The sequence below is a fragment of the Miniopterus natalensis genome, chromosome 8 (assembly GCF_054644295.1).
Source record: "Miniopterus natalensis isolate mMinNat1 chromosome 8, mMinNat1.hap1, whole genome shotgun sequence".
Taxonomy (NCBI): Eukaryota; Metazoa; Chordata; class Mammalia; order Chiroptera; family Miniopteridae; genus Miniopterus; species Miniopterus natalensis.
The window spans coordinates 41,627,758-41,771,936 of NC_142088.1; the positions used below are offsets into that span (position 1 = coordinate 41,627,758).

At 38.9% G+C, this 144,179-nt stretch overlaps 2 protein-coding genes across 5 annotated transcripts; one reads left to right on the forward strand and one right to left on the reverse strand.

The window, feature by feature from the left end:
- Nucleotides 1-6,629: 6,629 nt before the first annotated feature.
- Nucleotides 6,630-40,429, reverse strand: DCAF17 (DDB1 and CUL4 associated factor 17). 4 transcript variants are annotated; one of them, XM_087819777.1, is made up of 14 exons: nucleotides 40,128-40,429; nucleotides 39,676-39,779; nucleotides 33,161-33,251; nucleotides 29,814-29,950; nucleotides 28,985-29,063; nucleotides 28,141-28,230; nucleotides 25,884-25,988; nucleotides 25,479-25,584; nucleotides 19,890-20,032; nucleotides 15,838-15,947; nucleotides 12,887-12,974; nucleotides 12,105-12,188; nucleotides 10,043-10,198; nucleotides 6,630-9,177 (listed from the first exon to the last, which is right to left on the reverse strand). In XM_087819777.1, exons 1-14 carry the CDS (start codon nucleotides 40,251-40,253, stop codon nucleotides 9,043-9,045), a joined length of 1,554 nt encoding a protein of 517 aa, XP_087675903.1. In that variant the 5' UTR covers nucleotides 40,254-40,429; the 3' UTR covers nucleotides 6,630-9,042. The 4 variants fall into 4 exon arrangements, with proteins under 4 accessions (XP_087675903.1, XP_016058840.1, XP_087675904.1 ...); XM_016203354.2 differs by lacking the exon at nucleotides 40,128-40,429 and adding an exon at nucleotides 39,889-40,039; XM_016203510.2 differs by lacking the exon at nucleotides 40,128-40,429 and adding an exon at nucleotides 35,494-35,531 and having other exon boundaries at nucleotides 6,631-9,177; nucleotides 39,676-39,918.
- A 292-nt stretch (nucleotides 40,430-40,721) lies between these two features.
- Nucleotides 40,722-97,504, forward strand: METTL8 (methyltransferase 8, tRNA N3-cytidine). Its single transcript, XM_087819779.1, has 11 exons — nucleotides 40,722-40,904; nucleotides 53,608-53,691; nucleotides 65,232-65,386; nucleotides 73,598-73,689; nucleotides 83,228-83,598; nucleotides 85,242-85,291; nucleotides 89,169-89,232; nucleotides 90,355-90,494; nucleotides 94,858-94,964; nucleotides 95,096-95,161; nucleotides 95,913-97,504. Exons 3-11 carry the CDS (start codon nucleotides 65,244-65,246, stop codon nucleotides 96,053-96,055), a joined length of 1,176 nt encoding a protein of 391 aa, XP_087675905.1. The 5' UTR covers nucleotides 40,722-40,904; nucleotides 53,608-53,691; nucleotides 65,232-65,243; the 3' UTR covers nucleotides 96,056-97,504.
- The last annotated feature ends 46,675 nt before the right edge of the window (nucleotides 97,505-144,179 follow it).

Here is a 144,179-nt window from a genome sequence, read left to right on the forward strand (position 1 = left end):
CTCCTGTTCCAGGCTACCCTGCCTAACGGGCCCTCATTCGCAGGCCGCTCTGAGCCCCCCTTGCTTCCTGCCCATTGATGTCAAGGTGAATTCTGCCTTATGCAGCCTGGACAGCCAAGGGAGTTAGGTTCTGGGGGTGAGCCTTTGAAGAGTGGTAGATAAGAACAGGGAGATAAATTCTTCTTGCTTTCTCCCCAACCTGTACCTCACATACTGCCCAGAGGCACAGTTTACGCCGCTTCTCAGAGGTTGGTCCATGAGATTAAGCATTTCGTTGCACTTAGTGGTGGCCAGCCTGGTACTGTGTCCTCATATTGAGTTTCCTTCTAGATCTGCTTCATTCCTCCTGCCCCTCATTCCTGCTGAGATTTCACTCCTTCTCAAAGAAGGAGCATAGAAGCTTTGCTTCAGGCTGTTTAGGGGCTAAGATATCTCTCAGTCTTTCACAGCTATTTTGTCCACTTCTTATCGGGCAGCAATTTTTAGTGAACTAATTGTAGCGAGTCTTTCCAAAGCATTTAATCTTTTTAATAGAAAAAAACAAGCTTTTCTCTTTTTAAATGCTCATATTTCGTGGACTAATGTAATAAAAAAAATCATATGATGACAGTTAACACACATAACTGGCAAAAAGAGGTGCAAACACAAACACAATGTCTCTTGAAGGTATCACCCATGTGTATGTAGGAGAGCAGTCACGAGTCTGCAGATTAATTTTGTTCGGCTTATGCAGTGTTTTGATATCAGAATTAAGGGCTATCATTTAAAAATTGGAATTATTCTTAAAATAAAAATAAAAGGTGAAATATCTAACACAAATTGAGAGTTCTACCATTAAAAAAAAAAAATCTTAAGACCTGGCAACACTGAACTTATTTAGAAATGGACCCCAGACAGGTATGAAATCTTGTCCTGCTGGGGGGAGTGAAACTTAGGAAACTGACATTTACCTTACCTTGTCTCGCAGTAAAATTGGAAGAATGTACTGGGGTTGCTTTGTACTGGTTGTGCCTGTTAACAAGAAGCACAGAGTCAGAATCTATAGAACAGGAAAGTATAAAATTCCCCTTGACAAGGCAAAATTGAGCAGCTCACACCTAGAAGAGCCTCACCCTGTGTATATGGCATCATCATTATCAGCTGTACATCTGTGTGACAGTTTGTAAAGCCTGTCCTCTGGCATGCTTTGCAATTCCCTGCATTTTGGGGATCATTAGTACTTTTCTGTTACAGAAACTTTCCTGTCCTCTAACTCTGCCTGTTACTACTGTCCTTCCATCATTTTTGTTTGATAATACAGATTGATGCTGGAAATGAACCTAACACAAAAACCCCAGACCTTAAACTGACTAGGTTAATTAGAGGGAGATATAGGTACACTGCTGGAGAAAATACCCTGGAATATCAAGGTAGCAGTAGGCTCACTCTTGGCAGTGGGAATATAAATTTGTGGATGAAAATGAGAAATTGTTTCAATGGCTTGTGTCCATTGCCTCCTTAAGTATGAGAATTGGCATACTAATTGAAAAGAAATTATAATATGTAAGTGGATAGACTTACAATTTCCTGGCCACTTCTATTAGCTCTGGGTAGGGTGATCATGCTCAGAAAAGCTTGGTTTATGCCTGTTGTCCAGGCAAGATTAGGAGATGTTTTTCACTCTCCAAAGTGTCTGAGTTCAAACAATAAATTATTTGATCCCTCCAACTCTAGCCAAAGTGGCAGAGGCACCCAAGATTTTCCAGCAGAAATTCAAATGGAAACCAATGGGTCAGAAGTCCAACTGGTAAGAGAGCCGAAGTAACTCTGGGAATGGGGCATTTTTGATGTTCTATTAGATGAGGTGGTGGGCCAAGGACTTCTTCAAGTTCACACTAGATTGTCAGCCAGCACACCTTCAAGATACTGTGTAATGAAGTTTTAGAAGTGGGAAAGGTTGGGGCTGGGAAATGCTTTAAGTCTCACTGGTTTTGCTCTCCAAAGAGTGAAACACAGGTTACAGACAAGAAAATGAAGTGTTAGAATGGCTTTTAAACTGAAATTCTTTAAGTGTGCTTTAGCTAGTCTTGTTTCTCTTGCAGAGCATGAAAAGCTATGACCTTGAAGCTTGTGATTTTCAAAGAAAAAATTGGTGTTTAAAATAGGATTAGCTATACAATAAATAAATAAACAAAAAAGATTCAGAAATGATTGTCTCCTTGAGCAAATGCCCTTCTAAGAGAAAATCAAAAATACTTAATTGAACAATAAAACTTTTATTGGTAAAAAGAATTGGTAAAGAACTATTGGTAAGTTTTTTCTGAAAATTTCATTTGAGAGATCAATTTATAGATGTTTATTATCTGAGCAGGTAAAGTGGTCTAAATATGAATCCTCTCACTGGTTGTATCTTTATAAATTTAGTTAACTGTGTCATCACTTCCGTGGTGGTTCAAGGTTTTCAAGAATATTGAACTAAAATGGATTCAAAGATGTAACTGGGGCCATGCAGATTAACTTCCTTTTCTGCTTCAGGTATAATTTTATTTAGTACATGAACTCTGTGGACTGAGATAAGAGAGGGAGAGGCAACATGCCCAGAGTTCCTCCAAGGTTATAAATCCTAACTTGCTCAATTCTGTTTATGAGGATGAAACCTCTGGCAACGGGCCTAAAAATATCTGGAAATTATTTGTAAAGGCAGAAAATCATTTAAATGTAATGAACTTGAAACTATTAATGTGTACCACAGTACAAATGTGATGATAAATTTTATGAATTCATTACTTTTCCATACAATGTGAAAAGTAGAACTGCAGAAATTGTCCGACTTAAAATATGGTTGGAAATTTGGAGGTCTTAGGCGGGTTTATCTCAAGAATTCAAGGTTGGTTTAACATTAAAAAACCAATCAATGTAACTTTAAACATTAAGTCTGAAATAGAAAAACCATATGATCATCTCGATACATGCAGAAAAAGGATGAGACAGACTCTAACATTTACATTCAATAAAAACTCAGAAAACTAGGACTAGAAGGGAACTTCCTCAAATTGATAAAGGGCATCTATGAACAACCTACAGCTAATATCATACTTAATGGTGAAAGAATGCATGCTATTCCCTATGCATTGGATACCCACATGCAAAAAAACCCAAAAAACCAACCCAACCAAAACAAACTCTGATCCATGCCTTGCACCATACACAAAAAATTAACAAAAACTGATTAGAAATCTAAATGTAAAACCTAAACTAAATATCTAAAATTTAAAAGACTGATGATACCAAATGCTGGCAAGGATTTGGGGCAACTGAAACTTTCATATACTGATGATGGAAATATAAAATGGTACAGCCATTTTGGAAAAACAATTTGAAAGCTTTTTAAAAAGTTAAGTATAATACCTAATGTATGACCCAGCCATTTCCCCCTTGGTTTTTACCAAACAGAAATAAAGCACATGTCTATACAAATTTATCTGCAAATGTTCAAGTGGCTTTATTTGTAATAGACAAAAAATAGAAACAACCCAAATGTGCATTAACAGGTAAATGTATTAAATTGTGGTTATGTATAAACAATGGATTACTACTAAGAAATTAAAAGAAATGAACTATTGCTACATGTAACACAGATGGATAACTATGAGCGAAAGCAGCCAAAAAAAAGTACTTACTGTGTGATTCCATTTATATAAAATTCTACAAAACTCAAAACTAACCTAAAGTGACAGAAACAGATTAGTGGTTGCCTTAGAAAGTGGAGAGAGGCAGGAGGGAGGGATTATGAAGGAGCAAGGGAAAACTCTTTGGGTTAATGGATATGTTTATTATTTTGATTTTGGTGATGGTTTCATGGACGTACATGAGGCAAAACTTATCAAACTGTACACTTCAAATATGTCCATTTTGTTGTATGTCCATTATACCTCAATACATTTTTAAATAAAATGTAAAATTCACACATGGAAAATAAACACATGAGAATGTGCTTACCATCATTAGTTAATAAAGAAATACAAATTCAAACCACACTGGGATCCAGTATAGTTATGGGGAAAGGACACATACAGCTTGTTTAATATGCTGTCATACTAGAGCAGAAATTCTCCTGATTTAGAAATAACATAAACACATAGCCTTTAAAGAAAATGGCCATATTCTTTTATTACAATGTTTTATGGAGCCTCTTCTCTGGTGCCATTTTGACCAGCTCCACCAGTTATGTGGAACAGTCTAAACGTGTACCCTTAGGAACCCAGGTCTGTTCTCTAGTGTTGGTCTTCATTAAAGGACGCAGGGCTCCCCGATGAGCAATGTATCCCACATTTGGAAAAGAGTAATTCAAGCTGGTTTTGAGTTCTCTTAACTATTAGCACACAAAAAAGAATGTTTTTAGCAGTTTCTGATTGGGGGGGGCTGTTAGGAAAGAGTAAAGAGGTTGACCTGAAGGGAGGGCTGCCAGGAACAAGTAGAAACAATCTAAGTATCAACTAGAAAAGATTATACACCCACCAGAAACACTAAGATAAAAAAAATAAACCACCACAAATATTGGAGGAAATATGGAGGAACTGGAAGTCTCAGACATAGTTGGGCAAACGGTCTGGCAGTCTGTCACTAATCTCAACATACACCTACTCTAGCACCCAACAATTTCATCCTCAGATGTTTACCTAAGAGGAATAAAGACATTGCACACGAATATTCACAGCAGTTTTATTCACAACAGTTTTTCAAAAAACAGAAACAGCCCAGGTGTCCATCAACAGGAAAATGGAAAAAACAAACTGTGACATATTCATACAAAAGACTAGGCAATTAAAAGAAATGTACCACTGAATCTCAAAAACACAGAGTGAAAGAAGCATTATGCTTTGTATGATATCACTTATATAATGCTTTAGAATAGGCAAATTTAATCCGTGAGGCAAAATAATCAGAACAGTAGTTACATCTGATGGTGGAGTGGGATTGACTAGAAAGGGGCATGAGCTTCCTGGGATGACTGCAATGTTCTGAACTTTGTAAAGGGTTTGGGGTACACAGGTGTGTGCATTTGCAAAAACTCAGCAAATTTATACTTAACATGTGTTCATTTCATTGCATATAAGTGTACATCAAAAAATTTAAAAACTAAACAAAATTAAACTCTATTTAAAGCTATGCATGTTGAAGTATTAGGAAAAGGATGCCAATGTAACTTATTTTGAAATGAATCATAAAAGTAGCATGGATAGATACATAATAAAACAATGTAGAGTGAAATGTAGAATCCATGTGGTTGGTATTTGGGTATTTACCATAAAATTCTGTCAACTTTGCTGTATATTTGAAATTTTTCATAATAAAATGATGGGGAAACACCTTCAGTTGGTCTTATCTTTCTACAATATATCCCCTGCTCCAAATAAGTTATTTTTTCTATAAACTAGAGACTCTACAGCAACACAGGGACCAAAAATTAGCCCCTGAAATTTCCCTGAAATTCTAAAAGGTAGATGATACATATAAATATGCTAAGAAAGGTAAAATATAAAGATTATTAAAAAGCCAAATTACATTAAGAGTAATTACTTATACTAGTGTTTATTAGCACCACAAACAGGATAACAGTACCATTTTTCGTACCTTTTTAAAAAATGACTTTTAACCATGGAATGAAGAATCATCTATGTTGTTAGATGTGTGAACAGGCCGACTGTATCGCCGCCAAACTTTGTCCAAAATCTGGATATCCATCCAATCATCATTAAAAAAAAAACCCGCTTACTAAACATTTTCCTATGTATCCAACATTATAATGGTCAGTATGCTATATAAGGAATAAAATAACATCCTTTGCCTTTTGAGAGCTCTCAAGGAAACTTGGCGTAAGTTTCTGTCAACCAAATCTGGGTAAATCCCATTTCTGCACTTATTTGTTGTCAGCAAGTTGACTTCCGTAATCCTCACTTTCCTCATTTGTAAAATGTAGCTCATACCTCATGTGGTTATTCTGAATGTTGAGACGATTCATTTTAGATATATCACAATGACTGGCAGATAGAAAGCACTCAATAAATATAACTTACCATTTTTTAAAAAGTATGTACAAGACACAAAACATTCCATTGGTGGAAGAATGTGGAGTACCTTAATTTGTTTAACTAGAACAATATCTATCTCCTCACTAGGTAGTTCAAATAGAAACTATGGTAAGATTTCTTTTGTTTCTCTCAGTGTTGCCAGAAATGTTTTAGAAAGCCAAAGAACAATAACCTTGCTGCATTGATACTATGAGAATACAGAACCTTAAATCAAGGAGTGAAATGCGGAAATACACCTCTTACCAGCTTACTGTCTGGACCTACAGAAAGAAGCTACCCTGCTTCATCCAGTCTTGCACGAAACACTCAGAAATGCCACCCCCTTATGTTTTATGCCTGGTGCCAGCACCTGTTAGGTAGGTGGGCACACAGCGCAAGTCTCTAACACAGGCAGGTAGCGGAGGGTTAAGGGGGGCAGGAGGCTATTAACCACAGCTTCCCTCCACCCCAAGAGAAGGACAGACGCAGGCCTGGCGGGCGGCAGGAGGAGGAGCGGTAGGCCACCGCAGGGACTGGGAAGCCCTGCTTTTCTGGGAAGCATGCTATATTACCTCCCGGAGTGCGTGTTATCTGTAAATTTCCCATATTCTTCACTATGTTCTGTATCTTTTGCCATCTTTTTATCAATCGTCCCGTTAAGCATCATGCAGCCCCCACTCCCACATAATGCTGCAACTGCCTGAAGCTCGGTAGTCGCAGTCCTTGTCCTTTCCACTGGGGCACAGCCCTCCCGTTTCTTGCATGGCCCGCAGCGCCCTACTGTCTTGCACACTAGGTCCATTTCCTGCCTGGCCTGTGTGGCATTCGATCCTGGTCTAGTCTGATTTGGGCAGCGGCGAGACATCAGGAGTCTCTTCGTGGTGAACTCAGATCTAGCCTAGAAGCACACGCCCGCACGCACCCCAGGGGACGGCAGGCGGGAGCCTTGCTCTCAGGTGCCGTCCTGAGCAGGCGAGCTCCCCTCTAGCATTTCATCAAAAGATGGCAATCACTCAAAGGAGGGGAAACTCAGTAGACCTCTTTTTGAAAAATGTGACAGGATTCAAGTCTTAGGATACCCTTTTCTGACACTCCTGGAAATGAAGCGTAGGTTTTGTAGCTACATTTTCTTTGAAACCCACACAGCACTGCTTGCTTGCTTTTCTCTGGTATTTTTAATCTATTCCCTCTTTTTCAAGATTTAAATTAACTGGGCAGGGCCATTTACCTAGTGTCTAATTGGAAGTTTGGGGCCATATCTAGTACATTGCAACTATTCAAATGCTTTGTAATCACATGATGCCTCTAAAATGATCTGAAAGCTTCAAATATCAAATTGAATAGTACTATTAAATATGCATAAAATGAGAGTGAATTTTTCAATTAGTGGATAAAAAAATATTCGAATTTAATCTATGATGATAGTTTTATCATCTTGCTCATGAGGTAATCACTTCCACTTTCCCAAATGGTTATAATACCTAGGATCAGATTCAGAAAGACTGCAATTTTAGCCCACATATAAATGTTTTCCCTTATTCTAAAATGTCACCAATCTTTTCTGTGGCACAAAAGATGATTTTATGTTTGTTCCCTTTATTGCTTTTAAATTTATGGACTCTGCTACCAACTTTTTGACTTTTAGAATAGCTAATACTTCTCCTTCCCAGCACTGTTGATTATAATAAGCTTGAAATTTATCTGCAAACTTCAAGGGCAGAATTTACATAATTCTTAACATGGGATCAAACCAAACTGAAGGAAAAACTGAAGGGTTTCTATGTAAATCATCCAAGCTAAAAATCCCTTATTTTAACCTTAAACTGGAATCAGCAATGATTTTTGCTGCTGTTTTCCCCCCTTCAATTTTTACTAGTTATTTTTTGAAGGCTGAATCAGAGGAATTGTTGAACATGTGCACTGCAAGCAACTGGATTTCTCAAACAGGAAGCACAAAGAAATATGCTCTCCTTTTACTTAGGTTGCTTTTATTTAACATTCTGAAGAGTAATTATCTGAGTTCAAGGATCATATTTAGAGCAATTCTAACAAAGAAGAAAAAACACTCATTTCACAACTAAGATAAAGCCCAAAGTTTTTTCTAGCTAAGTAAGTTAGTTCCCACGCTAGTCCTGGAACTACCTACTCTTCTCCAGGGAGCAGAACTGGTGCAGTCCAGAATACCTTCACCTTACTGTACAGGTATGAAAACATCGCGTAAGCAAAACTGTAGGACGCACCAAAGAAACTGAATGGTGAAATGAGTACATTCTTTATAATCAAGAGCTAAACAGGCAACATATTAGAAAAAATTTCACTTAAAGTTTGTTTGGAATCTTTTACATTAGTCTACAATAGAAACCCAAATAATCAATGAGAATATCAAGACAAGAGAACAAAACCATGAAAGACAAAATAATTTGTACAAATACAAAATACAGATACATATATAAGATTTTTTTAAAAATTGTGATGACACATTTTTGGCTCAAATGTATGCTTTCGCATTACAGATCTCATTTCTCACCCTTAAGCAAAGTTTGGTTTAGAGGACACAGGATTTCTTTCTTTATCTTCTGTATCTTTCTTTTTCTCTTTCCCTCCTAATCTTACCAATCAAAATTCCATACTATCCTTTAAGAGCCATGTTAAGCACCTCCCCATCAGTGACCTTCTCCCCAATAATTAACTAAGCTGTTCTCAACATTTTCTGTTTACATCACCACCTATCTAAAACCTCTAACATGCTAGGCTTCTTGGGAGAGCATTCTAAAAATCCCTTACGTAAAATGAAGCTCTCACCACCTTGTATGGCAAGGGTTTAAAAAAAGAAGTCACAGTCATCTGGAGTCTACACAAGATCTGTTCTGGAAAATACTGGAGAACTTGCTATGCAGATAATAAAGAGGAGGACTGGACACAGTTGCTGAGGTGTCTGGCTAAAAGTCTTATGAGTTACACCTCAAAATTTAAAATTCTCTCACACTTTGTTTCAGCTTCTGTCTGAGGCTGCTTCTTCCCCAGGGTCACATACCATCTGGTAAACATAGCAGCTGAAGACCCTGCTGGGTTTCTGTTCTATGTGCAGGACCAAGTCTCTGTCAAAGTAGACTTCATGGCTGTATGTCTGCAATGAAAACACAGTCAAATGGAATCTCCTCTTCATAGAACTGTATTTACTACTTGTCACTAAAATGCCTCAGCACCTAAGCTGCGGATCTTCAAATACACACTTGGAGGCAAAATAGTTGCCAGAAATAGTTTATTTTTAATTTTTTGTGGATATGCAGATTACTTATAAGAAAAGCATGACACCGAATCCTGAGGATGAAAAGAGTCCTGGACTTAGCAGTCTGAACACCCAGATTCTATTGCCAACACTGCAACTATTCTGTTGTGTGATGGTGGGCAAGTTGCTTAACCTCTCAAGATCTCTGCTGATAAAACAAGAATTGGATAAAATAATGTCCACTATTCCTTATAACTTTTATATTCTATAATAGAAGAGTAGACAAATGTGGGCAGGAGTGGGGTGAAGGGGGGTCAATGGGGAAAACTGAGGGGACATCTGTAATACTTTCAACAAAAAAGATAAATTAAAAAAAAAAAAGGTAGACAGATGCTTTCAAGAGTGCCTGGAAACCCTACATGCTTAGATATGGTCTCTATTAAATAACTGTGGGGATTCAATACAGTATAGTTTTATTTTCTTTAATATTACCAAACTTTTAAAATGAGAGAAAATCGAAGACTATGGTAAGGAAATAGACAGCATGTCTTTAAGGCCACACTGGTAAGGCAACATCCTCTACTCCCTAGGGGATGAAGTCTTAAGAAGTACTCATTTTGTCCTGCACGTAGTCCAATAACCTCTTTCATGTGGTCATTGGTCTAGGTGAGCTTGGACTAACACAAACATAGTAACATCTGTTTCAATACATGTCACCTATAAAGAGAACTCCTATAATTTGCATTCCATGAACTCTACTCACCACATCCCATGACTCCTCTAGTGGAATGCTTTTAAGTAAAGTTCCATATTCATTACAGTGGAAATCGAGGTGAGCTTTTCCTTCGGCATCTATTTGAGTAACAGCTACCACAGAAAGCAAATCCAATTCATCTTCATAGTCCACGATTTTGAAAGTCTTGGGGAATAGATGGGTAAAGCAGAGAAAAGACAGGCAAATCCAGTTATTCAGTTAGGATTATCTCTACATTTGTAGTTCAACTATTCTATTACTTATGAAAATATGTAGGAAAAAGAATGAATGGGTGGGAACATAGGGAGAAATGTGTCTCTACTATATGCTTAGTAAAACATTAGTCTCAAGATTTTCAAGACTTAAGAAGTATCCTACAGATTCTGACTAATAGAACCACGTCTACGTACATCTCAGCCAAACTATAACTGAAGTTCTCTATTATGACAGCAAACCAGAGACTCTCCAAATTCAAGAGGCATTCAACTGCTGTCTCTGATGTGTGTTCACTGGTTCCCAGATACAACTGAATATATAGAGCCCATTTCTGAACCTGAAAACTGCCCACTGTGCTCGGGAGGCTCTCACGACAGAAAGAACAAGTCATTTCAAGAAGAACTGATGGCCCATCGAACACTACTCATGACTATTTTCATCATGTTTTTTAAACCCTTCTTGGTTCTCTAAAGAAAGCAAAAGACTGCTGCTTATACTTGAGGGAGAATATTAAGGTCTGAAATCCAGCCCACAAAACAGGAGTGAGAAAAGAGATGTTGGTTAGACTAATGATGGTAAAGACTTAAGGGAGGAAAACCTAGCTCCCGAACTCCATCTCAGGGAAGAAAACCTGGGACTCCACAGCCTCGCAGCGGAAGCAGATCTGTGCCCAGCCATCAGGGACAGACCAGAGAGACACGTCTGGCAGGCACAGCCAATTTCTCTTAATCACCACATACAAACCCTCCACTTACATTTGGTCAAACTGCTTGCTAACCCATTTATATTTTTTGCCTTTACCGCCTAAATAAATTTACATAGGTTTTTATTACCCGTGGCTCCTTTTCATTTACTTTGTTGCCTTAATCTAAACTTGGTCAAATTTCAAAGGTGACTTGTGTGGGTGTCAGTGATTTTATAGATTTTAATCACGACCCCTTTCAACTTTTCCTTTCCAGGCTCAAAGTCTTTGTTTTCTCATCTCACGATGTAGAGTATCTCTCTTTGCTACTACTTCTTTCCCCTTAATTATTCTTGACGCCTTTTGGTAGTGTTAGTATGTCTTTCTTGACTATAGTTTTATATACAGGGTAGGGGGCTTTCTGCTTCGTTCTCAACAGATTTCTGTGGTTCAAAAGAATAAATGTATTTTTTTTCTTTTTTGACAGTAGCCACATACTAGGCAACCTCCAACCGTTTTTAAAAATTTCCAACAACTATCCTTAGAAGGCTGCTCTAATATTTCTACCCAGAAATAGTCACACAAACAATATAGTTTTATGGTCTAAATGGATTTAGTATTCACACGCTGGTTATTTATTTGAAGCACGGTAACTGTCAGTTGATTTCAAAAGTCCTTCCAAAGCCTCTTTAAAAGAAAGGGGTGAATGTGCAAGAGCTCAGTGACTGGCTATCAAGCTGGGGCCGGAGGCTAGACAGATTTACTGCAGCTTCATACCCTCCTCCCCCGGCCCATGAACATTAACAATCATATCCATCCATGTCCAGTAGGAAACAAAATAAGGCAAGAGCCATAAAGTCATCAGGAGGCAACTCAGGAATTTTCTATTAAGAGATGTCCCTGGAAAGTATGCACATTAACAAAACAACAGGCTAACGATATTTTCAAATTATTTCAGTCCTATGAACCTTTCTGCAAATAAAATCATATGAATAACTCCAATCTGAAAAGAGAGGATAATGGGATGCACTGGCTGAAATGGTATGCCCAGTCCTACCGACTCAGCCTGCATGGTGCCCACCCCCAAACGCTACCAGGGTCTGGGAAGCATAATTAAAAACCGTAAGGCAAGTACACAGTAATTTGGTTTGCTATCTCTGGCTAAAGTAATACCTCTTGTTCTGGGTCGTCATCCAGAAGGTTAAATTTTTTTTTTACCACCCGTCCAGAAGCAGTAACAGTGGGTACATTTTCATTCTATGATATGGAGAGAAATAAAAAGATATAACAAATCCTAGTACATGCAGTTAATAACAAAATTATATTAGCAAATTTGGTAAAATTAACCAATCCTTCTCCAACAGCCACAGTTCTGTCCTCAATTGATAAAATTCGGAATCAGATTTCTGATCCTCCAATTAGTAAAAATACTTGTTACAGTAAAGTTTTTAATGGGTATTAAAATAGGCAAAAATAAACACAATGGTTACAGATTTCTACTTCACTCGCCCTTCTGATTCTGCTTTATTACACAGGCAGCAAATGCAGTGGATCTGCCTGTGGAAATTTTCCTCTGCATGATTTTCTTCATAGTCTCAGTTTGTACACCAAAGGAAAAGAACCAGCTGGAGTTAAAGTATGGTATGTGATTTTTAAAGATTTATATCTACCCCAACTTACTCTAAGGTTGTACGATTAATTAAACCCAAAGGTAGATAATTCATCAACCCAGAAAGGAAGTAGAAGCAAAAAATAAACTCAATATAATCAACTTTCTTCAAATGTCATATGTACACGAGGCTAAGACCAGCCGCCCACACAGACAAAATGAACAGGCCTTTATAGGGCCGTTCTGTTGTTTTCAGCCACACTAAAAGGCAAACACATTAGCGCTCTCACGCTCTTATACAGAAAGACAGTGGTATACAAAGGACTTTAAAGCGCTCCTGACTTACTCCATTCTCCCTCTTGGCCAAAATGACAAAATCTTCAGAGATCTGATGCTGGGCACTATTATTTTCTACTTCATTCAGCTTTAAAACTCTGAAAAGAGAAAAAGGACTCTAAGAACCTAAGACTTGAACGCACCATCAACATGCCAAAGTTGAACTACTGAAATGAAGCTCAACAAATGGAAGTTACAGTAGCAACACTGAGTTAGTTTTCCTCTCCTGATTAGTCTGAAATACTAATGTCCAACCACTTGGGTTGCCATAAAGTCTTTCAAATTCAGGGATTTTGTTCAACAGAAAAGTGGGAACGGGGACAACAGGTGCTACTGAGGTAGGTAATGAAGTAGCATGCTCAGGCTTAAGCCATCTTCCAAACTGGCTTAATGAAAGGTACTCTTTAAAAAACCTCAGCTCTGCCACCCTGCAGCAGGTCTTCAGCGTTTCAGCTCTAATGGTGGCTTTATAGGACAGGCACACCTCGTTGTATTGCTCTTCACTTTGTTGCGCTTCACAGATGTTGCTTTTTTTTTTTTTTTTTTTTTACAAACTGAAGGCAAGACCCTCCACCAGCAAAAAGATTAAGGCTCACTTTATTGCAATACTATTTTATTGCAGTGGTCTGCAACCGAACATGCAACATCTCTGAGGTGTGCCCGCAGATATCTGCATTGTTATTTCTGAAGGTATCAATGAATAACACTTTAGTTAACAGTCTGGGTTAGCAACTAAGCCTAAACTACGAGTTTTCATGATAGAGTAATATTTAAAAACTGCCACTGACTTCATACTTTTCCTTTTTCTTAGGATTATATTTAATGATTTGGGTTTTCTAGTGCAAATGTTCTCCCTGGATCAGGAGAAAATAAAATAATTTGCTCGCCATCCACACAAATCTGTTCACAGCACTAACAAGCTTCAAAAGCACAATGTTCTCAAAGCTTAAAATCTCAAACGCAAGCAAAATGAGCAGCAGGGAGAAGCAGCAACTGAGGCCAGGAAGAGCCAGAGGACTTAGAGTTTGCCACAGACAAAGAAATCAGATTAATTTTAAATTACTCAATTGGTTATCTTAATTAGTGCCAATATTTTATGGTGTCTATCTTTTAAAACCTGGAAAAAGGGCACACACTTTTTGTGGACTTTATTTTCTTAAACGCAAGCTAGTATTAAAAGATGGGTGGTAACAAACATTAAAAGTAAGGTTTACGAAAGTTGAGTCACAGTTGTTAAGACTTTTTGTAAACGTTCATAACCTTATTTCATGAAGTCCAGTCATCCTCCTTATACTCAATCCAGACAAGCAGACTAATGCACATGGAGCATAATGAATAAAGAAGGCAGACACCGCCCTTCTTCAGCAAACACTTACTAAGCACCTTAATCTGTGCGCTCAGTGCTGAGATTATAGGCATCAGAAAAACAGACTCTTTCCCTGTATTTATGAAGCTCATGATTCCAAAGCTAGATATTTAAACAGATATTCACACAAATGATTAATTAATATTGCTGTAAGTGCTACAGAGGAAGATTATATAACAATGAAAATACGATGAGGTGCTAATTTAACAGGGTGTCAGGAAAGGACTGTGAAAAGGAACATTTAAGATGGGGCATTAAATATGAATAGAAATTAGGTAGGATGATAGCTAAGGGAAACAGACTCCAAACAAAGGAACCAGGTCCTTGGTTTTCTGAAAAGAGAGCATAGCTGAAGTAAACTGAGTTGGACGAGGGTCTTTCAGACCATGCCAAGAGCAATAAGGGGCCATAAAAAGGGTAAAGCAGAATTTAAGTGGTTAGGGTTTTGTGTTTGTCAATGTTTCTAAAAATCACTTTTAGCTGCTGAGAAGAAAACAGCCTTAAAGAGTGCAAAAGTGTATATTTGGAGTCCTGTAAGTATGCTATTAAATTACTTATGGCCCAAGCTAGTGATGACAATGGTCTGGCCAAGATGGTGCCAGTAGCCAAGGGCATAAAGAGGCAGATTTAAGATATATTTAGTAGCAAAATAAACTGCAGTGACAGCATACATGGTATACGAGTGTGTGCGAGCTTGAGAAAGAGGGAGGGAGAGAGAGAGAGAGAGAGAGAAAAGAAGGTAAGAAAGTTCTCACGCCCAGCCGGGCGTGGCTCAGTGGTTGAGCATCGACCTAGGATCCAGGCGATCGGGGTTCGATTCCCGGTCAGGGCACATGCCCGGTTGCGGGCTGCAGCCGATCAAGACTCTCTCATCATTGATGTTTCTATCTCTCTCTCTCCCTCTCCTTTCCTCTCCCTGAAGTCAATAAAGATATATTTAAAAAAAAAAAAGAAAGTTCTCAGAATGATTCCAGACTTCTAACATGATCTTAGATGAGAGGTGCGGGCTAGGAAGCCAAGGGAATATAGAATCCTGAGGGGGGGCGGGTCCAAATCCTGAGGACATCTAACAAGTAAAGTCTGAGTAGAAGAGCATGAAAGTAAACTAAGAAGGGCAGGTCACACAGAGAGGAACACAGTAGGAGAACTGTGGTGTCAGAGAAGCCAAATGAAGAATGTTTCAGGAAGGAGAGGGCAACTCTTGGAAGATGTGGGTACGCAGAGCAAAACAAGGTTTACTTTAAACAATCTGCTGCCTCTCCCATGGTCAGGCTGTCATTTAGAACAAAGACAAATCATCTTCGTTCTCATTAATCCCGGAGAACTAAGACCTGACGAGGAAGAGCCAATCTGCCACCTTTCACTCACATTCCATCCATTAAGAGTTTATCAAAATGCAGTATTTACAAACAGTCATGATGAGGCCGAAAGGAGTAAAGTCAGGCTTTCTAGATGTCAGTTTCTGAGAAAGCACCCTACAGGCAGCTAATCATTACCATAATTGGCTCACTAGTTAGCTGGCAAAAAAATAAAGATGCCAATGAATGCTACCAAAGGCTACTTTTAATTTTAAAGTAACTGATGGAAACACTCACTTGATCTGCTTTGGGCCAACATGTATTATTCTCCCAGAAGCGTCAGGATGAAAGTAGATCCAGTCAGATTCTAGAGAACAGCACTCCATTTCTTGGATCCCATTTTTAGCCTGAAGTTGGGGGGGAAAATATTGAAAATAAAGATTAAAATAAAATAACTTTTCAAATCTAACAGCTGTGACAGATGAGTAAATTAAAAGTCAGGAAAGATGCCTGGCCACGAGTGGTTCAGCAGTTGAGCATCGACCTAGGGTTCAGGAGATCGCGGTTCAATTCCCGGTCAGGGCACCTGCCCGAGTTGTGGGCTTGATCCCACGTCGGAGGCATGCAGGAGGCAGTCGATCAAAGACGACTCCCTCATTATAGATGTTTCTATCTCCCTCTCTCTCTCCCTTCCTCTCTCTGAAATCAATAAAGATATATATAAAAAAAGAAAGTCAGGAAAGAGAAAATATTAACTAGTTGCATGGGGATATGGCAAAGGGCTGAATTAGGACACTCAAACTTGAGAAATCCAGAACATTTAAATTCAGAAATTTCATATATTTACCCTATACCATACATTACACTTTGCAAATAATAACTTAGTCACCATATCTCAGGCACACCTAATTTATGTCAGGCACTGCATTAGATGTTTTACAGTCGTTATTTCATTTGATCTTAACATCATCAAAGCATATATTGTTATCTCCACTTTATGGGGGATAAAACAAAGAGTCTAAATCAGTCACTCAATGTTTTGCATCTACTAAACAGCGGATCCAACTCCAAAGTCCATGACTTTCCATTATATGAGTATGCCCCACAGTTCCCTATGTGAGTATGCTCACGCAGTTCCCTACAACTTCTTCCTCACTTTCCCACTCCTAACAAACTGTCACACAGAAGAGTGGGTAGCATGAAAATAAACATGCAACCAAACCTAAAGCCTCAGACACAGGTCATATGATCTCCCTGGATGAATAAGATATTAAACTCAAATGCTGAGGAAATAGTCTACTACTGCTTAGCCTTTAAGGCATGTAGATACATTTATTTCACAGTAATATATTTAGATACTAAAATGAAGATAAAGATACCTTTATGATATGTGACCACATATATACATAAATGCTTTACCTTATACACAGGAGCACTGGGAACTCATACCAGCATGAATACATTAACTTCACTAGTTTTATGAAAGTCATTTAAATTCTTTAATTTCTCCTATTTAAAAATGAAGTTATACCATTTTTCCTATTTGATACTCATGAAAGTTTCTGAAATATCAGTTAGTATATTTATTCCATTAGCATATATTAAGAGCACGCTATGTTTTAGGTGTCATGCTAGGAATTTGTACCTGCCATGAATTTAACATAATCCTGCCATCAAGAAGCCCACAATCAAGAGGGGAGGCAAAAATAAACAGAGAATAATAAGGCAGCAGAAAACAAAGTGACCAAGCCATGCACAGGATACTACCAAACATCCAATCCAGGTGAGCGGAATTTCAGGAAGGAAAAAAGCTTAAACCAGGCCTTAAAGGATGAGCAGAAAATGGCTAGAAAGAGACAGCAAAATCAAAGCACAGAAGTGTTCGTCCACATGCATATATGTGCATGAACACGAGCAGCAGCCAAAATTAAGCTGAAGAGTATAGTGTCCAGCCATGAGTCAGGAGGAGGCTGGGGCCACATCACAAGGGCTTTATACGCCATGCTTTTCTAAAAATCTGAATTTAACACATTTTATGTATCAAATTAGAGGATGAGTTTTAATTTTTCAGAATTTAATAAACATCCTAATAGGAATGATGGTATTACTACATTTTACAAAAAAATCAATGCAATTAAACATGTTGGCTACAACCACTGAAATTAATGTGTCCATGAAGGATTAGCTCCAGATGCTCCTGCAATATAAAACATGTACATACTATACATATCTTTCTTCAGGAAACTATTCTCTTTAATATCAATAACACACAAAAGAAACATTATCCCTCTGTATTAAACTTTGGGCAGCATTATTACCAACTTGTAGTGTTTATTATTTGTTCAAATGCTAGATTGTAAAGCTCAGTTTAATAGAAGGCTGTGAAACATTTTCTGAACTGTTCAGTTTGGGTGCATATGTGTTTTGGGTCATCTACTCTTCTGACTGACAGGTAGGGAGGTAATGGGCATATGCATCTGTATGTCACTGCATCTGGCAAAAGGACTGAAACTTCCCCTGGATTTGGTGATTTATGAATGTTAAAATACGGATTTGACTAAATGTTTATCATATAATCAATTATTATAGAAGGAGGGTATGTGACAGGCATGCTTGATATGGATGTTGAAGGCCATTTTATACACACACACACACACACACACACACACACAAGAATATGTACTATTAGTTCTTATATAAGAAGAATATGTACCAAATGTCCAGAATGAGAACTGTGTAAAGTTTGACTAGAAGGAAAAATTGAGTACAAAAGAGATATGAGAGGTCCTATTGGCTGGAGGATGTCCTCTGTCTAGGAGGTGAACGACCAAACCAGACTTGTTGTGGTAGGGCACTGACCCTTGAGAGTGCATCGTAAAAGAGGATGTCACTGGGCTGAGCCATACGGGAGCTCCCATACGAGGTATGTAAATGAAAAAACAGAGAGAAAACCAGAAGACACTACACAGAGTGTTCCCTGGTGGCCATGACATCAAGGGAAATATATAACGAACCCAAGACTGTGCCGATCTTCAGCAAGGTAAAAGGTGACCTTGACTCTAAAAGCCACTAGGTCCAACAGCAACAATGAGCAAAATCCTGGAAGAGATGGATGTGGACTAAGCTGAGTATGCCTCAGAAAAGTAAGTTCATTTGATACATCAAGAGGTTCCAGAAATAAATACAACTAAATAGTTTCGTATTCAGCAACACGGAACAAGGGTGGACCCCCCCTCCTCGGTGCACTCATTCTTTTGCATTTACTTCAATCAGGTTTCCTTCTTCTTCTTCTTAGGGGGAGTTTATTTCCCGGTCAGAAGAGAAGCAGGGACAGGTTCCCATGCATTCCAGCCTGGGCCTGACCTAGGAGTAGGGGGAGGCACAGGGACAGCTCCGACTGTGCACACTTGGTCCCTCACTTGTCCTGGCTGAGTCTGGGGAGGGCCTGCTGGGGGATGGTAGCATGGAGCCTGGGGGCAGAGGGGGCAGGCCTGGGGGCCAAGAGGACAGCACATAGGGAGACAATAAATACTGACAGGCCAGGCATGTCACCCCAGGCAGGCAGGGCCAGGTGGGACAAGTAAGGCTCAGCCACTGGCTTTGTCCAAGGGCTCTCTGTTGGGGCTGTGGGCTCTGGGTCTGGATGCTGCTATGCGACAGCCTCTAAATTTATCTACATATTTGCTTTCTTTTGAGAGTGTAAGAAACTTGAGGAAAAGGAAATGTATCCTGGCCATGTCTGGCACACAGTAGGCCCTAAATAACATTTAATAAATAATAAACCAATGACTAAATCACTTTTTAAATGAAGAAAAATGGATTTAATGGGTAGAAATTTCTATTGTCTTACCATGTACCATTTCTTCCTATTTTGCCATAAATAACTTAAGAATAGCCTTAAAAGTTCAAAGTGTCTCATGGCTTACATTGTGAACATCAGAGTTCTACCCAGTTCTGTTCTGGAAAGCAAATAGCAACAAACCATGAAAAAGCAGAACCAACAACACATTCCACCAGCAATTTCACAGGCAGCCTGGACATAACTCAGCAACGATTCCCACCAGGAGGCTTCAAAGATTTTTCATGGGATCCCCTGCTGGGAGACCAGTAAGAAAAATAACCTAAGTAATCTCCAGTGCCCTAAGAATTTTCAAATGCTAATGTTTTTCAATTCTAGGCAGTACACACAAGCCTTTGCTATATTCTCTGTACTCTTCTATCCCATACGTTATTCACAAATTAACACAAACAAAATAGTGAGTCAGGAGCATTAACCTATTAGAAAAGCAGAGAATAAAGAATTTCAGATATGAATTTACTACTAAAAGGTCTGATCACTCATGATTTACCAAGGAATTGTCTTTAAGGGCACAAATATGGAAAACTCCTTTCTGTTTCTTCTTATTAGGTGTGATGATGTAGTGCCAAGGGTGGCCTCCAATCTGAAAGGCATTCTCCAGGGAGGCTACCTCAAAGAGCGGTGGTGGCGCATCTGTAGAGATGGGCAAAAGGAATTTATTAGCTTTCTCTGTTCTGGTAGCCTTGGAACACTCATTAACTGAGTTCAACCTTTCTTTGCATGCATCATCTATGAGTTTCCATCAACGAAAAATTACTGTGTTCAAGAAAATAAAATCCAATCGGGAAAGAGGCTTATTGCTAAGAAAAGAGGAAGCAGGCCTGGCCGGGGGTGGCTCGGGTTGAGCATCGACCTAGGATCCAGGCGATCGGGGTTCGATTCCCGGTCAGGGCACATGCCCGGGTTGCGGGCGTAGCCGATCAATGACTCTCTCATCATTGATGTTTCTCTTTCTCTCTCTCTCCCCTTCCTTTCCTCTCTCTGAAATCAATAAAGATATGTTTTAAAAAAAAAAAAGAGGAAGCTGGCAGGAAACAAATGTTAGGCTATGAGTCAACTTTCTAGACATCTGTTTTCAGGGTATGTACAACCTGTAGCTGAGTGGAGATAAAAAGTGGGCTGCAGGTGCTTATGATGGCAAAAATGGCAAAGTATGCCCAATGAAGGCGGCTGCCATTTAGTAGGCATCTGCCCTGTACGAGACTGGGTTATGTACTATTTCCAGCTCTCATAAGAATACTGCAAGGTAATTAGGTCTAATAATTCCTTCAAATGGAGGAAGACATCTCCCATGATCTAGACTAACAGGTTGAACGCAAACTTTACAAGAGCAGTCTTGCTTACGATTTCCAGTATAGAAGTGATATTAGTCACAGTGAATATAACCAGCTAAGACGGGCCCTGTCATTGGAAGTTTAATTAAAGGGTACTGAGTACTAACATATTATCATTAGACAAGTTAACTTTAAGGTAGTTTAGATACATCCAGTCAGTCATTGTCTTCTGGACATTGACACCATATAATACAGGCACACCTTATTTTATTGCATGTTGCTTTACTGTGCCTCACAGGTGCTACATTTTTTTACAAACTGAAGGCAAGACCCTCCACCAGCAAAGACTCTGACTCGCTTTATTGTGATGCTTGCTTTGATATGGTGGTCTGCAACCGAACTTGCAGTATGTCTGAGGTATATCTGTACTTGCTTTGTGGTGATGGTCTAGAACCAAACCCACAATATCTCCGAGGTATGCCCATATCTGTTGGTGTTTCTTAGTTTTCTTCTTCAATGACAATTAATTTTAGGTAGACTGTAACAGATTTACTCTTATAGAAGAAACACATGAGCGGAAGGCACAATAGCTTTAGGAGATCAGAATTCCTTTTGGGCAGCCTTGTGAACCACCACATGGTCTGTCTGGGCAGGTGAGTCATCTATGACTCCTTTGTTTACCCCTTTACTTGAGAGTTTAATCTTTGGTTTATGAGGCCACCACTGCCAGCAAAGGGGCTTATCTTAGGGAGAGCATTTACTCGAGTCATGTTATTATAGAAATGTGTGCTTTATTAGGCCTCTTCATATGTATGACTTACTACTATACGTAGGAAAACACAAATAATAAAAAGTTCACAAACTGACAATCTTGAGGAGAAAGAAGAGACAGGTATAAACATATCAAATATATTTAAAATGTTTTTTAATCTTTCAAGAAAAGGGTAATATTCTTAATATATAAAGAGGTCTTTTTAAGTAATAAGAAAAATATGAGCACCCCAATAGAAAAATGGAAAACGGACGTCAGTGAGTAAATTATGAGAGAAATATAAACATCATATGCAATAATATGGTGGCTATCAAATAATTGTGGATGGGGAAAAGAGAAATTATAAAAAGAAAAATATAATTAAGAGTTTAAATTTGGGATTAAAATTTAAGTAGATATGTTGTAGATAATATAAAAGAGGTTTTTGAAATTTTTAAAAGATCAATGCAAAAAGATGTATTTAAAAAGAAATATTTTTCCCAGCAGTTGCTAAAAATGGCCCAAAAGTAGCAGCAGGACTCTGCTTACCACAACTCAAAAAGTATAGTTAAAATGAGTGCATTTAAGTGCATGTAAATTATACCTCAACAAAGAGCCCAAATTTTGATCTAATACTAGTCTCAATTATTTAAAAATGTCCTAGAAGTTCTCAGACAGTAGCTGATTCCATGTCTTGTGGTAAGGAAATTTTAGGATAGGTGTAGCCATCCAGTTGTCACAATAAAGGGTATGTACAAGGATGTCTGGGTGGTGTTAAAAGAGTAAGAGAGCCAACAAAAGGGGCTCCTACTGGTTAAACTGTAAAAAGAGAGGCATTAAAAAGAAAATAATAATAATTATTAATTATAATGCCTTGAGTCTGTGAAAGGTCAAACAATGATACTTCAAAGGGGAGTTTTAACATAAAGTGTTATTGTATTGTTTATAAACGAAGAATGGCTAAAATAAGAGATAATTTTTCTGTAATTTTTTTAAACATAAGGGATAGTTACATTTGTCACTTTGTACACATGAATATATCTGAGATAAATTCTTAGAAATGGAATTGTTCAAGTATATATATTTAAATTTTTGATACACACTGACAAAATTGTCTTCCATAAAGGGCCCCAGCAATAAGTGAAAGTGACTCTTCTACACTTTCACCAACCCTGTTATCTAACTTTTTGATATTTCAGAATTTGAAAAGATGTATCTTATGATAATTTTAATTATACATTTCTCTTATCAGTGACATTGGGCTTTGTCCCCCCACCAATGACAAGTCATTTATACTTCCTTTTCTTTTGAACAATATCCTTTGCTCATGTTGTTATCACTTTTTCTTATTTATCTGTGGAACTCGTTACATATTGAGAAAATTAGCCCTTTATAGTATGTTTTGCAAATATGTCCTGTTCATTGTTTGATTTTTGAGTTGGTTTATGTTGTCTGTTTTTGTTTGTTTTGCAATGTAGAACTTTATTTTTATGTAACCAAACTTATCAATCCATTATTTTATGACTCTGGGTTTTGTGTCATACTTAGAAAGGTCATCTCCACTCTGAAATAAAAATCTTCTCCCAAGTTTTCTTATAGAAACTTTGAATCTTGATCCATCTATTATTTATTTTGGTGTAAAGAGTGAGATAAAACTACAACTTTGTTTTCACAAGACCATCTATTAAATAATATAATAGAATAAGTGAATCTTAATATTTGTAATATATTAACATTTAAAAGCGAGTTAGTCTACAGATACATGCAACAATATAAAATGAATCTCAAAAGTAATACGCTGCATGAAAGAAGCCAGACAAAAAAAGTAATATCATATGATCCCATTTATATGGGACTCTAGAAAATAGAAATGTAATCTATAGTGAAAGAAAGCAGATCATTGGTTGCCTAAGGCTGGGGCTGCGGAGGACACTGACCAGGAAGCGCACAGAGGGACATTCTGGATGTGATAAAGTATTCTAAATCTTGGTAGTAGTGGTGGTTTCATGGTTATATACACTTGGTAGAACTCAAATATAGTTAAAATGAGTGCATTTAAGTGCATGTAAATTATACCTCAACAAAGTTGATTTTTTAAAAAGCAAGTTATGAAAGAGTATTCACAGTATGATTTTTAGTTTTAGATATATAGAAATATATACATTATAAGAAAAAACACACTAAGGTGATAACAGTTAACCCCATACAGGAGGACTATGAGTATTTAAATTTTCTCTATTTCATTTATTTTCATTTTCTATTTTTTCTGTAGGAAAAATGAACTGCTTTGCATTAAGAAAAAAAAAGTTATTTAAAGTTAAAACAAGTATTACTTTGTACAGACCTTAATGATCCTAGGAAAATAAATTTGGAGAAATGAATGGGATTTCAGTCTCTACAGATTGAAAAAAACCCCACACAAACTTTCCAATAAAACATGCTACTTTTCTTAGCCAAATGTCTGAAAATAACCGATTTATGTTTTATCACTGACAATTGATTTCACAGATCATGTTTTCAAACATTATTGTTTTAAAGTTGAGAAAAGTGAGGCCCAGAGAAGTTAGGTAATTTGCCCACTTTCACACCACCAGCTGATAGCCAGGTGTCACTGTTACTAGTGGCAGGCCAAGGTTCTGATCCCAAATCCAGATCTGTTACTACAAACAGGGACCTACCTAGCCCACAGCACAAGCCTTCAGACTCGGTGTGCTTTTTGTCTTTATCACCTATTCTTTGTTTTATGAACTCATCTGCATTTCAAAAAGAATAGTGCTACCATTTTGGGAAATTCTTTTCAAAATAACATTTTAGTTACCATTAGAGTCTATAGTTTAAAATGCTTAATAGATTCCTGCAGGACTGTTTGTACTGAATATAAGAAGTATTGCTGGGCTGAGTTTTCACAAACCTGCCTAATTCAGCTGGTCCAACCCATTTAAAATCTTGGAGCACTTAATTGGTTATATTGAACTCTCAGTAGTTTTTTTTCTTCTTTATTATTTTTTCCCCATCACCATTTATCCCCGCAACCCTCTTCCACCTCCACTCACACCCATCCCCTGCAATCACCACACTGTTGTACATGTCCATGAGCTCAGTAGTTTTTAGAGTTTGTCATTTATTACTAAAAAGAACATCTTTCAAACAATTAAATCTATTTCTATTTCCTGATCTGTTGATGATATGATGTTAAATAATGACAGGGAAAAAATTATTGTCTTATTCTGACTATATTAGAAAACCCTTTGTCGTTTTACCTAAAAATGTGAAGTTCATTAGTTGGAAATAAAAGGAAACATTCTCAATATAATAAGGAATGGCTCATAATGAACTAAGAATAAAATAAACAGATATCAGGATAATAAATATATTTTATTTTAAAATTTACTCATGGGATTTTAATATCTCTTTCCAAACATTAATCATCCTTATATTTCTAAGATGAACTCTGGTCAGTCATGGTTTATTTCTTTTAACATAAACTGCTGAATTTGAGTAATATTTCATTTCTTTTTTATTAAACTGCTGAATTTGATAAGCTAGTTAAATACAGAACATTTGCATTATATTTATAGAGTTGTGTATAATTTTCTTTTTTGTGCTTTGTCAACCATTAAGTATACTGCGGGTTCTCTCTATGTCTAAGCTCTACAGAATGGTAATTATATTTTCCTTGGAAAATACCTTTCTTAGAAGTGGGTAAATTGTATAGAATTGCAAAACAGTAAGTGATAAGGAGGCAAAGAGAGTAACAGTTGCTGCAACTCATCATTTTTTCAGATAAGGAAATCCAGACTAGAGAGGTTAAGCAACTTGCCAAAGAGCACTGATATTTGGCCAAGCAAGGCTCAGCATCTCCAAGCCTCCAGTTCAATGAATGAATGATATAGATTTTTTTGACACCTATTCAATAGCAGGGAGTATGCTGTATAAGAGTAAAATGAATTGAGTTTGTAATTAAATTATAAGAAAAACATTTGGAAGATTACAATTAATTATTACATGACCACTTATTTTTAAAGGTGAAATAAATACTATATAGTAGCCATACCTGTGATTTTAATATTACAAGGAATGCCAAAAGGAGCCTCTCCTACAGTTCCAGTAGTCCCACCCCATCTGCATGCACACCCTAAGTCAAGTTTCTGTTGCATGAACTAAAAACAAAACAAAACAAAAATAGTTTCTTTAGCACCTACTTTTTTGCTGTCTGAAGAGAGAAAAAAATCAAATTCACATGTATATGACAAAAAATGTTTTTACTTATCCAAGGGCCTTTATGTTTATCTTCCCACCCCTCTCTTAAAGGTTACTTTGTTTTTCTGCATTTCCCGTATAGTTTTGTAGAGGAGAAATTTACACAAGTGTCTTATTCTAAAAGCATCTCATTAAAAACATCATACTTCAGTCCAAACCTCAAGATAATTATGACATGGCAAATGCCAGTTTTCTCTACCTGTTCAGTGATGGCTTGGAAGCTATAGAGTCTGACCAGTCCTGAGCTGTACATCACAATCAGTATTCCATGAGATAAGGTAGCATCTGTAACGTTCCCGAAGATCTGAGGGGAAAGGTAGATATCACCTGAGAAAAGACCAGGCGGCCCGTCCTCTGAGTGTTCATGGTGGTCTGTGCACTGGCTTAATATTCCAGCTACCACTACGACACCGCTGCCCAGAATCATAGGCAAGTATGACACAGAAGCTGGAAGCTAAGGCATTATCAGGATGAGCGGTGAGCCACGGGGTCTCACACCGGCCACCGATGGGAGGCACAGCAGCACTCACCCGCTTCAGCCATCTGCTGCACGGTTTCGTCAAGATCTCATGGCAAACTGTATTCCTCATGGACACCGAGTCCACCTAATTCTAAATGAATATTTACTCTACCATGCATATCCTGTCAGGGACCTATTCTTTTGCTGAAATGTTATTTATAAAGAGACTTAACTTTTAGCTAATTAAAGGAGAAACGATTGGATCTAAGAAAATAATTCTAATAAGAAACAGCCAGCTCCAGATTTTTATCATTACCTTGTTCTTTAAATCTTTAATAGTGTTTAATTTTTTAATCATATAAAAACCAAACAAGGTAAAGACCAAACACCTACTGAGTCATTAATCTAGCTAATTCGAGTAAGGCTTTGTCACTGTTCCCTTCCTGTTTCTATGCACTGGGACCTGTCATGATTTTTCACAGAATTCTGATGAAGAACTTGATCCTATGCCTATTTTAATATTCCACAAATGCCAAAATAGACAAATAATCACAGCAATGAAAGAACAGCTAGAAATTAAGTGAAAATGAGTTTCTATTTCTACTCAAGGAAAATTACTTAGTAAAGATTTACTACCCCAATAAATAGCTTAAGGTACATTCTAAGCCTGGACCCTGGTAGCCTTATCGTGCATGGTAAGTGAAAGATACACTTCAATCCTAAGTAACCATACTGAAACCATATTCCACAAATGATAATCTTGGACATGTGGGAATAAATAGAAACAGTTTATGACTTTGTTACGTGTCATTCCTGTGGTAGCCTGTAATTAGCATACACAATTACTTAATCCACAAGCACAAAGAGAACAATTACATTGATGAGTTGTGCGTTTCACTTATCTCTTAGAAGGTAAATCATACTTTGCTTTGATCTTGACTAGCTCATGACTTTTTATTCACTGATCCTCCGACCCCACTTTGAAGGAAGGACTTGTGTAATACATAGTTTCAAATAATGAGTGCTATAATAAAGAATCCACTCTATCTTAAAATTTGATTTGTACTTTGGAGTCAAATCTAGGTTAAAATTCCAGTTCCTCCATTTACTACCCGCTTAACTTCTTCGTTGAACACATTATGCTATAATGTTATGTTGTAATGTTTTACAACACGTTATGTTGTAAAATGCTCAAACTGCCTGGTACAAAACAAACAATAAATAACTAACATTATTCTTTGGGCTTTATGCAGTTTAGTATATTATGCTTATGTAATATAAATTCTTTAAAAATACATTCATCTTGTTTGCTAATGAACACTTGTGGGCTCTCAAGATCTGTCCTCTATAAATAATACTTTAGGTGCTTAATTAAGGACTAGTGGAACAGACCAGCAAATAACTATTCACTTAGAATAAGCAACAATTTTCTTAAAACAAAGTAGGAAATTACTGATTCTTTCACTCAAAGGAAATCTGTCCTTTTTTCCTCCCATGTAACAACCCACAAATCAAGAATGGCAAAAACAATAAATTTTAAAACTTGATGATTTGGAAATTTACATATTTAATTACAAGGCTTATTTATATATCATAAGCTTTAGATCTATACCTTGCAATTAAAATGAGGCATTTTGTTGCAGCTTTTCATCTTTATTTAATGATCATTTCAACAAACTTGGGAATAGTCCTTTGGAAAAATACCTTACTCGTTTCATAATTTTATAAAATAGTGGTTTGTTAATGACCACAAGCATTCAACACTATCCACATGAGAGGGATAAAAGCATGCAGAAAGATGAAGGGGTGATTAGGCTCTCTTCCCGTGTCAAATGTTCTCATATATTTTGAAATGAAATAAACTAGGTCAGCAAGCTTTTTACAGTCAGGGGAACATTTCCAATCAAAACATCTAATAAACAAACAATTAAATGATGACATTTCATCTGACTGTCGAAAAATTAATGTTGCAATTAAATCAGAAATGAGTTCTTACCTTTTTGTTGATCTCTAGAATCCCTATGAGTGAAAAAGGTAGGACATGGAACACTGCAAGGTACAGCAAGACAGACTGCTGAATGCCTGCCTAAAAGGAAAGACTAAAATTACAGGCAGCTCTCAAGAGTATTTCAGAAACACTCTGTTTTCATAAGTTGAAACCATCCACCTGTCCTAGCATGCAGTTACAGATGTTTTCATGAACTGAAAAACATCCAGCTACACTGCAGTTATTCAAACAGGGAGCTGTACATGCTCAAAATATGTCCATTAAGCCATTAGCACATATGAACAAAACTTTAAACATAACACTAACCATTTCTTAGCAACAAAATATATTTTATATACTGTACAACAAAAACATTTTATATACTGTATAACAAAATATATGTTATATATTGTATAATACATCACTATGTTACAAGTTAACATATATACTTATATTAATATAACATAAATTAATATATGTAACGATAAAATGCCTAATTGAAAGACACATAGTTATCACAGTCATATCATTTGAAAGTAGTGTTACACTGACATATCTATAAGAAATGAGAAAAAAATATCGACAATGAATGCTTGAGTGACTTCCCTGATCGAAGAGGGTTGCTTCCGTTCTTTGAAGAACAAGATCTAGTCAATTTCTTTCTACTATGGAAAGTAAAATAACCTGTACTATCCCAGAGTGGCTTAAAGGGAATTTCTCAAATGTGTGGTAAACAACTTTTATAGCATGCTTTGGAAAACAAAGATCATTATTTCTTTCATGACAAATCTGCAGACAAATTCCTATGGAAAAAAGAAATTCTTCACTGTATTGAATGTTTAAAGATGTCTACCTGCCGGGCCAATGCTGAGACTTTATTCTGAGCTGACTTGACTGTGATGACTTCTTGAGGCGTATCCCAGCTCAAGTATCTTTTAAAAGAATGAAGTAAAATTTATTCATTTGGAGGACAGGGGTCCTTATACTTAAAATAAAAATATAATAAATATTTTATAAGCAAAGTTTTCTAGTTACTTAAATTATAAAAGCAAAGTAATTTATTTTAAAAACAAATAAATAGCTAAAAGAATCCCCTCCCAACCCTTATATGAATATATTCTTATAAAAATATATAATTTTAATCCTTCCAGAGTTTTGAGGAATAAAAATTGTTTGATCCAACAGTATTCAAAACCTAGAAAACAAAACAACCATTCCTGCTTTAAAATGGGAGTTATAAAAAGCATAGAAAAAGTTACTTTCACATTCTGAATGCACTTACTCCAAAAATTTGCATCTAGTTTCTAAAACTAGTAGTTAAAATAATAGTTCTTAGACTGTACTAGGCAGACTAGCCTTCAGGAAAATCTACCATAAAGTGCATCCTACATATAGAATATTATTTGTAGATGGAAAACACAAAATTTTTTTTTAAGTTTATCTGTCAACCACTATAGGTTACTTATGAGGATACAAAGAAAATTATAAAGGGTCTCTATCCTCAGATCTTCAAATGTAGTCATGAGGAGAGAAAAAGAGAATAGGTTTATAAATCGAGATCTAGGTATACAATGGAAAACTTAAAAAAAAAAATTTAAATTAAAATGAAAAAGCTTTGAATTTCCTGGGCCACGAGTCTCAAATTTTTATAAAATCTTGAGTAATAAAATCATAAATAATACCTGAATTTGCAATATGAAGCAAGATATATTTTCTCAAGGACTTTCCCCGTAGTTGCTGATATACGAAGTAGCCAGTTATGAGCAGTTAGTGCTATGAGTGAGGATTTATAATCTGATGGATTGGGCAGCATTTCCCCCTAAAAAAATGAGATGTAAAAATGAAACTACTTGGCCATGAACAATCTGCAGTACTCAATGTCCAAAGAAAATAGCTAAACACTTAAAGAAACAGTCAAATAAGTAAACCAAAGGAGAAACAGTAAATGCTCAAATACACAAATAGAGAGTTAAGGCAAGGAAAGATAAGATTGTGGTTAATTACTTTCTTTTTCTTTTTGTGATTATTATTATTTTTAATTGCATTTATTGGGGTGACACTGGTTAATAAAATGATAAAGGTTTCGAGGATATAATTTTTGGGTAATTATTTTCATCATTAACTTATTGAGTTTATTCATATAAAGTACTTAAACAGTACCTGAAATAACTTATTACCTATTAATTATTATCTACCATTAAGTATTCAACAAATGTTAACAAATGATCATAACAACAGTAGGAGTATTAATGATGCTACTGTGATAAAGAGTTCAGCAACAGGAACAAGCTCTTAAGACCACGTAGAACAGCACAGCGGTTAACAGTCATCACTAGAATCAACGTTTCTTTATTCTAAGACTTGTTTTCCTTTTGGTAGAAGTCAAAATGGCAAAAGAGTGAATTACCCCATTAGTCACTGTGGCTCAACTCTAACTCCAAATGAAAAGATATAATCCAGAATCAAGGCAGCCAGACAGGAACAGGAAGGGCCTGGTTTTAAAGAAAACCTCTGTCACCAAGGAATTACAGCCCTAAAAGAGGGTTTCTGCTGAGGTGTACCTGCCGCTGGAGAGCTGCCACAAGGTGGGAGTCTAAGGCAGGGCGAGGGACAAAGCAAAGGGCTCGGCTTTGATTTGTGGAATAGACAGGGAGTTCTAAGGGCAAAGTTAAAAACAGGGAAGTTAAAGTTAATCTAGCATTTGCTTAGGCTGTAAGTGAAGAGAAAAAAAAAAAATGAAGGCATAGGTATTTTATACATGCTCCCAAAGATTTGTCTTCCCTTTCAAATGCTAGGAAAGGAAATAAGGGGGGGGGGTTGTTTTGTTTTTTGTTTTTTATCAATTTTTATTCTATGGTGTATTATATAAGTATCATCTCATGGAGATTTTTAGGTTTTTAAAAAATATACTATTTATACTTTGTCTGTTAAAAAAAAAAAAAAAGAATATGAAGGAGCATATATAATAGGCTTCAGATCTTTTCTTAAACCAAAGTTATATTCCACACATTGTCTCAGAATAGAACGGTGCTAATTTAAACAGTTTCACATCAGTATGTTAAAAACAATGCAGTATGCTTCTTAGTTTTTCTTAATGGAAAATCTTGCTTCACTTCAAATGAGAATAAAATGTTTAACAAGAAGTGAGACTAGGAACTAGGTTACCTGAAACTCTACTTTTACAGGACTGCTCCAAATTTTTTGGTGCTTTGTACTAGTGTCTTCAAAACTTTTCTCAATTAAGAAATTTGTCACCCTCCTCCCTGCACCAGTGAAAATGGATACAAAGGCTTTCTCTATTGGGGCACAGCAGTTATTTTTAGCTTTCAATAAGGAGCTGGGGAAGGAAACAGATTTAAAGCTTTCTACTTTTTAAAATGGAGCCTTCTGTGAACAGAGAGTAAGTGTCCAGGGAAAAAGAAAGCAGTAGCTACAGAAAGCTACAATTTTATGTAAAAACAGTGTGGTTTGTGTTTGTTTTTAAAATTTAATAGTAAATTCAAAGTATAGCATTCTTATCCTTGTGAGTTCTATTTTTCGTAAACAACAACCAACCGGATTCAAAGACCTGATTAACCTGTTGTAGTGCTTCCTAAGTGCATTTCTTATTACACTGATCCCATGGAAAACTAAAATTGAGAAATATACCTAAAAAAAGGAGGTTTATGATCAAGAGTTTGGAAAAATGGTTTGGCAATCACCACGCACATTAGTATTATAATAAGTATTATCACTATTAAAGGCTCTGAGAAGTAATTCTATAAATTTAACCTTTTAAACTCAGAATATCCCAAACTTATTTGTCTACAACCTAATTCCTCTGAATTCCTTTAGCAACTCTAAGATATTAACATCTGCCCTAGTCAGACTGGCTCAGTGGTTAGAGCGCCGGTATGCAGACTAAAGGGTCCCGGGTTCAATTCCAGCCAAGGGCATGTACCTCGGTTGCAGACTCAATCCCTGGCACCAGTCAGGGTGTGTGTGGGAGGCAACCAATCGATGTGTCTCTCTCACATCAATGTTTCTCTCTCTCCCCCTTGCACTCTCTGTGAAAAGCAATGGAAAAAATATATCCTCAGGTGAGGATTAAAAAAAAGATATTAACATCTAATGAAAAGTGTCTTGAAAAATACATACTAGGGCAATGCTGGTCTAATGGAATGAGCTTATATTATTAACATTATTGATTTTATTTTAGATAGAGAGAGAGGAAGTGAGGGAGAGAAACATCAAATTGTTATTCCACTTATTTATGCATTCATTGGTTGATTCTTATATGTTACCTGACTGGGGATCGAACCTGCAACCTTGATGTATCAGGATGAATGTCTAACCAACTGAGCTACCTGGCCAGGGCCTCATTCTTTTTTCATTTTTATCTTATGATTTTCCTAACAAGATTCCTGGAAGAAACTCATAAGAATCCCATTTCAAACAGTCATATAACATAACTGTCGCCCATAACATGCAACAAAATTATTTTGTTTCAGTATAGTAAGTAGAATGATTTCTCTTTTTAAAAATATATCTTTATTGATTTCAGAGAGAGGAAAGGAGAGGGAGAGAGAGAGAGAAATATCAATGATGAGAGAGTCACTGATCGGCTGCCTCCTGCACACCCCAGACGGGGGATCGAGCCTGCAACCCGGGTATGTGCCCTGACAGGGAATCAAACCCCAATTGCCTGGATCCTAGGTCAACACTCAACTGCTGAGCCATGCCTGGCTGGGCAGAATGATTTCTTAAACACTAAGAATAACTATAAACTAGTTTTTATTTCTTATGGAACTTTTAATCGGCTCATAACTTTCTAATTTACAAGATTTACAATTGGTATTGAATTTAAAAATATATTCATAATATTATTTCATGAGGAAAAATAATAAACAATAGATACACTCTCTTGATTCCTTTCAAGATTCAGGAATCACTATTATATTTAAGTTTTATTCCCTTATACAATATATTAACGATACTCAGTTCTAGGCTAAAAATGCTTTAGAAACAAATGCCTGAAAACAAATCTTACCACTGGGCATTCCCATAATAAAGCATCCTCTATTTTTTCTGATTTAGAACATTTGGGCATTTCATAAAGTTTTCTTGGCTCTGATGCAACACTGGAAAAAAAGGAAAACAAATGATTAATGATTATTCATCTTGATATCTGAGACAGTGTTTGCCCAGGTTTGAGTGATTTTTTCTATTCAGAAATTTAGACTACCAAAATACAATTACTAGTTTGTTTTTCTCTTCTTAATTAAATGTTAACATCTTTCCTGATTATAAAATTTATAATATATATTCATAGAAAAAATCTTAAAAATATAAAATTTAAATAGATTCATACTGTAAAAATACCAAAAACCACCACTAGTTCATTTCCCTCCAGTTTTTCTTTATATACATTTACCTACCTGCAGGTTATTTTCCAAAACAGAATCATGAACATTTAATATGAATATCTTGGTCGAATTACATGGTGTTAATATTTGTTACTCCAATATTTTTAAATGAAAATTAATTAAAGAGTCCCACTATTTTAGAATGTAGTGGATAAAAAGGTAAACACCCTTTATGGTTTGTTTACTCCCAAAATGCCTTTCGAAAAGGCTGAACAAGTTTATACTTCTGCCGATATATATATATTTTAAATATATCTTTATTGATTTCAGAGAGGAAAGGAGAGGGAGACAGAGAGACAGAAACATCAATGATGAGAGAGTCATTGGGGATCGAGCCCGCAACCTGGGCATGTGCCCTGACCGGGAATCGAACCTCGATCTCCTGGATCCCAGGTGGATGCTGAGACACGCCCGGCCGGGCTCTGCCAATATTAAATGCTACATTTTTGATGTGAAAGTCTCTTACCTTTCATTTATACTTCTCTGATTACTACTGAAATGTACTCACAGATGTTTTCATTTTTTAACTGATGAACTTTAAAACTAAACTACTATTTAGACACAATTTTGAGGGTAACAATTTTATTCACCTTTGATGTTTTCTCAAATCAAAGAGAATTTCACAGGAATGAAAGCAACCTCGTATGTAATTCTAACCTACAAGTAAAACACCCCTGAATGGCATATTAAAGAATTCTGATACTACTTACCAATGCCACTTCCACTGATTTAAAAAAAAAAAAAAATTAAAACAGATACCTCTAAATTGGAAAAGCTATTAATTGGGCATTAAATGATACCAAAGAATTACTGCTCATTTTGCTAGGTATGATGACATTATGATGTCCAGATTGTCACTTTCAGCATGATAACATGAGGAGATCTGTGGGTGTGCATCCCAGGAAAACTGGTATAGATTATAAAAGGATAACTATCTGAAAGTCTCTGGAAATGGTCCTGGGGGCATACGTGAGATGAAGAAATATGTAGTCAGGAAAAGCTACTAGAAGTCAGTAAGAAGAGTGAGTCTGTGGTAATTGAATTAGGATGTGTTCCCTCCCCACTATTCTCAGTTCAGCAAGACAAAAACTCCACTCCAGGCAGATGTAGCCAAGAGCACAGGGCTCCCTCTACCCCAGCTCCCAGAGGGCTACCCTCCTGGGGCAGCATTTATTATCCATCCCCCAGCTGCTTGTGGCTGGGGCTGAGTCCTGAATGAGTAAAGTCAAGAGGTGGGGTTCCCTTCTTCTGCCTAGCCCCTACTCATGGGACAGAGGTTCTACCTTAGGCATGGCATGCCTAAGAAGACTGGAGCCTAGATTTGTCTTATCCCATCTCATAAAGCAGTGTTCCACACTGAGAAAGCAAGAAGACCTGAGGCTAATGCCTGTCCCAACCCCAAGTGGTCAGCTTTTAGAGTAATCACTCAGAGAGAAGCATGCCATTGACTCCCAGACTCCCCACAGCTCCAGAGCCTTGACTCAAAGACTTTGCCATGGGGGAGAAGCAGAGCATGAAGCGGATAGCCCCTAGTCCCTTCCCAGAGGAACTGACTTCATCTGCAACAGAGTGGAGAAGTTCTAGCCTAAGTGCTCTCTCAAAACCATTGATGATTGTGATGAAAGGCAAATGGGAAAAGATTGGTAGATTCACTGTCCATAGAGGCTAAACTGTAAGCGGCTAACTTGTCAGAGAGAATCAGAAAAAAACTGCTAGGAGAAGCCCTCCTGAGTCAGAACAAATTTAAAACACTACCTAAAACACTATCCTAACTTCTAGTTTCTGGTCCAACATGTAAAGAGCTTAGAAGTCATGCCACCTGTCCTTGCTACAAGAAAAGAAAAATGAACAAAATGAAAATCAACAACTCTTATATCTATCAAACAATTGAGCTCACAGGGCAAACTGCAGCTCCCAACAATGGAGAGAGAGGTAGACACAAAGAATCACATCTTACCAGGAGCAAAACTCAGGAGCAAGCTGCGGGAGTCAGTACTGGGGAGACAAAAACAGAATTACTAGAGGACACCTACAGAGGTGTTAGCCTCTGACACCTACAGCTACAGCAAACATCAAGCACAGTCTAACTCCTAGCCAGATAAACATAAAACTTTACTCTAAAGACCCATTTGCCACAATTTCTTTTATCTGATACATCACATACAACTTTCTTTTTTTTTAAAATATGTTTTAATTGATTTTAGAGAGAGGGAGAGGGAGAGGGAGAGAGAGAAACATCAATCAGCTGCCTCCTGCATGCCCCCTACTGGGGATTGAGCCACAACCCAGGCAGGTGCCCTGACCCGGAATCAAACCGTTGGCCTCTTGGTGCATGGGAGGACACTCAACTGAGTCACACCAGCCAGGGCATCACATACAACTTTCAACAAAAATTACAAGGCATGCTAAAATGCAAAATACAAAGTTCGAAAATAAAGTATCAGAACCAGACTCAGATATGGTGAAGATATTGGAACCTAGATGGGAATTTATTGGTGATTTAGAATTTGGAATCACATTGGGAACTTAAAATAACTATGATTAATATGCTAAAGGCTCTAATGGCAAAAGCGGACAATATGCAAGAACAGATGAGTCATTAAGCAGAGATTTTTTTTTACAAAGCCTACGGAAAAATCAAAAGGAAATGCTACAAATCAAAAGTACTCTAACAGAAATGAAGAATGTCTTGGATGGGCTCATCAGTAGACTAGACACAGCCAAGAAAAGAATCAGTGAGCTTGAAGATATATGAACAGAAACTTCTGAAACTAGAAAGTAAAAAAAAAAAAAAATGAGAAAAACAGAACTTCCCAAACTAGAAAAAATAAAAATAAAGCAGAACAGAATATCCAAGAACTATGGGACAACTAGAAAAAAAAATGTAATGTACACATAATGGGAATACCAGAAGGAGAAAAAAGAGAAAGCAAAACAGAAGTAGCACTTGAAATAATAATGGTTGAGAATTTTCCAAAATTAATGTTAGATACCAAATCACAAATTCTGGAAGCTTACAGAACACCAAGAATAAGAAATACCAAAAAAAATCATACCTAGGCATACCATATTCTAACAGTAGAAAATAAAAAAGAAGCCAGAGGGTGGGAAAAGTGCATTACCTATGATGGACTAGGATAGGAATTACATTGGACTTCTTCTTAGAAACCATGCAAGCAAGTAGAGAATGGAGTAAAATACTGAAAGTGATAAAATAACCCCACCAACCAAAACTTCTGTATCACAAGAAATTATCCTTCAGAAGTTGAGGAAAAATAAGACTTTCTCAGACAAGCAAAAATTTAGGAAACGTGCTGTCAGTAGACCTGCCTTATAAGAAATTTTCAAAGTAGTTCTTCAGAGAGAAGAAAAATGATATGGGTCAGCAACTCAGATCTACATTGAGAAAGGAAGAGTGTTAGAGAAGAAATAAATGAAGGTAAAACAAAATTCTTTATTCTTCTTATTCTTAATAAAAGATAAAAACCTGTTAATAATAATAGCAACAAGGTATTCAGTGATTATAACTTATGGATAAGTAAAATGAATGACAGCAATATTATAAAAGGCAGTAGGGGGGAATTAGAAATACTCTATTACAAGTTAACTGCACTACCTATGAAAAATGTTACTTGAGCCTGCCGGGCGTGGCTCAGCAGTTGAGCATGGACCTAGGATCCAGGAGATTGAGGTTTGATTCCCAGTCAGGGCACATGCCTGGGTTGCAGGCTCAATCCCCAGCAGGGGGCGAGCAGAAGGCAGCCAATCAATAATGACTCTCTCTCATCATTGATGTTTCTATCTCTCTCTCCCTTCCTCTCTCTGAAATCAATAAAGATATATTTTTTAAAAAAGAGTGTTACTTGAAAGAAATTTAGATTAGTTGTAATGTATATTGCAACTTATAAGGCAACCACTAAAAATTTTTAAAAAGAGGTATAATTGATAGGCTAAGTGGAGGGAAAATGAATCACATAAAATGCTCAATTAAAACCAGGGGAAGCATAAAAAGAATAAAAGACAAAAAGGGAGTAAAGAACAAAGGCAATGAACAGAAAATAGTTACTAATATGGTAATTATTAAATCAACTGTATCAATAAACACTGTAAATGTAAATGGTCTAAATACAGTCATTGAAAGACAGAGGCTGTCAGAGTGGATTAAAAAAAAAGACCCAAATATATGTTGTCTACAAAATAAACCATTTTAAATATAAAGACACAGAGAGGGTAAAAATAAAGGGATAGAGAAAGATACACCATGCAAACATTAATCAAAAGAAAGATGGAGTAGCTATATTAATTTCAGACAAAGCAGGTTTCAACAAGGGAAATTATTAGGGATAAAGAGTGGCATTACGTAACGGTAAAGGGGTCACTTCTCCAAGCCATAAAAATCCTTAACATGTATCCATCTAACAACAGAGTAACAAAATGTGTGAGACAAAAACTGATAGGACATAATGAGAAACAGATGAATCCACTATTATAGTTGCACATTTCAGTACAACCTCTGTCAGTAACTAACAAATCCAGCAAGCAGAAAGTCAGTAATAATATACTTGAACTGAACAGTATCATCCATCAACTGTGTCTAATTGACATCTACAGAATATTTTATGCAACAACAGCAGAATACAGATTCTTCTCAAGCTCACATGAAAAAATTCACCAAGATAGACACAATCTGGGCCATAAAATATACCTTAACAAATTTAAAAGGCTAGAAAATAATACAAAGTATGCTCTCACACCACAGTGGAATTAAATTAGAAATCAGTAACAGAAAGATGGCTGAAAAAATCCCCAAATATGTGAATATTAAACAATACACTACTAATTAACAGGAGTAAAAGAAGAAATCTCAAGGGAAATTTTAAAATATTTTGAACAAAATGAAAACAAATATATAACATATCGACATTTGTGGGATGCAGCAAAAACAATGCTTAGAGGGAAATGTATTGCGCTAAATGTGCAGAGAGGGGTGGGCAAAAGTAAGTTTATAGTTGCTCATATGGAAAATAACACAATAATTAATCATACAGATAAACTCTGTGCTTTGCATACTCACAACTGCAACCTACTTTTGCCCTCCCCTCTATGTACAAGAAAAGGAGATGAGCTTCTCAGTTGGTGAACATGTGAAGATTCAGGGAACATGGAAGCTCTGTGCTCCTTCCCACATACCTCGCCTTATGTACCTCTTCCATCTGGCTGTTCCTTTTATAATAAACTGGTCATCTAAGATGCCAGTAACAAAAGAACACATGTTATGTGACTCAATTTATCTGAAACAGGTGAATCTATAAAGACAGAAAGTAGACTAGCAGGTGCTTAGGGCTGAGGAATTTAATTTTGCGATAGCTAAAAAATATAGGGTTTCTTTTGGAGGTAATGAAAATGTTCTAAAGTGATGGTTGCCTATATGAATCACCAACAGTTCATCAAAATCATATTCATTAAATATGAATTCCAATGAGCCAAAAATCACTGAAATGTATATTTTAAGTGCGTAAATTGTATATGTGAATCATATCTTAATAAAGCCATTTGAAAAAACACCCATATTTTTTAGAAAAGCAAACTTAATATAGCATGATGTTTAGAATATGCTTTAAAATTCTTAGCAAAGAGGTAAAGGAAAAAGAGAGAGGATGGGATAAAGCAAACGTGGCCAAATCTTGATAGCTTTGGAATCTAGGTAATGAGTATACGGGGCTTCACTATATTATTTTCTAGTTGAGCAAATTTGAAAATTTCCTCTTAAAACGGCACATATTTCCACAAAACATAGACATTCTCCTCTAAAGCAGCATCTAATTATTAGGTACCGGACTCTCTTGACTCTGATACCTTTAAAGCAGAATAAACTACGACACAGGCCTCTGAGAGCAGTGTGTCATTTTGCCTGCACTACAAAGTAATCTCACTTTAAGTGGTATTTACAAAGATGAAACCTGCCACTTTAGATTTAACAAGATTTTCAAACTACACGAATTTTACCAGCTGTTTTGGACACATTTTTCCACTCTCTTGTTTCACGAAGCTCTAATGTAGGCATGAGATTCTATAAAAATTAGAGTTAAGATCAACCGTGAGGCGGATTACAGCAAAAAATTTCCCCCCAAAAAGGTACCTGCTGACACAGCACCGATAATTATCAAAATATATTCTTCCTCTCTCATAGGCTATAGGTGACTTGGAATGAGTAGTCCAAACATTCTTAAATTTAGTACTTTCCTGAAAGACACAAAGAAGTTCGGTTTAGGAAATAACCCGTCAGCCTCTGCCGTGCACCCACTTTACGATGGCCAGTTAAATTGAGGGCTTTCAAAGAAATTTCACGTACGGAATTTAAAAACCTGTCCAATTCTTCCTCCCTCTCACGTTTTGGTTTAAGCAGGGTGACCAACTTTTGGGAAGACTGTTTGAGGGAAGACATAAGGAGCTTAAAAACCTAAAAGCGCCTGGCGGCCCCATTAACACCTATTTACTAATCCCCCAGGCTCAGGGCACCGACGCCCCTCTCAAGCACAAATAACCTCCTTTAAAGGGGCACGGCCGCGGCCCCGCCCCGGCGGCGGTCACCTGGCAGACCAGCGCCCGCAGCAGGCCCAGGTTCGTCCTCTGCACCACGCCCGCGTCGCTCGAGAAGAAGCCCAGCGCCCGGCGGCTCAGCCGGCGGCACACGTTGGGCTTCCGGGTGGGGCCCATGGACGCGGGCCCCGCCGCGGGGCTGGCGCGGCCGAGAGGGGCGCGAGCCTAATGCCCGTGCGGGGCAGCGGCCGCCACCTCGGGACCGCGAGGCCCCAACTCCCCGCGGGGACGTGGAGAAACTAGCGCGGGGGCCGACGGAAGACGGCGCTGGCACCGCGTGGGCACCAACAGGAGGGGAGGAGAAGACCCCCCTTTACGGCCTGTCCCCCGAGCCCCCCGGGCTCTGGCCCCGGCTACGGACTGCGTCGCCCCCGTAACGCGCGGCCTGCGGGAGCCGTTCCCTCCTCGGGAAATGTAGTTCCCGGGAGCGGGGCTTGTTTCCAGAACTACAGTTCCCATCAGGCTGCGGGGAGCGGGGAGCCCGGGCTCCCGCCGCTGGCCCCGCCCCCGAGGCCCCGCCCCGCCCCGCGGCCCCGCCCCCTCTGACGGGCGGAGGCTGCGCCGTGGGGCTCCGGCGCCTTTCCGGTCTGCAGGCGGCGCGGGCGACAACGCTGGGGGCCCCGGGGAGGACCTGGGAGCGCTTAGCTGCAGCCTCCGTGTCCCCCGCGCCTCTCAGCCCCTGCCTTTCGCTGTGGGAGACGCTGACTGGGCGCCGAGAGAGGCGCGGTGTCGAGGGCGACACCCCCAAAGCAGCGCCCTGTGCTGAAGGTACGCCCCGCGGCTTTCCCGTCAGTACCACGCTGGACGATGTGGATGTTCACGTTTAAGCATTCGGGGGCCGTAAACCCTGTGCTCGTGAGTTGTGAGTTAGCGGTGGAAGATGCTGGGCATTGCCACCAGACTGGGGTGCATTGGTTTCCCAGAGGCCCGCCCTTCTGCGGTCTGCGAGGACACAGGCTGGTGGTTTTGCGATAATTGCTGCGTTTCCCTTCCTCTCGCCTCCTCTTTTCCCCTCCGTAATGGGAATAAAATGTGAAATGTTTACATTCTTATTCGACTGCCTAAGAAATTCCGCGTTGATTCCTCTAAATAAAAGTAAAGTAAAATGTCCAGCCCTGCCTGCGGAGTGAAAGTTCCCACTGCACTGCATTGCCAGTCCTCACGCCCCAGCTGTGCCCCGTTGCTCTGCTCGTCCCTTGAGTCTGTCTTTGCCTCTCCCACGTGGGCTTGGCCTTGCTGCTTCCAGTTCAGCACATAGGCAAGGGAGAGATGGCATCTGACTGACAAAGCAAAAAGTACAGTACTGTGTGGGTGCATTGGGTCGCAAAGTGTTTAGTAAAAATTTGCCACATCTCTTTTTAACGCTGCTGAATTTCCTTTAGGGACTGGGCTTTTGCTGATTTTTCATAACTTATTTACAGCATACTGTGGAGTGCTTTGTGTATTTTTAGACAGTGCTATAATAGTTAATTTGGTAATTCATGAATGCAGCTGTCACTGAGAAAACTGGGACTCGGAAAAGATAACTGGATTTTCTTTGGCTGAAATGAAATTCAAATCATTGCCGAACTGAATCCATCATCTCTCTTTTCTCTCTCCTTCCCCTTCACTGCCACTTGTTTGTCATCTTGTGGTATTTACCTCACCACCAAGTCACCCAAGGGACAGTCATCCTAGATGCCATCTTCTTCTTCACCCACAACCAAGTCCGTTTGATTCTAACTCTTGCTCATCTCCTCATACCCCCTGAGTAATTTAGAATCTCACCATTTTATCACATTATATTATGAACAGCCTCCCTTCTGCCTTAAATACTTTCAGTTCCACCCCTCTTCACTGCTGCCAGAGTGAGTTTTCTAAAGCACAAACCTGCCATTTCTCTATTAAAATCTTTAAGTGGCTCCTAATCACCCGGAGCAGAATTCCTCAAACCCAAGTAAATACCCAGGATTCTCTGTTGTTAAATGAAAATATTTTCAGTATGTTAAATCTATGCAAGTGTAAAACTATATATAAATTCCTTATGTTGCATCTTTTGTGCAACTATAACTTATGAATAAATAGTTATAAGTTAAATGAAGCAAAACTATAAAACAAATTCAAATGAATACTTATACATTGTTACCGATGAGACTGTTGCCAGGCCTACCATACTCTAAAAGCGAATGTTCTCGGTCCTCCGTGTTGTAACTTCCTTATAGAAAGGCCTGTCCATACTGTCTTTGTGTTGAGAGCTCACTCACTGCCCTCACCTGTTTTCTTTATTTAAACCACTGTAAAGCCTTCCTTTTTTCAGTGTGTCGTGATTTCATTTGACCTTCGCTTGACAAACATCATTTACATAAAATAGTCCCCATTGCTTCTCATTAGCCTGTGCCGATGACAAATGGTACCACATGTTTACCAGTGCACTCCTAAACACAAACGGAAACTGAAAATTGTGACAGTAATGGATTAAAAGGTGGTCATCCAGGTGTCCCAGAGTGTCCTTTTTGTTAAGAATTTTTTGTTGTTTAGATTTTTACGTAGGGGTCTGTATGGGTATATTATAGGACAAAATCTGAATCTTTTAGTGCAGTATACAGAGTACTCTGTTATCTGCATCTTGCCCACATTTTCAGCCTCATCTCTTTTTCCATCTTCACATTTGCTCTTGTGGTTCTGACATGGTGCTTACTTGCTCAAGCCAGTGTGCCTTTACATTTCAGATTTTCTTTGTCTGGAGCTCCCTTCCTCTCCTCCTCTTATCTGTTTATTTCAAGACTCATCCCAGGTATCTCAGCTCCACTCGGACACTTTTCCTGACCCCCTCCACTTTAGTTGTAACCTTGCCCTCTTCTAACATGTCACTCTGCATACGTTGGTTGTGGCATTATATTAGAATTGTCGTTTGACTTCCCTCCATTGTTTTTAGGGTATTCCATTCATTTAGTAAGCATACATAAGCATTACTTGTATTTTAGGTAGTGTACTATATAAGCTGAATGAATGGACTACTCTAAAGACAATGTCTGTATAGAATCCTTTATCAGCAACTAAGTGCTTTTAACATAGATGTAGATTTAGCCTCCCTTTAATCTTTATATCATAGGAAACCACAATATTAATAAGAAGAAATTACTTTTTAAAACTTAATTCCCAACAGTTCTACCTATAAAGTAGGTATTTTCCACTTCTTGAAGGTCAAGTGGCATGAACAGATATCCCTAGCTTAGGATTTAGAAATGACTTCTCTTAATTTGGGGCATAGAACAAACAGTTCCTTTTCTTTTACCCCCAGTTTGTATCTATATGATGTTTACAGAATACTTAACCATCTTTGCCATAATATTTTAAAGCGAGGAAGAGGAGATATGAACTTAGAAGTTAATAAAATGCTTTTTGATCATATGTGTTGTTTAGGAAGCATGGTATAACCAAACAAATATATAAAACACTCGGGTTATTAAACTTGAGCATTTGTTCAGAGACCAGAAAATTTGAGCCAAGGCCATGAGAAGTCATTCATTGAACATGTAATTATTTTCATGTACAATGTTCTGGGAACTGTTTTGGCATAGAGTGTAACAGTGAACAGGATGGACAAGGTCCTCCATGTTGGGGGAGATTAAACAAGACAGTAAATAAATACATTTAAAAAATAAGATTTCAGGTAGTGATAAGTGTTGTGAAGAAGATAGAACAGGGTGATGTGCTTGATAGAGTGGTTGGGAGCCCTGCTTTGGCCAGCATAGTCAGGGAAGGCCTCTCTGAATTGTGGGCTTTGCGTTGAACCCTGAATGTTGAGAAATAATCAATCTGCAAAGAACTAAGGTTACAGTAGTCCAGAGAAAGAGATGCCTGCTTGAATGCAGGGTCCCCAAGGCAGTAACAACTTTGGCTTATTCTAAAACTGTCAGAATGTGGCTCTTTATTGTGCACAAGAGAGATGAACTTGAAGAGGTAAGCTAGAAACAAGTTATTTCAGATATAAGGAATTTCTGATTTTAGCCCTAGCCGGTTTGGCTCAGTGGTTAGAGTGCCAGCCTGAGGACTGAAGGGTCCTGGGTTTGATTATATATAGCCAAGGGCATGTACATATCTCGGTTGCAGGCCCCCCCAAGTCGGGGCATGTGGGAGGCAGCCAGTCAGTGTGTCTGTCTCACATTGATGTTTCTCTCTCTCCCTTCCACTCTCTCTGAAAAGCAATGGAAAAAATGTCCTCAGGTAAAGTAAAAAAAAATTTTTTTAAAAAGAATTTCAGATTTTATTCTGTTATAATGGGAAGCCATTTGAAGGAGAGTGACATAATCTAATTTGTGTTATAATAAGTTTTCTATGGCTGTAGGGTGCAGAATGTACTGGGGTGGAGCAAGAATGGAAGCAAGGAAGCAGGTGGCTCTCCATCTTCCATTGCTCCAGATAAAAGATGATGGTGTTTGGACTGGAGTGCTAGCAGGAGGGATGGAAAGAAGTGAATAGATTCAGGATATATTTTGGAGGTAGAGGTGACAGGACTTCTAATGTAGTAGATATTAATGATGAAGAAAAAATATTCAAGTAAGATCATGATAAAGCAGAACCACAAATAAACATCACCAAATTCCCCAGAACAAATGAAAAACAGAACTCATGATGCGGTGCCAATGAAACAATGCTTAGATTTTATTAAATGTATATATTAGTATTTAAAATTTATTTTTTAATGTGTCTTTATTGATTTCAAAGAGAGGAAGGGAGAGGGAGAGAGAGAGTTGAAACATCAATGATGAGAGAGTCGTCATTGATCGGCTGCCTCCTGCACGCCCCCGACTGGGGATTGAGCCCACAACCCTGGGCATGTGCCCTGACCAGGAATCAAACCACTATCCCCTGGATCCTAGGTTAATGCTCAACCACTGAGCCACACCTGTCCAGGCTACATTAGTATTTTAGACATTAATGTTAGGATCTATTCTGTGGCTGGGGCATGTCGGAAGAAGGGAATAAAATCAGGTCCCAAAAGTAGGCAGGAGTCAGATCATGTGGGATCATGATAATGTGATGCAAAAATCACCAGTGATACAACATTCCCTTTAAGAGATAGTTGGGAACAGCATCAGGAACAAGAGTGGAATAAAGAGACCAGTTAGCAGGTAACTGTAGTAGCCCAGGTGAGTGTCACTTTTGGAAATTTATTTCATAATTATTGAGGCTTTTGATCACAAATTTGATTCTTGTGGGGGTTTTTTCTATATATATTTTAATTATATTTGTCAGAACATAATAATACATTTATACATATATAAAATCCAGAAAGATTTAGGTTTAAAGTTTTTTAAAAGCATTTTATTTATTCAAGGAATATGTATAGATAACATTGCATATTATATAAGTAATAATTTAAAATGAATACCCATATATCTATCATCAACTTAAAAATCAACAACAACAAAAAAGCAGAACATTACCTAAAACTTTGACATATCCTATGTGCCCTCCTGGTTCCCACATCTCTCTTTCCTCTTTATATAAATAAGATATTGTTAAGTTTTTAATGTTTTTGAACATTAAATAAATTTAATTGTACTGTATATATGTACTCTTCTACAAATTGCCTATTTTTTCCAACATTACACTTGACAAGTTACCTTAGTTCATTTAATTTAATTTAATTTCATTGTATGAATTTACCACAAGTTATCCATTTGCTACTGGCTGAGCTTTAGTGTCTTTCAGGTTTCTTATTCCTAGAAAAGTGCTGCTGTAGACATTCTGTTACACTTGTTAAAATGTATATTTGTTTTCTATTGCTGTGTAACAAGTTACCAAAAATGTAGCAGCTTAAACCAATACCATTTACTATCCCTAATTTTTTTCCCACTTGCCCCAGAACCACTTATTGAAGGGTTTCATGTATCTCCACAGATCTGCAGTGCTAACTCACGTTGTATATCAAATTTACATTCATAGTTAGGTCTGTTTCTAGGCTCTGTCTTCTCTCTCATTGCTGTTCTTTATCCCTGGCCTAATACCTAAACAATTTAATAATAAGGGTTGAGAGCTGGTAGGGCAAGTCTTCTACCTTATTCCTTTTCTTCAGGAGTATCTTTTCTTTTTTGCAATTTGCACTTTCATGTATTTTTTTTTAACCAGCTTAAGTGCCACAAAAAAAACCTTAATGGAATTTTGGTTGGTGCAGCATCAAGTCTGTATATCAATTTGAAGAGAACTGACATCTTTACCATATCCAGTTATACTGTCTTTGAAGACACTCTGTCTCTCCATTTATTTAGATCTTCAGCATCTTTCAATGAAGTTTTATAATTTTTTTCTTAAAGGATTTCATATCTTGCAACTTCCTCAGTACCTTGTTACATTTTTGGCCGGTGTGATAAGTGGCATATTTTTAAATTAGTTTTTCTAACTATATTTTTTGCTAGTATATAAAAATGTAGTTGTCTTTTCGTATATTGATCTTCTATTTAGCAACCTTGCTAAACTTTATTTTTAATAGTAATAATGGTCATATATAGGATTTGGGGGATTTTTCTATGTAGATAATCATGTCCTCAGAAAACTGCGGATGTTTTGTTACTTCCTTCTCAAGTCTTACCTTTTATTTCTCTTTTTCCTCCAGTGCTGGCCAGGACCTCTAGGGCAGCTGAGTAGATCCAGTGACAGAGGACATCCTTGTCTTTTTCGTGTTTATAAACTTCTGATGTTTCACCATTAAGGATGACGTTGTAGATTTTTTAGCCACCCTTTATCAGGTTAATGAAATTCTCTTCCATCCCATATTTGCTAAAAGTCTTGTTTATTTGATTTTTAATCATAAATGGGTGTTGAATTTAATGAACTGCTCTCTCTATTTGCTGAGGTGGTCGTATAATTGTTTTTTCTTTAATCTGATAACTTGGTGAATTACACAAATATATTTTCTAATGTTAAACCAAACAAGTTTATTTAGAGAAATTGTTGTGTTTATTTTTTTAGGCATTGTGGAATTTGGGCAGCCGCTAGCTTCAGCTCTCACTCAGCTTTCTGGGCCTTTGCTAGCTTTTGGTCCCCGAAGATTTCTCGTTCCTTCTTGCTGACTCAGTGGTATAGTTAACAAGATACATTTTTAGATGTATTTAACCCAGCCTCTTGGGAGTATTTACAGCAGAAAGGTTTTTGGAGTGTGAGGTTCACCAAATTATCAGAACTAGAATTCTACTTTCTTATATTTTTAGTGTAAAAGTTTTCATCAGTGTAAGATATGATCGCTTACCATCCATCATTTCTGTCTTCTCTTCTTGTGTCCGTGCACAGCCATTTCCCTCCCTGCTGAAAACAAGGAAGCAGAAAGAGCCTCACAGCAGGAGTTAAAAGGCACAAGTTCCAGTGCCAGCACCACCACTTAGCGAGATCTTGACCGAGCCACTTATTCCGAGTTTCATTCAATCATCTGCTAAGTGGAAACACTCAGGATTGAAGTGAGAACCACGCGAGTTTATAAATGTGAACACGCTGTTGTAAGGGGAAAGCCTGAAAAGTAATGATGTCAAGTGCATTGTCTGTTAGGAAAAAGGAACAGGATCAGGGAGTCTGGGGAAGGGAGAAGGTTGATTAGTAGAATGGAGGAATTCTTTGTAGGGTGGTGAAACTATTCAGTATGATCCTGTAATGATAGCTACATGACACTATGCATGTGTTAACCACAAAGAATAAACCTTTGTTTTATGTATGCAATTTTTTTAAAAAAACATATCTTTATTGATTTCAGAGAGAGGAAAGGAGAGGGAGAGAGAGATAGAAGCACCAATGATGAGAGAGTCATTGACCAGCTGCCTCCTGCACACCCCCAACTGGGGATCGAGCCCGCAACCCGGGCATGTGCCCTGACCCGGAATCGAACTCCGATCTCCTGGGTCCTAGGTCGATGCTCAACCGCTGAGCCACGCCCAGCCAGGCAAATTTTTAAAAAATAATTAAGGGGAAGTGAGGAATTCCAGGATGGAATGCAGCTGTAACGAATGTAACTGTATTACAAATGTATGCAATAACCTCACTGAAAGGGGCCAGGGAAAAGGTGCTGACCTAAGTAACTGAAAATAAAACTATAAGACTAAAGACAGTAAGAACCGCGTATGCACTGTACTCTGGTTGATAGTTTCCCACAGAGGTGTGGGTTAACAATTCTGAAACCACTGTACCTGTGTTCTGGAATTGAATAGTGAATACCTGGTTGGTGGATGATGGGAACCAGGTTTTTCACTTTTGGAGGGAGAGGTGATAGACAAGCAAGAGGTAATGGCTAGAACATTAGTATGAACTATAGTTTAGCTTAGTTTAGATACAGATGATACATAGAGAAACATTTATAGATAAAGGTATGTGTATATACTTGATTTAGTATACACATATACTCCCTTGCTTTGTCAGTTGAGAGGACCTACGAACAACCTGGTAGCAGGGAGCACACCCAGTACCCAGAGCAGTCTTCGATAAAAGGAACAAATGCTCCTTGGAGAAACAGTTCATTCTAAGACTGGGTCAAGGCACATATGAGGCTGCAATGTCTTGTAGTGCCAGAAAGTAAAGAAGTGCTAAAAAACAAAAAACACAGTGATGGGAGTGTGTCAGAAGGATACAGAAGCCAACAGAAATAAATAAAGTAGGATTAAGAAACAAAATAAATAAAGTAGTATTGGGTTATAATCCAAAGTTTAAAATAATTACCTATGAGTCCACACTGATATAAACAAATGACTGAATAAATAAATAAATGGGAGAGAAGAGAGAAATCTCCCATGGAAAAGAATTCCAAATAATTTATGTAGCTACTCTCGCCTTAAAGAGGTAGAGCATAACTCACCACTCCTGAGGCGTGGACTGCGCATAGCCATTTCCTTCCAAGGAACATGGTGTGGAAAGGTGGGGAAACGACTTCACAGTGGAGAAACCTGTCAGTCACCGCCTCAGCCAGCTGATCACGGTTAACATCCACGGTAATAAATTATGTTCATATCAGGTACCCTTGATATGATGTGATAAGAATGGCAGTTTACCTCTGTGGTTTTCTTCCCTAAAACCCATAACCCCAGTCTAATCGTGAGAAAAACACCTGATGAATACTTATGGAGGAGCATTCTACCAGATACCGGATCAGTACTCCTCCAAACTCACTGTCAAGGTCGTGGAAAACAAAGGCAGTCTGAGAAACTGTTAGCGCCAGAGGAGCCTAAGGAAGCCTGGTGTCTAACGTGCCCGGGTGGAGCCCTGGAGTAGGAAAAGCACATCAGGTGAAAATGAAGGAAGTGTGAATAAAGTATGGACTTAAGTTTATAATAATGTATTAATAGTGGCTTAATTAATTATAAGTACACTAATGTGAGATTTTAATAGGGGAATTCTGTACAATGCAACTTTTCTATGAACCTAAAACTTCTAAAATTGAAAGCGTACTTTAAAAATACAACACAGCCCGACCGGCGTGGCTCAGTGGTTGAGTGTCAGCCTATGAACCAGGGGGTCACGATTCAATTCCTGGTCAGGGCACATGCCTGGGTCTCAGGCTCGGTCCCAGCAGGGGGTGTGCAGGAGGCAGCCAGTCGATTCTCTCTCATCATTGACGTTTCTCTCTCTCTCCCTCGCTTCCTTCCTCTCCCTGAAGTCAATAAAAACAAAACAATAAATAAATAAAATAAAAAACATAAATATGGAAGACACAGCAGTATAGAGACAGCATAGCTTTAATGATTAAGAAAATGAACTCAGCAGCGTATTGGGTCCAGATCTCAGCCTCACTGTATTTACTAGCTGTGTGAACCTGGTTATCCTAAGTAACTACAATTACTTAATCTCTCTGTGCCTCAGTGTACTTGTCCGTTAAATGGGTTCATGGTAGGATTAAATGAGTCACTGTATGTAAAGCACCCAGAGTGTGCCTGGCACCCAGCACGATATAATTCTTTGATTCTATTTATCATCACTACTCTGCGTTGTTCTTTAGTTTTGAGGATCTCATGATATTAGCTGAATTTCACTGAATCTCTCTTCTTCGGCGTACTAGTTTTTTAGCTTGGCACTCCAACAAAACACTATCCATAGGACTTTGCTCATAAGGGGGAAGTCATTAAGATGATCAAGATCCAAGGGAAAGCAGGACCAGACCTGGAGGATTCCCAGTGCTAGTTTCATGCTGCGGGACTAAGTAAATGCAGAAGCCAGAAAGCCTGACAGGATCTACTTTTTATGGGCATAGGCGTGCCAGTTGACTTTATTTGGTTTTCAGGGGATTCCTTACTGAAACATCTGCTTCCCTTGTTAAACCGATGTTCCTTTAGGCCAGAGCACTGCCTCCGCTGCAAACCCCTCAGATTTAGGATTCAGCTTCTAAAACTTTGGTGATACTTGAAATAAAATGAAATGTATTACAGAAACGTATTTTAGGCCTTCTACCTCTCTACCTAAAATACAGACCACCTCCTTAGAAAACTCTTGATAGATCAGCAGCACAGGTAGAAGGGTACCCTGAGTAGGATGTAGGGTTTGGAGTAGGGAAGCCTGCTTGGCGTGTGGCTCTTGTATGAGTGTGATCGAGGCAACTCACGTAACCTCTTTGAGTCTCATCTCTTTCACCTCTAAAATGGTGATAATAAAAATGCCTGTCTTGCCTTCCTCCCTCGATTATAGGATTGTGGTAAGGTTTAGATAATCAGCTTTTTGTAAGTTGTAAAATCTATACAAATATTATTGTTACAGTAATTCTCAGGTTTTCAATCAGAATAAAACTGTAATGGGACTTTATAGTCATAGTAAGTGTTGTGGCTATCTGCATACCTTTATTGGTTATGTAATAAGGTGAAATAATTTTGAATTTAAAATGCTTTTTTTTTTTAAATCTTCACCTGAGGATGTTTTTTTCATTGCTTTTCAGAGAGAGTGGAAGGGAGGGAGAGAGAGGAACATCGATGTGAGAGAGACACATCGATTGGTTGCCTCCCGCACACGCCCCAACCAGGGCTGGGGATCGAGCCTGCAACCCAGGGTAGGTGCCCTTGGCAGGAATCGAACCCAGGACCCTTCAATCTGCAGGCCGACGCTCTAACCACTGAGCAAAACTGTCTAGGGCTAAAATGCTTTTGTTGCTATATTTTTTCATAGAACTTTAGTTTTTATGATTTTTTCTTTGGTGTAACAAAGGAAGGCATTGTTTTAATCCAGAATTGTCTCTTGGGGGGGGGGGAGTTGCAATTTGAGGAAATGGTTTCCAAACTCTTCACTGAAATTAGCTATATAGAGAGCACAAAAGTATATCCCTGTGATTTGGCCAGTTGTCTCCTTCAGACACAGACCCTGCTGTTCTGGTATGGGGCTGACCAGCAGAGGGTGCAAGAGCTTTCCCAGGAGTTAGGCTGGGCAGACCTGACCGGTGCCATCTGTGTTTACTGCCTGATGATTATCAAGTGCTATAAATGAAAAGGTTCTGGCACATCAGAAACAGTTACCAAATGGAAAGAGAGAGCAGTCAAAATGTCACGCAGCAATGTAACAAGTAGCAAGTACCTGCCATAGTTGGTGAATAGGAAGTGTCTGGCTAACTGGAATTTTACATTCTAGTAGGGATTATTCGTCTGTTTTCTACCTCCTCCTGCTACTCTTTGCCGTTTCTAATAATTTCTTTCTCTTTCAGGGCTCTTTGCCATACCTGCTCAGCATCTGCAATTGTCTTCCTTACCTGGTCTGACAAATTGGGGTCTTTTAAAAGTAGCCTTTCTCTGGACTTCTTTGGCCCTACGATATTTGAGTCTTGAATCCAGCCATCCACAGCACCCTGTCTGGGTCCCATTAACCAGGCTCTTACAGATTCCATGCCCCCTTCCTTCCATGTAAATGGGTGACCACCAGTAAAATTTGGAAACCTTTCTAGTGTTAGTGTTACTGTTACTACTGCCTGTATCATCTTTTTTCTTTCTTCCCAAGCATGAATATTATATAGAATTGTATACTTAGTGATTTAAAAAATATTTATATATTTTATGATTACCAAGGTAGTTTGAGTTTACTTAAAAAGAAAAAGTACATTTCAAGATATATTAAGAAGAAAATATAAGGCTCTCCTTGAGCCTTTCAATGAAAGAAAACTATTATAAATTCTTCTAGATTTTTTATATGCATATGTATACTTGTTGTTATATGTTATTTTTTAAAGTTAGTTTCTATTTGCTTGTTTTTCTTTTCTTTATTTTTTCTATATGTTAATTTTAAAAAATAAGATCATACTAGAGGTATTCTTTTGAACCTGACTTTTTTGCCCACCTAGTAAATAATGGACTTCTTTACATATCAACAAATTTAGGTTTGAGCAACATTTTAAGCAGCTACGTAATCTTCTTTATACAATAATTTAGCCAATCCTCTAAAGATAAGTATTTAGATTGTTTGGAGTTTTCATTATAATGTACAAAAAATGCCATGATAAATCCTTAAAATCTTTCTGAATATATTCTTAGGATATATTTGTATAAATGGAATTTTCCATAAAACTCTTTAAAAATTTCTGTATGTATTGCCCCAGTTTCCTCAGGAAAGGCCTTTCAGTGCTGTCTCCCGGACAGTGTGTGGGGATGCTTGTTCCTGCACACCACTGACCATGACATTTCACCGTTACCAAAATGATAGTAAGCCATTGCAGCCATTTTTTAAAAAGGTGGACTTTCCACTCTCTACGTCACTCCAGAAAATTAATCTAAAGCAGCGGTTCTCAAGCTTTTTGTTCTCAGGACCCCTAGACACTCTGACAAATTATAGAGGCTCGCCCAACAGTTTTGTTTGTGTAGATCATAGTTACGCAGGAGAAAGGATTTTAACATTTATTTATTTATTGTTATTTAAAAATAATAATAAACCCATGGCATGTTAGCATCAATAACATTTTTATTTAAAAAAATATTTTCCAAAAAAAAAATTAGTCAAAGAGTGGCATAGTTTTACATTTTTGCAAACCTCTTAATGTCTGGCCTAAGAGAAGATGACTGGATTCTTATATTTGCTTCTGCTAAGTCTGTTATGATATGTTGTTCTGATTGATGTGTTTGAAGAAAATGTAATCTCACACAGATGTCTAAGTAGTTAGAAAGGGGAGGAATAATTTAATAGTCTTTTCAGATGAGTGTGAATGTTCTCCTTTGTCACTACACCAAATCCAGTAAGGGGCAGTTTCTTAAAGGTCAACTGCAATATACTATTTGAAATGATGTGGGCGAACTTTTCATACTCTGTTGCATTAAAATCCATTGGTCTGTTTTGCACTTTGAACGGATCTTTAACCCATGCATAATTTTGTGATACCATGTGTTGGTCATCTGGAAAATACTGGTGCCCTGAATTGTACAGGTCTTCCTAATGTTGACGCATTTCATTATACAATATTACAAATACCTGGCCCTGGCTGGTGTGGATTAGTTGGTCGGGCATCATCCTCTGCACAGAAAGGTTGTTGATTTGATTCCTGTCTGGATTGCAGGCTCGATCCTGGCTAGAGAGCATGCAGGAGGCAGCCAATGGATGTTAACTAAGACCCCATGCTTCTCAGGGGGAACCCCCACAGGTGAGTTATCCCTCTGGAACTTCAGCGGCCATGGGAAGGAGGCCAGCCCTTTTTGCATCTCCTCCCTTCTTATTGGTCTCAATGTGGCTTCTGTAAATCCTTGGTTATGAGTTCTCTTCAGCTGCCTTCAGTTGGTTATACAGGATGATTGTTCTACAGTTTAGTTGTAATTCCAGTTTGGTCCTGGGAGAAGGTGACTGTACCTTCCACCCACTCCCCTGCCGTCTTGGATCCCTCGTAGTATATTGTGATGTCTGGAAGGGCAGACACTCCCCCACCCCCCTTAACCCCATCTCGCCACAACCAACATCACTCATTTCCCTTCAGTATTTTCCTGGCGCTTCCTTCATGTTTATTCTTCCAGAAGAACTTTTAAATTATTTGTTCAAGTTCTCCAAAAACATTTTTTTTGAATTTTGATTGGAACTAGTTTCATTTTATAGATGATTTTGGCAAGAATTTTACATTTTTACAATATTGAATCTTCAACTCCTGAAACCCATGTACTGTCTTCCTATTTATTAAAATGATCTTCCATGCCCCTCTGTAGAGTTGTGTAGCTTTCTTTATATCAGTCCTGTACATTTCTACCTATGTTTATTCCTAGATAGTTTACATTATTTTTTGTTGCAGTCATAAGAGGGATCTTTCCCCCTATATATTTTCTATTTTTGCTATCCATATATATTTTTTAAAACTTTAAATAAATAAATAAAACACATCTAGTTCATATTTCCAGATAGTTTTGGCTCCTTAAGAAAGAATAAGCGAAAAGGGAACTATCATTTGTGGTAGCACAGTTTGTACTGTGTGAACTTGATTTATGAGATTTGACTGTTTAAGGAAACAGAACATACCAGAGCTATATCTCCATGAATATGATATGTCCAAGCTGGTTATGTTGGGAGTCTATACATTTACGGCAACAAGAACAACAACCTACTCTAAAAACAACAAAGGGTCTATATCTTAAAGTTTGCCACCACTGAGGATATTAAAAAGAATCAATAAGCTTGCTATGAGGACATTATCTGAAAATGGAATTTCAAAGATGTTTTACTATTATTAGAGTAAGTAGTAATCTCTGAAGGTGACTTATTTGAAAGGACTACACTTATTTTGATGTACAGATCTAGTTTTTTAGTTAAACAGCATTGTTTTATAGACATACCTTATGTTATCAGGTGGCAAAGAGATGGCTGATAGGTATTATGGGGAGAGGGAGGGGTTAAAAGAATCATTTAATCAGATTGTTTTTGTGTTAAATAAGATTCACGTTGCCCCAGGCAGTGTTTCAGCTATTTGGGAAAATGGAATTTGCCAGTTTTCTAAGGCCGTTTAAAATAAACAAATTTCTTTTTATTCACATTATGGATTTTTTAAAAATGTGTGGACTAGCCTGGTATTTTAATCACCATTGGAAATGTTCCTCTAGAAATGTGGTTCTAAGCGCTTCACAACTGACTTACAAATGATTTTAGAAATAAGATTTTTTATAGATTGAAGATTACTAAGGTTTCTCTGCATGATATAGTCCTTGGAGATTAAGAACATAACTAATATTCTCAATTATTCTTAAGCAACTTGCTGCAGCATTATTATACATGAGCTTTGTAAGAAAACATTCTTAATGTTGTCGTAAGAAACATCCAGACCTACAGAGAATTCTTATAGGTTTATTTGAGCCCAAACTGATGACAACTGCTGGGAAGCAAGATCTTGAAAAAGGGAATTCTATGGAAAATACCCTCACAGGGCGACCTGATAATAAATTCCTAACTGGGCAGCCATAGTGTGTAGTCATGCCCCGGGCCTGTAACTTCTTTAGTGAAAGGTCTTAAGCCAGCAGTGCCCATTGTTCTTGTGCATCTAGGTTAATACACCTTTGAAATACCAGAAGTAATTCTCCTCCATGGAGGTATTAACCCTCAAGAGAGCACAGAATCTTGTTAAGTATCCTGTAATCCAATCCAGCCTTGATGCCCCCACCCCCACCCCACCATCACCCCCACCCCTGGATATATGTCATCAGTTTTGCTCAAATAAACTCATAAAAATTCTCTACAGTTTGGACTTTCTTATGTCAACGCCCCTAATCCACAGACTTTCACCTCTTTGGGAAGCTGGGACTGCTTAGGGCTGTTTAACTGAGAAGCATATGGAAGGTTTGATCGTGTGGTACTCGTGAAGCCCCCTGGAAGTTGTAAGAAAGCCAGACTAATGATAACAGTAATATGAACTATAATTTATTGAGCACTTACCGTGCACCCAGCACTATGCTACAAATATGCTACATAGATCACCTCCTGTAACCTTCCTATATTTTGAAATAATCTTATTAGCCACATTTTTATTGAGGAAATTGAGGTTAACAAAGTTAAGTATCATATCAGAGGTTATGTGGTAACAAGAAGCAAAGCCTGGATTCAACTTAGTCCAAACCCTTCACCTCTTCACCTGAAATTGCTTTTGAAGGAGAATTGAGGCAATTCTCCCCTTTTTGGGGTGTTTCTGCTACTAAGAGGAGTAAGAGTAGAATGTTCTGGAACAGAATCTTCTAATATTGTATTTCTCAATGTTGAAAAATGTGTAAACATGCATTTAAAGGGGAAAAGAAAATTCTCAGACCCCTGGGGCGACTTAAAATATTTTAGTACATTGTTACATAAATTGAGGTATAAGCTTCTTGTGCACAGAGCTCTTACTCAACTACAAAATGAAAATAAGTAGAGAGATACAACCACAAAGCCAATAAAATTCAAATTAACAGTATTACAGTGTGACCACTGATGTTTTACCAAAACTCAATTGCAGCGCTCATTATAAACAAGGTACTGTTTATAATGACCAGCACCACACTGGTTCTTTGGACTTCAGCCCATCCGTACTGCACTGTGTTCTGTGTGTCTTCTCAATTCCCACACCACTTTTCTCTATTCAGAACGCTGCAGAATCTTTTACAGAGTGCCGTATACTCAGATGCATCTTTTCCATATTATCCTGTGCTGTTATACCCTTTGCATAACTAAATCCCACATTCTTTTTAAATTACGAAAATTTCACTTTTGTTTGGAAATGAAATTTGGACACTCTTTTCCCCTAATGTTATATTTCAAAGTTTTACATCTAATGTCCATTATGACTTGAATTTTTAGTAATATTCCATTTTGTGCTAGGGCAGCCTTATTGATACCTTAGTGCAAACATGACTGGGTAGATCCTAAAAAAAGTACAAATATCTCCTTTCACCTAGTGTACTAAGGGTCCTTTGCAATGAATCAGAAAGCAGAAGTTCCACTAAGGACAGAAGCCCATTAATCTCATCAATGTGAATTTTTCCTGGAATTTGTAAGGACTGATTACACACAAAGTATGAATGCAACTTAACATCCTTCGTCAGCCCACCAAATCTGATTAGTGCCTTCAGAAGTTTCTATAGGACACACATGTGAAATGCCAGGTTGATGAGCTAAAATAGATTTCATTCTAATCCAGCATAATGTTTTTGGAGACAACTTCCAGAGTAATTAGAATAGTATACCCTTCAGATATTTTGGATTAAGGCAAGTTTGAGATGGGTTTACGTGAAATCCCTCAAAGACATAACTTGTGAGCCTGGCCGGCATGGCTCAGCGGTTGAGAATTGACCTATGATCCAGGAGGTCGCGGTTGGACTCCCAGTCAGGGCACATGCCCGGGTTTTGGACTCGATCCCCAGTAGGGGGCGTGCAGGAGGCAGCCCATCTCCCTTTCTCTCTCTGAAATCAATAAAGACATATTTTTTTTAAAAAAGACATAACTTGTGAGTCCCAGTAGCACTCTTTTTGTGTGCCTGAGTACAGGGGATGGCTGCCTTTAAGGGTGGTCACGGAGTGCAAACAGTGGACATGAGATTCCCATTTTGAAGCTACAGAGTGACTGACGTCATAGTGCGATCAAAGTGCTCTGTAAATACTTAACTGTAATTGTTGTTGTTCTGTTGTTGCTAATAACCTTATTTATACCAACAAATTATAATCATCCAAAGAAAGATTAAAACAAGATGTTCGAGTTGCCTGAACTGTTTGCCTCACTGACATTTCCAGGGTTAATTGAAGCTTCAGTTTTCACCGCAGTGCATTTGATACCTGAGTGTTTCTTACCTGTTGGTTTTCGCTATCCACACAATAGCACTTTAATTTGCTCTCATTAATGCTAGCCTCTCAGGTTAGTGCAGCTTTATCAAGATGATGCTTGTTGCTCTGAATGAAAACTTTGTACCAGCTTCCCCGCTGAGAAGCCAAGCTAAGCAGTTACAAAGGTAAAAACATAAATGTCTCACTAATTTGTTTAGCTAAAAGATGCTCAGAACCCAGGAAATATCGAAGAGGAGTTAACTTTTAAATAGAGGGCAGGCATTTAGTGTATGTTTTACGGCAGTTTCTTCCCCTGAGATTTCAGTGAGCAGGACAACTGGGAATCCTTGTGGAGCCTTACAGATAGTTTTCGCTCAGCTAAGTGCTCCAAGGATAATTGTTATAGGTTCACACAACCAGCAGTACTATTTGCTCTAGTTCTTTGGTGCTCTGCTAATAGTATGGAGAGGTGAAAATGCAGTCTTAGCATCAAGCTTTAGTAGCAAGGGAAATAAGTCTTTCTTTGCCTCTGCTCTTCAGCTGTGTAAAAGTAGACCGTTGAAAAGAACTGGGTGTTAAAATGGTACATTGTTTATGTGAGGCAAGAGTGCTTTGCTCGTATATTGAGATTTGAGTACCGGAAAAAATAACTGCTCTTCTGCATCTGGGTAGGGACTGGTGTCTCGCAGTGGCGTTACTTGCTATTTGTTTAAGGCCCAAGAGAGGAAACAGAATTGAGAGAGATGAAGGGAGAGAAGGGATTCTGGCCTCGTTAAGTCAGTTACAACAAATTAGCACCCCCAGTACAGACTGGGGAGTCAGTACTGTGATCCTTCTTGTGTGTGTAGGATACAAAAGTGGAAGGCAAATGGGTGAATGTATGTATGTGAATAACAAAAATGTTTTTAAAAAAACAAAGTAGAGTGTGGGCTCTCCAGTTAAACTGCTTGGATTCAAATTGAAGCCCCATCAGTTACTGGATGGGTGACTTTACCATGTTACTTCATCCCATATGGGGTTTTTCTCTGTAATATAGGTATAAAAATAGTACCCCTTGATCGGGAAATAGAAGTTAAATAAGATAATACATGTAAAGTGCTTAGAACAGGCCTTACATGGTAAACAGTTAATTTTTTTTAATTCTGATTTCCATGAAAAATAAATTGGAATTGGTGCTTTATATCCTCAAAGAAATTTTTCAATTTGCAAAATATAGTATGGAGTATTTTCTTTAACTAAAATCATGCTTTTTATTTAAAAAGTACTTAAAACTGTTACTCTACAAAAATAAAATTTGCAATTATTTAAGAAATGCTTTCATGTTTATAACATGAAATATCCATATATATATATATATATATATTTTTTCCCCCTATAGTGGTAGAATATGTTGTAGTTTGTTGGTATAGTAAGGCAGATGTGTACATCATTGTGGAAAAGGCTCCATTTTAGTGGAAAGCAAAGCATCTAGCCCAAATTTGGAGCTAGGGCAGAGATCTCTTCCCCACAAGTCATCCTTCTATATACCAAGGCTGTTCTTTTGCTACCAGCACAATGTGGTGGTAGTGGTGGGCCCAGAAAACTGCTAAGTACTCAAGCCATCTTCTCCTTGGTGTGTCATACTATATGCAAACCCCAAGTCATTTTATACATTTGTTCTTTTCCTTGCATTACTAAAATAGGCACACATACTTACCTATACCTAGAGCTGGCAGAAAGCCTATCAGCTCTTCATGGCATACCTCTGTATACTTGATAGCGTAATAAATGCTATTTATAATGAAATTCTGTCACTTCCGTACTCCTGAGAGCTTCAGTTCTTTTCTGGATCTGTTCCTTAGTGATTGCTTTAGCCAACTGATTATTCATGACTGAGTCTTGGCATTGAGATCTCAGAGGTCCATGGCCCTAAAGCCCCTGAAGAGAAAGGTGGGAACCAATAGGCAAAGTAAGTAAAAGCAATACCACTTGATTATATGGACTAGAATCTGATACGGCAGAATTAGCTTGAGCTAAGTTAAGTGAAGAATCAGGAACGCAGAGCTTTTCAGTGGCTTTCAACATTAAATAAAAACCAACACACCTAATAAGAATTTGTGAAGATTCTTCAAATTAAATATCAGCCTTAGCAACGAAAGCGCACCAAGACATACTAGAAAACAGTAATCCATGTTTCCCCCGTTTAGATAACCTCAAGTTTTATTCCTGACACACTTGATAACCTGAAAGTGTAATGAGAAGCACTAAGTTTGTGGGAAAAACGCATTGTAACAGTGTGGCCAATATTCAAACATTCATTTCATGCAAATGGACTACTTGTCTGGGTTATGCTGGCCTCATAAAACAAATTGAGAAGTGTCTCTACTTCCTAAAAGAGTCTGTGTAAGATTGGTATTATTTCTTCCTTAAATGTTTGATATTCACTAGTGACGCTATCAGGCCTATGGTTTTTCTTTGTAGGAAGGCTTTGTTGTTGTTGTTTTGTTTCGTTTTTTATTGTGGTAAAATATACACAAAATTTACCATCTTAATCTTTTTTAAGTGTACGGTTCAATGACATTCACGTTGTTCAGCAAACATCACAATCATTCATCTCCAGAACTTCATCTTCACCAACTAAAGCTCTATGCCTGTTAAACCCAACTCCCACTCTCCTCTCCCTGCCAGCCCCTGACAGCCACCATCCACTTTCTGTCTCTGCATTTTTTACTTCTCTAGAAACTTCATATAAGAGGAATGATACAGCATTTGTCCTTTTGTGGTGGACTTCTTTCACTTAGCATAATGTCCTCAAGCCTCATCCATGTTGTACCAGGTCAAAATTCCCTCTTTAAAGGCTGAATAATATCCATTCTATGTATATATCATGTTTTGTTTATCTATTCATCTTTCTATGGATACTCGGGTTGTTTTTACCTTTTGTCTATGCGAATAGTATGCAAATATGTTTTTGATTCCTTGTTTTCACTTTTTGGGGTATATATCCAGAAGTAGAATTACTGGATCATATGGTAGCTACATGTTTAATATTTTGAAGAATTGCCATACTGTTTTCCATAGCAGCTGCACCATTTTTATTCCCACTAGTAATGCACAAAGGATCTAATTTCTCCACATCCTTTCTAACACTTATTTTCTGTTTGTTTTTTAATAATAGCCATCCTAATGGATGTGATGTTTGTTTTTCTTTAAATTACAAATTTAATTTATTTAATAAATGTAGGGCTATTTAGATTTTTTTCTTGTACTGTTTTGGTATGTTATAGGTAAATTGTGTTTTTCAAGACATTTGTCCCATATAGTAAATGGAATAAAATTATTCATAATATCTCGTAATTAGCTTTTCAACATCTATAGTGTTTGTGGTGATGTCCCCTTTTATTCCTGTTATTAGAAACTTGTGTTTTCTGAAACAAAGGTGTTTGAAATCAGTCTTGCCAAGGGTTTATCAGTTTTATTAATCTTTTCAAAGAACTAGCTTTTGACTTGGATTTTCCCTGTTTCACCTATTTTTTATTTCATTGATTTCTGCTTTTTATTATTTCCTTTTTTCTACTTACTTTGTATCTAATTTACTATTTTTCTGCCTTCTTAAGATTTAAACAGGTCATTGATTTGATATCTTTCTTCCTTTCTAATAGAAGCATTTAAAACTATAAGTTTTCCTCTAAATATTGCTTTGGTCACATCCCATAAATTTTGATATTTTAAGACTTCATTATTATTCAGTTAACATATTTTCTAATTTGCCTTAACATTTACTAACTCATGTAAATCTTTGACCCCTAGGTTGTTTAGAACTGTGTTGCTTAATTTCTAAATATTTAGGAATTTTTCTAGATATTATTAAGTTTAGATAGAAAAACAAAAATCAACAGTAAGAGAAGCACTTTAAATGTAAACATACAAATACATTTTTAAAAATATATATGCCATACACAACACTGCATAAGACAGTTGGTGGAGTTATATTAATATTAGACAAAGTACAGTTCAAGAAAATTACTATTGACAGAGAAAAGGAAAGATATTTATTAATGAGTCAATTCATCAAAAATATTAACATTTAATATTATTATGGTCAGAAAGCATACTCTGTATGATTTTAACATTTTGGAATTTATTGAGACTTGTTTTATAGCCTAGGATATATGGTCTGCCTTGGCAAATGTTCCATGTTCACGTGAGGAAAATGTGTATTCTGATGTTATAAGATATTAAGTTGATAATGTTCATCTTACATCTTTATTGATTTTTTGATAGTTTATTTCTGAATGTTCTATTTATTGCTAAGAGGGAGATATAAAATCTCTAAATATTACTGTGAATTTGTTAATTTCGCCTTTTAAAAAATTCTGTCCATTTTTGCTTCATGTATTTTAAAGCTTTGTTATTATATACATATATACTTAGGATTGTTATGTCTTGATGAATTGGCTCATCATTATTTAATGTCCCATTTTAGCTCTTTAATAGTCTTTTTTTAAAAGTCTACTTTGTCTATTAATACAGCTCCACCAGTATTTTTCATGCAGTATTTGCATGATATCTCTTTTTAATATATTTGTATTTTTATATTTAAAGTGTTTCTCTTATAGACAGTATATAGTTGGGTCTTGCTTTTTCATACAAATTGACAATCTATGTCATTTTTCTTTTTTAAATAAATATGCCTTTATTGATTTCAGAGAGAGAAAGGGAGAGGGAGAGAGAGAGAAACATCAATGATGAGAGAGTTATTGATCGGCTGCCTCCTACATGCCCCCTACTGAGGATCGAGCCCACAACCCAAGCATGTACCCTGACCAGGAATCAAACCTCGATCTCCTAGATCATAGGTCGATGCGCAACCACTGAGCCACACTGGCCAAGTAACAATCTATGTCTTTTAATTAGAGTCCATTTACATTGAATGTAATTATTGATATGGTTGGGTTTAAATATGCCTTCTTGGTATTTGGTTACTAATTGTCCCATCTGTTTTTACTTCCTCTGTTCTTCCTTTCCTGCCTTCTTTCCAGTGAATGGAATGTTTTTATTTCAAATAAAAATACTTCTTACCCATACAGCTTCATTTTGCAAATAATATCTTAGTTAAATCTGTATCCAAATTAGGGTATGTTGAAAGAGAGTTTAGAGAGGGTACATAAAGAGAGTGGGACACTCTAGTAGCAGAAACCAACTTTCTCCACCAGAATTCTAGCTAACCCTGCTCTTCTCTTCTTTTCCCATCACAAAATGAAACCATGGCCTAGTAAACATTAAGCTGTTACGATAGTTATAACATGAAGCACATATATCTTCATCACTGTAGTCAGTATAACTGGATAGCTGCCTGTATGCTGTCACATTCTTCCCTCATTTCTTTCTTCCACACTGTAAGGATCTTAGGAGCCACCTTGGAAAATATGAAGTAACTTTCTTCCAATTAAATTTATATAAGACAAGTATCATTTCTGTGTAATCAGTCAAACAATTCACAAGCAGCTTGGTGCTCCCCTTAGAAGCTTGCAATTTACTTGAGAAGGCATTTATGTAATTTTATTATATATTTATATTTATTATATACATTTGTATATTTATGTAATACAAAAGACAAAGAGGGATGCAAGGCTGTGATTGTTACAGATAGTAAGTAAAATAGATAAAGATGCTTATGTGGTTAATTAGAAAAACAACTGCCTAAGCAGGACAAATTGCCACATATTTAGGTCCTGACCACGCTATAGTCTCTCTACAGGCTGGCAGCCTGCAAGGGACACACATCTCGGACATTTTCCTGAATTGCCTAATATCCAATCTGCTTATGACTTGTCTCCAACTGTCTGTAGAGGTTTTTGGTAATTTATAATGAGAGAAACCGATCTATTATTTTTTTCTCTCTTCCTCTTCTATATATAGATAGATATAGATAAGTATCACATGATTATTTGAAGGATTGAAATTTCATTTTGATTTGGCTTTTCTGGGTGGAATACGTTTACATCATTTTACACTTTCGAGCATGAATTTCCTCTCTTTCTGGGTGTAATCAGTTTCTACTTTTCAGCATGGAGATTTTATGAGTAGCATTCAGTGCAGAAAGAGAGCTCTAAAAATAATTGTGCAAGTAGGGTTTTCTTAGCCTTACACGGCGCACTGGCAGGAGAAAAGAACAAAGGCACATCAGAGGAAAGGTAGTGGTCTGTGGAGCATTTAACTTCATTTGCTTCCACCAAGAAGGAAAAACAAACAAGAAAAAAGAGATCCACACTAGCTATTGAATGTTTCATTTTCTCATCACTGTTAGTCACATTTGAATAGAACCATTACAGTCTTTTTGGTGTATATAACTAAGCCTTTTTTTTTCTCCAAAAGGAAAACCATGAATTTTATGTTCAAAAACACAATGAGATGTTTTTGACATTCTGCAGTTCATTTTGGAATTCATGGTCTTAAAACCCATTGACTTTCAATAAGGTGGTAAAGGGTGTGCAATACATGCCATTTTTATGCCTAATAGCACCTCAGATAGTCTCTTAATGCGTAGTATGTACACACGCCTTATAGCATCTGTTTCCACCTGACAGCTTACGGCGTTAGGCTGAATGTCGTGATGAACAACTGAATGGGAGTGAAACGCCGAGCAGTATTACAATGGCTTCTTACTGGGAAAAGTAAGCTCTCTAGAGCTTCTTTTTGATACTTTTCCATAAACATTCTAAACTGACATATTTGCCAATACATAATTAGGATGACATACTATTTAAATGTTTAAATTATTTCAGAAATAGGGATGGATGTGGCTAGTCAACTGATGAGCTAGTGCTTTGTACAGGGAAACCTACTTAGCAACGTGTTACTAAATATTCTTAAAAGTATGTGTATGCAGGTTGTTAGAATTAAGAATTGCTGGGATTATATCTTAATACAGTATCTCCTTATTTATTTGACTGATTTTCATTTTATTTAGCTCAGCCCAGGCGATGAGACAATAGGTTTATTTTCTTATTTGGCTACTATACTTAGGGGTTTGGTCTAGTGGTCACAAAATATCCCCTAGAAATATGTTTTCCTAGAATTCTAAAACATAAATAATAAAATCACTTAAGAAAGCTTTTTAATACACAAAATTCAGATTCTGGGCTTATGTGCTTTGGCCATGTGCTAAAAATTATATAAGCAAATATCAAACAAGGCAAAGTTGGTCAAAGCTGTGCCTTATAAAGAATGCTAGCCAATGTCGCGCACTCTAAATATTCTTTTCCCTTCTCTTAGCCTGAAAATACTTGAGGAGAGAAGCTGTCATGCCCATCTTTCATTTAAAATTATTTAGTCTGCATGTCCTTTCGCGGGTTATAAACCTTTTGGACCAGTTTTTGGCTATTAGATAAACAATATACTGTTTAATCCATATTGACTAATTAATTGTTTGTAATTTTTTAGGTACTGATTAAGATGAATGGGATTTGGAGAAATTCTATTTCCTGTCTACGGATAAGAAAGGTGCCGCACAGATGCCAAAGTGGTGGTCACCCAGTGGCCCCTCTGGGATCAAGGATTTTAACTGACCCAGACAAGGTTTTTGAGCACAACATGTGGTGAGTTATCTTCTTAGTTTTGATATTATGTATGTATATTAAAAATCACCAGTGGTATTATTTTCACTTAGCACCAAGAAAGGATTTTCAGTGCTGAGCAGTTAACTTATGTGGTTGAGGCCAACTGATCCTAATTTAAGAGTTGACAATTCTAATTTCTTTGCAAATGGAGTTGGAAAACTGAAACTTCCCAAGTGCTTTCCTCAGCTTTGAGGTTCCTGCAGGGCCTCCCTGCTCACCCCTGATCCTGATTTGCTTGTGTATCACTCCCATCCTCAATTCTAGGTAGAATCCTCCTGCTGCCCCACAAGCCCTTCTTCTTTATAATTACTGGTCAGTCAGCAAATGTGTATTCAGTACTTGCTGCTCACTAAACACCCAGGAGAACACACTGGTATACATCTTGTAAGAACAACTCAGCAACACAAAATCACTTCTATTTTGGAATAGTCAGAAATATTTCTTTTTTAATTTCAGCTCCATGAAAGTATAATTGACATATAAGGGAAGATTTCTATAAGTGGGGAAACAGAGATTAGGATTATTTATTCCATCTTCAGTACCTAAATATTCTACAATATTTGTGGAATAATGACCTAGATAGGTAAAGCTGGAGTAAGCTCATTCTAGGTGGGTAGAAAGTCATAAAAAACAGAAATAAAGAAGTAAAAGGCATAATCTGGAGACAGTAAACAGGATAGTTTGCCAAAAATAAAGGCTCTTCTAGGAGATTGGTGATTGATAAGGTTGAAATGATATAGGCTAGGCATAGGTGTAGGAGCAAGATTATGCATGATACTGAATTCAGAGCTGAGATGTAAGGCATTATAGAGCCACTGAAGAGAAATGACTTTTTACCTAGTTTAAGAAGTATGTATATTTAGTAACAGCATCCTGGACAGATCAGCAGGTAGAACTACAAGGAGGCAAGGGACCAGTAAGAGAAAAATTTCAAAGAAAGAATAAATAGAACTCGTTGCTTTTGTAGAGTAAAGGAAAAGGAAGCATTTGACTGAAGTTTTGATCCTAGATGACTAACAGAAATAGGAAAATCAAGAAGTAAATTGATTTTTTATTTTGGAAGAAAATGGTGAATTTAGTTTTAGATATTTTGAATAGGCTTTGGGAGCAGAAGAATCTGGTAGAAATGTTCAGAACACAGACTCTGCTGCTGGGAAGAGGGTCAGAGGCCAGGGCTGAAGATGTAAAGTTGAGTATGACATCTGCAGACAAAATTGTTTTCTGAGTACCTTTGGGAGGAGGGTCTCTAGGGCTGGGAAGGTGATCCGGGGGCTTTTTATGTAGTTATTGCAACAGAATATCAATTTTTAAAGGAATAGATTGACCATTTATTAATTAGTCCTGTACTATACAATATGGTAGCCACTTGCCGCATGAGGTTATTCAGCACTTAAAACCTGATTAGTCTGAACTGAGATGTGCTGTAACATTTTGAAGACAACACAATAAAGGTAAAATATATCATTTATTAATTTTTATGCTGAATTATATGTTAAAATAGTATTAATTAAATACTATTAAAATTAATTTTAAAATTAATTTTACTGTTTTTCGCTTTTTTTAATGTGGCTACTAGAAAATTTTAAATTACTTTTGTGGCTCACATTATACTCTTTTGGACAGTTGCTGAATTAAAACCATTTTGACTACCAGTACCCACATGGACAGTTATAGTAGGCGAGGAGATCATTGCTAGGCAATTAAACCCCTAGAGGATCTTCTTCTGAGCCAGTTTTTTTTCTTCATTAGACTCTAGTGATTTACCTGTCTGTGTTCTCCTTTTCCATTTGCTACCACCAGCTCTTTTGTGCAAGATCCCTGCCTACCCACTTGAGTTCTATTTTGTCGTAGGCTTCGGGAAAGCAAGGGTCGCCTGGTTCAGTGGACTAGCTTTGGGCTGCTGCACAAGAATCCCTTGGAGAGTTATTGTTTCACTAGGTGTGGCCCAGAAATTTGTAATTTGAAAAAGGTCTTTTAGTAATTCTTTTGAGCAGCTAAGTTTAGGAATCCTTGATCCAGTCTAATGATTTTCAAACTTTTCTCTAGCAGCAGAATTTTTTTCCCTAGTGAAATCATAACATAGAATCCCAATATTTAAAAGGTCATGGCTCAGCAGTTGATCATCGACCTAGGATCCAGGAGATCGAGGTTCGATTCCCTGTCAGGGCACATGCCCGGGTTTCGGGCTCGATCTCCAGTTGGGAGACATGCTGGAGGCAGCCGATCAATGACTCTCTCATCACTGATGTTTCTCTCTCTCTCTCTCTCTCCCTCTCCCTTCCTCTCTCTGAAGTCAATAAAAATATATTTATAAATAAATTAAAAAAATAAAAGGTGAAAACAAACGTGCTCTGAATGGAGTGGGCGTGAAGGCCTAGGGCATCAACAGCTCCACCTCCCTTTTCCTCCCCCAAGCCTCATCTCTCACGTTAGCAGCCAGGAGGACCTTCAGGGTTCTGTTGATCAAAGTTTGAGAAACCTTGATCTAGTCTTGTCAGACATGTCTCCACAGCATACCCCACAAGGGGTTTTCTAACCTGTGCCAGGACACCTCCAGTGACCTCTCTCCAAAGGCAGAGATACACTGTAACAGCGACGTAGGAGGAAAGTAGTTGTTTCACACCAACTGAAAACCAGAAGACTGGTTTACTTTCCCCTTCCTTCAAGTACAAAGTTCTGTCCAAAAGTGCTCCCTTCCTTCCTTATGTTCTCCTTTATATTTAAGAGTAATGTTTCCTCTCTTGCTGAATTTTGATTTTTTAAAGTTTCTAGAAAAGTCTATATCAATTTTCTGTCAGAGATGTTAGTCAGGATTATCTACAGTTTATGTTTCTCTTCAGTCTCTAGCTTAGTTAATAAGGACTAGTTATTCTATATATGACCCTCTTTAAAAATTTTTTTTGAGAAAAAATAGACCCCTTTTTATTGAGTTCCTAACCTCCTGAGGAAGGTTTGCCCTCCCGATTCTGGATGTTTGTATTACTAATATTTACAGCTGCCTATAGGCTTTAATTTTTTAATAGCTTGGTGAAGTGAATTTCACATAATGTAAAATTAATCATTTTAAAGTGAACAGTTTAGCAGCATCAATTACATTCACAGTTTTGTGCAACTAGCACCTGTATCCACTTCCAAAACATTCCCATCGCTCCGCAGTGAACTCTCATGAGGCAACTTAGCCCCACCCTGCCGTCCCCCAGTTCCGGGCAGCCAGCAGTCTGTGTCCCGTCTCTGTGGATTTGCCTCTTCTAGAGATTTCACGTAGACCGAGTCCTATGATATGTGACCTTTTGTGTGTGGCTTCTTTCACTTAGCATAATGTCTTGGAGGGTCATCCACCTTCTAGCATGTATCAGTACTTCATTCCTTTTTATGACTAAATAATGTTCTGTGGTATGCATATGGCACAGCTGGTTTACCCATTCATCCACTGGTGGAAATTTGGGCTGTTTCCACCTTTTGACTCTTGTGAATACAGCCGCTATGAACATGTCTATACACTTACTTGTTTTCAATTCTTTGAAGTATTTACCTAGGAATGGGGTTGCTGGGTCACCTAGTAACTCCATGTTTAACTTTTTGAGGATGCACCAAACTATTTTACAGAGTGACTAAGTCATTTTATAGTTTTCTGATTATCTTTTAATTATACTTAGTGCATTTATTAATTTGGGGTGGGGGGACACTGACATAAAACTATATTTAGAATGCTTTTGAGAAATGGCCCAGAGATCTTTCTATATTTAGCAACTTAAACACTTACTTGGCGAAATCATTCCTCATTCCATGCTGTTCCAAGTGTAAGTGTGTAGCAACTTTTCGAGAGAACCCTGAAAATTATAAGAAAGCAGTAAGTACTTGTATTATCATATGACTAAATCAGCTAGGCCAATGGCTTTTAAGCTCTTTGGCATGATCCACAGTAAAAAGTACAGCTTACATCATGGGCCAGTACATGTACACATAACTATGCACATATATGAAATAGGAACAAAAGTTTTCTGTCCCATTTTTACCATGTGAGACATGTACAGATAGTTTCCATTTATTCTGTTCTACTCCATTTCTGTTTCTTTCTCTTTTTAATTGTCAGTATAAGACTACCTAAATTGATTTCTTGACTCACTAACAGTTGTGACCATTAGTTTAAAAAATTCTGAGCTAAGCTATTCTCTGTAGATCTAAGGCAGGACATGTATGTTGTGAAATGTCTTTCTATTATATAGCCCATTTAAATGATAGACTGTTTCCAGAATTCCAAGTGAGTTCAGATATCAAGATTTTTTTCTTATTTTATAGTATCAATTTTTCTTTAATCATTGTATTTATCTCTGATTCCTCTCACCGTGTTTAATACACAGTTCATTAATACAGATAAATATTTTCTTTGTCAACCTTCATTATGACATTTGTCATTAGAGACAGTCTAGTTTAGATGTTGAGAGCACATATTGACTAGTTGTCTAAACTTGGGAACTTACTTTATCTGTGCCTCAGTTTCTTCATCTTTAAAATGAGATAATAATAGTAATATCTGCTCTCATAGGGTTGTTGTGAGGATTAAGTTAGTATATATAATATAAAATGTATACATATAGTAAATAAGCAATACATAAGAATCAGCTATCTTATTGTTACCATTTTCTTTTCTTTTTTTTCCTTTTTTTAAAAATATATCTTTATTGATTTCAGAGAGAGGAAAAGAGAGGGAGAGAGAGAGACAGAAACATCAATGATGAGAGAGTCATTGATCGGCTGCAACCCGCAACCCGGGCATGTGCCCTGACCGGGAATCGAACCCTGATCGCCTGGGTCCTAGGTCGACGCTTAACCACTGAGCCACGCCCGGCCGGGCACCATTTTCTAACATACTTTAGTTACTTACATATCTATTTTATCTTCATTATTTGATTATATGTTTCTTCAGAGAAGACTTTAGCTTATGTCTGTTTCATAACTATATTCTGTATATAATAAGCGCCTAATAAGTCTATTTGAATAAGTGAATCAATATAGAGAAATATGATATCCAGTTCATGTCTATTAGAAGTTTATAGCTACACTCAGAGTTAATATAGTAGCTAAACATGGGATTCAGAATCTGAATTTAAATCTGGACTCTACCCCATTCCAGCTATGTGAACTTGAGCAAGTTCCTTCAGGGGGATGTTGTATTAAAGGACATAAATATGTAAAACTCTTAGTGATAAGTACTCTCTAAAAGCCATCATTCTTGTTATCAGTATTAGATGGAGAATTGACATATATACCAATGAACAAATAAACAATAAAGAGGGGTGTATGCAAGGTCATATGATGAAAACAGTGAAGACCATAGTAATGGTCTGAAGAATAAAAAAGACTCCTTGTCTCTAAAGATACTTCTCTCTAAAGAACTTCTCTGTTCTTTTCAGTTACTTTCTTACAATAAATTCCCAGAAGTATAATTCATAGGTCAAACAGTATGTGTCATTTTTTCCCCTTGGATAGTGGTGATGGCAGTGGTTCTTAAATACCTGATTATTTTCAGTCAGTTTGTTAGTTATTTGTTTCTATGCTTAAATCCTATTGCAATTGTATTTATTACTTATAAACTTGAATGATTCTTATTGCTGTCTGTTGGGTTTGGGTACACGTGAATCAAACGTTTCTAATATAAAGAACTACCGTAGAGCTGCAGGTCTGGAGGAAGTCCCATAAATACAGTGGGAACATTTTATAGGTTTCAGTGGGGATTCTGTAACTGTACAGTGGAAAATCTTTTCTGCAGTGGTTTAGGCTGTAATATTACCCTCACTTTGCAGTTAAGAAAATGAAGCAACATAAAGAACAGTGTAAGGAAGTTAGAGCAATTTAAGAAATAACTAAACCTATTAAGTGCTCAGGAAGAAGCATGTTGAACTAACAGTTTAAAACATGCTTAAAGCTAAAGACCACATATACTCTCGTTGTCTCAGAGCTTGATTTTTTACAGAGAAGTGAATTGTTCTATTTCCTTTCTCATATGTTATAGAAATTTACATGTGAGAGGCTTGTCCCAGCCTTGATAGTGCTTTTTCTCATCTTCACCCGAGGATATGTTTTTATTGATTTTAAAGAGAGAGAGAAACATCGATAGGAAAGAGAAACGCCAATCGGTTGCCTCCCGTATGCTACCCTGGGATCGAACCCACAACCTAGGTATGTGCCCTGACCAGAAATCATACCCACCACCTTTTGGTGTATGGGGACGACATTCCAACCGACTGAGCCAACCCAGCCAGGGCAATACTAGTGTTTAAATAAATGATTTGTTGCCTTTAATAATATTTTATATACAGGGTGGGGCAAAAGTAGGTTTACAGTTGTATGTGAAACACAGTTTATTCTTGTATTATTTATTATTATATTATTTTCTATCCGAACCTACTTTTGCCCCACCCTGTATATTGATATGTATCAAATACAAAGTATATTTGCCAGCTCAAAGTTACATATGTGATTGCTCACGTATATTAAACTAAGTCAAATCAAAAATCTATTCTAATCTTATTAAAGCAAGTGATCAAGCTGCTTAATGACTATTTGGGTTGTAAATAATTGGGTTTTATTTGAAATAATGGTGGTTAAAGTTTCATCTGTGAAATTCTGAGTTGTACATCATCGTTTGTTTTTCCTGGGGACTTCAGTGTACCAGGTCTAATCCTTCTTGGAAGAAAGCAGCCTCTCACCTTTCGGTGGTGTGTTTATAGGCAGGTCGCTGGAGTGCACCCTTTCATATCTGATGGCACGCACATTACCTAACATAGTACCAAGCTTATCCTCATTCTACCCAAACCACCTCCTTATTCTCTCATTGGTACGCCCAGTGTTCTTGATACTCGGTTCTAAGACCTTGAAATCATTCCTGACCCTTCTTCCACTCCCTGCAACATCTAGTTAGTCTCCAGGACACAACAGGCTTTCTTCACAGTGTTTCTCCTCCCGCTCTTTGTTTCTGTTTTTCATTGCCACCACCTGAGTCCCAGGACTCATTACTCCTAGGTCACTGTAACAGTCTTCTAATTGGTCTCCCCTCCTCCCGCCCCCCCAAGTCACTGTCTTGCACTCTACTGAACTGCTCACATTTGAGATCCTCCGATTCTGAGCACACCAGCTCCTAGCTTCAGCTGCAGTTACCCAAGAGAACCAATCAAAATGGATTTTTTTGTCTCCTCTATAAACTATCCATAGTCCCAACTTACACACATATCAGTTAATGTTTATCAGCCACCATAATGATGCACCTCAGGAATTTTATAATTTACTCCTTTCTCCTCAGGGAGATAGCTATAAGTATCATGTGATACTACTGTTAGTAATGGGTGGTTTTTTTTTTTTACAATTTTCAATAAGATATATAGAACTTGAATTTTTGTGCATGTGATTTCATTATTGTTTAGAAAAATGGTTTATTCCAGGAAATCACATCACTCGCTATAGTTTTACCAGTTGCAAAAAGGAAATGCATACTTTGTAAAAACAAAACCAAACAAAAAAATCACCTTATTGTATAAAGATGCTGCTTTTATTCCAAGAAAGACATTTTTGTGGCAGAAAAAAGTATCTTCTCATATAATGAAAGCAAATTCTGAAACTAAAAAATACTTAAAGAAAGTGCCAGACCTTAGAAAGGTGGCCCTTTTATATGTTATATCAGGTAGTCTATAATTTAAATACAAATGAACCCATTTATAGAAATTAAGGCAGATAATAAGGAAAGTCTAGAGTTCCTTTAAAACTGAGGGTAAGTACAAAGTATTTTACAAGTATTTTAAAAAGAGCATTCAAAACCATTAAAGACTACCCTGGTCATAAGCTAACAAAAAGGCAAGTGCATTTAGTGTTAGAGTAAAATACAGGAAACCGTACCAGCAGCCAAATAATCATGCACCACAGTAGTGCTTCTGGGACCTCAGCAATCATTTCCAAAAGGTGGCTGGGGCCTGCAACACAACCAGATTTAAAGAAAGAAACCGTGGGAGTTCCAGGGTGGGTTGTGCCAGCACTTATCAGAAGGAACATCTGACACAAAATATATTCAGTCGACATGGAATTAGTTTGTATCATTCGTCTTTGAGTAATCTAGAATGACAGGTGTCTCCCCTGCCACCCTTTTCCTGCTTTCTTCCGTTATAAAGCATGTTTTACAATCATTTTGTTTTTCGATAGGGATCATATGCAATGGTCAAAAGAGGAAGAAGCAGAAGCCAGAAAAAAAGTGGAGGAAAACTCAGCTGTGCGAGTCCTTCTGGAAGAGCAAGGTAGGCAACTAAGTGTCATACCTCCTGGAGCCTGGTTTTTCTCTTTGACCATCCACTGATTCAGTTCACACCTCGGGCTCTTTTCCTCCTAATTGTGTCATTACTTTGGGGAGTTCTTTGCGTCCACCTATGCCATCTACTTATTCCATTTGGGAGAATGCCCAGTTTTTCCAGTTTAGTGGGACCAAGCTAATGAAATAAATAATGTATTCACCTTGTACTTGCTCTCTTTTTAGCCATATTGTTGCTTTTTCTGGGAGATATACCCACATGGGTGGCATTTCAGACAAGATAGGAAAACATAACTTTAAATTTTTCCTCTTGCTGTGAGTCCTTTAGTATCTGCTGTGCGCTTCACTTGTTAGGAATATTCAACAAATTCAAACACTTTGAGCAAAGAAGGTAAAGTTGTATCAAAATGTTGCTGGTCTTTTAGGATAAATATAAAGTTTCAATAAGGATTTAAGATAACTTTTCTTGAAGGCTATGCCAGCCTTAAAAAATAGCTTTGGAAAAATTGATCTGTGCTACTATCACAAAAACAGAAAATGTGTTGCTGAGGATGTAAAGAAATGGGAGCCCTTACGCATTGTTGGTGGACTTGTAAAATGGTGCAACTTTTATGGAAAGCAGTATGGAAGCTCCTTGAAAATTAAAGATGAAACTACCACATATGATCTAGCAACCTCACCCATGGACATAAAGCAAAAAATAAAAAATAAAAAATAAATGAAAGCGGTGTCTCGAGAGATATTTACACATACATGTTCACAGCAACACTGTTCACAGGATGCAAAAGGTGGATGCACCCAAATGTCCACTGACGAATAAACGGATGAACGAAATGTGGTAGGTACGTACACGGGATTATTATTCAGCCTTAAAAAGGAGGAAAACCCTCTCACGTGCTATAACCTGGAGGAGCCTGGCGGACATTAATGATGTGGAGTAAGCCAGTCACAGAAAGGCGAATACTATATAATTCCACTTATATGTGGTATCAAAAGTAGTCACATTCATAGAAACAAAGTAAAATGGCTGTTACCAAAGCCTGGGGAACCGGGAAACACAGAGTTGTTGTTTAATGGCTGTAAAGTTTCAGGTTGGCAAGATGAAAAAATTCTAGACATCTGTTTCACAGCAACGTGAATATACTTAACACTATCAGACCGAACACTTAAAAATGGTAAGTTTTACATTATGTGTTTTTACCACAGTTTTTTTAAAAGCACTCCAGAAAACGGCCTGTGCCCTCACTCCATTGCTGGGAGCCCATGGACACTTAGCTGAACACCTACACTCTCCACATACGAGTTTTTACCTGACTTTTTTTTTTTTTTAAATATATCTTTATTGATTTCAGAGAGAGGAAAGGAGAGGGAGAGAGAGAGATAGAAACATCAATGATGAGAGAGTCTTTGATTGGCTGCAGCCCGCAACCCGGGCATGTTCCCTGACCCGGAATCGAACCCTGATCGCCTGGATCCTAGGTCAACGCTTAACCACTGAGCCATGCCTGGCTGGGCTACCTGACTTTTCTTAAAATCATTTTTTCTTTAACACAGCTTGGTTTTTTTTTTCCTTTTTATAAAAAATCATTTATTGAAGTACCAAATACAGAAATTAATTCTCACAAAACTCAATGAATTTTCCAAACACCCACATCAAGAAACAGAATATTGCCCGGCCGGGCGTGGCTCAGCAGTTGAGCATCGACCTAGGATCCAGGCGATCGGAGTTCGATTCCCGGTCAGGGCACATGCCCGGGTTGCGGGCTCGATTCCCAGTCGGGGGCATGCAGGAGGCAGCCGATCAGTGACTCTCTCATCATTGATGTTTCTCTCTCTCTCTCCCTCTCCCTTTGTCTCTCTGAAATCAATAAAGAGATATATTATTAAAAAAAAAAAGAAACAGAATATTACCAGCAACCCAGAAACTTCCTCATGTTCCTTCCCAATGACAGTACTTCCCCCAGCCCCTCAGGCCCCACAGTGGGCAACCACCATTCTTCTGGCTTCTAACACCATGGGTTAGTTTTGCCAAAACAATTTGATTCTGGTCTTGACCACTTCTCAGTCCCTCTTGTAACAATATCAGTGTAGCCATTAGATACAGCACGTGTCAGGAAACTATGGCCACAGGTCAAATCCAGCCCACTGCCTGTTTTTATAAATAAAGTTTTATTGGGACACAGACATACTCATTTGTTTATATATTTTTTATGGCTTCTTTTAAGCTATGTCTGCAGAGCTAAATAGTGGCAACAGAGGCCATATGTAGCCCACAATGACTACTTACTGACTCTTGAAAGAAAAGGTGTGCCAACACCTGAGATACAGTTTGCAGGGCAGGCCGATCAGCTGTTCTGAGACTCTCTAGGGAAAGATGTTTACATTCCTCTGCATTCCAAGCATAGTGAAAATCACTAATCCCACTGGTAGTTTATTGTTCTAGTGACTTTAGTCAACAATTGAAGCTAAAGTTTGAAGCAAAAGTAGCTGTGGAAACTGAGCTAAGGAGACAGCCCTCGTTAGCTGCCCTTACCAGTGAAGGGGACAGCTCTAGCATCATTTGCTCTTCCCGAGAGCTTGTTCTCTTTTCTTACCCTAAGCTTGAACGTGTCCTGGAGAGTGGACAAGAAAGATGAGTACCTGACCCACAATGGAACAGTTCTATTTTTATGAGGTTCCAGCCGTCCAGTCCAGTGTGGGATATGACCAGGGAGAGCTGGGGTTGGATTTGAGGGTGCATGCCAGTGGCAGTTCTGCTTACAGATCAGCCAACATTGCATTCCTTTCAGGAACTCTGTCACACTGTTTCTGAGGAAGTATAATTTTGCTTCTTTGCCAGCAGCTGCACAGACATATTTTCCACATTACTCAAGCTTCTGCTAGTGGCCACCTGGATATGACAGAAAGAGTCAAGCCTAAAGTAGTGAATTAAAAGTTATCAGTCATCTTAATTCCTTTCCAGGAAGTTAAAAATTATGCACAGTGTATTTCCTGATAATTTGAAAAACTGACGATTTTTTTTTTCACAGTCTTTTGAATATTTCTGTTTAGAACATAAATAGATGAGCAGTGCTGATAATGTTCCCTTGCAGTGCTCTGCACGCGGCTGCCTATTTTGGCCTATTTATGTTAACAGTGAACTTGAGTGAAGCTAATGAGAAGGTTATTTTAGGGCCTTGGAAACTGCAGTAAAGTAAAATGACAGTTCCCACAGAACCATAGTGTGACTGAAATAGAAAGGTGGTGACTGGGCTCTCTGTAGAAGCAGGAAAAGCGGGCTGGAGGGGACTGATGATACTGCTTTGAAGCGTTTGGTTTGCTTATTAGCATGTCCAGTCTCTTTCTGAGCCAGTTTGCTGGCTGCCATGGAGACACAGAACGTTTTAAAATGACTCAAAGTGATTGAGGTTTCTGCTGGGTCCCATTGGCATCCCCCCGTAACGTTACTCAGTGCATGGGCTTCATACATGTCAGGGAACCAGGAGAGGGACACACAGTGAGGGTGACTGGTCCGTCGCGCTTAAGCAAGGTTGCACAGAGCGGCAACTGAGGCTGCTGTGAGAGCGGCAAAGAAAGAACACTTTTGTATGGAGAAACTGTTGAGTGACATGACATTGCAGTGAGAGTAAATGCCTACTCAGCCGCCCAGCCCAGTCTCTGCCAGGGATCATAGAGCCTCTAGTCTGCAGAAGACCTCAGTAAGGCTTCTAATTTGATATTTTATGTCTCTGATGAAAATGGGTCAAGGTGAGTAGATCTGTTTAAAAGCTCTACTGACCCAAACTTTGTGAAAACCCAAAGGAAGCTCTGACCCAGTTCTCCCAGTCTTACCTAGGAGAGTTCTAGGTCTTTTAAAAGAGCCATTTTTCTCCCATCACAAAGTATCCCATTTGCACTTGTTATACAGCATGAGCACTGTTTATTGATTTTATCTCACTTACTTTAATGCCATTGGGAGGAAATACTAGTTGTTCCATGCTGACCAATTTGCCAGCACATTTCTTCTGGTCTCGGTGTGTGTCAGTCTGTCCTGTCATTCCCATGTCCCATTTCTCAATGTTGTCTTAGCTGTTGGTGAGAATTGAATTCAGGAAACACCCTCACAGTGCTGAAAATAAGAACTTATCCATCACAAATGACACAGCCTTTTTTGCTGTGAGACAGTTGACATTCATTTTTGTGATTAAAATGCATAGCATCCTGGCTCTCATTAGCAATATTTATTTCAATTAGATGCCCAGATTAATGATTTTTAATTCCACATATCCTTTGGTAATTTCTTTTAAATTTTATTATAGCTCATATTTCCTTTAAAAGCAGGCTAATTAGAGAAATGAGAGAGATTCATTTGGCAGTTTTTGAGTTAACATGATTATGTTTTATAATTTTCTAAAAACATCTCCAGTGTGTTATATCTCAGCTGGTTATTTAGCAATGTAATGGGTTTTTAAAACTTAATAACAAAAGCAGCTGCAATTTTTACTCTAAAATATCCTTGTAAATAACCACGTAGCTAGGATGAATTATCTGTGTCAAGCAAAATAGTAAAAGAATCCCACTGTACCTTGCCTTGTGAATACCTTACCACTTGAGAGTATCCTATGTGGAAAAACAAAAAGTAGCTAAAAGTTTTTTGTGCTGATAAATTTAGGGTATTGTTTATAAGTCAGCTTTGGGTGTTTAAAATTTCATGCAGTGCTATTAGAAATGTACTTTTCATTTCATAATTTTAAGAGATTTTCTTATTAGATGGTGAAGTTTATCAATGACATGTGGAAATTTCCAACTTTGAGAGATCAGACATTTGTGTAATTGATGTGCAAAAATGACTTTAAATTGCTTTTTGTTACACTGCAACTTAAAATAAATTTTCCTAATTTATATTAATCATATCATATATGTCAGATACATAAATGGTTTAATTCCTTTTCTGAGTTGTGATATTCAGTGTGATTCAAGGTAATTCTGAATATTTAAGTATGGGTAGTGTGTCAAATTCTTTCTTCCCCTCAGTAGTACTGAATTTAATAAGTGAATAATTGAGAAGTTGCTTCATCTGGCTGTGGTTAAACACACTATTACATCCCTTTTATTGCCGTTGGCATAGAGCAGTTAACTCTGAATTGGCAACCTAGGAACGTGAAAGGAAAAAATACTCCTCCAAGAAAAACTGATCATTAATATACCTGTTTAGAAGGTCAGTTGGACAAGATGAAGACGGCACATTTCGCCACCCTATATTCTTTTATCGTTATTGGCCTGAACTTGAGATAAGTTAACCGCAGGTTGAAACTAAACGTTTCACTCATGGTCAAGAAAGTAGCTCCTCCAGGTCCCCTGTTATCACAGATTCCCTTGCAGTTCAGGAAATTAAATCATACACTGAAGGAGTTTATGTTGCCTCACAACCATAATTATGAGTTTGATTGAGCTCCCATGGGGCCTCAGAAGCTCACACATTACTGGTAACTATGGAATTTCCAGGATTGATTGGAGATACTGCTGAAAACACAACTTTAAAAAACAAACAACCAAAAAAGTTCCAGCCCGTTAACCTTCCCCCATCCCATCCTGGGTGCTGTTCCTGTTTTGTTCCTATGCCACAAACCCATCTATTCTCATAGAGCGTTTTATGTTGCCATTGCTCACCATAATTTCATCATGTAAGTTTGCATAATTTATATTTTCTATAATTTAAATGAGGTTTAATTAATTCTGTATTTCTGACCTTTCTTTATGAAGGTTTACACTGATCAGCATTATTTTTACAATTTATTTGTAAGTCATGCTGAGGTTTTAATTTTAACTTGATGTTTTATAATGAGAGGAAAGTATAGAATCAGAAAAACAGAGATTAATTTGCAACAGCATGGATGGACCTAGAGGGTATTATGCTAAGTGAAATAAGCCATACAAAGACAAATCCTATATGATATCACTTATATGTGGAACTAAAGAATGAAGTAAATGAATAAACAAAGCTGAAACAGATTTACAGATACAGAGAACCGATGGAGGCCAGAGGGGAGGGGTATTATGGGGTGGGGTAAAATAAGGTGATGGGGTTAAAAAGTACAAATTGGTGGTTACAGAATAGTCACAGGGATGTAAAGTACAGCCTAGGGAACAGAGTTAACAATATTGTAATAACTACGTATAGTACCAGGTGCAGACTTGAATTATCAGAGGGAACACTTTGTAACCTACACGAAGGTCTATCCTCTCTGCTGTACGCCTGAAACTAATACAAAATAGTGTTGAATGCAGAAATAAAGTATCAGCAGAAACTTGAAAATTAAAAAAAAGAAAAACAGATTATTTTCAGAGATATTTTGGAGGGAGTTACTACTGACTTTTTGTTAGGAGGGCAGCGTGGTGTAATGGTGTCAAGAGCGTGATCTTTAAAGTTTGATAGGCTTGGTCCAGGCCCCCACTCTGCTGGACCTTGGGAAAATTTTTTAGCCCCTCTGACCTTGAATTTCTTTGTAAATTGGAATAATATGTCTCTTTAAGGGGTGTTATTAGGATTAAATGGGAAGAAAAATCCAAGTAAAGCATTTGACATAGTGCCTGGCACATAATCAATACTCAATATGTGTAACTCTTGTTATTTTTAATGATGTTGTTATTGGTATAATGATTTATGTAATTGTTTGGGGGATTTTCCTCCTAATTCAAGAGAGGAAATGCTTGAAAAAGGCTTGAAAGTATATATATTAGCATACCCTGACGATCATCTTGTAACTGTATTCAGGTCCTTTTGAAAGATTTCATAGGCCAGAGCTGAATTTAGATGCTTGTTATATTTGGTATCTCTACCAGATTCCAGTCACCTACCGCAAATTCATTTTCTTTATAAATTGTAGAAATTAAAATAGTAATATAGGCTCATATTTATTACAGCAATCTTATCCAAAATTTTGTAGTTTGTAGACTGATAACGTTTAATGCTCTCGGTAGGTTTCTGGGGTTTAATGGGGAAGTATATAGACTTTTTAGAGCTTGAGCATTGAGGTAGATTCAACCCCTCATTAAATGAGGGAATTGTGTAGACAAGCTGAACGAAGAGTCAACTAAGATTATTTATCTTTGTGTAAGATTTAGATAAAACTTTGCAAAAGAAAAAACTATGTAATAACCTTTAAATTGTTACCATCATTCCAGATTTTCACGTGATTGTAATAAATGAGTGTGAAATAAAGTTTTGAGTTGCAATCAGTGCATAAACTATTCTGTGTGAATGTCTTCTCTTATTTTCCTTTTCATTTTAATTGCTGAGCAAGGTTATTCTGTTTTGACCTGCACGGTTTGCTTGGTCATGGTTTGTTGGATATTTGAGTTATCTCCCATGTTTCCTCTTATAAATAACACTGCTATGAATATCTTTTCTTTCAAGTTACTCCCCTGCTGTCTACCTCCCTACACCCCAAATAATTCTCAGGGGAATATTCTGCAAATTAATCAAGGTATAGTATTACATTCTATTTACTGAAAGGTTCAAAATCACTTCACAAGTAGCTTGGTATTGGAAACGCAGATACTAGAGATTTGACTAAATGTAGGTCTTGTTAGGTGGTTGCTTTTCATTAAGCAGAAAAACCTTCTACCAGCATAGAGTGAGTTGTAAAGAGAGTTTTTAAGGTAAAAGAAGGCAGGTGCAAGAAGACACTGGGGAAATTAGACAGTTTCTTAATTCCTCCTGAGTATGATTTTCAGTGTAATTTTTTTTCTTTGTATACCAAGTATACTTCAATTTTTAAAAGTAGAGATAGGACTATTGTAAAAATAAAGATGTAGCATTTTTAGATTAATCATAAATAGGCTTCCTTCCATCAGTTCAGATGTGAGCATGTCTTGGACTTCAGCATCGCATAATTCTTTTGTTACAGAGATCTGCTTTTGTTTCTCAGGCCTTAAATACAGATGGGAGTTTCTGTCTTTCTAGCAGTCCTGCTGCCAGATACAGTTCAGCCTTGATGGGAAGGAAGTCTTGTGGCCAAATGGGTGGAGATCCATGGTACAAGGCCATAAAGATAAAAATGGAAAGGAAAGGAAAACTACAAGGGCTTCAGAACAGGGCTCTGTAACGGAGGAACCTGACTATAGGCACTGCTTGTTCTGAGGGAGGGGCTTCTTTAAAGTTATGAAAAAAATGAGTTTGTTATTTTCATTTTTAGTTTAATTTCTTTTTGGTACATAGTAATTTCACACAGATCAAAACTCAAGTGAAAACTTTCTACTAAGCTCCCCTCTTTTGAGGCAACCAGTATTACTAAGTCTGTAATTACTAATCCTTGCAGAACTATGCTGTACGTATACAAGTAAATATGTATATGCATGTATGCTTTTGTGTATGCACACACATGTGTTCTTTTTCTTTTTCCCCCCTAACCAATGGTTGCATCATAACATGCTGTTCTACACTTTGCTTTTAGGTGTAACATTGAATCTTGGAAATTATTCTATATCAATAGGTTTTTTATTCTTTTTTTAAAAAAATTAAAAAAATATATCATATGTCTACATTGGGTGAAAGTAATTCTTAACCCATGGATTAGGCCTGGGGAGTAGGCCTGGTACATAATAGTATCCAAGAAATGTTTGTTGAATGAATGAGGGAGGGAGGAAGTGAATTAGTTTGTTAATTTAAGGTACAGATAGAGTCAGAGAGCTGAGAATTCCTAAAATTATGAGCCTCTTGACTGAACTCTGACCCTAGAATCCAGTGAAACCTAAGGCATAACATCACAAAATGCATATCTCTTTTAAAAAGGCATCAGAAATTCTCTTTAAGGTTTCATATTAGGAGATGTCAAGAGGAAGAGATGCCTCTGGAGGTGGGGAAGGAATGGAGTTATGGGGTGACCCCTAAACTCCAGGAGTCAGGATACAGACATGGTCCTGGTTCTGCTGTGATGGGACTCTGGGCTCTGGAACAACTGGGTTCATCTACTCTGTGCTGTCTTTCTTCCAGGGCAAAACAAAGGTCTCAGAATAGATTGTTTCAATGGACCATTCTAGCTCCAAGATTATGTCATTTATAATACTACAACTTCCTGTCTGATTGCCAATTTCCATAGACATTGTGTTGAAACTGCATTCAGACAGACAAAAAAGGTGTCCTTTCTTTAGGATAATGAAGAGCCTTACAGGTTATTGGTAAAAATGTGATTATTAAGATTCCAAGGATAGACTGTAGAAAGTAGTTTGCAATGATTATATTCCTCACAAAAAACTGAGACAGAAGCAGATGAACTAAATACCCCGCACACTGACACATCTCCAGAGAATTGATACTGTGTAGTTTTAACCTGTAAGAGTTTTTTAGAAAATCATTATATAATTATAATTATTAATAATTATAATATTAAAGTTATTCCATAGTAAAATACTTGTTGTAAATGATAAATAATATATATAATATATTTAACAGGTTTAACTATTAAATAGATTTAGCTATTAGGATAATGACTAATGGTAAATGTAATTCATAGTAAAATAAATCTTTTTTTTTCTTTTCATTTTAGTTAAGTATGAGAGTGAAGCTAATAAATATTGGGACACATTTTACAAGGCTCATAAGAATAAGTTTTTCAAGAATCGTAATTGGCTGTTGAGGGAATTTCCTGAAATTCTTCCAATTGATCAAAAAACTGAAGAGAAGACAAAAGAATTATCATGGGATCGTGTACAAACTAATGCTGCAAATTGTTTCTCAAGAAAGCACTGCCCTACTATGCCTGAAGAAACAAATTATGATAAGAAAAGTTCTGGCTTGTCGGATGGTCAGAGCAAAGCAGAATCTGGTTTATCCAGCCTGGACTCTGAAGAACGCAGAAAAGGACCTCCGAAGACCGAGCTCTTTCCTGGTAGCAAAGCCACTTTCAGAATCCTGGAGGTATGTACTGCAGGGCCGAAGATGGGAGGTGGGAAATCATTTTAAAATGTACATTCCATGTTACTTTATTAATGATACAGGCTTTTTTAGGGGGAAAATAACCAAATCTAAATAAATTTTCAGGATACTTTTGAGCATAAGAAAATTTAAGGGACTCATATCTTTAATCATTCAAGTTTTAAGTTTGTGGTTTTAATTTTTTTTTTTCATTTGTCTGTTTTAATTTTTAACTTGAAGGCAGTTTTAAATAACAATGAAGTTTTGGCCTTAATTTCTATCTCTCTCTGTTATTCTTTTTAGATGAAATAAGTGAGATATATAATATACTACAGTCTAGTGTAGACCTTGATTTTCTATTTTTAAAAACACACTTTTTCCTTTTGAGTATAAAGGTAGAATATATTAGTAACAGAGAATTTCCTAAAGAGTAAATAAGAGAAATAAAATTATCTATAATCCCACTGTTAACATTCTACCTACATTTTCTCCTTTTGTTTGTAGTGTTTTATGTAGTGGAGCTATACAAAGCCTGTATTTTGAGGTCTTGCTTTGTTTCTATTTAACATTATATTGTAAGCTGTTTTCCCTATTTTTAAAATTTTTTCTATAAACATTTTCATGGCTACAAAATATTTTATTATGTGGAGTACTATAATTCTACTTATCTTTTTTCACACTACTAAACATTTAAATTGTTTTCAGGTTTTTACAGCAGACACCTTTGGCATTAGACTTTTCTGCATTTTCTTTTATTATCTTGGGTTAGATTTACTAGTTCATAATTTATAAAAATGTTTAATACTCTTAAGATAGATTGCCAAATTGCTTTTTAAGAAGTTGTACTAATACCAGTTCACAGTTCATTGCATTATGTGTCTGTTTCAGCACGTCCTCATGAATTGAAATATTCGTATTTTAGTGCTATTCACCTTTATAAGACAAAAATTTTACCTTGTTTTAATTTCCATTTGATTATTAAATAGGTCATATAGTTCTTCAAATGTTTAGAAGCCATTTGTGCTTCTTTTGTGTTCTCTGTATTTTCTTTGTTTATTTACCTGTAGTTTTTTTTGTTTTGTTTTTTAATGAGCTCTGCCCTTTATCATATTTATTGCAAATGTGTGTGTTTTTGTTGTTTTTTGCTTTTTTTGTTAATTCTCACCCATGGATTTTTTTTTTTTTCCATTGACTTTTTCGAGAGAGTGGAAGGGGAGGAAAGAGAGAGGAAGGGAGAGAGAGAGCGATGGATTGGTTGCTTCCCGAACATCCCCAGTGGGCAGGGATCGAGCCTACAACCCAGGTACATGCCCTTGACCAGGAATCAAACCCTTGACCCTGTGGTGCAAGGGCCGATTCTAACCACTGAGCCACACTGGCCAGTGCTCAAGTGTTTTTTTCACAATGTTTTGGTGATCTTTTAATTCAGTTTATTTTGGTTTTTGGTGTATAAAATTTTTCAATGTTTCCATAGTCAAATTTCTCAGTATTATTCCATTGCTTTTGAGTTTAGAAAACTCTCCTATACCAGAGGTCCAGTACATTTCTTCTAGTGTGTTTTTTGGTTTTTTTTAATAAAAAATTTCACATTGGTGAGGAAAATTTAACCTTGTTTTCATGGTATTTGTTTGTTCTTTTAACTTTAGGTTGGCTGTGGTGCTGGAAATAGTGTTTTTCCAATTCTGAACACTTTGCAGTGAGTTTCAGAGTTTTCTCCTACAAAATTCTATATACATGTGGGATGTTGAGAAAGTCTGGGAAAATGTCGTCACGTATGTGCCAATGGTATTCTTGTTCCCATATAAACAATGACTAAGGCAAATTTTAAAAGCAGCGTCTTAGTCTTAGAGCCTGACTTCAGGTTTACTCTGAAAACAGTGTCTCACAGCCATGGGTTGTCCACCATGGGTTGAAGTATTTTTTAAGCTCCTGTTTGTGTGGATGAGTGAATAAGAGAGAAGAGGGTTGCTCCTTCCACTAAGCTGTGAATGGCTAAGCTTAAGTGGATGGAAGGGGCAGAGATGTCTTCCTGGCCTGCCCACCCCTTCTCGCCACCTCGCCTGATGTGTCAGGATTTCTGAGACAACAAGGCACCTTACAAAACTTTTCTAACACCTTTTACCTATGGCTGGTCTGTCAAGTTTTTGTGTTTTTTTGTAAAGTTTACACATAGCTTTTACATTCTTTTTCCATTTATAAAATCAACATAAGCGCATTCTAGAACATTTCCATTACAGGAAATGGGGGGGGGGGTTACCCATCATCCCCACTATCCTAACATAGCTGCTGACAGAATTTGTGTTGTAATTCTTTTCAGTCTTTTCTCTATGCATATTTTTAATTTACCAATGCTATTTTTTAACTTTCATTATGAAAATATAAAAGCATTCGGAAAAGTAGAGTATTACACAGTGAATCCCCATGTACCCACCACCTCCATTAATGCAAATATTATGATACTTTATCTTTAAATATGACATGTCTTACGATGTATCTCCAAAAAATCAGGACAGTCTCCAATACTGTTATAAACCTAACATAATTATAGTAAGTAATTGCCTAGTAGCATCAACCAACCAGTTGAAGTGGCCAGGCAGAAGTGATGCTGGCAGATTTGCAGTTCTGAATGGCTTTCCTCTTTTTGTGCTTATTTCCTTTGTCTTCCCTTTTCCAATTTTTGGACTGAAATTTCTTGTTCTTTATAGCACATAGCCAGGTTCCCCTCACTCCAGTGATCTCCAAGCTTATAATACACAACATAAATCTAGTACATTGGCAGTCGATTATGTGCTACTTTATGACTCATCTCAAGGCATTATTTAGCATGTCATTGCTTTATGTCTTATCTCTCCAACCACTGTTTATATTCCTTGAGGGAGCAAGCATATTTTACCCTAATCTGATTTTCTAGATACCCTAACAGTACAGTATAGATAGTTTGAGCTCAGTACATACTGACTCGTTAATATCTCTGATTCCCCACTTGTTAGTTGTATTTTCTCCCTCTGCTTCTCCCTTCAACTAATAATTGCAAGCTCTTGCCTTCTCACTCCCCAGCTCTTCTTGCCTGTGTCTTTATTTTGCCTCGAATCTACATTTTAGAAGTCACTGTAGCTCAGTAATCTGAGCTAATTAATTCATCTGTAAAAGGCAACCAGTGATTAACCTTCCAAAAGGAAGATTTTTCCCTCCCACCTAAGAAATTATGTTTTATTACTTTTGGAGAGTACAGGGTTAATGTTTTACATTTTCAGAATATTTTACCATAATTAGACCTTCAGGATTGAGAAGTCATATTGTTCTCCAAGGATCATTTAATTCTTAAACCCCTTGCCAAGAGAGTGCTTGCTGGTGTGGTGGTGGTAGTGATATTTACACCTGCTTGCTGGGAGAAGGGCCAAGGCAGTCAGCTGATTTTACAGAAAAGCTCTGGAAAGTCGTTGAGTGGTCACAAGACCTCAACCTGGGCTGCTGATGCAGTGGGAGTTCAGTCTCAGAGGTCAGGCTGCCATCCTGGCAGGCACATGGCGAATGGCCGGTGCTTTCCTTTAGCAACTAGATTGTTCCGTATTGTGTGGGTGTTTAGTAACTGCTGCCCAAAAAGAGACTGTGTATCTTTCACAATGAGCTAGACGTGCCAGGGTCCAGAGAAGCATTTTGAATTAAATGAAAGTTTTTACAAAACCATGTTAAGTCCTTAAGTTTTTAAGTTCCTGGGAGGCAGAGAGAGATCTTCCTCTAATGATACGGTAATGATAGTAGCAACAGCAGCAGCAACCTAATAACGACTAACATTTATTAGGTGCGCAGTCTGAATTGGACACCTTTCTAGAAACTACTTATATGAATCTATCTATCCTCACAAGCACCTTATTTATCTCTGTTTTAAAGATGAGGAAACAGAGTTACAGAGAGAGGATTCAGTACTGGTGAACTTTTCAGAGCCAAATTCTGTTCCTCACACTTGAATTTATTTGGACAGATCTTAAATCAAGTGTCCATGCCTAGGGCCACAGAACAAGTGAGTTGTACGTGAACATACTACTCATCAATGAGTGGCATTTAAGAGTATAGTCTGAGCCTGGGTGAGATTTTGCTAAATGCATATTTGTGCTTATCGGCCATATTTATTTAAAAGCCCTCCTTGCTTGAAATACTTCCTGAATCAAATCAGAAGTTCTGATTATGGGCTTCAAAGGCCCACCTGTGTGTCCCGCCTCACACCAGTTTGGGCTCTTGGGATCGGCTCCATTTCTCATCCCTGGTGTGTGGCCCCCACCTCTAAACCCTTATACCATTTCCTCTTCTCCCCACTTAGCAATGCCGTCTCCTCCTTCAGAATTCTTCAGAAGCCTACCCTGTCCACACCCCTGTAGTAGTTGAATAAAACCAGTTATGCCCCCACATAGGCTATAAAATCCACAGCAGCCAGGACCATACTGATAATTCACATTTAGTGACATACTGATCTCTTTCTGTGATTCAGACACTTCCTGAGCAACATAATGCAGGATTTGATACCAGCATATGAGGGATGATCAAGAAGGACACTGGCCCACAGAATTCAAAAGGTCCAGCTTCCCATTAACAACCATGGTCCAGCCATTGTTACTGAGTTTCAGATAAAGGTCAAACAGAACTTGCTGAAGTTCAGTGGAGGCCAATTAAAACTAGTCAAGATTTTCACATGGGTAAACCTCTCCACCACACGCCACCCTGGGAGAAAAAAGCTAAGTTTACTTGCTTTATTTACATTTTGTAAGTAAACCAACTAAGCCTTGAAGAATAAGTTAGATTCACGGAGTTAGTAAGTGGCAAATCTAAGATTAAACTCAGGTCTATTTGATTCTAAAATTTATCCACTTATTACACAGTTTCATTCACTACTTTGTATCCTAATGCTTGGTATATATATGAGTCTCAATAAATGTTTGACAGTAACTTGAAAAGATAACTATATTAGAATTAATATATTAGTGTTTTATTCATTAGAAGTCATATTTACATGCTGCATGTGTGTGCATGTGTGTGTGCGTGTGTGTGTGTGTGTTCCTGCCTCATGAGGGCATCAGAGGCCCAGGAGCCAAATGAGTTGTACACACGGGAAGAGGAATGAAGCCCCAAGGGACACGGGTCTGAGGATCCTTGGGGAGGGGTAGAGGTTGCCTAAGCTAAGAGTAGCTAGAGACCATGCTGCAGGAGCAGAGAAGAAAGAGTGCCTGTGAGGGCAGGAGGAGAATGGGGCAGTGCTGATGGGTGGCTCGGGAGTTTCCCATGCAAGAGTGTGATCTGAGGGCAAGTAGGCCTTAGCAATAGAGAGCCTTAAAACTGGGACAGGAATTTTAAGTTAATCCTGTAATTAATAAGTGTTTGAGACAGTGTTGGGTCAGAAGCAACATGAAGGCTACCCATAAACCGCTACAGAGAACAATATCTACCAAGAAGAAATGACAAGCCAAGTGTTGTCCAAAATTCTGTTAAGAAAATACTAACTAGTTCAAACCTAGTGCTCTTTCTTCTGCAGTCTGAGCATATCTGGATTCTAGATTTAGATATGTCTTTTGTTTTCACAGGAATGCTCCAGAGTCCTTTCTTTATTGTTGTGATTTTGCCTCTGGAGCTGTGGAGCTAGTAAAGGTATGCCTTGTATTTTCTTTAAAGAGAGCCATATAAGAATCTGATTTATTTGCTGTTGAAGTTATTTTGGCGGGGGTAGGGGGATGTTTCTGTATCAGATGTTTTCTGTGACCATTTTTAACTGAGCTTTTACTATTTCTGGGAATCATACAATCAACTGATGCCTAAGGTATGACCCTAAAAAATAAAAGTTGTTTTGAATTTAACATGGAGTTCAAGGGACTGGTACACCTAGAAAGGTCAACGGCCCTTACAAGGTGATCTTGTTCATATTTATGCCTGTAAAGCCTTACACACAGTCTGGCACATAGTAGGCATGCATTAAATTAAAATTTTCCTGGGAGGGGGGGGAGTCTGAAAAGGCATATATTGCAAATCTAAAATGTCATAGAAGGTAAGGAAAACGGTGGGAAACCTGGACTTATTTAACCAGTCCCCAAATGCTAGTGAGCATGACCTTAGCAAGAAGAGGTAATGATGGGAAATGGAAAAGAAAAGGAAATTATGTGAACAAAAATGTATAGTAAGCACATAGAACGTTATTTCTGATAATAAGAGTCATAGTTATTCATTGTAGACATTTTCTAAAATACTGAAAAGCCTTAAGGGAGTGATAAAATTTACTTACAATTACACTTTCTAGAGTCCTAGGGTGAATCAGTGTTAATATTTTGGTATATATCCTTGTAGTGTTGTTTTTATAGGTGAATTGTGTGTGTGTGTGTGTGTGTGTGTACTCTAATGCAATCTTTTAAAATATAGTTTATGGAGGCATGGCGCAAGCAGTGGGAGAGAGAGCTGAGGAGCAGCTCTTTGCCTCACAAATAACACAGGGTAGTCTTCCAACAACGCTGACCACTGACTCATAAGACTGCCCTACTCCACTTTTAAAATTAAAGAGGGATTGCAAAGAATATTTGTTATCATGTACAATTGTTAAACTTAATTTTTTATGGCAGCTTTTGAAATAAGCTAACAATACTGAATCAGAAATATAGTGCATTCAAATTTATAGAGGAAAGGCATTTGGGAGAAGTAAAAAAAAAATTTGACTTTCTTTTTTTAAGAACAATACAAGTCTACTAACTACCTTTTTTTCCTTTTTATTTCTTTCCATGACAGTCGCACTCATCCTACAGAGCAGCCCAGTGTTTTGCCTTTGTTCATGACGTTTGTGACGACAGCCTGCCCTACCCTTTTCCAGATGGGATCCTGGACGGCGTTCTCCTTGTCTTTGTGCTCTCGTCCATCCATCCAGACAGGTGAATGAAGCGGAAAGGGCAGAGCAAACGTGTGAAGCAGCTTTATCAGTAGTAGTTTTTAGAACTATCAAAGCAAAAGTGACAATTCTTGAATTTATTGTTTAGTGATCCACGTTATGTATAATACGCAGCCTTTTAAATGCAGTTTCTCCTTCAGACTTTTAGAAAGAAACTGGTCAGACTGCTTCATTAGTGAGCTTTCTGTCACTGTCAGAATGAAGTGAGCACATTCTCGCAAGACACATACCTATTAAAAGTGACAGTGCTTCAAGGAAATTACAAATTCAGAACAGCCTAATAGACTCCCAAGAGGGAAATTGTACTTGGTGATCAGAAACAAACATCTTTGATTTAGCAGCATACTGAACGTTTGCAAAGAGGTGGGCTGTGAATCTATTTGGCTTCACAGGTCTATCCAGGGACTTTAAAAAAAATTATTTTTAAGAAGCCCACTAGGGAATTCGGGGTTATCAAGATCTGCCAGGTTAAACTTCGACCTTTATAATCTAAGGTTGGCCTAGTGGCATTTTTAAATATTTCTGACTTAAATTTTTTTGTACACACACAATGTTTCGAAAAAGTAAACACAGCTTTTCTCCAGAGAGGCATAAAGAGCTATTACCAGCAATTAAAATGATCACTTTTCTTGAAATCCTACCACCTCATATGTATTAAGGCTCATGTGTGGTGTCAGTGGTTGTGCCTTCATAAGGTTTCTTAAATGTGGGTTTTCTACTATGGTAGTAGATTCAGCTCCAGGAAGGAGCCTCTGGCAGTAGATACAGACTTGGCATCAACCACTCTTTGTTTGATGAGTGTGACCCTTTCCCAAAGAGGCTGAGTTACCATGTGCTTCTTTCTTTGCAATTACAAGGTCACTAGGACCCTTTACAGCCTGTTACTTCTCATTCAGAGATGAGCACTTTGACTACTTGTGGAAAAACAAAGTAGATTTCCATATAAATCTGAAAGATATATTTGCACTTAGTGAGATATCTCAGGTTCCATGAAGCTACTTTTTCCTCCCAGTTTCTATAACCTATTTCCTTCTAATGTGTATAAGCTATTTCTGCTAATGTGTTTAGACTATTGGCATTATTCAAGTACTAGTAGAAAGATGTCATCTATGTGTTTTGTTTCATAGTTAAAAGGATGAATAGTCAAAAGGATGGAGTAGGTGGATAGAGAACAAGATTTTCTATTCAACACTCATAACAGGAAATGTTTAAATTCCAAATAAGACCACAAAAAGACTATTTGAAATTAGTTTAGATGATGTATTTTCTTGTGATTTGAGATGAATGTTAAAGAGAAGGCAAAGCAGGTACCTTGGGAAGATTGCTTTTATAGTACAGTGTATTCATTGTATTTATTTATTACAGAATAAATTCAGATGCATCATGTCAGTAGCCACTTTCTTACCTACACGGAAATGATCTAAAAATAAGGTGAAGGAGTAGAAGGAGGGCAATAGTAACTGAAAGGCAAGGCAGTATCTTTAGGGTCATTTAGGACTGTGGTAGTAGATTCTGCCCCATGAAAGTTCTAGAAAAGTAGCTTCTTGTCAACTTGGAAAATCCATGCACAAATGAACAGCAAGCAGCTCAGCTAGACCTTGAGTCTGGGGGTCCCAGCTTAAAAAGGAATAAACTACAGGAGGCTACAAAAGAAGAGCTAACTGTCTTTCTTGTCATTAAAATGAAAGAAAGTATGTTTACCACAGATCCAAGCATACAGTAGGCAGGCAGTACTCATTTAAAGAATGTTTTCTTTCTACTCTTCCTTCATCCAGAGGTAGGCGAGGAGAGTAGAGCTGGCCCAGGTCAGGTAAGAAAGACAAGGGGCCGGGTGCCATTCTCGACTAGTCCGTCTCACTGCCGGCCACCCCGCCCGCAGTCCTCCCTGCCCTGGAACTGCATGGTCAGCCAAGAGGGGATGGTCAAGAAAAGCAGCTCCCACGACCCCTGACATGAAAGGACAGCTGGGAAGAAAGGATTTGCAGAAGGAGGTGGCTGCATTTTGAAGTACAGTTGACCCTTGAACAAGGCGGGGGTTGGGGGTGCTGACCCCCTGCGCAGTTGAAAAATCCACGTACAACTTTTGACTCCCCAAAAACTCAACTACCAATAGCCTACTGTTGACTAGAAACCTTACCAATAACATAAACAGGCAATTAACATATATTTTGGATGTTATATGCATTATATACTGTATTCTTACAATAAAGTAAGCTAGTGAAAAGAAAATATTGTTAACAAAATCATAAGGAAAATACATTCACAGGATGTGCTGTATTTATTGATATCATAAGTTTACATCATCTCTTTATAAGCTAGATTGTCTGTCAGTACCTCCATCAGTATTATCTTACATGATGCAAAACACTGTAGATGTTATACATATTTCTAACACTAGACATCAAAAATGAAAATATATTGTGAAAAAGAAATTCATATTTATTTAAAGGTGTACTGATTCATGCATTGATAATGGAGAAGCAGCAATATGATCACCTTTTGGTAGCATAGTGTAGCCAATATGATTACTTCACGGTAGTAAGGAAATCTCCAAAAAAGTTTCCAATATATTTATTGAAAGAAGTCTGTGTAGGAATGGACCTGTGCTGTTCAAACCCACGCTGTTCAGGGGTCAACTGTCTTTGGCTCTTTGTTTTTTTTGCATTTTTGTTTCATGCTTGTTTTAGTAATAATTGTAGAAAAGAGACTTTTCTCTGTACATAAAACATTTCTCCTGAAAGTGAGTTATTTTAAGGTTTAGATATAGTTTTATTTAATTGCCAAAGCCCAAGGATATAAGCATAGTGTGAAAAAAAACTATAATAAAATAAACAAGGAAAAATACTTTTCTTTTTCCCTTTTATGTACTTATGTTCCAGTTTTTTAAAAGAGCTTTTCATCTAACCATGCCACCTCTTTCTGCTCTCTCTGGTTTTCATAGTTATTTTCATTTTCTCACCATCTACTTCCTCCATAACCTGCCAACCTGGCTTTTCACCCCATTATTCCACTGAACAGTGTTTTAATCGGAAGGAATGTACAGATTATCTGATCCCAAGCCCTCATCTTTAAAATGAAAACATCTCAGAAGCTTTAAGTAGCGTGGATAAAGCAGAGATGACAAGGAATTTGTACACCGGCTGCCATTCACCACTCTCTGCCCAGGGCCGACATTGATCACTGTTTTTATACTCTAATCATCATTCCCAATAAGCCCTAAGAGTTCTTCTCAGTAGAGCTCTGCAGTCAGCCAGTGTCAAGCCCTGGGCATTGATATAAGATCGGAAGTCTTTGCCATCTCTTGCCCATAATCACACATAAGTCCATGAATACTTAACCAAAAACATTAAGTCAAGAACAGTCACAAGGGGTCATACTTGATGGGTAACGAGATGAGTAGAATAAATAATAAAAGAAAGAAAGTAAAGGCTTCCCAGTTTTGAGCTGGGGCTTGCAGCGTGAATAGAATTTAAATAGACAGAGTGAGGAGAGAATTCTTTGAGAGGAAACCATCTGAACAAAGGCATGGACTGCTCAGAGCCAAGCATGTAACACTGTGGCTAGATTTGGTGCTTCAGATTAGGAAGTAGCGGGAAAGAGGTTGGAAAATTAATTGAGCAAAGGAATGATTTGCTAAAACCATCGTTTTAAGCAGAATGATTCATCAGTAATATGTAGGAAGAATTGACAGGGAGAATAATACAGCATGTCAGAAAGTTGTTCTGTTTCCAGGCCTAAGAAGGTAGCAGTGTGTACTAAGGGAGTACCAGTGGGAAACAAAAGAGAGAAAAAATATCAAAGATGTCATTAAAAAGAAAAAGAAGACAGAATTTGATGACCAAATGGTTTTGGAGAGGATAGTGGAAGAAGAGAAAACTGGAAGGGGCTAATGATATCCCTGAGGTGTTACACTTTGGTGAGTAGTAGTACCTTTGAGCGTAATCAGGAAATCAGGAGAAAAGGAGCTGCTTTGGAGGAAAGGTGATTTCTGTTTAGATATGTACAATTTGAGATAGCTCTGACATATTTTTTATCTTGCAAAGAAAGTGGAGTGACGTCTGTTTTTATCTGCCTTGGAACTACTTTAATTTGCTGTAATTATCCGATGTCTATGTGGTTTTGTAGTTGAGCTTTGACTTCATATCAAGCCCTGATCACTTTGGTGACTTCTTGATTCTCTAGGACTTTTGAATCTGATCATTTTTTCTTTTTGTTTTGATTGCCCTTATTTTTTGTTGTTCAGATTTCTTTAGCCTTATTGAGCTTTTTTTATTTTATCTTTAAGAAAGTTAAATGTGGCATGTAGAAAGGATTTGTGCAAACAGTATCTTTCTTTGTTTTCAAAGGATGCAGGGTGTTGTAAACCGATTGTCCAAGTTACTGAAACCTGGGGGAATGCTGCTATTTCGGGACTATGGAAGATATGATAAGACTCAGCTTCGTTTTAAAAGGGGTAATAGTACATTCAGTTTCAGATTATTTTCATGTGTTTGAAAGAATGCCTCATTTATATTTCATGTCAAGGTTTTGTTTTTGTTTTTTTAAGGAATACTAAATTGCTCTTCTCACAATTTTTTTTTTCAGGGCATTGTTTATCTGAAAATTTTTATGTCCGAGGAGATGGTACCAGAGCATATTTCTTTACAAAAGGTGTGCTTATCTATTAGGGGAAATAATTAGCTGTAAAAAAATGTTTTGGTTATTGTTTGCAGAGAGAAAACTCGAAAGCTCTAAAAATGAGGCTTCAATGGTTGATAAAATATTGGATGTCTTCACAAGTTGGTGACTGCACTATTCTACACGAAAGCCTGGAAATGGCCTTCTTGCCCTCTAATCTTTCTCCAGTCGAAACTGCTTTAAGTCATCACTTGTTCCATCCTTATACCCAGATGAAGGGATAGTCTGTTCCATTTTGGAGGTACTGTTAGTCCAGATATGAAAAAAATTGATAATATGCCACAGCCAACGGAAGAAATATGATTTTAAGAGTCCTTAGAAAATTACTTAGCTCTTGTCAATTTCTCATTTAAAAAAGTATTTAAAATGAATTCTGCATTCAAGGACTTTCCCCAAACTTCTGTGACTACTATTATAAAGTGTCATTTGGGGTCTCTGCAAACCAACAAAAACTCAAACAGGTGGCACCTTTCAAAATATTGAAAGCTGTAACCAATAGTGTTGTGTATCTATGCTGTGCTGTGCTAACCTGTTTATACTTGGTGTATTTGTGTGAATAGAAGAAATCCACTTGGTTTCACGTTTCCTTTACCAATTTGTAATAGAGTATTTGCTAGTATAAATGAAAGTTAGATGGTAAGTCATTCCGTTTAATGTTCCATGTTCCTGACTGCCCCCTGCCCAGTCATATGTCACACATTTGATTGCTGTTTTTGTCCCACAGGGGAAGTCCACAGTATGTTCTGCAAGGCTGGGTTAGAGGAGAAGCAAAATCTGGTTGATCGTCGCTTACAAGTTAATAGGAAAAAACAAGTGAAAATGCACCGAGTATGGGTTCAAGGCAAATTCCAGAAACCATACACTTGACACAAAAAAGCTCCAAATTGACATTTTCGTAGCTGAACTCTGTACCATATTGAGGGACAAACCAGAGGACCACACTATTCAAAGACTTTTATACACTTTTCATTTTTGAAAAGACAATCAGAAGGTAATTTATATATTTTGCTGTTTGTCCCGGGTGAGCTCTTTTGTGTATTTTAAGCACATGTAAGTGGTTTGGAAGAGTGCACCATAGCCTGTGTTTTCAAAACTTAATATGAGTAAGCTTGTTTGGGTTTATGATGTCTGATCATTATTTGTTGTCTGATTTTGTAAGCTTTCAATTAAATTACTGTCATAAGTTAGATGATTCTGAGAAGCCATAACCTTCCATTTTTCGGGAAGTGGAGAAAATCACCTACTCTATTTATATATTAGTCAAACACACTTTACCTCCTCTCCAGTGTTACCTGGTAGCAGAAAGGCAGCTCACCTTGTTTCCAGGGAAAATCACAAACCCAAGACAAAGGTGTATTTTTTTGTTTATTTTGTCGTCTGTTTTCCCAAAAACTTTTTTTATTTTTAATTCAGAGACTAACGTCTGAAATAGAATTTTAGTTTCTCTTTCCTTTTCTAAAATCGGGAAGTATGACTCATGGTAACATTATTTTCAGATTATTAGGTAGACAAATCATTGTAAGGTTCTCTTTAAGACATCTGTTATACCTAAGAAAACTCTTAAATTGTAGCAATTAAAAATTTTTTTATTGGGCCCTGGCCAGGTAGCTCTGTTGGTTAGAGTGTTGTCCCAATATGCTAAGGTTGAAGGTTCCATCCCCAGTCAGTGCACATACAAGAATCAACCAATGAATATATAAATAAGTGAAACAACAAATTTATGTTCTCTTTCCCTCCCTCCCTCCCTCTCTCTAAAATCAATAAATAATTTTTAAAAAATTTTTATTTACCACTTTGCCTCAAAAAGGATATAAGTTGACTTGCATATTGCACATTAAAAGAATGGGGTATCTAAGATTGGTTTTTCATTTGTTACTAAGTACTTACATTGTGCTGGATTATGTGGAATAATACAATTAACCCTGTCTTCAGAAAGCATAAATAGTATCTAGCTGCCAAAGCAAAACGTACACATCCCAAGCCTATAAATCAAGATTAAAGTAGGGAGCTTAACAGCTAGTGGACTTTGATTATGAGTCACAAAAATCTCGAGGAAATGGACACTCTCTTGAAAGGACCACCATGAGAATAATTCTATTCCCACTGTTTTTCCTTTTTGAATTTACTTAAAATTCAACTTCCTGGAAGAACACGATTGGTGCAACTTAGGTCATGGATTATCTCTTACTAGGCTGGGGCAGAGCAGCTTAATTGATAGTACCACCAGAATGTATAGAATGGAGGAAAGTTCCTCGAAGGAAAAACCAAGACACACTGTATCACATGGTGGTGGTCACAGTAGTAATAGTAGTTCCGAAAAGAAAAAGATTGTTGTGGGAAGGAAAGAGGGAGAATTGGGATTATGGGAGGGGGCGGGTGTCGGACTAGCCCTTGAATGAATGCTCTCAGAAGATGGTGAGAAAATAGATGTATCTGGTGTAGGACATTCATGATGAGGAATAGTGGAGAAAAGATAGGGAGGGGCCAGCTTATAGACAGACTAGAATAGAGGGCACATTGGCTTCTAGTCTCTGGGCTGGAGCTATCCGAGGTTTGTTTGTTTCTGTTTAATCCTAGTCATGGCCTGTTATAAAGGTATTTGGAGAGATTGGTTGAGGGCTCATCTATAGAATGGAATGCAGTGAGGTCAGAGATCAGGAGCAAGGAAGACCACAGAAAGGTGTTTGCACATACCTGCCTTGGTAGCAAGTCCTTAGAAGTACAGTATCAGGGTTTGTTTAAACATGCATCAGTCAGTAAATGTAAATGTTAAAATTTGCCTGAGACTCTTAACTTAGTTGTATTTCATAATTAAAGTGTACATTTAAAAGCCAAACTAGTAATGAAAGTATTACATACATCAAGGGCAGTTAGAAAAGTCAATGTTGCTATGGGAACCCCAGCAGATCTTCTTGTTTCTCAATTTCAAACTCATGGCCCAAGGTGGTTTTAAAAACAACAGAAGGTAAAATTATTCTCACATTCTCACACATGTAAATTGTACTTGTCTCTCTTAGTCCTAAATAGCAGATTCAAGCCCGCCTCTTGACTGGCACAGTAAAATTCAGCTTCGTGTCTTTCTATAGTGTATTACAGCATGTAGTTAACCTTTAGAAACTTCAAAAATACATCAACCAAATTTGGACTATGAGACACAAACTGTCCTCTTTTGGGCTCTGTTCTAGCATAGACCTCCTATTCCACGTAGCTGCTCAGTAGGACCATTTCTACCAGTGTCTTTAAGCTTGGTGGTCATCAGTCTTTCTGACCTGAATCACCCCCCCATTTGAGTTTGCTGCTAGACAAAATGTAGATTTTTGGCAGAGGAAGAAAAAAAAGAGAAAGACTTGATTTGGAATATTGCCTATAGGTATGAAGAAATCATAAAGTATTGCAAATGTATCTGCTAGGGTATTAATTTAAACTATTTGAAAATTTCATGAAATTTTAATTTTCCCCTTATAACCTTAAAGCTAGGACCAGTTAGTTAGGCAGAGTTTGATATTTAAAAATTCATCTTCTGAGGGAGCTAGATTTTAAAAGGACCATTTTCTTCTTAACAGAAAAAGAGATGTTCCTTCATCTTCTTAGCATACAGAAACAATGAAATATGCTATATTGAACATGCACCTTGCATTTTTTTTCCATTTCTAAAAATTCACTTTTGAGCATTTTCCATATGTAAAAATTCTCACACACATGAAGAACTGTTTGAGAAGGTTGTGAGAAAAGCCAAGGTAACAGTTTCTATTTTTAAAAGTTTTGCATGCAGTATGACACATTTGTCGGATTGAAACACCCAGTTAATGTTGACTTCTGAGAGCTAATTTGCTGTTTGTCTCAGTTCCATATGCTTTGTCTCTAATTATGAATGCATTGAGGGTTCTACCATTATGTGATCTAAACCGTTGGTATACCCTAGTTTTTATGTGGAAATTCATATGTATGTAAAGAGCTGCCCTCCTGGTTATCTGAACCAGTTAGACTGTTAAACTTCAAGTAACTTAAATTCTTGCCCCAAAATGCCTGTGCTATATTCCTATGGTTTTCAGACTCATCAAAGCCAAGTTCTGGAGCCTGAATTTATCTCACATTGTAACTTCTAATGGGTTTTCATGTTTATTAAGCCCCTCACAGGTGCTGGTTACTTCACATTTGCATTGTGGTAGACCTTTCAGAACCTCTGCTCCTCTATTTCCTGCCTGTATTAGTCATCAGTGGACTTGTTGGCTGGGGTATTTTTCCCCACTTGTGAAAGTGCATTGTAAATTCTAAAGCACTGAATATACGTGAGGTATTGTTATTAATAAAAGCATTTACAATCTACAAGGCAGCACACTGAGTACTCCAGCAACAGACACTTTTTCAATGGTTTTATGAGACCTTGTGAGAAGGACAGTAAGATGCTGTGGAAAAGTATGGCCTCTAGTCGGGAAGCATGGGTCCTAGTTCCTATTGAACTGCTGAGCTACTCTTAATTTAGCTCTGAGTGCTAAGTTATTTATATACTACACTGTTATTCATTTAATCCTCAAGTCCCTACAAATTAGTTTTTATAATTCTTTAACAGATGAGACGAGGGCGCTGAGAGGCCTGTGACAGCCACAATTTGTACCTAGAACTGTCTTGTTTCCAAAACTTCTACTCTCATCAGTGCCCTTCTCATCAAAGGCTCAAATGCTGCCCAGAAAGCTACCGGAGGAGAGAGTTTCCGAATGAAATGGGGAATTGTAACAATGGATGGGAGATTGGATCAGATGATCTTCAAGGTTACTGCGGCTCTTTCTAGACCCAGTGATTCTATGAAATAAGTAGGTTGCACTTGTCCACAGTAACAAACTGGGAAGGAAGAGAAGGAAAATTGCTGAGGGGAATGGCGAGGCGAAGGCGGCGCGAGCTCTCTGCGGCCTGGCCTGCGTGTGTTTAATTCTGCTCCTGCCCCCCCACTTAGCCTCCCTCGGAGCAAGCGGAGCCCCAGCACTGGCATGCTCCTCACTTAGGGAAAACGCGAGTCTGTGCAGCCAGGGGGGACAGCCTTCAAAGGGATTCAGCTCTAGCACAGTCTAATACATGTGAATCCAGGGAGTGTCAGTAATAAAATACAAGTGAAAGCATCTTTATTTAAAACATTGTATGTACATTAATGCCAATTCACCCATAAAATATTGAGCATTTCTTGGAATATGGCTTGGGATTCGAGAGGCACAAAGGTACCAGCAGGATAGCTTTGGTGTAGTTATAAATACAAATAGAAGTAAAATAACAGTTGCGTCTTCATTTATAATGAATCGATACTGCGGCCTCGGAGCTACAGGGGAGAATGGATGCCAAAATCTGTCTTTCGTTAACATATGCCTTCAGTGACAGGGAAGAGTGTGGAAGACAAAATTTCTTTCCCCTCTGAGAATGAATCAGCAACGCGCAGTAACAAGCAAGTAATAATAGTTCTGCCGTGAGTGCCTATAGAGGGAAAGAAAAACAGCATGAAACCGAAAAAGCAAGTGCACCTGCAGGAGGGGCCCAGGAGGCTGCGGAGCACCGCACTCTTGAGCACCATCCTGAAATGTCGCAGAGCACAGTGGCCCAGCTCTGGCAAGCCAGGCTGGCGTGAGATCGATGGAGCACATCAAAACCTCCAGATGGCCAAAGTCAGCCCACCCTCAGCTGCCTCTGCAGCTCGTCAGAGGCAAGCGGCAAGGCACCACTACCTGTCCAAGAGTTTAAACGGCTGCTTGGATTCCACAGTGCATGTGGTTTCACAACCACTTGACCTTTAGTAAGGAGCAGCTAGGAGCAGGTGAGTGAACAAATACACATTAACACTTGAGGGGGAGGAAAAGCACTTTTCCCTCTACCCGTCTGAGTTCTTGGCTAAGACTTACCTCTGTAATAAAGAGAGAGATTAACAGCAGGAAAACCAACAAAAGCTGAATAATGTGTGTACCTCCTGCATATGTGGGAAAGACCCCAGAAGAACTGGGTAACTCCCCCAAATGGCCAAAGCCATCACCTTAGATGTCATCTTCGGCTAAAGACAAAAGATGTTTGGGGTGGGGAGCCAGTGAACGGAGGTGACCAGGGAAAGCACAGTAAAGAAGGTTGAGGTTGTTACGCAGAATTAAGTTCTTGCCTCCTCCATGGATAGAGTTTCTGGAGATTTAGAGTCATCTTTCTCTTCTAGATATAGAGAGTGAGGCACCCTTACAAATGGAGACTTCCCTTATATAAATGTCTCTGTTAAAAAAAGGTGACTTCTACTCTGTTTTCAGAGCTTTTCCTCTTGCTTAAAAATAATCAGCCTAAAATAATCCTTATGCCAAAGAGGCGTATTTTGGGGTGACAAATTCTGCTCCCCTTTACCTTACATAAGAAAAAAAAAATGATCAATATTTTAAGAGCACATAGACTTCATATAGTTACAAATAGTGTCCAGTTAGCTGTGTCCTTGGCCTCCCAGTGATTTGTGTCTATCTTTGATTTTCTCCAGCACACAGACACTAAGTAGAGCCTGGGCTCCCGAAAACATGCATTTCTATCAACGGTTACCTACCGAATTAGGTGAGCCGTCAATTGCCTCCTAAAAAGCCCCAACCATCATCCCTCCTACTTGAGCCGATAGGGTTTGGTCCAGGAAAAAACTATGAGTTTTGTGATTGTTATACAAATTCTTTGGCAGTCTTCAACCCATTCCGCTTTCATGCTACGCTTCCTAGCTCATTGCAGAAAAAGCAGAAATTAATTTTTTTCTCAGTTCACCTATATGTATTATTGGTTGTTTCAAAAAATATGGGGAACAGCAATGACCCTGTGTGTCTTAAAGCCCTTTTCATTGGGAAAAAGTGCTAAAACTGAGTGACTTTCTAAAATTAATGATGAGGTACTATTGAGTCAATTGCATTCAGTTTTGTGGTTTTGGGGGGTTTTTAATGTTGTGTACTTAAAATAAGCAACACTATGCAATTGCTGCCTCGCTTCTCTCACCTCGTGCCTCCTGAGAGTACCTTGTCTTTCTCCTGAGGCTGTCCTGCTGAACAGAATTTTGGCACAGAGAATGTGATAGCTCTTCATGCATCTTGAGTTCCGCCCCACGCCCTCAGGTGAGCTGGGACAGTGTCCCCTCAAGCGGCATTTGGAACTAGCACCGAAAATCACCTGCAAGAATGGCTGAAATTGCCAGCATCACATGCTGCATTGAAGCAAGGAAATTTCTGCCTCCAAGGAGAATTGATTTTCTCATTGCTCATACTTCTTCCTTCATGGCCCTCATTTATTTTAATGTATATATTCCACTTTGACCCTCTAGAAGATGTTTTTAAAGGTGTATGTGTTTTTAAAAAAAAAAAAAAAAAAAAATCCAAATGAAAGATGAAGTTCAGGATCCAGAAAAGTATTTATTCTATGAATATATCCTTTCTATGTGTATTCTTATCTTAATCAACCAGTTTTTCTGAGGTGTCTTCATTTGCAGCTTTGTTTCCTAATAGAACAATCGGGCTCTGGCGATGAGTGAAACAAAGTTTCATTATAACCATTGTCCACGTAAGAAACGGCCAAACCTGTAGACAATTTTTATGAGTTTATTTGAGCCAAGCTGACAATGGCCGGGAAGTAAAATCTCAACAGATCGAGAACAGGCTCCAGAGAATGGCAGTTTTGCACCTTACTTTATATATCACAATCGAAGGGAGAGATGTAAAGGGGTTACATGAAATCCATTGGTGATCAATTAGGGAGGCAGGAGAAAGCAAAGTGGAGAAATCTCTGAGACTGGATAAAAAGTAAAACAGATAGACACACTCTTTTACATGGGTGGATATAGGGTAGCTAACAATTAACATTTACAGCACATAGAGACAGTATACAGGGAACAAGGTAACCATGAGGGGTTCCATGGTCTCTTGCTCTGGTGGGAGATTGTGCCCGGAGGGGTCTGGAAAAATGGGGTCACTCTGACATTCCAAAGGTATGTTATCTTAGATGCTAAAAGACAATAGACAGGCTCAGTTAAAGATTGACCTTTGTTAGGGAAGACACCGCCTAAGACATGACTACCCACCATGAGTCACATTTAGTTAGAAAGTTTTATGTGGTTACTTTCGGTCTCTGGGTTTGTAGGGCTGCCGTGCAGGCCTCCCCTGAGCTTGTGAGATTTAGCGTGTGGCCCCCTTTCATCCCCACCATCCTTGTTTTACTCCCATTTCTTAAATGCTTGCTCTTCCTAACTCACTCTCCAGGTGCTTCTTTCTCTTGCCAAATAGTGCAAGGAAATACTTTTGCAGATCTTTTGTTTACTTTAGAAAAAGATCACGGATCCAGGCTTTCTCATTTAGGAGTGCTGTTCATTTCCTGACTGGCCTTTAGAGTTTGGCTCAGTAGCAATTTGGAGATTTGTTTTTTTACCCAGAGTGAAAGGAGCTGGGTGCCCAGGAACCCATGCTGGAATGAGAATTAAGTTCTGCTCATTCCCTGGATAAGCAAGCTGATGTTTTCCTCGTAGATCTTTTTTCCCCATTCCTCAAATTTTAAAGTTTAGTCATTTAGCTTTCACTTTTTAAAAGAGATTTCAATAGGGTTGTTTCTCCTCCAAGTGAATACAGAACCTGATCATGTGCACAGGGAGACGCTCAAGAATAATGCAGCCCCTGTTTGCTGTTTTTCACCTGCACTACGACATGCTGCACCACACATGCAGGGCTTACTCCGACTCCAATCCCACTGCCTGCCGCCTGCCCTGGTATAGGAGGAGCTGGCATGCCAAAGAAATTAGGCTCGGGCTGCCTCATTTTCTAGGTCACAAGACTGCCGAGTTAATGAAATTTTGGCTATTATTCAGTTGAGCATTGTCTTATTTCATGTAAGTTTTGTAAATCTTTGGTGCTTTCTTCTCTTTGGTGCATTTACATTCAATTTTATTCTAGGTATGCAACTGTATCTATACTATAATTATGTTTATATAGGAATGTAAGCTACTCTTGGTTCATCCTACCTTAGGGAATTTATTCCTAGTTTGCTATGAGATGACTAACTTTCCGAAGACACAGGCTTTCTAAACCTAGAGCCTATAATTTTATATATGAATGCATGTTTACATTAAAAGATGTTTGGACTAGAAAAGTTGAATGTTAAAAATAGAAAACAGACTGACAAAGAACTGGGGTAGGTACTGTCTTTCTTTAAGGCCTGAATCTGTAATATAAACTAATACGGTCAATAAAATACCATATTTGGGGGGGGGGAGTACAAAGACAAAGCTATTGGCATAGACAAGATCCAATTGAGGACATGTACCATGTCAATATGGTGACAAGGAATTGGGCCAGTCATTCCTCTAAAGCTTAGATAGGCACAGGAGGCGCCACTAGGAAAGGCTACCAGCAGAAGCAAGCCACACTCTGGCTTAGAGAAAGTAGGCGGTGTTCACAGGCAGATTAGCCAAATATCACTCCAGTGACCCAAAGAAAAATACAAGGTCAGGTGAGATTGTGACAAGAGTGACCTGTAACTGAATCTCAGAGAACTGGAATGTAAGCTTAAGTGCCCCCCGGCCTAGCTTAGGAAGAGCCAAAGAAAGAGCCCTCGCTGAGGCGTGGGAACAGGAAGACTGCAGAGGCTTTGTTCTGCTTACCCGAATCATACCACAGACGCGGCTGGTAAGACATTTTGTTCTTGACACTTCACAGAAGAGCAAAGACTCGCCTTTATCTGATACTTCCTTTTGATTCCAGAGCTCTCGTGTTTGTTTTCTACCGTGACATGTCACAAAGTATGAATTTACTGATCTTCAAACGCCTGGCAAGATGGGCACAGCTTTAGGAGAAACACACTCAGAGAGGTGTGGGAGGGAAGGGGACATTGACCAAGCCAGAAGACTGCCCTCATTCCCCAGGGTGGCAGAGGAAGGTATCAGTATAATGTAGTCACCAAGTGAGTCAAGATCCGCTGACCTTCCGTGAGGAAGTTAAAGGAGGGCAAGTAGAGAATGCAGGCCAGAATAACCTATGAGATAAGACCACCATGCGCATTCACTGCCAGCTGGAGAGGTTTGAGAGAGGCCCAGTAAATAATATCCCTAGGTTTCCTCACCAAATTTTAAACCAACTGAGACTGAGATGTCAACCAAAGAAGATTAAAATGTGAGTTTAGCCCTGGCCGGTGTGGGTGAGCATAGTCCCATGCACCAAAAGGTCACATGCCCGGGTTGTGGGTTCAGTCTCCATTCAGGGTGTGTACAGGAGGCAACCGGTCAATGTTTCTCCCTCCCACCAATGTTTCTCTCTCCCTCTCCCTTTCTCTCTTTCTAAAAACAATAAAAAACATTTTTAAAAAGTGAGTTTAATTACTGATGAAGCTGATATTGGAGAAAATGATCCAGATGCGTGGAAACAACTGCTTTCCTAGTATCGATCCCAAGCATCAACTCACAGCTGGACAGCCGCAGGACTCTACTCATGGAGGTCTGCCCTTGTAAAGCCTTTCACAGAGCAGCTGGCTTCCACAGGAGAGTGAAGGAAGACCAGGTTAAACATGCCTCCTTCGTCTCTCTATTGACTTGTTGGATAATTCCCTCCATCTCTCCCAAGAATGGGGAGGGTGGGACTAAAAACACGGTGCTGTGCTTCTACAAGGCAGGAAACAGGAGTGGGAACTACCTAAATCTTTTCTAAGTGCTGGGTAAAACATACTCCACATATACCAGAGCTAGAGCAATGAGGAAAGAGACAAAATACTTTGTCCCTTTGTCCCCTGCTGAGTTGTCTGCTCAGAGGGATACACAGTGAGAGGTTCTTCAGCATTTGCCATAAGCCTGTGGCAGCTTACCTGATCCGTGAGCACCGCCTCAGCGGCGGATACAGCCTGCAGGGTATGCGCAGACGCCTGTACGTGGTTGGATTACTGGGAGTGGCAAACAAAATTAATTTCCAGTTATAACCAGTGACTTATTCTGGGAGCCCTACTGTACTTAAGTTTTTACTAGATTCCTAAATAAATGGCCAGGAAGTCTAGCAACTCTGCTGAGCACCGTTCCTACGTTGACTCGCAAAACCAATAGCTATGGCTCTAGACCAGTGCTTCTCAGTCTGAAGTAAAGGAACAGTTGTTGCTTTTTGTTTTGTCTTGCCCGTTTCCAGCCTGTCACAGACAGATACTTTTGTAAAACACAATAAAGGTGAATTACTAGGGGGGTGGGAAAGATATACTCCAGCGCCTGGCGTTGTGTTTCCTGGTCTCTGCCCTCTCCCCGCAATCCTCCTTGTTACCTCCCAGTCAGCACATTTCAGGCACTGTGCCAGGTTTGGGAAATGAAGGAATGGATAGGAAAAAGTAAAGATAGACAATATACAAGCCCAAGATTTTTATTCGAGTCAATAAATATAAATGTATTCTGTTTCTCTACTTGTCACAGACAGAATGAAACAGTTCGCAGGCCAGCACCTGCCCACTGCCCACACCTTGAGCTGCTCTGCTCTCTAGACCACAGGGAGACTGAAAATCCACATCATAGTATTTGTCCTGCTTTGCCTCCTGAACCCAGCAGTCTCTCTTCACCTTGGGGTGCACAGTGCCAGGACCTGGGCTATCACACCTAGAAAATATTTGGTCCACATGCTCAGTGCTTTTCCCTTTTCATGCAGTTGACTGTGTTAAGCGCAGGAAACACCTGACCACCCAGCTCTCACCAGGGCTCCTGGTGGCTAATGTTCCTTCTATTCACTTTAGATTTGACTTTTGAGCTGGTCAGATGGCTCAGTTGGTCAGAGTGTCATCCCATATGCCAAAAAGGTCATGGGTTCAATTCCTGGTCAGGGCACATACCTAGGTTGCAGGTTCGATCCCCAGTTGGGGCACGTACAAGAGGCTACCAATCAATATTTCTCTCACATCGATGTTTCTCTCGCTCTTATGCTCTCCTTTCCTCTCTGTCAAATCAATGGAAGTGTCCTTGGGTGAGGATTTAAAAATTTAAATAAAATGTAAATAAATATTTGACTTTCTGTGAATATTTAAATAGGTGCAAAATGTTTTCTATGTGGACTTAAAATGGAAATGGAGATCATTCTATACTTTCATTAAAGTCAAAACTTACGATTACCCCTCTCCAATGGTATTTTAAAGGCTGGGTAGATGCCAGACTTAAAGAACATGAAGAACTTAGGGAAAGGCCAGAGACAGATAAAAGATTATTAATAGTTTGTTATAAGGGTCATGATTAGAGGCTGAAAGAGAGGAGGTGTGTTTATTTTTCCAGAATAAGAGCACTCTAGAGGATGAGAATGATAGCTCCCAGGCAGAAAGAGGTAAAAGAGTATTCTCAGAGAAGAGATGTAGGACCCATGTGGATATAAACCCTAGCTTCGATACTGCTGGCTGTGTAACCTTAAACAAGACACTTAATACCTCTAAGCCTTAGTGTCCTCAACTATAAATTGGAGGTGATATTGCTTACCTGAGAATTGTTGCAGGGGCTAAATATAATGCACATCTTCTGCAAGGCATGATGCCCGGATATGATTGGGGCACCATTCACCTGTGCTGGTCATCCAAGGAAAGAACTTGATCTGGCTCACCTCTTGCCACAATCATCACCTGATCCTCACATAAACTCAAAAACTAGCCCCTCAAAATGGATCAAAAACCTAAATTTAAGACCCATAGACTGGGAGAAAATATTTGCAAATTATTTGATAAGGGGTTAGTATCCAGAATATGTAAAGAACACCTACAACTCAGCAACAACAAAGAACCCAATTAAAAAAATTAGCAAAGGACTTAGACATTTCTCCATATGCAAATGGCCAATAAGCATATGAAAAGATGTTCAACATCACTAATCCAAGCCACAGTGAGATAGCAGCTCCCACCCATAAGGATGGCTACTATCAAAAAGAAAAAAGAACAGAAGTGCTGGCGAGGGTGTGGAGAAATGGGAATCATTGCCCACTGTTAGTGGGAATGAAAAATGGTGCAACACCTATGGAAAGCAGTATAATGATGTGGGGTCCAGAACAAGCCACCCCAAGACGTGTCTCAGTGGTATGCCCATTACTATGAGCTAAAGGCAACTTTAGTGTCAGGCTTAAGAAAAACTTCTGCTCCCCCACCCCCTTTACCCTGAAGAATTTGAATTAGGAGCCTTTCGAATAGGGATTAGCAGAGATAACTTCTTTTGATCTATCTATAGGGCAGGGCAAACTACTAATTACTGAATGTCTGCTCTTCCTATCCTGCAATGACTCTTTGAAACCCCTAAGGCACCTTACCTCACCCCTAGCTCAGGATGTCTTATATTCCTCAATCCCCCTTTCTATCTGACTCTGTCATGCACTTGGGGTTCCTATATGAATGAGATTAAATTTGATTTTCTCTTGTCAATCTGCCTCCTCTTTTTTTTTTTTTAATATATCTTTATTGATTTCAGAGAGAGGAAAGGAGAGGGAGAGAGAGAGATAGAAACATCAATGATGAGAGAGTCATTGATCAGCTGCCTCCTGCATGCCCCCAACTGGGGATCAAGCCCGCAACCCGGGCATGTCTCCTGACCGGGAATCGAACCCCGATCGCCTGGATCCTAGGTCGATGCTCAACCTCTGAGCCACGCCCAGCCGGGCAATCTGCTTCTTTATTTAATTATTCAGACAGACAAAAGGAACCAGAGAAGGAAAAGGAAAATTTTTTTCCTTCCTCACAGTGGTGTCTCAGAAATTAAAAAAAAAATACCATATGACCCAGAAATCCCACTTCTGGATATATATCCAAAAGAACTGAAAGCAGGGACCAAAGACATTTGCACACCCATGTTCAGAGCAGCATTATTTGCAATAGCCAAAAGGTGGAAGCAGCCCAAGTGTCCACCAACAGATGACTGGGCAAGCGAAACGTGGTATGGACACGCAAAGGAACATTAGCCTTAGAAAGAAATTCTGACACGTGCTACAACATGCATGAACCTTGAGGACATTACGCTAAATGAAATCAGCCAATCACAGAAGAACAAATGTGATACTATTCTACTTATTTGAGGTACCTGGAATAGTCAGATTCACAGAAACAGAAAGCAGAATGGGGGCGCCAGGGGCTGGGGGCAGGAGGAATGGAGAGTTACTGTTTAATTCTGCAAGCTGACGGGGAGTTCTGTGCCTGGGCGGTCGTGATGGTAGCGCAACAATGTTAATGAATGTGCTTAATGCCACTTGGCTGTACACTAAAAATGGTTAAGATGGTAAATTCTATGTTAGGTGTATTTTGCCACAATTAAAAAAAAAAAAAATACCTGACCCTCCAAATTCATGACCTTGCTGCCTTCTGTCTCTAGCTCTCTGTGCTTCCCACCCACTTTCCACACACTTCACCCTGTTGCGCACCATTCCTCACTCGGCCCAAGCTGCTGGCACCCAGCCGAGCACTCACACACCCTCACTGCCCAGTCCCGGGAGAGAGGCCTTAAGTCCAAGGGCTCCTGGGCTCCCATCCCCACAGCACCTCTCTAACTCCCCACCCCTAAGTATGGATCATTAAGCAAACCTGGAAGAGGCCCAGCCCCCCACCAGCCCCGTGGTTGGGAGTGACGGGTAAGTGAAGGGGCCTTAGGTGTCACATTTGACTCTCCCCGCACAATGTGCTGGCAAGACATAAAAGAAGAACCCCAGCATTTGTTGAAGGCCTTAGTTTGAAATTTTAGGCATTACTTTTTTTTTTTTTCCAGCTCTCCGGCCTCCTGCCTTCCGGCCAAAGTATTCACTTCCCTTTTTCTGATCATGCATCTCCCTTCAGAGTTCATATTAATCTTCTTACCTATTACCTCAGCTCCCCTGCTATTTCAATCCAAATGTCCCCTCCAACTTTGATGCCTAAAGCTTGGTCCTAGGGGTTGTCACCCCAGCAGGAGAACCTTCTGGACAAATACAACACAACTAGAAGTCACATATGGCAAACCTATGAGGTAGGGGGCAATACAGAAAGGTTCCTGCTACCAATTTCAGTATTTCCTGGGCTTTAAAGAATATTTAGATTAAGTGACCAAGTTAAAAGTTTTGGTCGTATAAAAAGAGGCCACGTAGCCCTGGCCGGTGTGGCTCAGTTGGTTGGGTATCTTCCCGTGCAATGAGGGGTTGACAGTTCAATTCCTGGTCAGGGCATATCCAGAGTGTGGGTTCAATCCCCGGCAATCGATGTTTCTCTCTCACATGGATGTTTTTCTCTCTCCTCCTCCCTCCCTCTCTAAAATCAATAAAAATATATTAAAAATTAAATAAATAAAAACCAATAAAAAACATTGTTTTAAAAGAAACCATATATACTTTCTGTCTTGCCCTTTTTTTCAGGAAAAGTTCATTATTTTGTTAGTTGCTTCTCCCTGCCCAGTCTTTTCTGGAATTACGCACCTATATTAATTTCCAGCATCAGCATCAGCATCAGCATCAGCATCACCTGGGGGAGGTTGTTAGAGGTTGTTTGAAATTCAGAATCTCAGGCCCCACCCCAGACCTATCAAATCAGCATCTGCATTTTAACAAGATCCCCGGTGATTCACATACAAATTAAAAGTTTCTAGAAAGTTTCTAACTGCTCCCATTGCTGCAGTGGATCTCTACTGGGTTGTTCATTAGAAGCACCTGGGAAGCTTTTACACCGTCCTGGTGCCTGGGTCCTAGCACCAGGTTCTGAGTTCCTCCGTGGGGGCCGGGCATTGGTGTGTGTTTGTTTTTTCTTCTCTTGGATATTTTGGCATTTAGCCAGGGTTGAGAACCACTGAGTTAGAGTGTGACTTTAAGGAAACTATCACAGAGAAGACCATGAATTTTGAACTGGTTTCCAGTTGCAGAAAGCAGAGTCAGGACGTTAAATCCAAATAGGTTTCTTAACCTAAATATATGAGTATCAACTCAAAACTATAGATGGTACGTAATAAGTGATTTCTGCTTAAAAGTCATCTTCTCTTCTTCCTTCTTTGTCTCTTTTCTGTTTCCTCAGGCCTTAGAGGGTCTCAGCAGCTGTCTTCTATTGCATGGCATCCGGGGCTGCCCCCCAAGCCGGGTGAGAGCTCTGCTGCCGCCCCAGAGCCCAAAGCTGGCGCTGGTCCTGCCGCTGCTGAGGCTCAGGTACAGGGTACGGGGGGAGCAGCTATCGCTCGCTTGGGCTGCTGTTGCTGTTTGGTTTGTGGGGGCTAAAAAATATAATACTTTTCCTCCCACCTTCTACATTCTAGCTGGGCTAATAAATTAACAGAGACAGGGTAACAGGAGGAAATCAAATTTTAATACATGCACAAGGGGAATTCACATAAACATGAAAATTCCAAAGACAGTGAGATAAAATTGGGTATATATGTCATTTTTGATAAAGGAGAGAAGCAGGGTGGGCAGTGATGGGATTGCAATTTACAGGTAGTTGAGGAAGAGTGGAGCATACATGGCCGGCAAATTCCTGCTTCCACGGTACAGGGGGTGATCTAGCTACCAGGCCCCTGCCTGGAGCCCTCCCACCCGCCACACTCAACTCAAATAGGCTAAGGCAGACACCCTCAGATTTCCATCCTGAAGAAGGCCAAAGGTTCTTTCTGAATCTTTTCATTCTTAATAACCAACTTGAAATCAATATCCCAAAGTCAGTTCAGGGTGGCAGAACTTTGGTCCCCTTCAGGCTGATGCCCCCAGAGACTCACTGTGCTAAAGCCAGTCCGCCCGGGTGTGTCTGAGCCCAGTAGTGAGCACATCGTGGCTTGAAGTGGTCCTTTTAACACACTCCTTGCAAACCAGCTTTGTGAGGTTTACATAATGCTGCCCACACCCCAAAAGGGGGAAAAAGTAAAAACTGGCACACCTTTGGTGTCCTCACACCAATCCACAAATTCCAAGATTTCTTAGGCTCTTCTCACGTGTCCTTGTTTTCCGTCTGTCCTTTCAGAGGGCCCAGCCAGAACCTACCGTAATGGCAACGGGTGTGAGATGCAGACCTTCACCTGCCAGGTGGGCCTCACTTTTCCTGAAGACACGCTTTTCTTTTGAGGTCACAGGTGAGTAGATGAGGGCCTCTCTACCAGGCTTCTGTAAACATATATAGATTCACTCGTATTCTTCATTTCTATCCCAGAAACTAATTTTTTAGAGAGTTAAATAGATTTTTTTAAAAGGCAGACAGTGTTAGAAAGCAATGTTTTCAAATACTTCAAAATGAGATTCAACTTAATTGATTTATTAAATCTTAATTGAGTTCCTGCTGTTACCATCGCAGGAAAATGACTAGCAGTTTTCCCATTGTTATTGAAATACACATCTTCTTTATATAAATATTTTGACATTTTTTGAAATGCCAAACATAAGCATAATGTGTAGTATACAGTCAAGAATTAGGGCTCTTGCTTCGGCATAAAGCTTGTTTCAGGTGGTGAAAGGAGGCAGTTGACAGTGCAGATAAGAACATAGAATTGGGTTAAAATAGTCATCTTCATTGATGTGATACATTTCAAGATAGGGTCCTAACAACTCAATTTCTCTGCAACAAATGTGCCCTAATGATTGTGAGTCATTTTGTGAGTGGCTCCTAATTACAATTAATTTCTGGCTCCTAATTAAATATGTGTCATCAAGCAAGTCAATCATTGAATCTTTTTCTGCCTCAGAGTATTTACTTGTAAAATTAGGAAGTTGTATCAAGAGTCAAATAAGGTCCCTTCCAGCTCTGAAAGTTAATGATTCTATGAATTCTCAATTAAATTATGTATCTATCAAAAGGCAAAACAGCACCTTCTATTTTCCCCCAACTCCTGGTTTTGACATCATAGGGAAAACAACAGAAATAAAGACAATTAAAAATAGAAGAAAAAAATGGACTTAAAATTGTGCCATCTTCACATCTCAAGTGTGTTTATTTTATGTGCCATTCTTGTCCTTGAATCATGAACAAATTTAGATCTCTTCCAATAGTTGATAACAAAGAATGCTGCAGCAAACTTTATTCATATGACTCTTCTTTTGAATAACTTTCTAAAAATAAATTTTAGGGTTGTGATTACTGAGTTCAAGGGAGCCTCCCATTGATTGTTGATAAGTATTGACAAATGGCTTTCCTAAAAGTTTACATTGATTTATGTTGTTGCACCAATACTTGAGAGTAACAGTTTAACTGAAGCCTCACCAAAGGTGTGGCACGAAATGATGCTTAATGTCTTAATATACATTTCTTTGATTACTGGCAATCCTGAACATTTCTCCATTTGTGATTGCATTTCATCTTCTGTCAATTGTCTCACTGTGCCCTTTTCCATCTATCTGGCTGTGCAACCATGGATAAGTCACTTAACCTCTCTGTGGCTCTGTTTTCTCATCTGCAAACAGGATAATAATAGTGCCTATCTATAGAGCTGTTGTAAGGATTAAATGGATTTCTAAATGTAAAGCACGTAGAATAGTACCTGACACATGGAAAACCTGCCCCCAAAATGTTAAAATTAGAGTTAGTAGTAGCACTGGTGTTAGTTATCTAATAGGATATTAGTGATTTTCTTTATAATTTATATTATTTCTTTTAGTCCTTGTATAAATGTATATATATCTTTGATTAACTTATAAGAGAGCTCTTTATATGATGTAGTCTGCTGGGTTTGGTAAAGTATTTTCTCCAGTTTGCTGTTTTAATTTCTGTATTAGTTTGGCACATGTGTGAGTATATTCATGCACACCCAAGCGTATGAGGGCGTACTTTCTCACAAGTCCAGAAACACAATGTCTTGCGAAAGGGGCAGCTCATAAAAATGTTGATTGCAGACAGTGCTCAGAATGGCGCGCCCAGCTCTGTTGCAGAACTGCTCGGCCAAGTCATTTAGAAAAATAACAAATAAACAAAACCAAAATCAAACTACATACATACACTCGCAAAACCAAACCATGTACACACACATTACAAACAAACAAAACTACCGATGTTTTGAGCCAAGAGATGAAAGAAAACCAGACGTGTCCCAGCCGGGCGTGGCTCAGCGGTTGAGCGTCGACCTAGGATCCAGGCGATCCGGGTTCGATTCCCGGTCAGGGCACAGGCCCGGGTTGCGGGCTCAATCCCCAATGACACTGTCATCATTGATGTTTCTGTCTGTCTGTCTGTCTCCATTCCTCTCTCTGAAATCAATAAAGATATATTTTAAAAAAAGAAAAAAAGAAAACCAGACGTGTGCCATGGAAATTTCTCTTGGAGGGCAGCTGCTTCTTCGTGGGCAGTCGTTGCCTGATTCCTGGCACACCGAGATCTACTTTGACCACTCAGTGGCGGGACAGAAAGGTGGCATCTAGAGGCTGCCTGTGGGAGTAAAAGAACTCATAGGGTCCACGACATCGTGGGGGGAAGAAGTCCTTAGGCAGGGACTGATGCACAGCTCAGAAGGGCGAGCCTCGCAGTGCTCAAGACCGAAGTTTTTCATCACACAGCGAGCGAACTGAGAGGAAAAAAGTGAGGAGTAATGGGAGGACCTGAAGGAGCCCACTGCCCAGATGAGGATCGGAAACTATTTAAACTGAATGATACAGTATATGTTTCGGCTCCGAGAAAAACAGAAGTTGAACTTTTGAGTAGTAATCAAGGCCTCGGGCTCAAAGTATTTGCAAATAGAGCTGGTATGGAGAACAGATGCTGACATAATTGCCAACGGGAATCGCAATGCGATAGTCGGAGGGAGAGACCGAAAGAAACCACAGGGAATTTTTGTGGAAAGCTCGGCATTGAAAATGATTTATGGTGGATTTAAGAAGGAGACAAAGAAAATAAGGCTACAGTGTGTACCATCTGACTGCTGTAGACAAAGGGTGTAAACAGCCACAGCTTCCCAGCCTCCTGGAAATCAGAGCCCTGCTCACACAGAAAGGCGCCAGAATGTTTGCCTGAGTTAAGTGCACACTTCTTTTTCAGTATCTAAGAATAGTCACCCTCCTTTCCTTTCCAATTACTGTTTGGGTATCCTTAAAAGCCCTCAGCAGCCAGCGAACACTGTGGAGTCACCGAAAGAGATCTGCAGGGTACTTTATTACTTCTAAGGAGGATCAGAGGGACCTCGCACAAGGCCCTCAGCTTGAAAGGTGGCAGCTCTATTTTATTACTGTTGAATATGTCAGGTATTTTTATTCTAGAAGACAGAAGTTGGGGGATTCAAGAGAGTCAAGTGAGTCTTCTGAAAATACCTAACAAAGTGTGCTGAGAAGGTTGGTCGAGGTAGGAAAGACCATTTCTTAATGTCACTTGCTATCTCTTTCCTTCAAATGGCAAAGAACCGTGCCTCTGAGACAGGAAACAGCTTTTTTTTACTGAATTTATTGGGATGACATTGGTTAACAGAATTATGTAGGTTTCATGGGTACAAATATATAATGCATCATCTAAGAACTTCTCGAGCTGTCCTATAGGGAGTCTGCATTTTGAAATGGGAAAAGACAGACATACTTGGCTAAAGGCAGTGGGATTTTCATGTGAGAGACAGGCTTGGGGATGTTGATGTTGGGCCTTAAGCCCTCAGAACCACGAGAGAACTGAGGCTCATGAGGACAAACGATGAAAAACAACAGGAGAAGCATCTCCAACGGGTAAGAACAATGAGTTTTAATATCTGTCCAGCGACAACACTTATTGAATAGCAATGGAAATAGATGAGATGACGAAAGTAAAACTGGGCTTTGTGCCCAGGAACCTGTGCCAACTAAGCCAACCAGTGGCCAGACTTACGTTAACGTAGGAAAATGGACCCAGGTTCTCTCAACATGCCTGTTTATAGGCATTTCCCTCACACGCATATCTCACCAGCACCCTCCCTTTATTTTCCAGTTGAAAACTTCTCATCCAGGGTCTTTGTTAAGGCTGCAGAGATCTATCCAAACCTAGACCAGAATAACCAGGGAGATCCAAGGCCACTGTAGGTGGTCAGGATGTCCCTCCTGGGTGTAGAGTTGGAGAAGAGCCGATGTCGGCAGGGCAGATGGAAAGGTGAGGATTCTCTAAGTGCTGGCATCCCCTCTCCACTTGTGTTTCCTTGGCAGAATCCTAATCGACATTCAGGATCCACTCAAATGTTACCTGTTATCTCCTCTCTAAATTCTGCTGGTAGAAAGAGCTCTACTTCCGTAGCATCTTTTTTTTTTTTTTTTTTTTAAATATATCTTTATTGATTTCAGAGAGGAAGGGAGAGAGAGAGAGAGAGAGAGAGAGAGAGAGAAACATCAATGATGAGAGAGTCATTGATCAGCTGCCTCCTGCAGGCCTCCAACTGGGGATCGAGCCCGCAACCCGGGCATGTGCCCTGACTGGGAATCGAACCCCGATTGCCTGGATCCTGGGCCGACGCTCAACCGCTGAGCCACGCCCGGCCGGGCCGTAGCATCTTGTGTATAGCACTAATTATGCATTTACCATGTATATTGTTTTGTAATGTTTTCCTTGTCCAACTTTATTACCGGGCTGTCAACTCCATAATGGTAGGCGCAGCATCGTTCCCCTGCCTCTCCAGCCCTAACACAGCATCTAGAGCTGCACTGTCCAGCAGGGGAGCCACCAGCTACACGGGCATTTGCTATGGGGCCAGCTCAAATTGAGACATGCTGCAAGTGGGAAATACATGTCATATTTTGATGTATGAATAAAAGGATGTAAAATAGCTCATTAATAATGTTTATGTTGATTACAGATTTAAATGATAGTATTTTGGATAAGTTAAAATATAGTATTAAAATTAAGTTTATCTGTTTCTTATTACTACTGGAAAGTTTAAAATTATATATATGACTCCCATTATATTTTTATTAGACAGAAATGGTCTATAACATAGCAAAGGCTTGTTCAAGTCAGGGTCTTAGCAGGAAGAAAAAAAAAAAAAACAGATATACTCAGTTTGAAGAGATGTTAACAAAGGGACAATTTACAGGAGTATGAGCAGGTCAAGAAATCACAGAGGAGGCTGAAGCAAGAGACTAGCAACAGAGGGGAGCAGCTAACACTCAGCATAAAGAAGGAGAGGAAATGTTGTTACTAGAATTGGTGAGCCCTGGGGGTGCCTTCAGAGGATCACCTAGCAGAAGCTCTAATTATAAAGGAACCCAGTCACGCTCGGAACCATGGAACCAAGGCGGGAGAGAGCTCATCTCTGATCTGCTGCTCTTCCACTGGCTGCAGGAAACCAAAAGCCTGAGGGCAAGGGACGCTGAGTGACCTGAGTGACGCAGCCCCAGGAGTCACCTCCCACTGCCCAGGGCACTAAGCGGTGCAGAGGAGGGGAGGATAGGTCAGAGCAGGAAGGGAGCAGGGGATGCAGAATAACCAGCTCAGGGCTCCATAGATGTGTTAAATGAATGGATGAAATATAAGTAGCCAATGGGGAGAGAGTGGAGGACAGTGACAAATTAATTTTTCCACCTAGGTCCTTCTGCAGTGGTGCTTTTCAAATGTTCTGTGACACTAAGGGTTTAGTGCAATGACATGAAGGGCTCCGCAGACACTTCTCCGTGTGCTTTATATTTCCAGCTACTTAAACTACTCTGCTAAAGTACAACATGCGCACCAAATGTGTTGCATATCAAAATTTTGAACATGTTGAAAACAAGTCATTATCCACTTGCACTGCCAGGTAAATTTGGTTTTGTGCAAGCCTAAATATAAGAGTCCTTCTGCCTCTCCTGCACTTTTACTTGAATGTCTTAAATGTATCGTTCATTAGGAAAGTTTAAGTCTGCGTTAGTCTTTGATAAAAATTCAGGTCCACACATGTCCCCTTGTATAAACTTGTCCACATTAGTATACACTGCAGCACATGTGCAGAGCTCAGTGAAATGCCAGGCAAGGTTCAGACACGTGTGTTGGGCACATGTTCTCGTGTTATATCATTTCATTTCAACCTGTGTTTCTGTAAACGTGATAAACTCATATTAAGGAAATGTTTCAATTGCAGATATTGTTTAGGAGTTCACGTTGAAATGCACTTCTGGCCATCGCATCTCCGGTTGCCTATGCCTGGGAGCTTTTCCTTCGGTCCTTGGCAAGGCTGAGGTTAGGATGCGCGTCCGTCCTTTTCATCCTTTTCTCCTTTTGCTCTCAGCTCAAATGTATATTCCACAGGAGAGCCTTCCCTGACCACCTAATATCCTAATTAGGTTTCCTTCCCATCCCCTATTGTACCACCTTCACAGCATTTACCATAATTTGTAACTGTTTTATTTAATTGTCTCTTTACTGTGTGTGTGTGTTTTGGGGGGGTTTTTTGGTCTATTTCCTTAACAAAATTGCAGGATCCCCACTTAGCATGTGTAGGGAGGGCATCAGTGTGAGAGCTGTACCTATATTAGTTTACCTGCTCACAATACGTTTGGGAGGGTCCGTCTACCCTCAGCCCCTTCCAGAGATGAGAACCCTGAGACACAGAGAAGTTGAGTAATCTGATAAAGGTGGCATTGCTGTTACATGGGAAAGCCAGGATTCAAACCCAAGAGGTCTGGCTCCAGTTCTTTTGCTCAGTGTGGGCCCAGGAATAGCAGCTTGTTTGCTATTAAAGGCTTCAGACTCCAGGCCCCAAAGTGCTAACAGTAGTACCAGCTACCGTTTATTGAAAGCTTCCTATGGTTCTGTGTTTTATGTGAATTATTATCATTATTACAATAACCTTATGGGATAGGTACTACTGTTATCTCCATTTTACAAATGACAAAATTAAAATTTAGAGAAATTAAGTACCTCTCCAAAGATCATACAGCCAAAAAAAAAAAAATGGCAGAATAGGAATTTGACCTAAATTCCTAACCATAATGCTCTATGGTCCGCCTGGAATCACGACTCTGCTATGTGCCACACCTTCCCATGTGTGGATTGGACATCTATTTTTCATCTACAATTTGGAACATGCACTTGCTGAACACATCTGTGATCTCTGGGCGGACAGCGGGAGAGCAGGTTTATATAGCTGAGTTCATCCTGAGCCGAGGTCACCAGGAGACCTTGTGCTTATTCTAATGAGTCCTCCTGTCCTCTCTACATGCTGCTCTTGTTGGCCCCCCAAACTGAGGCACTTTAACATTATTATTATTTCCCTATGGAAAATCTGGGAAACTCACAAATATACGGACGTTAAACACCACATGCCTGAATAACCAATGGGTCAAAGAAGAAATCAGAAACTACTTTGAGATGGATGAAAATGAAGACGCAAATACTAAAACTTAGGGGAGGCAGCTAAAGCCCTTGTGCATGGAATACATGTGCATGTTTACTTCTATCCTCTTGTTCACCTGATCCGCTTTCTCAGCTATTGAACCAACACTGACTGAAGGCCCCCTTTGGGCGAGGCACTGCGCTGAGGTTTGGAGATTCAGGTGACCAGGACACAATTGCAGCCCCCTAGGGATTAGCTAGGAAGATGGGCCCACGAACTGATGACACCAGCTGGTTACAAGCTTAAACCCCAGGATTCTGGGTGGCAAGGTCAGAAGAAGAGTGTTGCTATTTTGGTCTGTTACTATCTGATTTTGTCTTTTCTTTGACTCTCGCCAGCTTTCCTTTCTCCCCTAGGACGTCTTTTCTGGCTATCTCACGTCGCCTTTCTGTCTCTACTTTTTATTATTCATACAGTCAATTCCAGATGATCCCTTTTTTGGACTTTATACGATTAATGTTGGAGTCCCAAGTACTGGAATCTAGATATTTAATCCTTCCTATCAGGCCCCCACCTCCAGCTGATGAATGCTCAGGGAACGGGGATTAGTTGTAACATTAGCCTAAGGAAAGTCAAATTAGACAGTCATTAGCTCCTCACTGCTCCCTGTTCCCCAGCTCTCCACAGAATTTAGGATCTCTTCCAAAGCTACATAGGAATGATTCTTTTCTGTATTTTCTGAATTCTCTGCTCCACCTCCATTGGCATAGATACTACAAATAGATGTCTTCTGAGTTCTTTCCTGCTGTCCCTAGAATTGTGGAATGTTGTTTTGAAATTCTTCTTTGGATTTTTATATCCAAATTTATACCCCCAATTCCTAGCATACTGTCTGGCACATAAGAGATGTCCAATAAAGATATGTGAAAATAAATCCAAAGTGAAAAGGGGGGGAGGGGGGAGGAACAGTACTGCATGAACAGTGTTGCTATATTTAAATTTAGGGATTGATATGTCAGTTTCACCCCTAATTTATGTGGTGCTTGTAAATATCTGTGATTAATGTGGATGAAGATTTATGTCAGTAATGTTAAAAAATATTTTTTGGTATAGGTATAAGTAATTTAAGTAAATAAACTGTAAGTAGTATTAGGAGAATGTCTATGGAGAAGAGATGGTATTGGTGTAACTCCTGCTCTGGGAACCCTTTTTTAGGGTGGGTGTGCCTACCTCTGTTTTATTCCCCTCGAGAGAAATTTGAGCTGAATCTTGGAGACGGCTTTGCCCATAAAATGGGAGTACAAGAGTGTGAACATGTGGCTGTGGGATTTTTGTTAATGTAGGCATTTCCTTCCAAATACTTGAAAAATATTTTTCTTTTATATTTTCCATTCCATTGCCATTGCCTCTGTGCTCTCTTCTCATTTCACATTTAAATTCTATAAACCGCCCAGTTCATGTGGATGTGAATAATAAGTGGGCCCAGATCTTATTCTAAATGGAAGCCAGAGCGGGCGTCCAGACACTAGGAAAGCATAATTACCCCGAGAACAGAGTCATGTTTTCTGCAAGGGCTTTTATCAGTGTTGGTGGAGCCCCAGATGTATGTTTCAGCATTAGACAAGCAAAAAGATTTATGAAACACCTATCTCCTCTTTCCTGGGGGTGGGGGGGGGGAGGATCTTCTCTTTTGCAAAACGACTTAGTTTGTGAGTACATCTCAACCCCTAAGGGAAATGAAGAAAATTCTATCAGAAACCTATGCGTGCTAAAATAATGTTCACTCAAAATAGGGAATGATTGATTTTTTCCATATGTTCTTATCCTATTTCAATTTAAATTAATTTTGCAGGAGTCGTTAACCATCTCCACAAAATTTGCTGGGTTTCTTCCTAATGCTGGCTTTGGCACACCTGCAGCCAGCGCACGTCTTTATGGTTAATCTGTAGGAACCAAAATTAATTTCAGTGTCGCAGCCAAATGGTCCTCAGGAGTCCTTCCTCACGTGTCTGGTTAGCATTCACCAGGGGCAGAAAACACAGCCTGACAAGAGAGATAGAAATGTTACAAAGGATCTTTTCTAAGTCCTCTCACTATCTTTTTTTTTTTTTGAAATTTGCAGGTGCAAAAATTCCATTTGTAATTCTTTAATTCCAAGGGCAATGGGTGTCTTGGGGTCTCAGAATTCAGGACAAGTGGCCAGCTGGGACACGATATTAGGCTTGCAAGTCATGGCAGGTGCGGAAGGAGGGCAAGCAGTTAAAAGTTTGGCCCGCTCTCCTTTTCTGCCTTTTCGTGCTTCCTTTTGCTCTTCCAGACGGGTGTACAATTACACGAGCTGAATTCATTATCTCCCAAAGCTGTGCTGTTGTACACCCAGGAAAAGGACTTGATTACTCAACCCATGTTTCCAGGAGCCTTATTTGGGTTCCTTTGTGCAGCAGAAGCAGAAGTGCTGAGCTACCCTCTATTTGTTTTATAATTTGCCTACTGGGCACATTGCTCTTGCTATCACTCCCATTTCAGTAGATGGTCTTTCCACTGAGGTTTTAGCATGTCTATATTTAGAAAACAATAAAAGATGTATAAGATGGGAAAATTGGTAGAGAGCAAGAGTGCACTGAGGAGAAGAGAGAAGGGCAAGAGACAATGACAGATCCCTTCCCTTGACAGGGGCCACCCCTGGCATCTAGACTTGATGTCTTTCTTACCTGGCCAAGTATTTCACTGTACAACGTGGGGTCATTAAGTGTGGCGATGAGGAGAGGAACAGTAGCCAAGGAAGACATAGCTCAGTGCTCCATGGCGTCCTGGTGAGCTTTGCCAGGGCACGCACCAGACACAGTGCGAGAACTCAGGAACCAGCGCGTCAGCTGAGAAGGCGCATGTATCTGTCTGGCTGTTACGGCCACATACACGCTCCTTTGTTGGGGTTTTGTCAGCACATGAGCTGCTGCTGAGTTTGATAACCTCTTTCCCCCCAGGAGTGGTTCGTATAGCTTTTCTGCAAGCTGCTGCCAGAAGCTTAGGGGTGGGGATTCCTGAGGTGGATGTAACCAGAATAGACTCTGGCTTATTTCTACTCAAATATTAATGATTTGAAAAGAGTAACAGGAAAAATGGGAGGAGAGAGGAGGGTGGGGAGGAGAAAAAGGGGAAGGAAGGAAGGAAGGAAGGAAGGAAGGAAGGAAGGAAGGAAGGAAGGAAGGAAGGAAGGAAGGAAGGAAGGAAGGAAGGGACGAAGGACATTGAGATGGGCCAGTCCCTTGACTTAAATAGTTACAAATATTTCATCATCCATTATGTAAGCTGATAGGTTTATTTGATTTTCTGTGGGCTTGGTATATATTTACCTACTCTACATGCTCGTTAATGCTGTATAGAATATGTGAACTTTTACTAATTTATTTATGTATATATTTACTTACTCACTTTACACCTAGCATAGGGATAAACCCAGTTGGGCACTTAAATAGATACAGGAGTTGCCATAGTTACTAACTTATATTAACAGTAGGATATGCATAGGAATGAATAAAGAGAAGAAAAATCTATTTGGCCATATATATATATATAATGTCTGTATAACCTCAAGTTTAGTTGAACACATATCTCTTCATTGAAAAGTTCAGGGCCCATGACCATCTGAGGTGAAATGATTTTTAAAAAGATCGTTGTGTGCTGAAGTAGCTCCTGTCAAGTTGCAGCTGCCTTGTTAGACTTCGCCGCAAGACTCACCCTATCTCAAAAATTCAGATTCTGGTGTAATAAAAAGGTAGCCCCCAAATGTCCACCCATCTAGTGCAAGAACATTGCTTTTTTCCAACACCTGATTGCCTTTTGTTTCCAGGCAGAAAATTTTGGATGCAACTCTTCTTTAACTGTTTCTCTCCAGGCCAGGCTCCCGGACTTTCCTGGGGAAAGGAAATGGGCAACAATTTGTCTTAGCCTCACAGCCTCCATGCAGACTAGCCAAAATAAGATACTGCTAGGAATGAAAACCCTGAGTTCTAGTCCTGGCCCAGCCACTCTTACTAGCTGTAGGCAAATTAATTTCATTTTCCTGGACCTCATTTCCTCATGGTGTAGAGAACTGTAGTGTTTTCTCTGGATGCTTCAAAAGATCATTTTACAGAGTAGCAGGTGACATTATGGAAAGAGTCAGCCGACCTCATTAATTCTTCAACAAATATTTATTTGGCATCTGCTATATGCAAGGCACTGTTCTAGGTGCCAGAGATGCTTCCCCTGTGAAGCTCACATTTTAATGGGTAGCAGGGGCAGGGAGGAATTAATCTTAGTCTGTGACCTTTCAAAAGTCATTGAGCCCTTCTAAGCTTGTTTTGTTTCAACTGTTAAATCAGCACTATCATAACATTTCAAGATTCGTTGTCAGGATTGAACACAATGGTATTTCAATCACCTATTATACAGTAGGGGCTCAATTAATGCTATGAAGATAATACTATATAACAAGTGGGAAAATGATTTTATAATTGTATAATGCTGTCTCAATATATGAATTGTTATTTTCTCCTCTCTCCTCTGTACTTTGGCTTTAAAGTCACAGGCTATTATAAAATTACACTGTAGAGTTCATCACTTTCCTCCTCTTTATTTCCTTAATAGGGACTTAATTTATTAAAGAAGTGCTTTTGGAGTAGCTCAAATGCATTAAATACTAGGCTGGCACAGATATGAAAATAAATGAGACTTTCCAGGCCTTACTCAAGATCATAACAGTAAATACTTGGATTTCATCAGCATTCTCATTTTGGGAGTGCTGTTCTTCTGGAGTTTATATTGGTTGTTAACTGTTTAGAAAGAAAGAAAGGAAAACAGCCCTCTTTTTGACAAGTGGGTTAAGCTAAAGTTTAACTAGAGAGACCAAAAGCTCTACGTATAAGACCCCTGGCAATCTCACTCTATTTGAGATGAAACAGATAATAGAAGGCATGTTTCCTGTAACTGCCCCAGAGGTAAATGTTCACTCTATCAGTATCCTTTGCAACAGGAGAAAATCAATCAGGTTATTGTCTGTATTCAGTCATGTGACAAGCGTTGTTACAGCTATTTCTGTATACAAGATAGATATTTCTGTATAGAGGATATAAATTAAAAAAAAGAAGATATTTCAGGAGATGTAGATCAGTATAAGATGTGATGCCTGCCCTTGGGGCAGGAGGTGGAATGCATTTGTTAATTTACTCATCCATTTATTCAAGAAGAATCTGTTTAGTAACCATGGCCTTGAAGGAATTGCACCAAGTGCTGGGTTTACAAGTGGCAGAGCCAACAAAGTGAGAGAATATTTATTGAGCACCTATTATGTACCAGACACTGTCTATTACTTTATTTATGTCATCTCAGTTTATTCTCCTATGAACCCTAAAAAAAAGTAGTACCCTTTGACCTCAAAGGGTTAATTGGGATAAGATGGAGAACAACAATATTCAGTGTGGAAAGCAATGCCAGGAAGGACTAGGCCCAGAGCCGGTAGCTCAGTAGGGGAAGGAATGGTTAGTCGTTCCCAGAGGGCAGGAGCAGACTTCACAGAGGTGGTGGCATTCTAGTTTTTGAGCAGGAACAAAACATGTGAAAGAGATCACTACTAGGTTAGGCAAGGGTCCAGATGACAGATAGACAGCTAGGGACTGATAGCAGACTCCAAGTGCTGCAGGAGCTAGGGAAACTCCAGGCTCTCAGAGCACCAAGTCACCCCTCCTTTCCCAGACATTCACCTATAGTTGTTGCCTCAGCTGACAAGATTAATTTCAATGAGATAATGACACTGGAACACAGATATCTAGCCCAATTCATGGTGCACAGGGGGCCTCTTTTAGAACTCATTCTCAGTTTTATGAAGAAAGTAGGTTCCTTTGCACCATGCTCTGTTTTAGAGTCAGAAACTAGTCTTCGTAATGATATAATGCTGGGTCTTGATTTGTTCTATGTTGATGACAGTTAGGAATGAGAAGTGGGAAACAAACTGATCCTTTCTATGTCCCACTATCAAATTTTGATGGTTAAAATAGCCTTCTTGAAGCTTTCTTTCTTTCAGTTGGAAGGTATTATAAGATACAAGTTAAACCCTAAGTGTGGAGCCAGATAGATATAATTTCAAATCCCAGATCTGCCTCTCATTAGCTGGGTAATCTTGGGAGTGGAATCTCTTCACCCAAATTTGGATCACAGGATTGAGCCGAACTCTGAGCAGTCTAAATTTGGAGCCCACCAAAGAAAAATTTAGAGGATTCCTTTACCCTTCTATTCTTTCAATAAACAAGAATAAGTCAGTAATCAAACCTGAAGCATTAAAGCCTTAGAGAAAAGAAAAGCACTCACAGGCTGGTCTCTAACTCGTTTGTGCTGCGTTGCTTAATTCAGCGAGCTGAACAACTGAGGAAATTCTTAGGGTTGTTGTTAACAATAAATACTGTATGCAGGCCCTACTGAGTTTTGGAAGTTAGTGATTATATTCAAATAATAGTTTTATTGAACTAGCTCAACTTGTAAATAGGTGGGAGGTTGAAACTTTCAACCTACAATATTAATAATAGTAATAGTAGATTACTTTTGGGGGTGCTTACGATATGCCAGGCACTGTTAAGTACTTTATTTATAAATTAATACATTTAATCTTACAACCACCCTATGAGGTGGGCAGTAACATTATCTGTTTTAAGATAAGGAAATTGAGGTACAGGAGGGATAGTGGCTTGCCTGGCTGGGAGAAATAGGGTTTACCCCCAGGCTGTCTGCTTCAGAATATGTGCCTTAAACCACTCTCCAGTTCTATAAGCCAATTTTTTAAAAAATAATTTTAAAAATTTTCCAATTACAGTTGACACACAATATTATATTAGTTTCAGGTGTACACCCCAGTGATTACACATTATATAACTTACTAAGTGATCATACCAATAAATCTCATTCCCATCTGACACCATACATAGTTATTAGAATATTATTATTTTAATCCTAATCTAAGGATATTTTTTCCATTGCTTTTCAGAGAGAGTGGAAGGAAGGGACAGAGAGACATCAATATGAGAGAGACACCTCGATTGGTTGCCTCCTGCACATGCCCCAATCAGGGCCGGAGAAGGAGCCTGCAACCAATGTACGTGCCCTGGACTGGAATTGAACCTGAGACCCTTCAGTCTATGGGCTGACACTTTAACCACTGAGCCAAACCAGCTAGGGTTGAATATTATTGACTGTATTCCCTATGCTATACTTTATATCCCCATGACTATTCTGTAACAATCAACCTGTACTTCTTAATTCCTTCACTTTTTTCACCCCCCCACCAACCATCAAAATATTCTCTTTATCAATGAATCTGTTTCTGTTCTGCTTGTTCATTTATTTTGATTTTTAGATACAATTGTTGATAGATATGTATTTATTGCTATTTTATTGTTCATATTTTTTATCTTCTTAAAGAAGACCCTTTAACATTTCCTGTAATACTGGTTTGATGGCAATGAACACCTTTAGCTTTTTTTTTGCCTGGGAAGCTGTTTATCTGACCTTCAATTCTAAATGATAGCTTTGCTGGACAGAGTAATCTTGGTTGTAGGTCCTCGCTTTTCATCCATTGAATATTTCTTGTTAATCCCATCTAGTCTGCAAAGTTTCTGTTGAGAAATCAGCTGACAGTTTTATGGGAGCTCCCTTGTAAGTAACTAATTGCTTTTCTCTTGCTACTTTTAAGATTCTCTCTTTGCCTTTAACCTTTGGCATTTTAATTACGATGTGTCTTGGTGTGGGCCTCTTTGAGTTCATCTTGTTTGGGATGCTCTGCACTTCCTAGACTGGTATGTCTATTTCCTTCACCAGGTTAGGGAAGTTTTCTGTCATTATTTTCTGAAATAGGTTTTAAACTCCTTGCTCTCTCTCTTCTCCTTCTGGTACCCCCATGATGTGCATGTTGATATGCTTGATTCTGTACCAGCGGCTTCTTACACTGTCTTCTTTTTTTTATTATTATTATCTTTATTGATTTCAGAGAGAGGAAGGGAGAGGGAGAGATAGAAACGTCAATGATGAGAGAGTCATTGATTGGCTGCCTTCTGCATGCCCCTGATGGGATCGAGCCCGCAACCCAGCCATGTGCCCTGACCAGGAATCGAACCGAGATCTCCTGGATCCTAGGTGGATGCTTAACAGCTGAGCCACACCTGGCCGGGCTATCTTCTTTTTCCTTAATTCTTTTTTTCTTTTTACTGTTCTAATTAGGTATTTTTGTTTCCTTATATTCCAAATCACTGATTTGATTCTATGCATTATCTACGCTACTGTTGATTCCCTGTAAATTATTCTTTTTTTTTTTTAATATATCTTCATTGATTTCAGAGAAAGGAAGGGAGAGGGAGAGAGATAGATAGAAACATCAATGATGAGAGAGTCATCATTGATCGGCTGCCTCCTGCATGCCCCCAACTGGGGATTGAGCCCACAACCCAAGTATGTGCCCTGATCGGGAATCAAACTGATTTCCTTGATCCTAGGTCGATGCTCAACCGCTGAGCTAAGCTAGCCGGGCATTTTTTTTTTAATTCTGTAAATTATTCTTCATTTCAGTTAGACTTCATTTTTGACTGGTTCTTTTTTATGATTTCTATGTTCTTTTTCATGCTGTGAAGTTCTCACTAAGTTCCTTGAGCATCCTTATAACCACTGTTTTGAGCTCTGTATCTGGTAGTTTGCTTGCCTCCATTTCATTTAGTTCTTTTTCTGGAGATTTCTTCTGTTCTTTCATTTGTGACCTGTTTCTTTGTCTCCACATTTTGGCTGCTTTTCTATGTTTGTTTCTGTGTATTAGGTAGAGCTGCCACCTCTCCCAGACTTGGTAGAGTGGCATTATGTAGTAGGTGTCCTGTAGCATCCAGTGGCCTGAGTCACTTGAGCTGGATACTCCAGGTGTGCCCCTGTTTGGGCTGTGTGCACTGTCCTGTTGTGGTTGAGCCTTGACTGCTGTTGGCATCACTGGAAGGGATTGACCCTCTCCCCAGTCCAATCAGCTTTGAGGACTGGTTGCAACTACAACGGAAGAGCTGCTGTGCAGGAGTCAACCCTATGGGGCAGGGCTTGCTTCAGTGCAGCTTTGGTGTTCACTAAGTTTGCCCCTTGAATGTGCTGCTTCTCGTGGAGATGATATGGTTGTAATCTGGTGTGGTCTGAAGCTGTCCACAAGGTTCGCTGATTCTGCTACCTCTTGGAAGGTGCAAGGTTAGCCACTGCCTGTGCCCAACCTGGGGTCACCAGGCATGAGCTACAGAGCAATCTGCAGATGACTGCTACTTGTGCTGGCTTACAGGTGCCCAGAAGAGGCCAAGCTGTGAACCAAGGCCAGTGGCTGCTAGTGCCAGGCCTGGGGCCACTTGGCAAGGGTACACAGAGAGAACAGGTTCTGCTTGTTTGAGAGAATTTAGGAAAGTCCAAAGCATGAGGCAAGAGAGGCCAGTTGTATGGAAAAACCACTGGCAACAGGTTGGGTTGGCCCCAAAGTTGGGTGGGCCAGGGTCTCAGGGAATCACCAGGGTGAGGCAAACAGTGTGAGCCAGGTTGATGGAGACTGAGATATGGCACCTGCCTGTCGGCTCTGAATTGGGGGAGGGTCTCAGAAAAGAAACAATGGCCTCTGCCAGCACTTTGTCTGGCAGAAAACCCCCCAGCTCTTGCCCTAATGCCAGAGAATTCAGTTCCTCTCCATATGTCCCTGGTTCCTTTCAAGCTGCTATCCCACCTCTGGAGTTCAAGCCCTGAGGGAGTGAATCTGAGCAAGTTTGTGCTTGATCCCTTTAAGAGCAACTGCCTAGGACTCCAGCAGCACTCCTTCCCATTCACCCACAATCCCCACTGGTTTTTACAGCCAGAAGTTATGAGACTTCTCTTCCTGGCTCTGGAACCCTGGGTTCGGAGGCCTGGTGTGGAGCTAGGTAGGACCCCTCCCTCCTCAGGTGTGACCTCTGCAGCCAAGATATCCCTCCCAGTTTTAAACCACCACGTGTGGATATGAGACTGTTCTGCATCTCCACCCCTCCTACCCATCTCAATGTGACTTCTCCTTTAAATCTCTAGTTGTAGGACTTCCATTCAGCTAAATTTCAGGCAGTTCTGAACAATGGTTGTTTAGTAGTTTAGTTGTAAATTTTGATGCCTCAATGTGGCTTCTTCTCCACATTCTGTTGTAGGATTTCCATTCAGCTAGATTTCAGGCGATTCTGAATGATGGTTGTTCTGTAGTTTAGTTGTAATTTTGATGTGGTTGTGGGAGAATGCAGGGACCACATTGACCTATGCTGCCATCTTGACTGGAAACCAAGGCAACTTCTTTAAAAATAATTATAATAACATTGTGTGTGTTCTAATTGTAAAAGTAAGTCATGGTAGGAATTTTGTGAAACTAGAGGAAGTGGTAAAGAAGCCAAAATTATTCATATTTTTATCACCCAGGAATAATGTTTAGTAATATTTGGGTTTAGCTTCTTTTGGAAATTAAATTACATATATAATTCTCTTTTCAAATAGCATAATACTGCATATAATGTTTTAAATTTAATATTAAAATTTGAGCATTTTCCTATGTTAGTAAATGCTCTTAAAAACTGTAGATTTTAATGGCTGCAAATATTCCAGTTACCCGGAGGTACCATAATTTATTTTTAAAATCCCATAATGTTGGACCATTAGGTTGTTTCTAATATTCCTGAGGCTTCTCTGTTGGTTTCTTGAGGATTCCTTAGACTTGTTTTTTTCAAGAGCTGCCTGGGATGTTTGAAGAACAGCTCTTCTATTAAATAGAATTTGTCTACATCCCTCTTACCAGGTAAGAACACCCCTGAGCCACTGAAGACATAAAAATTTTGAAAATTCTCTTGAGTGTCCAAATGTTCAATGAGAATCCAGACTTTCACTCAATTAAAAAAACACTTTGATTTTTTCTAGTTTTATAAATAAAATATATTATTTTGTAAAGAAAGAACATGGAAATGAGCAAACAAGAAAATAAAATCTAAAATAAAATAAAATAATGCTACTCAGCTTCCTGAATATCTTTCCACACTATACACTATCTTGTTACCTGCCCATTTTACTCAACAACATATAACATCCTTTCACAATGTATCTATATATCAGGTTATCATGATGCATACTTTAAATATTTTATAGTTTTATTTGTCAATTATACTTTAATACAGCTGGAAAAACAAAAAAAAAACAAAAACAGGTTCCAAATAGCATCCAAATGGTAAGTGATTTCTTTCCAGCCCCTCTCCAACCCACAGTCCTGGTCCTTACAATCACTTTTAACTCATATATATAGCACTTTTCCTCCTTATTCATTTTGCTACACCTACCATGGATTAGTTGCTGTACTTTCAGAGATGCATAGGATTCCCCTATCATCAAGGATTCTGCCTTCTATTTGAAGAAATAAGAGCCATATTCTTGGGAAAAAGACAAATAAGATAAGGCTGTTAAAAAAAAAAAAAAAAGTCACCCAAGGTGGTGCTTCCAATAAGGGCATATGTGGGAATAAGGAAATATCCAGACCATTTACAAACCCAAGCTCTATATTCCATCTTTAACCCAGCCTATTGTGTTCATTTTCCCTTCTGTCCTTCTAGCAAAATTTTTAGCTATTATATATTCAAAATTTTTTGTCCTTCCATCTCTTTCTTCTCTGTTATGAACTGAATTGACACACACACACCCCACCCCAGTTTATATATTGAAGCTCTAACCCATAACTTGGCTATATTTGGAGATAGGGCCTTTAGGATGGTAATTACGTTTAAATGAGGTTATAAGGGTTGGGCCCTAATCCAATAGTATGGTGTCCTTATAAAAAGAGGAAGAGACACCAAAAATTAATCTCTGTCCACACACATGCACAGAGGAAAGATCAAGTGAGGATACAATGAGAAGGCAGGTGTCTACAAGCCAGGAAGAGAGATCTCATCAAAAACCAACCCTGAAGGCACTTTGATCTTGGACTTCTCACCTCTAGAACTGTGAGAAAATAAATGTCTGTGGCTTAAGCCATCAGTCTGTGGTATTTTGTTATGACAGTACTAGAAGTCTAATTAATACAATAGTACAGAGATTTCACATATTATCCACTTCACTCACTCCCTACCTCACATCTAGTCTCCCCTATTATAAGTACCTTACATTAGTACCATGTATTTGTTAGAGTTAGTGGACCAATACGGATCCATTATTATTAGCTAAAGTCCATAGTTTATTCAGATTCATTTAGTCTTCCCTAATATCCTTTTTCTGTTTCAGGATCCTATTCACAACACCAAATTACATTTAGTTGTTAGAGTTTCTTAGACTTTCTTTGGTTTTAAAGACCCTGAAAGTTTTCAGGAGTATAGTCGTCCCCCTTTATCCATAGGGGATATGTTCCAAGACTCCCAGTGGATGTCTGAAACCACGGATAGTACCAAATCCTATAAATACTATGTTTTTTCCTATACATACATACCTATGAAAAAGTTTAATTTATAACTTAGACACAGTAAGAGATTACCAACAATAACTAATAATAAAATGAACAATTATGACCATAGTTGATCTGATAACTGAAACAGCTACTAAGTACCAACAGGCAGGTAGCATACATCTTGAGGATATGCTGGACGAAGGGATGATTCACATCCTGGGCAGGATAGAGCAGGAGAACTTAAGATTTCATCACACTATTCAGAACAGCACACAATTTACAACTTATAAATTTTTTTTCTAGAACTTTACATTTAATATTTTTGGACTGTAGCTGACCACAGGTAACTGATACCATGGAAATTGAAAACATGGATAAGGGGGAGTGGGGTGGGACTACTGTTCTGGCTAGGTATGTTGTATCATGCTTTCTATTGGGTCTTATCTGATTACATTTTCATGATTAAACTAGGGTTATGAGTTTGGCCATACCAAAACAATACCCATCTGAGCTTTGGTCTTAATAACCAGTATGGCACAAGGTTTTTCCACTGTGCCTGCTGGGAACATAAATTATTCCTGGCCCTGTATAAAGCCTAAGGATTATGTGTCTACTCCATTCTAGTGGGTCTTTTCCCTTACTTGGGTAAGTTCCTCAGTCACCTGTCTGGTTAATACTTCTATGAGGACTGAAAAGGAACCCTAATTTATTGGATTCCTCCCTCTCTCAGTGTGCAGCCCTCTCCTCTCTGGAACTCTGCCCTGTGAATGCTGTCTATCTTGGCCCCTCGAAATTCTCAGCTCTGGTTACTCAACTCAAGAAGATTGCTGGGCTCTGTTTGGGGTTTTTCTTCCCTGTGCTATAGTCTGGACACTCTCTAAGCACTAAACTAGGGTAATCATAGGGCTCAACTCATTTATTTTTTTTCTCTAAGGAATTTACTGTCTGGGGTTTCACATGTCCAATGTCTGAAAACCATTACTTCCTATTTTGTCTTGTTTCTCAACTTAAAGTGGGAGAGTAAATTATCATTTCTCAGCATCATGGCCACATACTAAAGTCAAAGTTACTTTTTTTGTTTTATTGTGATAAAATATATGTAACATAAAACTTACATTTAACCATTTTTTATGAAAATGTTCATAGATTTATTCAAAATAGATAATCCATCGACAAACTGGTATAACCACACACCAAGTACTGTAACCATTTTTAAAAAATATATCTTTATTGATTTCAGAGAGAGGAAGAGAGTGGGAGAGAGAGATAGAAACATCAATGATGAGAGAGTCATTGATTGTCAGCCTCCTGCACGCCCCCCCACCCCACTGGGGATCGAGCCCGCAGCCCAGGCATGTGCCCTCACCTGGACTCGAACCTCAGTCTCCTGGATCATAGGTCAATGCTCAACCGTTGAGCCACACCGGCCGGGCAGACTGTAACCATTTTAATTGTACAGTTCAGTGGTATGAAGTACATTCCAGTTGTTGTACAACCTTCACCACCATCTATCTCCACAACCTTTTTTAAATCACCCCAAACTGAAACCCTACACCCATTAAACAATAACTCCCCATGCAGAGTTATTGTCCCCTTCTCCCCAGCCCCTGAATACCACCACTCAGCTCTCTGTCCCCATGCGTTTGATTACTGTAGGTACCTCATATAAGCAGCATCCTACAGTATCTGTCCTTTTATGTCCGGGTGATTTCCCTTGGTACACTGCCCTCGAGGCTCCTGCGGTGGTAGCATGTGTCCGATTTTCATCCTCTATGAGGCAGAATAGTTCTGCTGCAGGTGTGTGCTCCGCTTTCATTGTCCCTCTGCCTGCCGGTGGACATTCTAAGTTGTTTCCACCTTTTGGCTATTGTGACCAATGCTGCTGTGAACATCGGTATGTTATGGACTGGACTGTATCTCCACAAAACTTATATGGTAAAGCCCTGGCCCTCAGTGTGACTATATTGGGAGACAGAGCCTTTAGGAAAGCAACTAAGGTTAAATGAGGTCATAAGGATGAGGCCCTAATTTGACAGTACCGATGCCCCTAAAAGAAGAGAAAGAGACACCAGAGATTGACGTCTGTGCTCACAGAGAAGAGGCCTTGTTGAGGGCACATCAAGAAGGCAGCTGTCTGCAGACCAGGGAGAGGGAGCTCACCAGAAACCAGCCGTGATGCCAACTTGACCTTGGACTTCTCACCTCTAGAACTGTGAGATAATAAATTTCTGTTTAAGCCGACCAGTCTGCAATATTTTGTTACGGCAGCCCGAGCTGACTAGTACAGTGTATAGATATCTGTTCGAGTCCCCACTTTTCAATTACAGAAGTGGAATTGATGGTAGGTCTGTGTTCAATTTTTTGAGGAATGACTATACTGTTTTCTACTGTGCATAATTATTTTTTAATCATCTATTTCTGTGCTAGAAAGTAAGCACTCAGAGGGAAGATTAAGTCTCTTGTATACCTAGTGCACAACACATCATAAACTGCTCAATAAGTATATAACTAAATAATTAGTAGTAGTAATAAAAATTTGAGGCAGCAGTGTATTGTAGAAAAAAATGAAACTAGAATTTAGTCCTGCTTTTGCTACCAACTCACTGTGTGACGTTGGATAAAATATTAAATCTCTTTGGGCCTCAGTGTCCTGACTTGAAAGAGTTACACTGAAGGATCTCACGGTCCTTTCAGCACTAATATGTCGAGGTTCTCTGGTTCTAGCGATACCTGGTATCACTAGCTGTGCAGACTTGAAAGTGCTCCTGCTTGTCCACTTGCCTGCTGTTAGGGCTGAGGCGAAACAAGGTACCAGGTTGACATTCCTAATGGGCTGAATCGGGTAGAGTCTTTCCCAGAAGGACCAATAGTAGATGACACATCAACGATCAGGATAAAAAGAGCAATACAGAGTAATCATTATCAAAACAAGAGCCAAGTGCAAGGGCTTTAAGTAGGAGCCACAGATCCCAGGAAGAGGCCAGGAAATGCACCGCAAAGCTCGACTACAAAGGTGAAGGCCGATTGCTTTCATTATGGTGGCCACAGCTAGTGCAGGATCGCCAGAGCTCTGCGACAGGGTTCTCTGTCTCTCGGTCTCCCAGGCTGTAAAACGGGAGTGTTAATGGCTCCCACTGAAGCTAGAGATAAATGAAATAAAAACTTCAAAAAGAACCAGGCCTTAATTTTTTTTCTGAAATAAAAAAATCCAATGTAAAATTCAAGTTGGGGCATGGTGTAAAAATTGGTGAATTTTGGTAAAGAGAATATGGGTGTTTCTTGTGTTATTCTGGTAACTTTTCTGTAAGTTTGAAATTATATCAAAATACAAAGTTTCTAAGAGTGAAAACTTATTTTAAGGAGAGTAAGACAGAGAGAGCACACAGCAGCTTGCCTACCTAAGTGTCCTTTATTCACTCCTCTTCCTAGAGTAATACTACTTCTCTAAGCATTAGAGTTGCCAAAATTTAAATCCATCCCTATGTGGGAAGGGGGACATTTACTTCACTCTGAAAAGAGTTAATGTGGGAAATTTATCCATGGTTCTTAGCATTGATTTTGTAGGCATAGATGAACTGCTTCTAGGGCAAAGCCTCCAAATCATCTTATTATCAAGGTCTTTTGACATTGTCCTTGAGGGTACATGAAAGTATCAATGTATTTGAATCTAGAACTCTAATTTGACATTAGCCATTCAAGTCCCACACTTTTGGATTTATCAGCTTATCAGAAATCCTTTGATTTTTAGCTAAATTTGACTTTTTTTTTTTTTTTTTACTTAACTTTGAAAATACTTTCTTGTACCCAGAATAAAAAACTCTTATACCTCAGTGATAAGAAGATAACCAGATTTTTAAAAAATAGGCAAAAGATGCAGCCACTATGGAAAACAGTATGGAGTTTCCTCAAAAAATTAAATATGGAACTGCCATTTGACCCAGTGATCCCACTTCTGGGAATATATCCTAAGAAACCCAAAACAGCGATCAGAGAGAACTTATGCACCCCTATGTTCATAGCATCGCAATTTACAATAGCTAAGATCTGGAAACAGCCCAAGTGCCCATCAGTAGATGAGTGGATAAAAAGCTGTGGCACATTTATACATGGAGTACTACGCAGCTGTAAAGAAGAAGGATCTCGTACCCTTTGGGACAGTATGGATGGACCTGGAGAGGATTATGCTAAGTGAAATAAGTCAGGCAGAGAAAGATAAGTATCACATGATCTCACTCATATGTGAAATATAATGAACAAAATAAACTGATGAAGAAAATAGATTCAGAGACATAGAAGCATGGAACAGACTGAGGGATCTCAGAGGGAAGGCGGGGGTCAGGGAGTAGGTGGGGAGAGATTAATCAAAGAACTTATATGCAGATATGCATAACCCAGGGACTCAGACAGTAATGTGGAGAAGGCCTGGGGTGGGGGGAGCAGGCAGACTCAGGATGGAGGGGATCAATGGGGGGGAAAGGGGGACATCTGTAATACTTTCAGCAATCAAGATAAAACAAATAATTAAATAAAATTAAGTCATTCTTTTTTAATTGCCCCAATATTTTTATCCCCGAGGATATTGGTCTTAGGAGTATGGTAACTGCTATTAGAAGTTAGTAATAAATAACATGAGTTGATAAATGTTTAACATGGGACACTTAAAATGACCTAAATTGCCAGCTTCACTTTTTTCAGGATAAATTAAAAATAAGAGAGTGGAGGTGGTTAACATGATGGAGTTTGCTTCGACAGAAGGCTGCTATAGTGCTTTATTTGATCTGAAATGGAAAGGTGGCAAATATGGGAATCATTTTAGCTCAGATGTATCAAATCTCCTCATTATTCTAGAGCAAATATTAGTGGGTTGAATTAATCTCAAGCTGTAGACATTTCTCCAGTCTATTTTTAAACTCAAACTGGCTCTTTCCCAGAAAGAAGAGAAACAGAAATTTACTGGCAATAAAGCCTTTTACCTTTTTTCACTGAATTTTCTGAGACTTTTAAAAAACTGAAAAATCAGAGCAGATGGAACATTATGAAGAGCATTGCAAAACAGAATACTTTTCAGAGTACTTAGGAGAAGATAAAGTGTTCAAAAAGACCTTATCGTTTTAAAAACTCAGCTGAGTAGAGACCAAGTATCAGATGTAGTAAATATTTGCTTTTCTTTGAAGGAACTGAAAACAGTAAAAGCCCAGTCACATTAAATAGTCCTCACGTTGGTCTGAAAGGCACCAATCCAAAGGATTTCCATCTGAAAATAGTTTGTAGAATTCTACTTAGCAATAAGGTAGTTGTGTGGTTTGGGTAAAGCTCGAGAAAATCTATTAAAATGTTGCTTATTAACATTCACACCCTCTTTTCCCTAACCAGATAACTGGCTTTTAGATATCAGAAAAGTTAAATTTTAAACAGTGTAAAATTTTAAACCACCTCCAAGGGGGGAGGGGTAGCAGAGAAAATTTTAGATATTGCAGCCATGTTTTGCGCTAACCCCTTGTAGACAGATAAATAAGTATTAGAGTGAGTTAGCTGTCTCTCTGCAACAAGTAAAGGACATAAGGTGGCCTCTACAAGGGTCAAGGGAGAGCGCGGAGGGCTCTAAGTGTTAACTCTAGTTTCCAGTTCTCCATGATTCATTCATCATAGTCTTGCCACCAAACCATTGGGAGTGAGACCGTGCAAGGAACATGGTAGAGAAGCCAGTGACATAGACCAAAAGCTGCCAGTCCCAGGAAAAGTACTGGAGAGGAGATTCGCAAATGCAGCCGTGAGGCTTTGCCAAAATGACACAGTTGGCTTGTTGGGTTTTTTTGGTTTGTTTTTTTTTAATGTCACACTTGACAAATCTTTCCTGAGTTTCAAAGGTAAGAGGCAAGTAAGTTTCCATTTTGTTATCAATAAAGGTAGCAGGTTGTAAAGGGCTTAAATACCATTTGAAGGGCTTAAATACCAGAATAAAATACAGAGAGAACATGGCAAGCTCTCATAAGGTAAGAAAAAAATAAATAAAAAGAAGTGCAGTGAAAACAATAAAAGCAAAATCTTCCTTGAAGGGAAGCTGAGAGCACACTTCCTTGGCTGAAGACGCAATGTGAACCAAAGAGGGGGGAAAATAGCACTTGATAAGGCCAACTGAAATGGTGGCCAACCTTCAGCACTAATGAGACTGTCAAGAGGCCTTTCCGTGAGTGATTTGGAGTGCTGTTCTTTTGACACCTGAGGCTGTTTACCAAGCTTAAAGAAATTGGCAAAAGTCTCAAAAATGCTTTCAAATCACTTCATTATGATTCTCTTCATTTCAGGAAAATCAAATAGATGCCTATAGCTCTTAGATGAGGGGAGGACTAAAAGGCATAAATGTAGTGTTGTAACAAATCCAAAGTGTTTGGAAACCATTGTGTCTGTGCCAGGATGTTTGGAATAGCAAGATTTTGCAGAAATAATGATCTAAAAGTGGATGGTCAGTCCTGACTGCAAATGGCTGCCTGAATGAAAATGAGGACCCTAGGAAACCCACCATAAGCCTCCCTGAGCTCCAGGAACCAGCAAGGTTTAGTGATGGCACTTCCTCTAAGAGAACGCAGTGATATATTGCTTTAACCATTTGACAAGCTTGCCTCCTGCAGGGACAGAGTGAGACCCATTCCAGATCTATTCCAGGACCTTGAGATCAAGAATCTCAAGAAGACTGGGAATTGGACCTGGGCCCTCGTCAGGGAGAACTTCTTAAGGGAATTATTTTTTCTTCTTGGCTAAAGAGCCACTTAAGAGGAAATGTCTCTTCTTTTTCTGCACTGAATGAATAGATCATCTATCTTCTATCATATTCAACAAATATTTCCTCAGCATCTGTGTTCCAGGCACTGTGGTGGGTGCTAGGGATAAAATAGTTAATGAGACCCTCATGAAGTTTACATTTTAATGGAGGAATCCTAAGATAAAGAAGCACACAAATAAGTATTTTACTTATAGATTGTAAGTGAACTCTGAAGAAACTAAACAGGGTGATGAGAGAATAAATGAAAACATCTCTAAAGTGAACAAAGGTCACTTCAGTTAGAATGATCAGGTTACATGGAGCCAGGTCTTTATGGGCAAGAAAGAGCTAGCCATGTGGAAACAACAACAGGGAATGAAAGGATGTTTCAGGCAGAGGGAACAGCAAGTGCAAGGGCCATGAAGTAGCAAAGGGGTATGCATCTAGTGTGGTCTGATGAGTCAAGGAAGAGTGCTAGAAGGTGAGGTTGGAGAGGTAAGAAATTGGGATTTTATTCTGAGAGCTCTAGGAAATCATCGATGGCTTTCAAGCAAGAGAAAACAATGTGACATATTTTAGAAAGATCACTTTGACTATTATATGGAAGCTGTACTAGAAGGGAGCAAAAATGGGAGCAGGGAGACCAGCAGGAGTGGGATCCACATCCCATCCCCATGAGTCTGGGGACTACTTCTACTAATAGAGTAACCATGGAAATGCCTCTGGAACTTCTGAATTGAGACCATAAAAGGCTGTGAAGCTTCTACCTTGTCTGCTGGGACATTGTTGGATCTACCTACCCTGAGGCTGCCCTGCTATGAAGGGGCCTAGGCCACATGAAGGGGCCTAGGCCACATGAAGGGGCCATGTGTAAATGTTCCAGTCAACAGCCCAGCTGAGGTCCCAGCTGACAGCCAGTATCAACCGCCAGATGTGTGAATGAAGATGTCTCCAGATAATTCCAGCCTCCCATTGTTAAGTCACCTCAGTCTTTGAGTCTGCCTGGGGCTCCAAGCTATCTAGGAGTGGAGAGAAGCCATTCCTGCTGTGCCCTGTCTGAATTCCTGACCTATTAAGATTCGAAGGGGTTTGTCACACAGCAATAGTAACTTGAACACTGGGAGAGGAACATCATTGAGAGGAGAAACTAAAAGATGCCAATGGAAACCGAGGGCATGCCAGTGAAACAATCAAGTAGAGATATCAAGTAGGTAGCTGGACATGTAAGTGTAAACAGCAAACTGGGCTGGAGATGTGCAATTGGCACACGGCATATGGACTCTATTAACTTTCCCAGGCCTGGGTGCATTCACCCAGGATAGGAGGTAGGCAGAGAACAGGAGCTAGTTCAAGGCCTTTCTGAGGAAGTCCAGCAGTTAGCAGTAGGACACAGGAGGAAGAGCCAGAAAAGAAAATTGAAATAGAGTGCCCAGAGAGACAAGAGAAAAAAAAGGGAAAAAAAAAGAAAGAGAATGGCAGAATGGTTTCTCACAGAAGCTGAGAGAGAAAATTCTATCTAGAACAAAGGGAGCGGTAAACTTAGTGGAAAACTACTGAGAGTCAAAAAAGATAAGAGGAAAAATGGTCATTAGGCTCGGCAGCAAAAAGATCACTTGTGACCTTGAATAGGAGCAATTTCAGAGGGAGTGGATGGGGCAGAAACATAATGGGGTTTTGATCTCCGAGAGAATGAAGATCAGTATATTATTTCAGAAAAGGCTGGATCAGCATGTCCTACGCAGCCACCTTAAGTGCTACTGAAACTGCACAATTTACCTGCAAGGAGAAACAGCATAATGTAGTAAACAGCATTCATTTTTGGCATCAGAACCGGGTTGAAATAGCTATGGGCAAATTATTTAAATTCATTGAGCTTCAGAAGTTTCTTCACCTGTGAAATGAGGAGGATGATCCTTCTTCTTAGGGTTGTTATAACACGAGATAACGTATTAGCACAATACTAGGCATAAAGAAGAAGTTTGCTCGATGCTCATTCATTGAAAACACACTTGTGGAGTGCCTACTGTGTGCCAGACCCTGGGCTGGGCGCCCGGAATAGAAGGCTGAGAAGTCTCAGTCTGTGATCTCCAGAGAGCTACAGGCTAGTGAGGAGGGCGGGAGAGTGAGATCATTGTGTCAGTAGGACTGTGACAGAGGAAACCTGAAATGTGTCTGAGGGAGTCAAGGAAGCTTGGCAGAGGGAGTAGCATTTCATCTGCGACTTGCAGGCACGGGGTGGGTTTGCCGGGTGGACGGGCTGGGGAGAGTATTCAGGGCAGAGAGAACATCATGTGCAAAGGCTCGGGGTGGGGCTCGGCGCGGCCTGTCCGGGAACTGCAGCTAGCAGAGTGTCACCGAAGCATCGCCCGCCAGAACAGGCGGAGGTGGCGGGTCGAGGTGCTGAGGGAGGAGGCCAGGCTGGGAGGAAGCAGAGGAAGGGCCTCGCTCATCACTTGGGGGAGTTTAGGTTTTGTCCTGAAGGGGAAGGGAGCCACTGCGCTCCTTGGCCTACGGCGGTGACCAAGGCATTCTTATGTGTGGAAGATGGGCTGAGCTTCCCTCACCTTGTAAAATGCCCTGACCTTTGCACTCTAGAAAATGGTGCCTCTGACGAATGCTTGGACATGCGCCATAATTTGTTTTTCCACTTGTGACAGTGGACTATTCTCATTCCCTTGTATGGAGCAACTCATGGACCAATGAGACAGAATAGAGAATCCAGAAAGGGGCTATACTAGAGGAAAGACAATGAGCTTTCTATTCGTTCTGTAAGGACGATGTCAATGCCATAAGAAGCAGAGAGCAAAGAGCACGGAGGAAAGAAAAAAAAAGTAAGGAAAAAAGTATTAAAGCAATGTAATAAATTTAATAGTGATATAATGACATCTAAATTTTGTGATATTTGTGGTATTTGTAGTTTTATAAATTTGTGATTTGATATGCTTTCTTTCTCATTCTAAATTCATTTTTTTTTACCTACTTTTGTATCACTGATTTTACATTCTTTTTCTTAAAGAAGGTTTTAAAAATTGAATATACATTAGACTCCACAAAACTTAGATAAACCACTGAGAGCTGCATTATGCTTTATTGGTTTCCCTGAGCCTGCCTGCAACTTTGTAAATAGTCATTTTATTAAACTCTCCTCTAGTGTTCAGTTTAAGCATGCCATCTGTTTCTAGGACCGTGACTGATACACTGTTCATGTTAGTTCTAATCTTTGTCCATCACCTATACATTATATTCTTTTGTATGTATGAAGAAATTCGCAATAATAAAAAGGATATATGAGAAATCCTTATATCTATATATATTTATCTATCTGCTATATGATATATATACACACACACATATATATACATATCTAGAATGTTTGTGTCAATACCATGTATAGATTATTTATAGATTAAATAATTGCTAACAATGCTCCATGAAGGGGAACAGGAGAACAAGGGACAGAGATTAGATGAGTAATTACTGTCATTTTACTCCCCTTTTTATTGTTGAATACTTTTCATGTTATGCATTTATTTCTCAAATTAAATTTTCGGTTCATTTTTGCTCAGTCTAATTTAGTAGGTACTTTTTGAGGGGGGGGACAAAGTGTAGGGTTGTGTTTCACTCAAGATTAATCTATGTGTGTGTTTTTCTCCAATGTTCTATATCCACCCGAAGTTTTCCTCTACTCAGAAAATTTCTGGGACCGATGACCAGGCCCTAAAGAATAGAATAGCCTAATGTTGCCCATCAAGTAATGGGGATCAAAGTGACACTCTTCACTTTATTCAGATCTACCTTTGTTATAAAATATTCTCTGAGGTATTTCCTATGAGGAAAGATTACATTATTAGAGATCCATTTTTATTTTTGTTCCTTTTTGAGGCCCTCCCTAGAGTCCCGCAGTAACTTTCAGGCCTAATTTGAAATGCCCACCTTGTTTTTCACACATCTGTCCAGCCATACAGCTGACCCTCTTATGAAGCAGGAACCCGTACCCTGGGAACCTGGACATGCAAAATCTATCCCACCCTCATCCACCAGATTGAGGCCAAACCCCAGTTCCCAGGCAGGAAAATTTGCCAGGAGCAGGGTCTGCAGTCCTGAGTGACTCCCTAGTGTCTCCCTCACATGTTCCGTGCGTCTAGATGAGTAGAATCATCCTGAAGGAAGGGAAATCTGTTGAGTGGGAGCCCGTCAGACACCGACGCCTCTCATTGTAGAGTGGTCTGCCTCTTGGCCTGCTAGGATAGAGGCCCTGGAACCAGGGAGGCCGCTGAGGTTTGGGTTGTTCTGCTAAGGAAGGGAGGAAAGGGGCACCCCTTGCTATGCAAACATATCCCCACAAACCCAGAAAAAAAAGAATGGAGAAACATGGCCTTCAAGTTTGAACCCTTTTTTTGTTGTTTTGGTTTGGTTTTTAGTCCTTACTATCTTCTGCCAGAATTTATCTGCTCTAGTCACCCAATGCCTCAGGGGAGGTAAGGATTTCTTGAATGTGGTAGCTGACAGTACTTTACTTTGAATGTTTCTTCCCTCCACAAATGATTTCATCATGGCCAGAGAAGTTTTTACCCTCCACCAATCAAAATACTTTCCATTCTCCACCTGCCTCAAATTCTTTTACTAAGACAGTCTTTTATTCCACAATTAGAGATAAGGTGGCCTTCCTAGGAAGTGGAGCATATAAGCTTAAATACACAGGACGGTTGTTATGGGATCCCCTTGGGAAAGGGGCCCGAAGACCCTCTGATACCTCATTGTAAAAAGTCTTTCTTTTCATAGGAAGCAGATGGAATTAACAGGCTGCTACATTTGTCTATTGTTCTTAGGCAAAGCACATATGAATCTCTGTCCTTTCTCAGAAGATAGGCTTTAAATCTTGTCAAGGGACAAGAACATCTGCAGATACCCTGCTTATTTAGGAATCATGCTGGCTTTTATGTTTCTATAAAATAAAACAAAGAAACCTGCCTGCAGTGACTCAAATGAGATAAGAGAATTGTAATTGGAAGACCCCAAGGGTCTTTAAGATCCGCTTTGAAGAAAGAAATACAGAAGCTCACCACTATGGCCCCCACCCCTCCCTATCACCTCGGAGGGCTGGCAAAGACTCCTCTATAAGAGAACAGACCAAACTCCACAAAAGAACTACCAATTTCTGGGCCAGAACCATTATGACGACAAGACTCTCAGCTTCAAAAAGTCAGGAGGCTGGACACAGTATGGGTAATGCCGAACACTGATTTTCTTGTTTTAATAACTGACATTTTTTTTAGCCTTAACTTTTATTGAGGTATATTTGACTTACAATATATAACAGGTGGTTGAAGTATACAATTTTGATAAGTTTTGACATATGCATGAAATCATTAACAATCAAGATCGTTTAAATATTCATCACCCCCAAAGTTTCTTCTTGCCTTTCTGTAATTCCTTCCTCTCGTATCTCCCCATCTTCTTATCCACCAGAAGACCACCAATCTGGTTTTTATCACTAGTTTGAATTTTCTAGGGTGTTATATAAATAAACTCACACAGTACACACTCTATTTTGTCTGGCTTTTCTTGCTCACTATAATTATTTGGGAATTCATCCATGATGTTGAACATATCAATAGTTCCTTCCTTTTTATTGCTGGAGAGTTTTCCATTGGGTACA

Excerpts from the sequence above, each read along its gene's own strand:
- METTL8 (XM_087819779.1), top strand. The coding sequence starts at position 65,244 with ATGAATGGGATTTGGAGAAATTCTATTTCCTGTCTACGGATAAGAAAG. Across the intron at positions 85,292-89,168 it reads CCAATTCTGAACACTTTGCA|GAATGCTCCAGAGTCCTTTC; the intron begins GTGAGTTTCAGA and ends TTGTTTTCACAG. Across the intron at positions 94,965-95,095 it reads TCAGCTTCGTTTTAAAAGGG|GGCATTGTTTATCTGAAAAT; the intron begins GTAATAGTACAT and ends TTTTTTTTTCAG.
- DCAF17 (XM_087819777.1), bottom strand. The coding sequence starts at position 40,253 with ATGGGCCCCACCCGGAAGCCCAACGTGTGCCGCCGGCTGAGCCGCCGG. Across the intron at positions 29,951-33,160 it reads TATTATGGGAATGCCCAGTG|GGGGAAATGCTGCCCAATCC; the intron begins GTAAGATTTGTT and ends TCATTTTTTTAG. Across the intron at positions 10,199-12,104 it reads ATGACGACCCAGAACAAGAG|ACTTTCAAAATCGTGGACTA; the intron begins GTATTACTTTAG and ends CTATTCCCCAAG.